At 43.9% G+C, this 121,896-nt stretch overlaps 1 protein-coding gene across 1 annotated transcript; it reads left to right on the top strand.

Moving 5' to 3' along the window:
- The first annotated feature begins 376 nt into the window (after window positions 1-376).
- Window positions 377-100,046, top strand: SOBP (sine oculis binding protein homolog). Its single transcript, XM_086608136.1, has 6 exons — window positions 377-472; window positions 9,759-9,897; window positions 11,764-11,949; window positions 24,436-24,587; window positions 64,701-64,796; window positions 98,094-100,046. The coding sequence occupies exons 1-6, from the start codon at window positions 377-379 to the stop codon at window positions 100,044-100,046; spliced, it is 2,622 nt and encodes an 873-aa protein (XP_086464262.1).
- The last annotated feature ends 21,850 nt before the right edge of the window (window positions 100,047-121,896 follow it).

Here is a 121,896-nt window from a genome sequence, read left to right as displayed (position 1 = left end):
AGGCCGGCCTCCCCCTTCCCTCCGCCGCCCCCTCCGCGGCAGCCCGCCAGCAGCGCCACAGCAGGCGCGGGGCCGGCTCGCTCCGCGCTGCCTCTCGCCCGCCCGCCCCGCCGTCCCGCCGCGCCGCGCCGCGCCGCTCCCATGCAGGCCGGCGGCGAGGCAGAAGATGGCTGACTCGCCGGGGCACCCGCGCCCCTGCCCGCCCGCGCCCCCCGCCCGCCCGCCGCTGCCGCCGCCGCCGCGCTCCCCCCGGGCCCTCCGCGGCGCCGCCTGCCACCACTGAGAGCCGCCGCCGCCGCCGCCCCCCCCGCGCCCCTCCCGGCCCCCCCAGAGCACCAGCAGCCATTTCATCTCCACCACCAAGTAGGCGCAAAAAATGGCAGAAATGGAGAAAGAAGGGAGACCTCCCGAAAATAAAAGGAGCAGGAAGCCGGCTCACCCGGTGAAGCGGGAGATCAACGAGGAGATGAAGGTAGGTGCCCGTGATGGGGAAGGGAGCGGGGGTCCCCCCCGCCACCCCCCCGCCTCCGTGCATGGAAACGAAATAAGAAAGGATCTCTTGTCATTTTTTTTTTTTTGTAGGATGCACTGAATGTGTCTCAACTCCGCCTCCTGGGCTGAAAACAGAGACGAATTCACAGGCTGCAAATCCTGTTCATTGACCAGCTTTGATTTATTTATTTTTTAAAAAAACCCTCTCCCTTGTTGGGCTTTTAAGCTCCTTGGGTGCCAGTGATGAACCTTTTTTTTTTTTTTTTTTTTTTCCTTTCTGTAGCCGTCCCCTCAGGTAGCTGGGAAGCCCTAAAGTTAGGAAAGAAAGGGACCTCTTTTATACACAGTATTTCTCTCCTTTTTCAATAGCCAGCTGCGACTGTGTAATTAAATTGTCAAAGTGAAATGTTATGCTCTGCGCCGCGCATCGTTCTCGCACTTAAGCGCGGGGACCCCTTTTCTCTCCTTCTCCCTCTCGCCTCCTCTTCTGCTTTCCGTGCTCCGCTTCGCGGTTCATCGCAGCGGCGGAGGTGTTGCTGAAAGGTGGCTGTCCGAGGGCTGCTTTTGATGGAAGTGTTATTATATCGTGCGAAGGGCTGTCCTGCCTTGATAGGAAGCAGTGCCAGTCCAGCTGTGCTCCAGAGGTAGCACTTGAGGCAGCCACTCCAGATGTTAGGATGGCTTCGATCGCACTAAAACATTCTTTTGAGACTTCTTTTATCATTAGCTTGCTGCTCCAGGCTTGACTGGTCTTATTTTTTACGCCTATTTTCCACGTCTGTTCCACATCTGTTTGTTTCACATCTCTGATTCCCCAAAGTTAGGAACAACATATTGGGAGACTTCAGCTGAACTTGTTGTTGTTGTTGTTTAATGCCCAGATAAAGTGACTAAAACAGCATGGTCTGATTCTGAGATAAAGCTGCTGACGTTTAATTTGAATATGTCATTTATTAGAAGGCTGATAGTAAGTGGAGGACTGCCTGGAAAATGTCACACATTCGTACAGTGTGTATACTATATAGGCAAGTATATAAATATGCATGGTGCCTGGTGAAAATGTCTTTGCTTTCTGGAGCATTGATGTCCCCATGTAAAATTAAACGGGAATGCACAGTCCCCCCTCCTCTCTCCCCTCTTTTGCACACCACTAATTTTGGTTAGGTGCTCTTTCCTGCCTAAGGCGGGCGTTCTTTCTCCTGCTGCCGCGTAACGCGTGTGTACACAGTTCTGTGTGCACATCAACTGGAGAGCTGGACAAGAGTGGTATTAGGGGAGCGAGCAAAATAACGTGTCGGTGCATCTCTTTGGCAACAAACCGTACTAGTTTCAAGTCCCGAGGAGTGGTATTATTCTTTGTGAGATATATGGCACATCCTATTTTCGGAGAGGGCTCTGTGCAGGCACTGGAGAATGAGAGTCATTGCTCATTGTAATCCTACATAGTTTGGAGGACTGCGGAGGTCTGTAGTGTAGGGCATTGGCCCCTTAGAGCATCGCCTGATGTGATCTATATGGATTGCAGCTTTTAAGTTTCATAGGTTCTAGAATTACAAATTAGCTAATTTTAATCAAAACATGTGAAATGTTATCCTGGCTGGATATAAAGGCTGACTGTGCTGGATCCTCTGGGTTTGTTTTGTTTACTTTGGCTGCAGGCACACTCAGCGGTTTGGGAGATAGTTGTTCTTCTACAGTATAACAGATGTTTGTCTGAAAGGGTGAGGAAGAAACAAAAACAACATTGTGTGAAGGAGAAAAATTACACAATTTTAAACTAATGCTTTGGTATTAAGCACTGGCATTAACCTTCATGTAGAGAGTTTCTCTTTTTTAACCATTGGTAGCTGCTTAAGGTTAGAAACCTCAAGATTTCAGTTGACTTAAAAATTAAAGACAAGCAGAAACGGCATTTTGATCCAATGTGATTTCTGGTCAAGAGGGAGATAGCTGATGGCAGACCCTTTCACAAAACACAGGCCACCTTTCAATGTAAACTATGTGGTATATGCTATGCCGGGAGGCTGCATTTCGGTGGGACAGTTGGCTGCTGTCGTCGAGAAGGGGAAAGAGAGGGGGGAGAAAAAAAAAAGAAGTGGTTTTAAATTTTGACTTGTTGAGAAAGTGAAAATCCTGTGGCGCTCATTTACTGTTTCTTTACTGATGAATTAAGATGTCTGGTTGTTCTGCATAAACCTGAGAAATACAATAATGTAACAAATTGGTTACACTCTGCAAAATGTTTGCAGCGAAATGACAGAGGGAACACAATGTGCCCTTGTGTAGGTTCCTATCTGTAATGTTCAAACAGGCTGACTGTTTCCCTTCATCTGAACTGCTTTCATCTGGACCAGTGTAAAATAAGCTCTGGTAAGTAATCACGGCAGAGCAGAAAGAAAGGAATGTATACAGCAATAGACAGCCTAAGCTGTAAAAACTGTAACCCGAGTATCAGCAGCGGATCAGATATCAAGGCTTTAAGGTAGGGGAAATGAAAGAGATGAAGGGGAGGAAAAGACGAGAGAGGGAATGGAAAAGTCAGCTTGGAAAGTGAAGGAGAAGTAGGAGGGCCCCCTCAGGGAAATTTGGCTCAGGGATTAGGGAATTTTATCATGGTGTACAGTGACCTACTCAGGTTTCAGCCCACGTTGGATCGAATTGCCTCCCTTTGCTAGCAGAAAGAAAAAGGACTGGTGTATATGTGATGGTTGTTGGTTTTTTTTTTTTCCCTTCGAGTAATAAAAAGGCCAGTGGTACAACTGTCTGTTTTAAGTACAGCAAATGCAGGGCACTATGAATGAGCAATAAAATTACCTCATCACGGAGACTTCCTTCAATATTTGGTCTTTGATATGGTCAGATATTTACTCGAGAAGGATCACAACACCTAACTGCTTGGTTTGATGTCTTCCAACAGTGGTGTCACAGCTTTGGTTTTAATGTGAATGGATGGATATTCAAGTTGCTTGTTCTTTCCTTTATGCCAGGTATTAAGTTACATTTTTGTAATCGCTAACCTAATGTGCATGATGGTTATAACAAATATCAATTTGATACAATGTTGTGTCCAAAAAGTACATGACTCTGTGCATTTTTCTGATATTACATTTCAATGAAAAATATATTCAGGAGGAACTGTTTTGTTTTGCTGTGACCTTCACAGCCTCTCTTTCCTTTTTTCTAGTTTTTTTTTCTTTCTTTCTTTTGTCCTCCTTCCTCCTTCAGATGATACTTGCCATTTTTTCTTCCAAAGGTAGCATTGTTGACCTCGCGCTTTGGAAGAAGAGCAGAAAGTTATTCGCAAATTCAGTTCAGTGCCGTTTCTCACTCGCTGTTGAATAACAGAACACCTAACAGATCCAAAGCTATTGTAATCAGGGAACCCGTTACTATTTTAAGACCAAAATATTTTTTACAGTTTAGTTGATGAAAGCACTGATCAAGGCACGGTGATGGCTCCCCTGTCCATCCCTTCTCAGCTTATTTCCAATTGCCATCCCGCGGCCAGGCAGCAGTGCCGCTCAGGAGGGGCTGCTAGAGGTGCTCTGCAGTGTTGTGAAACGAAGTTACATCCAGTACTGGATTGCACTAGAAGTTCTCCTGAACAAACAAGACAATGTATCCGCATGTGTCTGTCAGTTGAAAGGCGAGCAATTAATTCACGCAGTAATTTCACAGGGCTGCTCTATGTGCCCAAGGAGTTTACCATCTATAAATATTCTCAATAACTCATTTGTATCTAAATTTGGGCTTCGTTCCTGATGCCTAGAGCTTAAGACAGCTCCATCTGTTGTAGTTTAATAGTAAACTCATCAGAAGATCTTTCAGTTTAGTATTTTAATATTCCCTATTTGGCATTTAAAAGTACTACTGTCAGAAGGAGGAAAGCAGTGAAGCAGGCAAACCAGTGCTGCGCCCGGAGCGAGCCAGATCGCTCGGAGCACTCAGAAGATTCCAAGGAAACTCCTCCCTTCTCTGCCGAAAAGCAAAAAATGCCTCTGGGAAAGTGGAAAAGCAGACAGACTTTATCAATTGTACTATTTCAGGAGACCGAGATAGTTTTTTTTTTTTCAGAGTGCGCATGGAAGGAGTTTTGTGGGGTGGCTGCAAAAGAGAGTTACGTTGTCTGCACAGGGAGCTTCACCTACCTGTGCATCGTAGAAACAGCGCTTATTCAAACCACATGGATGTTACAGAACCAAACGTGTACCTGAGAGGACAAAGGAAATTGAAGTATCAAGAAATTTTGCTTTCTGATCGCATAAAGGTCTGACCATAAAATTCAATATGGCGACAACATAAATGCGCAAAGAAAGTGAGGGACAGTAAAAAAAAAAAAATAATTCCAAGTTTGTATTGTAGCTACAGAAATGTTTTTATTTCCTCGGTGCAGCGAAAGTGAAAAGTGAATTTGTGAGGCTCTGCACTGAGCGGGTTATGCAGGCAAGGAAATGGAATAGAGCCACTGTGCTTCCTCCCAGATCTGAAATAAACATTCAGCAGTAAAACCTAGAAGAAAATGAGTCTGACAGACTCATTCTCCCCTGCGTTTCCTGCCTCCGTGTTTGCCAGGCCTCGTTTGGTGAAGCCAGGCCTTGCCCCCTGTGAATAAGGTTTGTAGAAAAGGAAAGGCAGGAGGTCTAAGATGGAAAGAGAAGCGTGGCTTAGCTTCAGAATGTATTAATTAGTGAAGATTTGGGAAATTGATGCATTGCAATGTAAAAAATCAAGCTATAGGTGTACTGTTACGATGAAATGAATCCTAAAGCGGGAATAAATGCGATTATATTTTTACTGCCTAGTGTATAAGTCAGTCTCACAAAGGAGGGAAACCACAGTCTGGCGAGTCAACACACTCTTCTTCATCCTTCCCATGAATAGGAAGCAAATTCAAGTCTAAATACCAACGAGCTGTTATCCTGGCTGTTCCAGGAGGGAGGATATTCCCTGGATATTCCAGGATACAGTACAAGAACAGAGAAATCATACAGTTAAAACATGCAAATTACACATTGCCCCGCAGTGATGATAAGTGGCTTGGGGCTTAGCAGGGGGCAAAAAAAGAATTGCCGCCCATTAGGAAGGGAGGGCTTTGGCGATGCTGTGTGTCTGGGGCCACTGGCGCCTTTTGGTGTCTTTGGGAGGGATGAGCTGGTTGCGCTGCAGCCGTAGCGAATTCCCTGGCAGTTTGGCATCTGTGACGGTGTGCAGCTGCACGCCCGTGCTGTCAGCTGGAGGAGTGCAGGAGATTTGGCTCCGGTGGGATGTTAAGCGGCTGACTGGGTGCGCTGGCGACTGCTGAGGTCATTGGCGTTTCCGCCATGGCGTGGGGAGCCTGGGTGCGCGTGCACGAGGCCGAGCGTGGTGGTGGGAGCGCAGAAGGACACAGGGCAGGACATCTGTGCGTGTCTTCTCAGCGCTGACACCGGCCCACGCCGTGAGCAGCACCGGGGCTTGGACTCCTGGTTTCACCGCAGAGGACTGAGCGTTGCCTCCCCAGGGGGGGAAGTTGCCTTCAGTGCTGTGGTTTCTCGATGGAATCCACGGACCCCTGCAGGACCCCTTTTGGGTTTGGTGGGATTTACTCTGGGCTCAAGGGTCCCAGCTTAGCAGCGTGATTGCTGGTTTGGGATTTTGCTGATGATGGGCGAGGTTTTTCCTGGTGCGCTGGTCTTTAACGTCATCCCAGCCCTGTGGCAGAGGTGTGTGGTTGGGGTGACAGCCTCCATCCTGCAGACCCTCCACATCCTTTTGAGGAATGAGTCTGAAAATAGGCATGGACTAGTTTGGTGCCCTGCAAAAGTTTGGAATTGCAGCTCCTTGCACATCCTCCATCTGGTCATCCGTGCTTGTCTTCTCCCTGGGCTTTGGCAGGCCCACTGTCTCTCAGTTCAGCTGATTCCTCTCCAACCTGCTTCATCACTGCTTCTTCTGCTCTCCTGCTCCAACATCAGGTCCCGCGTTCTTGCTTTCCTCAAGCACCATGGTTACAATCATCACCTTTCTTTTTGCTAAGCCTTTGAAGCTTGTACGTCTTTCTGTGAGCTTCTGCTCTGCATATGCAGGTCATGTAATAATTGGCTTGCTTCCTTTCCCTAACTTCATCAGGAACCGGGCTTTTTTTTCCCCCCCTTGCATTCACATAGAGAAAAATTGTCTCCTCTCCTCTCATCAGTTGCATTTTGACTATTGCAACCACACTGGCCTTTATATATCCTGTCTTGTTACCTGTTGTGAATCTGCATAGACTGGGCCTACCGTTAAAAGGGAAGGAAGGACGAATACATGGAAACAATGAAATAACAGTGGTCAGCTCCAGGGCCGCACCTTCAGCAAGCAGCACATGACCTATGCAACCGTCATCTCGACTGACAGGGTGTTGTTAGACATTGCTGCAAATGGGTACTGTAGTCGGAAGTCTGAGGGAAGGTGATGTTTCAGTTCTGTGGATGTTCATCTATGCAAGAGAGTTAGTGTAGAAGGAAACATTTCTCAGTTCTGACTGTCGGCTTGTTGAGGATGGGATCATCCTCTTGGTTTGCTGTGTAGAATGTGCTGTGTAATGAAGCCCTGGCTGTTAGCCACTGAGAGAATCGTGTTGAGAATGATCACCATCAGTGTAATAGGTAAGATAAATTATGAAGGAGAATGACTTAATAGTTTTTTTAATCCAAGTGTCCTTGTTGAGAAATCACGGTGTTAAAAAGATACTTTTGTTACTAGTAGTATGTGACCTCATTCTACTCTTATTGAAGTTAATAGCAAAGACCTCAGTGATATTTTTTTTTAAAAGTCAAGTCTCTATTATGAGTAATTTCAAAATCAAATGTATTATTTTGTCGCTACAACTGTTCATTCTTGTGCATCACTCATCATAGATGGTAAAATGAGGCTCGAAAGGTACTTAAACTTTGTGCTGTTACAAACACAACCATCATTTTGACTAGATTCTGAAGAGACATATACATGTATGAATTTTCAGGAAAAAAGAAACATACAGCCTTGTTTACATATTCCTTGATGAGTAATTAGAGATTATTCATTGCCTGAGTTGATCAACAGTGCAAATAAACCACAAAGCATCCACAGAAGGCAAATTTTGAGCTACTCAATTAATTTGGTTGCATGGGCTTTAAGTCAGGAATTTGTCGATTGGTCTCTACCTTGCTAGATGAGTCTCTAGGGCTGCGTCTCCGTAGTTGGAGCTTAGCAAAGCAAGGGAAGCTGGCAGAGCTTGCCTTTGGGCCTCTTTGGACCCTTCGGTCATTCCGAGTGAGCTGCAGTGGCGAGGTTTTACTCCCTGTCTCCAGGTAATTTCATTGTCAGGTTCCCATGGGTTAGAGACTGGGTTAGTGCGTTGAGACTTTCCACGCTGTGAGAGAATTTATCTAAAAAGCTAAAAACCAAACAAAAATCTTGAGAAAAATGTCCCATCTTCGCTAGTATTTAAAACACTTACAGTACTGCATCATTCAGATGAGAGTGTAAATACGTGTTTTAGAAATGAGTGTATTAGCCACATTACACTGGAGTGTACTCGTTGTTGCAAACTGTAGTAGTGACATAGTTCAGATGTAACAGGCTGTCATACTTGTACCGCTGACACTAGAGGTAGAGGTGGAATGATGTGATGTTTTTCAGCAATTCGGAGCTGCGCAGGACAGCCACGGAATCGAGACTTCCAGCAGGAGGTCAAGTGAAAATAAAGGGGGAAGAGACAGAGGGAAATTGATGCTCCAGGTGTCTGCTCTGGGTTTTTGTTTTTGTTTTTCTTTGCCTGAAATGTACATTTGTAGCATAATTGCACAGATGATACTCCTGGGAGAGTATAAATTGTTTGTGTGTATTGTTTATAGCTGCTTTACAGCGCTCCTTGAGCGGCAGGAGCACCTATGCAGTCTGATGTGATGAGTGAGGCAGGAGCAGGGCAGTGCTCTGATCTTCTGGGGCAGAGTGCCTGCTGTAGCTTTGAATTTGGAAGCAATTATTTACTGAAATGACTGGAGAATTGCTGTGTTCTATCATTAGACTTGCTCCCACTCAAAAATTAAGCTAGAGCAGTTACTAGAGAAAATCTAGCAACCTGCAAATTTGACAGGTACCATTTGTTTTAAATTGGTGTCATATTCTCCTTATTCCTGTGCTGGTAGCCAGAGTCCCAGAAGATGGTGCTTATCAGAATCATTATTTTAGATGTCAAGATCTTACAGGAAAATGAAGTTTGGAATTTGTTTTAAAAGAGTGATAACAAAAAAATGCGGAGACCAAATTGAGAGGCTTTGTTTGTGGCTTTTTCGTTTTGTTTTATAGTTGTCATTCTACTTTAAACTGATCTTTGCCGTTGCAATAATTCATTAACTGGTTTCCTTTGGTAGTTTCCTAAATCCGTAAGCCCTAGAGCTCCATGGCGCTATTTGGTTTCAGAAAGCTTTGTTGCCTGGCTGCAGATTTCTTAACTTGCTCCACTAAATCTCCTGGCCCAGTAATGAGCGTTTTCAATATTTTTGCCACACGACCTAGAAGATGTGTTTTTAATAGAATTTGAGAGTTATGACAGTCATGTTCCATGTTTTGCATTTCCATACAAACATAAAATGTAACCACACAGGTGCTTGGAAATCGGTTTGAAAATAAATGTGGCAAAACTGAGAAAGGTTTTCTTAAACAAATGTAAGGGATGTTTATCTGAAATGTTATGGTAAAATGCTTTCGTGGTGAAGAGTTTTTAAGTGGTTTGACTATGCAAGGGCTTATAACTCCAAGTAAAGAGGTCTTCGCTGAGCTTTTGTTTGATTTGGTTCGTGGGCACCTCAAGGAACTGTGATTGTGTCAGTGACCTGCTCCAGCTGAAAAGGCCGTAGCGCAGTAAGATTGATTAACTGCTGGTTGCAAAAATCCTAGTTTTCTGTTTTTCTCTTGCTGCAGTCTTAAATATTTTATGGCAACACAGACAAGTTTGTGTGACGAATGTATGTTAAAATATTTCTGACATTGAATGCCAGAGCAAAAGTCATAAATAACTCTCTTTTTCGTTTTCTTTGAATTACAGACGTATGAGTCTCTGTCATAATTACATGTGCCAGTCTGAGATTTAAATGCATTACACTTTATGCACTTGACTTATGAAACGAACATTAGTCTTTGAGGAGGTGGGCCAAACCTGACACTTCCTCATGTAGCGCAGATACGGTTCGATTTATGCAGTCCTCCCTTCATTCCAAATGGTTATTGATTACATAAATAAGTAGGTAATTTTTCTCTTTCAGAACTTTGCAGAAAACACTATGAATGAGCTCCTTGGCTGGTATGGTTATGATAAGGTTGAACTGAAAGACGGAGAAGATATTGAATTCAGGAACTACTCGGCAGACGGGGAAAGCCGCCAGCACATTTCTGTTCTCAAAGGTAATGAGACTTAATGTTTCTGTGTTCACACAAAGAAGGATTAATATCTCAACCTGTCTGAATTGGCATGGACTGGGAAGCATGTTCTACTGCTTGCTTCGTGGTTGGTTTGAATGAAAATATTGGAGAAAGTCTTCTGGTACGAGGAAGCCAGTAGGGTACGAGGAAAATCACTGCACAAAATTGCTGTTAGTAGGCACTTACTCATCTATCTTCACAAATAATACCTTTTGTGAGTCGGTTGAGCGTTGTGTACCTGTGGTACCAATGAACTGCTCACAACTGGAAAAAAGAGAGGACGCTTTCTTAGCTGTGTGGCTCGAAGGAACCCTTTTGCTTTCAAAACTAAGGCTTTTTAGCCTGTGGCTTTTTAAAATGCCAAAAGATTTTGAGCTGGAATATTCACAACACACGTGGAAATCCACGTGAATGTTCACAAAAAGCTCACCAGGGGTGTTTGTATTACACTGTCTTCTGCAAGTGCTGTAGAAGTTCTCCAGGAGTGGAATTTGTTTGGGGCAGTGCCGGGTCCTTGTGTACAGTAGTATGAGATAATTCAAAGTGTGAAGGATTTTGTGGAGCCATTTGATTGCTGCCTTCTGACTCCTCAGCCACAGCAAACAGGTAGGGACTTGTGATCAGCGTGAGGAGAGGAGTAGGAAATCGCTGCATCTTGACTTATCCAACAAGAGTTCCTCAAAGGTGAGGTAAAGAGAGGAAATTGCAGAAGCTTTTACTGCCAGCTCTTGGACTGCCACTTTTTTCTGTGTTTGTGGCCAGCAGTGTTTGGGTTTTCTTGCTGATGGCTGGCAGCAGCACTGTATTCAGTGAGTGTTGCACTGAGTACTGATACCAGAGAGACCGCTTCTGATGGAGAGATGGCTAGAAAAAAGGCGGAAAGATTAGAGGTAAGGTGAAACAATCTAATCGTGTTAAAATTGAATGTTTGCAGCTTGTTAGTTCTGTAGTGACACTAGTGATCAATATTTATTTTTCATTGAAAATGCAATACCATTAAGCCACCTTTGAAGAAACTTGTTCTTGTGTAGTAATACGGTTCATTTATTTATGTTTTAATAAATAGATCTTTTTTTGAATGTTTTGTGGCTCCAGTCTATGCTTGATGAAATTTATAGACACATTACAAATCATGTTTTATCTACCAAAGATGTTGAATACCTGTGCCAGGTAGAAATTTTTGGTGCATGTAGTCTGTGAGAGGGGAAGAAAGTGTGTTTCTTTTTCTGAGAGATGGGAGGAGAGAGAATAATAAGAGTGGAATCCTGTCTCACAGCTAACTGAGGTGCTTTAGACAAATTCCTACAAATAAGAATCCTGAGGTGGTTTGGGATTAAAGAATTAGAATAATAACTGTCATCATTTCATGCACACTTTGCTGTGATTTCAATGTTTTGTTGCTTTCTTTAAATCCTTTCTGTTAATACTACTCATCATATTATTGATAGAGAATTAGGAATTCTTTTATTTTTCAGTTTATGCTTCTTGCATTGGTGAAGTCGCAGCACACTGAGAGTGATCACCATACAAGCAGTAGAAGTGAAGGACAGGAATAGGCTATCATTGATTAAATCAGGCGTACCAAGGTTATGTATGACAAAATAATCCCACCTTTGTTTTTTTTTTTAAAAAGTATAGTTATGTTTAGTGTGAGTATGATTGAAAAAATGGAGCATTTCAGAAGAATACTGGAAAGTATCCATTTTTTAAAAGGGAAAATATCTGTGTGGTTTGTGCACTCTTCTTGTGTTAGGGTAAGTAATTTAATGAATAGATTGGTGAAAGTATGTAGAGGCATTTAAGAAATATATTTGTCATACTGTACAATGTGTTCTTTGTGTTTTACAGAAAATTCTTTGCCAAAACCAAAATTACCTGAGGACAGTGTTATTTCACCGTACAATATAAACCCAAGCTACCCAGGGCTTGCCACAGGAAATGGACTTTCAGACTCACCAGCAGGGTCGAAGGATCATGGGAATGTACCTATTATTGTCCCATTAATTCCACCACCTTTCATAAAGCCACCAGCAGGTAAATCCTAATGAACATTTTAAAATGGTAACTGTCGTTGACACATGTCCTGAGATTGCTACATTATGATGTCTTTGTAAGAGGGCTGATTTCAAAATCTTTAAAAACCAGTCACAGGGAACTTTAAAACAGAGTGAGAGAGTGACTTTATTTGTTACTACTCTTGAAAAATCTTTTGCAAATGCAATGGCCGCAGACCTGTGACACTCTGTGTTCTGGATTATACTCTCAGCACTTCAACAACCTCTGCTTTTGAAAAAAAGAGGAAAAAAAGGTTTTGTTTTGATGAATAAAGCCTTTAAATAAATTAATGGAAGATGATTAAATTAAAAATAAGCTTCATGATGGAAACAGCAAAAGAGACAAAGCCATCAAATCGATATCGTGTCTTTATATCAGGTTAACAAGCTCATCCTGGGAAAACTGTCTCTTGATTCTCATTGAAATCCTTGACTGTTGTCTCTTGAGGGTTTAATAGGATCTTGACTCTACCCGAGAGACTGCACTGAGATGTTTTACATTTTCATTAGATTTTTATCAGGAGTGATTTTTATAACATGCCATTCCTCAGAGTTTGCGTGAAAAATGATTTATTCCACGCTGCACACTGCTTACCATAATCTGTGAAAGTAACTCTTACGGCTACACCAGGGTGATTAATCGCTACGTTATTGTTTACTGGTGTACATGGTGCGATAATTGGTGAATGTAGATAGCAGCAGGGTCAGTCCTGCTTCCGTGGACGACCCTGGGTGTTGTTCTGGGTGCTCTTGGGTGGCCGAGGCACTGAGGAGTACAGGGTGACCTGCAGCACCTACCCAAGAATGGTAGCTCTCTGCTCACAGGGAGGCGGCTTGGCTAAGGAGTCCCCACCGGCTGAGAGGACACTTCTACAGAGGCAGAACAGCTTGTAGGATCGGGTCCCAGGTGTTAGATGATCACCTCTGCCCTTTGTTGCATTGACTAAAGATAACTGTAAAGTACCGATCGGTCCAACAAATTGTTTGCCTGTCGACAGTCATGTGAGAGCCTGCAGTTGTCCCTCCCAAATTATTTTTATGCCATCAAGTTTTATCTCTAAAGAAGTATACTAATATGCTATGAATAATTTTCAAATGTTACTCGATATGTATTCCCTGCCAACGACTTTTCATCTATTTTATATGGTATTTGCTAATTACCAAAGCTATTTGGGCCCATTCCTGCAGCCTTTACACAGCTAAAGATCTCAGGCCATATGGGCTGGATCCTCAGCTGTTGTTGATTTGGCCCTAAAGCTTTAATCAAGGGCTTATGCCATCCCAAGCTATTTTCTCCTCCAATCTGAGTCATGAATGAATCCAGAATGCTGAATTTGTGGTACACGAACACAAGGCTATAACATGCATTGTGCAAACTGCCACAGTTGCTGGATTTTTATGACATCAAACAATCAGGAGGAGATGGAACTATGAAGTAGAAAAACAAATTACTGCAACAGTAGTTAAGGGCACACAGGGGAACCTTGGGTGAGTCAACTGCCTTCTGTTCTTTACCCGTCCACCTACCGCGTGTGGTCTCGTGTTCAAATGTACTGGTAAGGATAACACACAGAGAAGACTTTTCATAAGTATTTTCCAACTTTAGGTTTCTACTTCATTAATTCGTAATGAATATCATTGGTTTACTCTCATAGGGGATAGGAACGCATAATCTCTGCCTCCTCTGACTTTATCCCATGATCAGTAATGAGCACTAGATTACCATGACTTCTGAGCAGATGAGCATATTTATCTCACCTTTGTTTTAGAGAGCAAAGTTTGGGAGGACTGAAGGGGAGGAGAACCACAACCTTTGTGGGATTTGCAATAAGCATCGGTAGTAATTGTTCTGTTTTATCTTAGGGCGTAGGGGCCCTAGTCATGTTCACCCGAAAGAGGCTGGCAAGAAACGACTGGTGAATACAAGCAGAAAAGGGAGTACAAAGGAGCCAGGAGAGCCTGTGTGCCAGGCAGTGGTCTTGGCACTGCACTTTGACACCCTTTTGTGGGCACTACATCAAAGCGGAAAACTTCAGAGTGATACAAAGCCAGACAAGAGTAACTCTGGGAGTGTTTTCTAGGAGCCCCTCATAAGCACGAGAGGCAACTTGGGAAACAGCACAAAGGTGCTTCTTTGAGTTGAGCAGGCAAATGAAAGAGACTCACATCGTTAATTGCTAAAACTGGAAGTCAACATTTTCAACATGGGGGGAGAGACAGGCTATGACCTACCTGCCACGGGAGCAGAAGCAGCTTACGCTTCATTGAGTTAATAAACAAAGAAAGGGGACAGAAGGAAGAGGCAGTAAGAGTTCAAGAGAAAGCTTTAAGGTTAAAATGCTGGGCAGAGAAAGGGATCTTTGAGGCATTTTGAGACGCGTATGGCAAGTTTACATTATGGACCAGAGAGAAAACCAGGCAGTGATGCACTGCAGTGACTGAGATGCTGAGAATCAGGATGAGTCCAGACTTTGTAGATGGATGGGGAAAGCTTTTAGATATTCTACAGGAGAAAAATCTACAAGATTTAAATATAGCTCAAAAGAAAGTGTCCGCAGACGAAAATGATATCTTAATCATGAACTTGAAGGACAGGAAAGATGATGGTGCGGTCCACCGTTATTGAGCAAATAATATGGAGTGAGCACTCAGGGAGAAATTATTAAGACTTTAATTCTTGCTGTATTGATCTTGAGCTGAAGGGTCAGCACCAGTAAAGAAGTGTCAGAGAAACAGGCTGAGGTATTCATTTGGACAGGAGAGCAGTGGTCTAGAGAGGATAAGCAGATCCAAGAAACAGTCATGATGACTTATTAGTTGAATAATTTTTGCAGATAAGATTCCATACAGATAAGAGGGAGAAGAGAAAGAGCAGAGCATGAGGGATGCTCACAGAAGCCTGAAGGGAGGAATAGGAAGGATATTCCATAAGGTGCGCTCATGTAGTACTTGCAGAGGCAGAAAAAGCATGGGGGGCAGTCTGAGTCGGGAAGCCAAGGGGAACAGGATTTCCAAGGAAGCAGAATCATATCAGAAACAGCTACCAGCTCAAGAAGGAGGAGGAAGGAGTACTGATCCTGAACTATGTCTAGGAAGCAGTCATTGAAGATTTCAGCAGATTAGGTCTTCCTTGAGCATGCTGGAAAACTTTGAAGAATGTCCTATCTGCACTAATACTTTGAATGAACAGGCTAAAACCTTGAACAGTTAATAAAATTACCTTTTCCCCCTTGTGTTTATTTTACAGTAAAATGCTTTTTTTTCTTTGGAAAACCAAATAATTTTGAACAGTCTGGCTAAAATTTTATCACCAAGCTGTTCAGCTTTCTGTTTTAGTCAAATGAAATATTAGGCAAACATTTGCTTATACAATCCTGGAAAACATTAGACTACTACCTGACCAAATATAAACGCTTTGATAAAGGTGCTCTCTCCTTGCCATACCCCAAAATTACACTCAAAAAAGGTTGAGTTAAACGTGTGGGCCCTGTGTGGTGCACTGACCGTCTACAGACTCAGGTTACGGCACGTCAGTGGAGGATGCTCAATCCAGTCATGGGAAGCCTCCAACAAGAAGGATCTCAGTCACTCAGATCTGGAGGCTGTTTGTGAGAGTACTCCACTGGTCTGCACCACCAGGCAGACAGACCATGCTCAGGCAGGACCCACATCAAATGGGGCTTTATCAGTCAACATCAGCCCTCCAACCTGCATCTGGAAGCAAATAAGAAGCCAGTACAGCCTCAGAGAGTTGGTGTAATAGTCTCCTGCCTGATAACCATCCTTCTCGTCCAGCGAGCCTGTAGCTACGTTTAATGCCAGCAATAGATTCTGAGTGATCTTCAGGGTTTGTCTCGAGTACAACCCAATGTATCAGATACTAAGATCAGTTCTGCTTGGTATTAGAAGATTCTTATTTCCTGCACAGCAACATAAAGAAACGTGGTGGTTTAGCCCAGCTGGCAACTAAACGCCGTGAAGCTGCTCATTCAGCCTCACCCACCCCTGGGGAATGGGGAAGAGAATTAAAGGAGAAAAGGGAAGGAGACTTGTGAGTTAAGAACAATTTAATAATAACAACAATAATATAAAATTAAAAGTAACAATGATAATAATAATAATAATATATGAATATATATATGTGTCCATGTAATGATAATAATATATACAAACAAGTGATGCACAGTGTAATTGCTCACCACCTGGTGACCAAGGCCTGTCCTGTGCTGGCAAACAATCCCAAAACAGGTAAGTCCCAACACTGCAATCTCAGATGAACGAGAGGCCCAAAAAGAGAGCGAGAAAGAGAGATAGCACTCTGAGAGTCTGAGAGAGCCCTCAGAAGAGAGTTCCTGGAAGAGCAAAAGGCCCCATCTATATACTGGGCATGACGTTGCGTGACGTGAAATGCTCCATTGGCCAATTTGGCCCTCAATCCTAAGTCTAAGTTCAAATCACAAAGGGAGTTGTGGGCCCTTTGTCCTGGCTGTGCTACCCCTCCAGCCTGTTGTGCTCCTGCACACTGGCGAAAACAGGGCAAGATGAAAGGCCCTGGCTGTCTCAGCACCAACTATAAACATCAGTGCACTATCAGCATTCTTCTCATAGTGAATCCCAGACTACAACCAAAACATGGAGCTCTTCTAGCTGATAGAAAGAACAACTAACTCTGTCCCAGTCAAAACCAGGACAAGAAAGTAGTTTTTTCAATTAAAAAATTACGTAGAAATAGCAAGGAACAGAAATGCAATAGCCAGGAACGATCTAGAAATAAAAATTCCCCCGCAGTTGTGCAGGGTATATGGCCGCAGTATGCAGCACGCAAATGTCCTGAGTGTTACTCTGCAGCCCTTAGTGACAGAGTAAATCTGAGAGGGCACTTGGGGTGACTGCCCTTTCGCTCAGACAAGTTTGGACGGCTGTTGTTACATGGGATGAAGGAAGGCTAAAATCAAGACTAGTCAAAGAAGAATGCAAAAAATTCTTTGAGCGCAGGTGAGAACATGCTGCCTCCTTCTCCTGGCACCTACTGGAGGCTACGGTGTCTCGGTTTCCCTGTGTTTTTTTAAGAGTGCTCTTTGGTTTACTTTCTCTTGTGATCCCCCTCATGGCAGTGACTTGGTAGGGGAGGTACAGCTGCTCTTTGGTCTAGTCTTTTAGCATGGGTGTTGGCAAAAGCCTTCCCTTTCCTGCCGCCTTCCGTGTCCACGTGATGCATGGAGTACATCAGCTGTTCTAAGCACCCCAAACAAGAACTGGCTCCCTGGCATGCTGCAGTAGGAGAGGAGGTTACTGTCAAGGGATGCGGTGGAAGGGGAGGTGGAGAGGGTGATACTGTGCCGCCGATGGAGCGCTCCACAGGGGAAAGAAGTACAAGGGGAAAATAGTGCTCCCTCCTAGGGTTTTCACAAGATAATGAGCACATTTGGGAAAGGAAAAGGGATTTAAATCCTCCAACCCGCAGATCAGTGCCTCTACGTATCATTTGGTTGGGTGGTTTCCAAATTATAATGATTGGGGTTGTGCCGAAAGTTATCAGGAGCTAGCGAAAGCGAAGGAGTGGGCTGGAGGAACTGTGTCTGGTGAGGGAAAATGTCTTGAAGGAGGAACAGAAGCATTTCCAGTATTGACCACCTTGTAAGATAGGCCTGTGACCTGCATTGGCAAGGGAATGTCATATTCAATATTAACGTGAGTAAGTAGGTATTTTACAGAAAGGAATGATTGATTTTCTGTGTTATAGCTTAACATAACTGTAGAATTAAAGTTTGCAGGATTTTTTTGTAAATATATGTGCACATGTATAACTTTGCCCTACATGGGGGATGAAGCAGAGTCCCTGCCCTACAAACAGTCTGGATCTGCCCACTGTAACCTCACTCGGTATTTAAGTTGTATTGGGGGAACCTGGAAGCATAAAAGATATTTTAAATTGTAGTTAGCAGGGCAGTAAAAATTATTTCCAAGATCCCCTGTCCAAATTCACTGGGGAATTGGTTCTACGACTGCATTACCAAGCAGTCTGATTTCAGATGGAACCCAGTGGCAGTTTTCCTTAAATAAAGACCATATTATCAGATCTAATTAAGCCTATGTATTGAGGAGACTTTCATTTTCCTATGCTCTGGCTCCTGCTTCAGTATTTCCCGAATCTTACTCCAGTTGCTAAACAGCATTGCAATTTCTTTAACTGCAGGTTTAGCTCTCTAATAAAGACCACCGCAACAAGTCCTATTGTCACTACCCTTCAAATTCTTTCTCTTGTTTTCAGCTTGAAACATCGTCTAATTTGCACTGATCGTAGGGTTATTAGTGCCTGTGTTTTAAAATGCCAGCAGTTGCCAGGATGCCTGCCCCGTCTAGCCCGCTGTTGACGTCTTCTGCTCTCTGTGGAGGGCCAAGTGTTTCCTTTGTGCTAAAAAGAAAATCACAAAGTCCACGCATGTGCTTTAATAACATGTATTAAAAATACACAGGGAGTTCCCCCCTTATTAGCTGAAATAGGTACTTTTTCGTTCGCATGTTTAAAACCTGCCTAAATGCCAGCTTTTATTTGTGTCGTGCATTCAGTCCTGACTGAACTATGCATGAGAATGTGCCTCAACTCATGCATAGAAAACGTAGGCAAGCCACGGTTCCCCGAAATAAATGATTTTTTAAAAGGAGCTGGGACACTCTGCTTTATTGGCAGAGTAGTGAACTTCAAGAGACTGGTCCTTAAAAGGAAACACATTGTAGAGCCCCTGAGGTATTTCCATAGCGATGGTTGCAGCAAGCTTTCTATTGTCAGCCCTGTTTTTTAATCTTCCTCTCGTAATTGCTTTTTCCAAGGTACTTTTTGTACCTTAAGTTTGTCACGCACCCCATCTATTAGAGGATCAGCCCTGAAGTGCCATCACAAGGGGTTCTGCAATAATGTCTCAGGAGTTTTGATAGTTCATTTTTGTTTTTGTTTTTTTTTTTTTAATTTGAGGTGAATCAGATAGAGCATCTTGGATGTAATAAAAATGACTAAAATAGTTCTTCTACTTTGCTTGGGATCATCCACCTCAGGAACTGCTTTGGGGTGAAAAATCCAAACACATGCTGCTCAGTTTTCTTCAATGGCAAGCCAGGGTTTCAGAAGTGACTGGCAGATTATTCAGAATTTACCACTCTGAAACCCTGGCAAGTCCCAATGTAAACGGTGAGCCCTTGTTGTTAATGCTGCGGATGCTAGAGTCAACTTAAGATCTAATTTCTTTAAAAAGGAAATTTTGCAGCTTTTCATTTTAGTGAAAGCAGCTAAAATATTTAAAGATGTGTGCCAGTTGATTGAGCACAGTTCCCAGCGTGGGGTAAAAGGGGTCTTCTAGCTCCCCCAGAAAACCCTGGGGTCCAAACTGCCTGTGTGTGGGGGTGGGATGCAGCAAAGAGAAAAGAAAGGAGAACAGAAGAAAGCAGTAGTGAGGAGACATGGCTGCCCATAGCTGTGGTGGAAGGAAACTCACATGCCAGGAAGAGATGGGCAGTGGAGAGACACCGAGGAGGGATGGGGTGCCAAAACATTTCCTGTGTCAGAGCACAGATACAACCACGGCCAAGGTACAGGTTTCACATAGGCTTATGTGGTCCAGGGGACGTACCCTTTGAGATCTCAATTACAAACCCTGTGCCCTCGTGGTCTTCCTTCTGCACAACAAGTTTTCTTCAGTACTGCGATTGGACACCTTCAGGAGTGATATTTTCTTCTTGCCAGAAGAGTTGATCATCTCCTGCTGAATTTCTTGCAAGAAAACATGGAAAGTATGATTTTAGAATACCTGCCTAGGGATCATCATCATCTGCAGGATTAGAGCTGTAGCTGCATTTAGTTTTACACAAATTCTTGAAACTGGAGTTAAAATTGAAAATACCTATCAGTTAATTCAAAACAGTATTAGTAGAATGTTGCAGCCTACAAGTTAGTAACCTGATCAGGATTTAACTCCAGAATTGTAGGGATTTTAGGATCATCCTCCTAAACACTGTAGGCTATGCTGATTTAGATGCTTAGATAAGGGGACAGTGCTGTACAGGATGGATTTACTCTTCTGTACTCGTTGCCTTCCTTCTTTTCCCGCCACTTCTCCAAATTATGGCTCCATAGAAGATCGATTAATCTAAACTGCTGCTCATTGGGTTTAAGAGGAACAATTTGCTGCAGTTCCTTCACGCTGGTTTGAAAGGAAAAAAAACCCCAAACATTCTGCTTAATTAAGACCTAAAGAGGTGGTGCAAACTTTTGATGATTAATTGAAGCATGCTTTAGACTGATGCATATTTAGTTATTATAATGTGATAATTTTATCTTGTTATACAAACTGCTCCCTTTGGGAACATGATTTAACACTGCAAACACTCCATGTTTATTGCATTGTTCATTATGAAAAATACACAGGCTGAAAACCACAAGGAGATGTATCTGAATAGTATCTGTGTGGCGGGTGCAGGGAGTGCTTCTTCCACCTGTAATGACACAACCCAGGGGCAGAAAAACACAGTATTGGAAGTCCCACAATAGTTCTCCCTATGAAGACTTGACAACTCTGAAAAGCAGAGGCTAGAAATTCACATCTTGTACCGTGTGTGGAAGGAGTATGTCTTTTCTATTACCTGGTGTAATTATGGAAGATAGCAGTACGGATGTTCTGCTGAAAACTCTCCTATTACTATTCAGTTGTCTCTGTGCCAGCTCCTCTTTGTCTTACCTGTATGAGGACCCACGCTACCTGTCATAAGTGCGACAGATCTGAGAACATGCTAAGCACATTGCAAGAACAGGTCATAAGGTTGCAAGCCCAGATGGCAAAAAAAAATACAGTTGTTAAAAAATATTTTCTTTGACTTCAATATGATTTGTACCAGGACTTGCAAATGTTATTTTCGTACTTTACAAACATGTGTCAGCCTAGCTATGTGAGTCCTGAAAGTGATGGTGAATTATCTTCATCAGAAGAACTGCTCCAGCGAGAGCTCACATGATGGACGTGGGCATGCTGTCAGGATGAGCTCATGTTACTCAAGCGGATAAGCTAAGCCAGACTTCCAGCAAAAGTTTGTCTGTAAGCAAAGAAGAACATTGCCGATGTAGTATACCAGTGTAATTATTGTAGAGAAGCTTTCTTAGCGTGAACCTAATACGAAAAAGATTCGAGTCAGATAAGCAGGCTCAAACCACTGGATTTGAAATTCCCGGCTTCTCTGTTCTCGTTGCAGCAGATTCTTCTTGCTGAGTGCTCTAGGGACAAGGATTTGATACATTTTCCTGGAAGAAGGGCAAAAGTCTTGTAAAGTGATTTTTAAAGAATTTGGCCTTAGGAAACAGAAGTCTGTGAAAAAGTGAGAGGAATCTCATCTTGAATGGAAGATTTTGGTTACTGGCTTTGGATTATTCCAGTTTGTGTTTAGCAAAAGACAGCAGTTAAATCAGGAGACTTTGGCTTTTCTTATTTCATGTAATCTTAATAGTTTGGGTTTAGGTCATTGCTTCCCACTGCTGTGGATTTTAATGGTAGAAATATATGGACTACTACTTGTCTGTTAATGTTGCAGTCCTCTTTTTTGGTCACTGTTCCAGCAAGTGTGTGCTCCAAACCCCTTTCTTAGGTACTGCTGTTTTCTGGCTGCTTCTCATGACCGTACTCAGCTAATCATTTTGTAGCAGTGTTCCTGAGTTTATTAAATGGAAAAGGCATCTAGTTTTTTTATTACTGTTACTATTAAAATGATTATATTGTATGTGACCATTCTTTGATGACTGGGAGGAGAAGGGAGTAGATGAGAGAAATAATTGAAGTTCTTTGTATATAAGCAGACTCCCTCCCTTTCTCCCTTCCTTCTTTCAAAATGATGAGCATTTTGATTAATATTGATGATGCCTCCTGGATATCAGCTGTCTCTTCCTGGAAGTGCAGGCAGTGGCTGGAAGTAGTTGTTCGTAGACCATTTTCTGCTGTTTTATTGACTGTCAGATCCATGGACCACAAGTGAAGCAATGCTGCTTCAAAGGATTCCCTGTGAGGTGGTGAAGTTCTGCTGGTCAGGGCACAGGAAGACAACAACTTGAGAGAGTAGATGCCTCTCCCTCTCCTCTTCTTGCCAGGATCTATCTTAGAGGAAGTCTTTGGCAGCAGAAGGTGGATTGAGCCTTACTGTCGTGCATCACCTCCTGCAGAGAGGTGTGTAACGCAGCTTTTCCGTGTGAACAGTTGTTGCTGCTGCTGGGATGCTGTGTAATTGAAAATTACAATTGTGTGGTTTTTCTGATCACCCGTGGGAGATGGTTCATGTGTGTCAGTGAACAGGAGTTGAGTGGTAGCTGAGGTGCTTCCCCTATTAAGTCATGCATGAAAGCCCTTGAGAATCCCTGTGGTGGAGCTCTGTGCTTCTCTTTAAAAACTGTGCCCCAGACAAGCCAACTACTTCTAAAAGAGCTAGTCCAGCACCTGCTTTGCCGGTGAACTCTCCTTCAGCTCTATAATTTTCTTTTTTTGTTTATGAGAGTTACTTTTACCAGAAATGAAGGCTATTAGAAAGGCATCACTGGGAGATCTGTTTTCCACAAATTAAATACTTGCTATCAGTGGGAGAATATATGTTGCTGTTATCTGAAACAAGAGGTTGCCATCTTTTCCCTTGGTTCACAGGATCGTCCTGATATATTCAAAGGGGCAAGTTCAGTCTGTGAGGAATTGGTTTATTATGGTGCAAAAGTAGCTGAATTGGGACACCTTTGTAAAATCCTAGTACTTTGGATGGCTCGGGATAAAAATGTTGGGAAGAGCTCTTGGGCTATGCTGGTGTAGTTAGGATCCTCACCAAGGTCCGGAGAGAGGGCTGTGACAGCCCTGTGCCACACCACCGTAACAGCACCCTGCGTTCCTGTGCATCTGGCTGAGATTACAGCCAGCTCAAGGGCAGGCTTCTTGACCCTATAGATAGCTAGTGATAATTTTGACCAAATTGTTTTGATTTCCCTGGATGTTCAGTATATGAAAGCATTTATAACATTGGCAAATCGCACTCTAAAGGGTAAGTGATAAAATACATTAAACACAAATCTGTGTTATAACTTAGCCTTAAATATAGGTTTAAAGGTAGATAGTCTGATTAAAACTAAAAGGTCATTATTTTACATTGTACAATTTTATTTGTAGCTGTAAATCATAACACAATTTGTGGAAGGAAAAAAGTTATTAAACTGGCAATATTTATTCCGTTAAGGTGAATAAAATGCAGCACGTAGTTCTGAGTTATGATAGCCGGGGAAAGGAGCCAAATCACTCTGCTAAAAATTAGTTTGCCAATAATTTTACAGAACGATGACAGTGTAGCTTCAAAAACAAATCCTTTATAGGGAAATGGGATGGCTGCATGACAGAGTCTCTGAGCTATGAATTCTCCACAGCTCATGGACCAGAAACTGCTTTAACAATTAGTCTTCGGGGATTATTTTTTTTTTCCAGAAGTTAGACAATGGCTGCTGTCTGTAACTGAAAGGTCATGGTGTATCATAGACTGGACATAATAACTGAAGAATTCCGAGTTTTAAGTTAAAAAAATTCCTGCTAACTTACTGTCTTGATCTGTTTAGAAGGCTTAACTATTCACTAACCCCATCTCTGAAGCTAGGGTAGGAATGGTGACCACACAAGCATATTGCTAGCACTTTAGTAATAAGCCCTGGGGGGTTTTTACATGGCAGAAGGCATAAATGCTACATCCGTAACACACTTTAGAGAAGAGCTTGAAAGAGGCTCAGAAACTCTGCCCAAATTAAAATTTGGCTGATGAGCATAAGACTGGAACGTAACCTGGCAGGCTTTACCACCGTGCTGCATCTTCCTTCTTGCTCGAGTCTGTTTCTGTGACTGCTATACTCACGCGAAAGCTCTCCATTTTGTACGCTAGTCATTGTTTCGAAACAACGTGGAAAAGGGATATTTCATGTTCCTTCTTATTTAGAAGAGGGTTCTTGTAAGAGACCTGCCTTGGTGCAGTACCTTCTGGGTGTGTTTTATCACTAGCTCGCTGAGCAGAACATCTTGGGGCTCACTATAACGGACCGTAAGTAACAAGAACAAAGCAGCAATACTCATTAAGCCCCTAGTCTTGTTTACTCGTTTAATAAAGAGTTGTGCACTCTTAAACATGCTGAAAAGCTCTTGAGATTTCCAGAGCTTTTCAGCCACGCACCATTTTTCAAGCAAATAATCTTTTCCAGCCATCTTAGAAGCTTTGCCAATGTGCCAAGCCTGGCTGGCACAGGTCACTGGCTGCCTGGGGACGAAGCTGGTGACCACAGCAGGCAAAGTTCTGCTCTCGGGCAGTGAGGAGGTTGGAAATAAGATGAGCCAGTGCTGGTTGTATCTAAGAGTAAGTGTGCAGATGTCTGAGGAAGGTGTTTGTATCTCATGTAAACATTGTTCTTATATTTTTATTGTAGAAGATGATGTGTCAAATGTACAAATAATGTGTGCCTGGTGCCAGAAAGTTGGAATCAAGCGCTATTCCCTGAGTATGGGAAGTGAAGTGAAATGCTTCTGCAGCGAGAAGTGCTTTGCAGCTTGCCGAAGAGCATATTTCAAGAGAAACAAGGTAAGAGAAATAAGGAAAGATGTAACCTGCATAGACATAGTTTTAATCAGGCCCAGCCTGGGTGTCATTTAGCATCTAATAGAAGCTCTTTTCTTTGTTTTCTCTGATTCACCTAGTCCTTCCGCTTTCCATCTGTGTTGTCTGTTGAACTGTCAGCCCTTTACTAACCCTGTTTCTTTTAGTTTCCTTCAGCTCAATGCTTGGGTTTTGTGAGGGTCAGGGAATTTAAATACTAATAAGTGGTGACATAAGTGTCCCAATTTGGCCTTAGAGTCTCAGGACACTTGCTGCATATACACAACCAAGAGGAGGAATCATGAAAATAGAGTAGAGGAGGATTGCATATGACAGTGTCACTAAGTCCCACGGCATTGGGGTCATGGCTGGTAGGTAAATACTATTAGGTCCTAAGTCTGGGTCCCATCACAATAGCAGAAGCAGACATCTTCACACTGCCGCTAGTGAGCTCTAGTTTCATTCTTTTAAAGTGTATCCTTACTAATAAATTATTATTGCTGCAAAATTCAGAGACTATACAGGTTTTGGGTTGGGGTAAGCAATGTTAGAACATCTAGAGTAGCGTGAAAACCCCTCCTACTCAATTTAAATTTAACTCTGTCTAAAATTAGAATGCAATCCTAATATTGAATGTCTACAAAAATTGCTGTAATCACTGAAGTACGGTGCCTGAAAATGCCCCCTAGGTTACTTTAGCAGCTGTTTCTGCAGCAGAATGTGCGATATGTCATTTAAAGAAAAATAACGAAGGAACGCTTCAGCATTTTTAGTTGTTGAAAAAGTAACTGTGTCCTTTTGGTGCTTAATAGTGTGAGTCTTTGGGTAGCCTTTATTGTCTTAGAAATATTTATTATTCATAAAACCCTTTACATTATGGTTTTCTAAATGATGCCATTCCCCCTCATGCTGCAGAACATTCAAAGCCTGTCAAGTTCAAACTGAATTCAGGTCTCTAAATCTAGTCTTTTACATCTGTGGTAATAACAAATAGGTACATATGGAGCCTAGATTCAGCATGCAATGTTATAGCAAATTATCCTCCTTTATAAATTTGGGTCACATCATCTTGCCAAAAAAAAAAGGAAAAAAAAAAGAAGAAAAAAATGCCTGAAGAATTAGGTTGCAAAAATCAGTAGAGTGGAATTTTAGTGGCAGTCTTGGAGAATCAAGCTCATAATGTCTACTGGAGCAGGCAGGCAAGTAAAAGTCACGTGAGTCTTCTGCAAGGAGTGGTGTTTACATCCTTTTTATTTAGAAAAAGTGTAGAGGAGGGAAATGCATGCTCCTTAGATGCTCCTCATTTGAAAGTAAGTTCCCATGCATGTATGTGTATGTGCACACATCCACATTTATGCACATGCAGTTCGATGTGCCGTGCAATGCGTAAGACACTCTCAAGTCACAGGGTCCAGATAGCTGTCAGCTGATGCACCCGTGACTTTCAGTCACAAATTTACACGGGTAAAATAGTTGATAGTAATGGAGGCATTGTCAGTGATCGTAGGTGGGTGGTCCTGTGACTCATCAGCAGTGATGAGTACCAGATAATTTGGGAAACCACAACCAGTTCATGGTGGATTCTCCTTCAGCTGCAGCTTAGATCCTGAAATAGAATGTTTAGATCCCTCACTAAATGAAAATAAATATATGTTAACATAATGCATAGGTGTACTTCAACCTTCTAATAACCCATGAGAAGTAGGATTCGGTAATAGTTTATGGCCATGAATTCAATCCGTCACGAAATATATGAAAAAGTTCTCTTTTACCTCACATACAATTTATTACCCATGTGCTTTGTTGGAGGTCTCCTTGTCCTTGTATTATGAGAAAGGATGAAGTAGAGCATCTCATTCCTCCTGGTTCCCTTTCCCACACCTCTGTTAACTTTTTCTGGAAGCTAAAAGATGCTGAATATTTCCATCCAGAAAGCTCTCTGTATTAATTATTTTCATATATATCTAAATAACAATAGATGTTCCTAATCTTTTCATATACCGTCATATCCCAGTGAAATGTCTTATTCTTCACTGAAGAGGTTGCAAATTAACAAAATGTCATATGGGAGGACTTGGCAATATATGGTGAGATAACATATAATTGATAACATGCTGGTTGCTGCATTGGCTCCGCTTCAGAGCTAAGCCAGTGAGTCAGATTTTCTTCCTCTTTGCACCTCTGGAATCTGGAATTGCACAGGATCAGACCCAGCATGGGAAATCTGGAGCTGCCCCTTGCGTGTGTATTTATGGCGTTAGATGATCAGGGGACAGAATATTTAGGAAATACTGCCGTTAAGTTAAGACAGGTACAGTAGAGTTCAGCAGACCCTCATGCTTCTTGTTTTGCACTTCACCTGTTAGTAGTAGAGTGGAGGCTTGAGGAACAAGGTCAAATGCACAAGGCTGCAATAGTTTCAGATTTAACCACTGACCTTTAATCTGTTATTACTGGTCCAACAGTGTACCTGTCTTCCTCCATGAGTCTAATGCTTATTTATGTATTTGAGAAGTTACACCACTCTACACTTTCTCATTTTTCAAACAGAGGAGTAAAATAGTCACGTTTCAGCTACCTTAACGTATGTTTTAAACAGCAGATCTCTGCCACAATATAGTGTAGTGTTACGTTAAATATGTACAGCTGCTGCATTTCTGGGAGCTGATAGAATTTTGTGGTCACTTCATTTAAGGCTTGAATTTCCTAATGGATCGTGTTAAGCAGCCTTCCCTCCCTCCCCTAGATAAGAAGTGCTGTAATAAGCGCTTGCTTAAAATGGTAGGACTGTTTAAACAGTAGACAATAAGTCATCACTAATGTCTCAAAACGGCACTAAGTAATGCTGCAATTAGCCATCCCTGAATGCCAATCACTGTTCAGAACTAGGACTTTTGTCGTCATCCTGGTAACAAAATCTCCTCCCATACACATGGCAAATGCACGCTGAAGTGGTGCACGCCCACAGATTCCCGGCTGGAAGAAGGCTTGGCATGAGACCACCTCAAAGTGCCCCCGGAGAGCAACAAAAGTACTCCAAAAAGCCCCAGGTTAGCTGGGCACTGGCTGCTCCCAACCTCTCAAACTACTTCCCAGCCCTCTCCTGCAGTGGATTTAGCAAGAGCAGCGATGCACTGGAGTGAGCTGGCACCTTGCTTGGCCTCCAAGCAGTTTAGTCGGGAGATGCACATCAGTCCTTCCTGCCTTTTGTCCCAGCGGAGCTGGGTCCATCCGTGCTCTCAAAGCTGTGGCCCTGCACCCTCTGCATCCATACGTGGCCAGGCTTGTCAGGGAGCTTCATGGCTGGGATGGGGAGTTGGTAAGGAAAGAGATTGGTGCAATTGCAAGTTGCTCTTCTCCTGAGAGATGCAGGTTTTGCCCCAGGTATCCTGCGGTCATGACCATTTAAAATTATCTATGTTAGCAACCATGCCTTGCAAGAATAGAAATATATGTGTTTTGAAATTATAATGGGTCTCTCCACAGAGTGTCATTTTATTTAGATTACCAGAAATAAATGAAGAAAAAATTGGAGTTTTTAACCCATTAGGCAAAACTGAAAATATTTAGATTAGATCTGATTTAGAAAAAAAACAGAAAATACCACCACCACCACCCCTAAACAAAATAACCCAAATCTGCATTCCTGCTCCCATTTGGTCTAGTGTGCAGAGTCAATACACATAAGGAGCTACTGTATAATGATAACCTGTTGTGCATAATAATAGCAATTAAAAGGAAGCATTGCAGGAAAAGGGAGCATTTCGTACTAACGTTTGTAATTGAAGATTTAAGATTTGGAGCTGTTCTGATGCTCCTTTCCTTAGAGATTTAATTTTGTAGGCCAACTAATATAAAGTTAAGTACCAGAGAGGCACATAGGGCAAAAAGCACTAGACCACCAAGTTTCGGAATATTAATTTAAAGGGAACGATTCGATTCATAATTGGATCCAGTGAGTTTGAAGCCTGAAAAGATTAATTTTGAAATTAAGTTTATTGACTCAGTGGGTCAGAAAACAAATTTGTTATGACCAAATGGCCAAACCTAGAATGAAGACTAGAGGTTCATAGAGCTTATAGGCTCTGTTCACAGATATATTAAAGGATATTTACTTGATTTGACTAAGACATCGGAGATGAAGTGACTGCAAGGTTGTCAGCCGGTATTTTATACTTGACCTTATTCCTGTTTTGCGCTGCCTCCCAATCAGGAAAAAAGATGATAGATGTTTTTGTTTACAGTGCAGTCAAATTTCATTTATACCAATAAACAAAAAGGCATAAATCAGAAAGTAAAAGTAAACTGCTGTTTAGCAGCATGAAGATGTAAACGATGATGGCTCTTTTCTCCCCGTACAGGATAGTGATGGGCAGCACCATGTGTGAGTCTGTAGCACAGACAGGCAGTGTGTTTTAGGCTCTTCTGTCTCATCTGTGTAGCGAGAATGAATGTGAACAATCAAGTGGGGCTGTAAGAAGTCATACGCATTTATTTAGTCCCGAGTTCTGTTGCATTAGACAATCCTTATATTTTCCAATTGTATTTAAAGATGGTAAAGTGCACCCAGCATCGTAAAGCCTTAGTACTCCTGCCTGAGTATTTTTTTTGTTAATTAATTGTATATCACTATGTAATTAATGTGGACATATATATGCAAACACATACTAAAAACTAGAAGTAAACAGAAGCTGTCATTCCCCAAAATTATTACTGAGGGTTGTCAGATAAAGTTCTCTTGATTTCAGGCTTAATTGTGCAGCCTACAGTGCATAAGAAACATTTAACCATCCCTCTGCTAAGTCAATGAGTAACAGCAAAAAAAAAAAAAAGTTACTTCCTTTTTCTTATGCACCTGCAAAATTTAATTTGTAAAATGATCATCATTCATGGAAATTTGGAAAATTGCTTAAAGAAATTGATGCAAATAATACCCCTGAAGAAAGGGGAAAAAAAAGCTTAGCTGTTACATCTTCCTTTAGAGTCCCTTAGTAAGTTTTGAAACACATGGGGCTCTGAATAGAAAACCTATTTCTCCTAGAGATTTAACTTGCATTAAATTAGTGTTCAGAAAGGTCAGTGTAGAGCAGGTGTCCTACCTGATTTGCGTGAAATCGTCTGTATTTGGTTCTGTGGAGCTGTAAAGAAGTGGGATTTAATAAACGGTTCACAAAGTTGCTTCTTCTGCCGTGGGTTTGCGTAGAATGTGGGCACGTGTATTTTTGTGTGCTTGTGTGTGTACGTGCACAGCTCCATGCGTGCATACGCCTGTTTGCCACAGCAGCCAATTAGTTCTTGTAAATGCTTGAAGGTAGAGAGGAAAAGACAACAAACATCTCCGTAGCTATGACTGCTATGTTGGGATAGAATGAGCGCTGATGAGTGAATGCAGATGAAACACTGAATCTGCAGGGGACATAGTTCAGGCATGGGGCACGATTGCGAACTTTGAGGAACTATCTGGAGAAGAAGGGGAAAGAAGATATCCTCCCTCAGAGGACGTTTTTAAAGTTTGTAGAGGGTAGGAGGCTGCAGACAGTGACCAAGAATCTGGAACAGACACTGAATACCAAGCAAATCCTAAGCTGTGAAAGAGATGGGTGGCATCAGTTGGACAGGAGAAGAGTTGGCATCCTTGTCTAGCTGTCATCAGCTGGCCTTTTTACTCACTGGATACTAAACCCAGAAATCTCATAAAACTTCCCTAAACCAGAGCTAGGATTTTCCATGATTAGAAGAGGCAAATGAAATTCCAAATTAACTACCGAGGCCATCAGTCAGAATATCTCACTGCTCACACCACAGCAAAGCAAAACATATTAATGTTGCTAACGATGAAATGCATCAGCACCTGACTGATGCCACCAATGACTTAATGAAAGGATCTGGCAAACCCAGCATGCTTGTCGGTTTGCAACTCAATGGACATTTAACTGTCCATCTGCTGCCATTTAATACTATAAATTTGAATCAATTCCCATTGTCTGAATTACTAGCAGGTATCCAATCCAATTAAAAGGCGTGTTCACTTTTAGTTTTAACCACCATGTCACATTGCATCAGTCGTGTTGCATTCTGGCTACTTTGGTTATATCAAGATTAATATGCTAATTAGAGCTTGAGAATCTGCTGCCTCTGGGACAGCAGGCGTTTGATTCAAACAAAGCAACCAGTTTACGTGAGGTGTCTTCGCATCGGGTCTGGGCAGCTTCAGCGACTGCATCTCTCCTTCTTGCCAAAAGTAGGTTTTGTTTACATACAGATGTTACAACAAAACACCGCTAATTGCATTAGGACTTGACTAGAAATGCTTTTAAGGTTTTTGCGCACTAGGTGCAGTTTAGAGCAATGATTTGGATTTAAATAGATGTTATGACACCTCTGTATTGGAGATGTGGAAAAAGCTACGCTGCTGCCTACCAGAATGCCTGAGGAAGAAAGATGGCCAGTAGCTATTTTTTCTGGAGGTTACTAAGGTGCTTTATTGAAGTCTTAAATCACTTAGGTTGAATTTTGGAGGGGAGTGGAAGACACTAGGGGAAAAACAGACATTTTGCTCCGTTAAAAAGTTTGGCAAGATAGACTTCATGATCCATGTCCAGGACGTTTTTTATCGCCAAGGGATATTTGATTAAAAGGTTTAGATGCATAACAATGATGCATTCAGAAAATGAGCAGATATAATACACATGGGTGCTAACTTTACCTCTGAACCCCTTTGGCTCCAGCCTACGTGAGCTAGGCAATCACTCAATAAAATATTGCTCTCCCCTATGTTCCAGTGTCTCAGTTCAGGTTACATTAGATGAGCCCACTTTCCCTTGGCCTCATATGAAGTTAGGCACCTTCTAACTTGTTTCCACGTGATCAACACAGAGTGAGCATCAAGAACAGTCTTTATTCTGATGAAAACTTAGGGTAAATCTCCAAAGTGAGTCTAATTTGCACAGATTATATTTGATGCCACTTTTCCCTTTTCTAATGAACACATCAATCATTAATACTATACGAGCTGGGCAAACAACGAAATGCATATTAAATATATGTTTGTTCAAAAATATCATGACATTTGAATAAATTACTGCCTTAATGCATCTGTTCGCTTATCAGTCAGCTCATTAACTCAGGGAAATATTGAAAAAGGGGCTCGAGTATTTTTTTCACTCTATATATTTTTATTTGAAAACCAAAATTAAGCAAATATGGTTTTCAAAAATATGTTTGGATTAGGAACAATATTGTGAATGACACCCTCTGTACACGCTCCTGAAAAGACGTATGGAATATCACAATTAACCATGTAGTTCAATGGGATGAAGTTCTGCCCAGGCAGAGGATCACGGTGGGCAGCAGCAGAAAACCTGAGGGGCCCAGCTGGAAATGGAAGGTCATTTCTAGTCGTAAAGTTTCTTGGGAGCACACATTGCTGTCACACTTTGTTAGTAGTGAATTAATTTGTGCGGGGTGAGGCAGCAGTCCAGTGGAGTTGTGGCATTTCTTGTCAGCTGACGGTCAGTATTTAATTGCTCTCCTACTCTTCCGAAGCCATGACTTCCCTCTCCATCATACATAGAGACCTTGGGACAAATTCAAGGATGAAGCTGAGTCAGACCACGGGAGTAAATTGCATCATGTATCTTTTGGCCCCTTCTAGGTAGGAAAGTTTCATCTTCTTTGGGTTTGTTTGCAAACATTTGCTGACTTATGGAAGACTGAAGAAACTCTTAGAGACATTAACCTTGAGTCTGGCCTCATGAGTCTAAATGAAGCTAGGAGAGGCCAAATGGATATAACTTATAAGCTGCTGGATGAACAGGAAAATCTAGTACTGGGAATGGTTAGTTCAAGTCAGCTTCTCACTGTATATCAAGCCATGCTCGACATGCAAGTCTTAAGCTTGCTGGAAGGACGAGGTGGGTTTTATAGGGCAAAAGTCTGAAAATGTCAAATATCTTTCCTGTAGAAAATTGTTTCTACAGTAATAAAAGACAATTTTCTGGCCAGCTAAGTTCAGTGGTGGGCTGCTCCCTGTCAAAACCCCAAGCATTTACAACTCACCCATTTGAACTTAAATTGGGCTGAAAGTAAACATATGTTGCAAGTTGTCAGCCTGGATGCAATTTTGTATCTAAAGTACATGTACTCATCTGTTTAATAATTTTTAGAAACAGTCATAAAGTATCTGGTGGTTTTGGGGGGTGGGAGGATTGTGTGTGTGTGCGTGGCTTCAGATGGTTTTGGTTTATTACTCTCTGGCCTAAGAATCAGGAGGCCAGACTCTGCCTCCGTGGCACGAAGGGGCTGATGGAGATGCTCAGGCAGGAGACGTGGCTCCATTGTTGCCGTTTACTTTAAAAGCAGAGCAGAGCATCTCTCTGGCTCTTAGCTGGGCTTTGCGAGGCGAAGGATCTTCAGTGTGGTATGGTAGCCCCGCACAGCTTTACTGAGGAGTGTGTAAGACCATCAAGGACTCAGCTTCCCCATTGGCACTGGCCAAATACAATATTTTCTCTGTATCACATAGACAGATACACTGGTGCCATGTCCCATATGTCTGGGGCCCTTTGCTCCCCTGAATTTTGGACTGTCAAATCAAAGGGGAGACTCTTTGACTTAGAAATCAAACAACCCAGTCTCCATTAGTCTTATTAATTTAGCCTCCAGGCTTTCACAGTCACGGTGCACAGTGCTACTAAATCAGGTAGAGGAGAGCTTCTAGAACTAAATATAAGTCTTAAAAGCTTAATCTAGAAATTTCAGCACAACACTGACATTTAGATATTTATGAGGAGTAGGTTTGAATAATTTCATGGTGTAGAAGTAATACTGGTCAAATTGTGGCTATTGGTTCAGTCTCATGCTTCATTGCAGGAGCAATTTATCAATATCAATGCCTTCAAAAGACAGCTCTCCACTGAGTTTTGTCTAATGCATGGGCATTAAAAGAACAGGTGGCTGTACTCCTAACTCCTGTGTCAGAAGACAGTAACTTTGTCCTAAAGAAAGAAAGGGCCAGGAGCTCTGAAAGAGAAGGCTCTAAAATACCAAGGAAAAGGGTTAACCAAGAGAAAGTTTAAAAAAAAAGGAAAAAAAGCAGCATTGAATCACTCTGGAGGCTATTTAAGAACACCATATTAGATGCACAGATGGTACGTATACCTCTGAGCAAGGAAAAAGTAGAAAGGGGAGAGTAAATCTGGCATAGTTAACTGAAGAAGTGCATAAGCTTAAAGGGACACTGTCAACTTAAAAATCACACTTTCATTGGAAAATTTGTTACCTACTACTGTTACAAACAACACCTATGATTACTGTAACTGAAAGACGAGACAAAAAAACTCCCTCTGCTTCTTGGTGTGGTTCCTTTGGGCCCCATCCAGATTCCATCGGTGTCGGTGGGTGACGTCCCATTGCTTGTAACGAGCTCCGGATCGGGCCCTGTGCATGTTGCCTGCATGTCGTGTACGGGCAGTTTCATTATTTTGTGTGCAGTCTGTTTTCTTATTGTTTCTGTGGTTTTTCACACAGCAAGAGAGGAAAAAACATTTCTTTCCAAATTGGAAGTGTGGTTGTTAAAACTATGGAAGTGCCATCGATGTCCCAGGCACGCTTGTAGCAGAAGTACCAAATGTTTCGCTGTTTTAAGACAAAACTCATCCTTCAAAAAATTTGAAAACACGATCAAGTCAGTTATAACCAAAGGTCCCTGAGATAAAGTGCAGGAATAAAGGACAAGGGAAATTATCTGAAAGACGTAGGTACCAAGGCACTGTAGAATGTGTAGGAAAAATGTCTTTGTAGAAACAAAAAGCCACCTGTAAGTTTCCAGCTCCCGTAGGCCACCCAGCCATGACTCCGGCCCCTTCTGAAAGAGTGGAACAGCAGAAAAATTAAATTAATTTTCTGCGTCCATCTTCACTGCAGAGGATGATGAGGAAATTCCTGTTCCAAGGACACTTTCCACAGGAAATCAGAGTGTGGCCTTATAGCAGGAAATTGAAGTCTCTTAGGAGGAAGTTATGGAACAACTTCAGCAACTCGAGAGCAGTAAATCACCAGGAGCAGATGGTACTCAGCCGAGTGTCCTAAGGAAATAAAAGTGTGAAGCAGCAGAGATATTGGACAAGGATCTGCAATATATCATTAAAACCAGCACTGTTCCTGAAAATTTGGAAGTCATTTGTATGGTGGTTTTCTTTTTTTTTTTTTTTTTAAAAAATAGATATAAGAAGGTTGCTTTCTTCTTGAGCATGGGAAATGAAGCTGAGAGTTCCTAAGTAATTTTTATTGATTTGCTTAATGGCAGAATAAAGTAACTTTCAGTTAGGCATGACCTGGCAGGTTGTAACGTTATAAAGAACAGCTGGGATGCAATTTTTATACAAAACAGCTTTAGACAAAGATACTTAGGTGAACATAGTTTATTTGGACTCAGGATCACGTTTGCTGGATAAGGTTGTTTATTTTTGATGTGTTATTTGATGTCTATGGCTAGTATTGTGCCATCCACGGAAACAATGAATGCTTTTGGCACAGCAGCGCACCTCGGTCCACGTTTCATATGAAGTTGGATGTTTAATAGAAGCTGATTGCATTCCAAAGGACTCGAGTTTACTGCCAACACAAAAATTACTTTAATAATGCTGAGGAATGTTTTATATGGGCTACAAAAGTTTTTAATTCAATTTACTGCAGAAAAATTAATCGTTTTTAGAAAAAAGCTGAATTTTTCAACAAAAAGCAGATACTTCAATGCACAAACCCACTCATCAAATCACCGTTTTTGCAGTTATACCATATGTGCAAGGAGTAACAGAGGAGTACAGAGGTTTTGCCAAGCAAACAGAGCTAGTATGTACACACACGGCACGGAAACCAGCCGAGGGAGGGAAATTAGAAGTTCTAATGGATTGGAATTTAGTAAAGCACTTGAAATAGCATCTCATGAAATCTTACCCTCAGATTAATTCAAATTACTTTGGATATGAGCACTGTCAAGTGGCCTGAAAACGGGCTCAAGGAATAAAGTAAAGGGTGGTGATAAAGAGCAGCATATCAGGTTGTGGATAGAGAAGTGCCAGAGGGACTTGCGTGAGGTTGGTCTTGTTTCATATTTCATTAATGATCTCCAGGAGAGAACAGAGAGCGAGTTTCACAAACTCTGCAGATGATACTAAACTAGGAGGAGTTGCAGATACCTGATAGGACAGAAAATAATTCTCTGGAGGAATTAGAAATAATGAAAAAAACCCAACTAGATTACTTGTACTTTGACAAAAGTGAATTTATGTCTAGAGGAAAAAAAAACAACCTGAAAAAAAATATCTTAGTGGAATGAGCGAAACTGGACAAGAGGCTGAAGCTGAGGATGGGTGAGGGCAATAAGTTGGGCTGTGCAGAGGTAATGGTAGTTAAAAGACATAACTGGAGTCTGGGAGTCTGAGGGTGTTGAGGAGAATAATTGGGTGGTTGCTGAAACATGGGTATGAGCAAGGAGCGGTGAGATTTGGAGTAGCTTGGACTGGCAGGGTGAAGGGATGAGCAGAGTCAAAGGTGATTTAGGGAATACGAAAGTGTTAAGCCTGTGGAGAAAGAGGAGAAGGCTGGAAGGAAGTTTGTCTTTTGCCATTTCGATGTAGTGAGCTGCTTTGCTTGGGATGGACTAAACTGGGACGAGCAAACACTAGTAAATACCAAAGCTGGCGCTGGCAGAGGGATTGCATACACCCTTTTCTGTGTATTTTCCGTCCCCGACTTCTGCAGAAATGAAAGGATAGCATGGGATTCAGCAGGCAGTATTGCTTCCCAGAATTACACTGCCCGTTTTTAGACTGAACTATCACAAATAGTAGTTAAAGGCCTGAGCCACAAGCCACTGAAATAAACAGGAGTGCTCTGTTCTGAGTAGCAGTTGAACTGGGCCTGAAATTAAATGGTATGGTTGCATAGGTTTGATAAAACTGATAATTATTAGCAAAATATATTAGCTAAGCCAAGTAAAAGAGCAACAGAAACCAAACCTCATTCATCAGAGTATTGCCTGCCACTGTAAGCCCCAGATGCATCCTACAACTGCGTAGATTATAGGATATTTTTCACTCCTTCCTTCAGGTATTGGCTATTGTCAGCTGCAATTTGCCAGATGAGATGAACAAATGGGCCGATCACTATGGCGAGACCCATCTTCCTAATCAGTGCGGTTGCACTGATGGCATAGCAAGCGTGAAGGGCTCCGTGACATAATCCAAATCTAAATTGACGTGTCCCATTTGGTCGGCCAAATACATAACTGGTGTAAGCAGGTGTAGCTTTATTAAAATCAATGGGGCTACTTACATCAGCTGTAATTGTGGCCAGGTGTAGGAATTGTAATAGCTCCATTTAGTTCCTACTGGATCTAGGGAAGCAATGGGTTTGCTGTAGTGTTGCTGGACACTATTTTATTATCATTAAAATGAAAATGTTTTGTCTCACTTTCAGTCATCCTCAAATCTCTCATAAAAATTTTCAACATTCATAACAGTTATCAGTGTCACTGCTCTTTTGAAATATTTTGAAAATGTCAGTAATTTCTAGTATTTACTGTTGATGAAATAAGGAAAGTGTAGAGGACTTTGTAACAGGATTAAAGCAGTATGTGAGGTTTTTTCAATTTCACATAGTAAGGGCTATTTTTAAAGAAGTGTCATGTAGAACTCTTCTTACCCACCACCTTTATTGGGCCTAACTTTTCCAAAGAACGCAACTGGAGATATTAGAGCGTGTTGCATACTTTGTAAGATGTTTCCTAAATTGGTTTCCTAAAGACAGCTAATCGCAAATGTGGTTATTTTGAGCTTTTTGTTTCTTCAGCCTTGAACTTAGGTTGAGTAACTCAGTGTAAACTGCAGAACAGAATACGCAATAAGGTACTGACCACCAGTTTCAAAACAAATGAGGTATTTTGGACTTGCAAATGTCAGGGGCAGTATTTCCACTGATGTCAGTAGGGTGAGAACTGAATCCCAAGCTACAAGCCAATGGTGGCATTTCAACAGGAAAATGAGGAATTAGACGTTTGTCAGTGTACCTCGTGATCTACAGCTATAATTTTTTGCTGATAAAGCTTTCTAAGGTATATTAAGTGTAACCTAATTTATATTAAATAAATAAAGCCCAGGTCTGCCACACTTAGGCTGGATAGCTCTTTATTCTCCAGTAGCTCAGAGCAGGGAGGCAATGCACGTTTTTTCCTCCTTCACATTCTGCCTTACTCTTTTCCTTGCTTTATTAAGTAGGACCTTTCTAGCCTTCACAACACAGCTACCAGACTTTTAACCGCTCTCTGTCTATGTCTTCCTACATCTCCTAACCTGTTTCTGCATTTTCACTGTCGAGGTTAGGATAAGGTATGGCATTTACTGTTCCGTGTTTACGTTCTGTATTTGCGGCATGTCTTGTGTTGTCTGACGGATGTTTTCTCAGGTTTTATTTTTTTGGTGAAAGGTACCAAGGAGATTCTCAGTAGTTTTTCCTCTGTGCCCTTAACGGGGTTTAACTCACCACCCCATTAAGCAGTCATTTCATATGTGCAATTGTGATTACTGGAACGTAGGTTGCTATTATTAATCATCTTTCCATTCGTACTGTTACATTAATCATGTGAGGAAATGCGGGTGTAAGTTTGGATCCAGCAGGATGACAACTTCTTGTTCATGCTGATCCGGAATTCAACCCGTGAAGCAAAGAATGACTTGTACAAGTCGTTCTCATGTTTGCCAATTTTGAAAGCAGCTCTGTGCCATTTTGCAGTACTCCATGCTAATTGTAACCTGGGCGGATTTAGGGGTTTCATGAATAATACAAGAGATGCAGGAGCAGTTGGAAAAAAACAGTTTCGCACGTTGTTTGTGTCAGGGCTCAGTAATGGATTTACCCTCGAACACAGCCACCGCTAAGAAGACGTTCTGGTTTCCAGGGCCTCACTGCGCACGCAGGAGTCATTTCAGTTTTGCACACGCGGCTCCCTAGCTGCCCTCCCTTTGTTTCCGAGTAGCGCGTGCTCTGCTGCGGTGCATGTGCCTTCCCGTATTCCTGCAGGAAATCTACTTTCACGCCCAAGAGGAAGAAAGTCTAGCACGTTTTCTGCAAATAAGCGTGTTCCTTCGGGAAGCGTGCTTGCAGAGGAGCAAAGAGGACAGTACAGCTGTAAACATTCTGCTCAGAGATAATCAGTGCCCCAGCAGGAGCACCTTCCCCGCACAGCTGTACAATTCCCTTGCTCTCTAGAAGGCACTGCCACCCTACGTGCAGTTTCCAAGCTACATTTAACACAATTGCCCATCAGCACTTAGGAAGCAGTTACCACAGAAACCCAGCAGAGACCAATTAGTCACATGATTAAATTAATTAAAATAACCCAGGGTATCTGCCATCTTGCTTCTTTCTGCTACACATAGCGCATGACCCAGGCGGAGCTGTAATTGGGTAGTGTTATTGTGCCTTTAATCCTAGAATCATCTTCATACTGTACTGGAGGTGGTCTTGATTTTTCCTTTTTCATCGGTCTGCGTAAATCCCTTCCCAGAGATCCGCGTTATTCCCTTGCCGCAGAGATGCATTATCCTTTTCTGGAGATCTGTGTTACTGCACAAAAACGTTCTTCAGCCCCCTCAATAAGCCAAGTAGTATCAAATTTACAAAACATCAGATTTAACAACAGCCAGATTTGTTATGTTTGGGATAAGAGGATTTGGAAACATTTTCAATTGCACAGCTAAGACTTTTGGAGGTCTTTAATGACAGCTCTAACAATACTTGCCAGAGAGAGCTCTGTAATATGTATTAGCACTTGACCTGAGAATTGTAAAGCACTAAGAAAAGACTGTATGTTGTGTCTTCATTTCCCAAGTAATACTGTTATTGCAGTGGGGCGCATTTAAGTGGAACAAGCTGTCTGCCTTGTAAGACTTGCTTCCTGGGAAGGCAGGCAGTTCGGTTTTCCTCGCTTACCGTTTTTATAAACCTAGAAATGCACAGTCATATTTCTGACTTAGTAAATCTGTCCTTTCTCCTTGGGCCTTTGGCTGCCCTGATAATGACATCCCCTGAATATCCGTGTCAGCTAGGGTTTTCTTCTATTATATCAGTGTCATGCTTCGGCATGCACACAAATCAATCTCTACCTGAACGGCATAAAAACATGAACATTGCAAGTTCCATCTCATCAGGGATTTGCTGGTGACTGGTCTGAAGTTACCTTGGTCCTTGGCACCAAAGGGAAAAAAAATTAAAAATTAATGCTGTTTCTGCCCCAGAGTACAGAGCAGCTTGCCTCTCCAAAGCAGATTCCATACAAACAACTTGACAAATAGCATGCATAAATTACAACGGCTCTGATGCATTAATTCATGCCTAACAGAGCAAGTGGCAACAACACTACATCTACAATGGATGGGTATACGATGGAAGAAATGAAGTCTGTGGGTTAATGTATAATAATCAACTGTTACGGAATTTGCAAATATTATGGAAGAAAGCTAGCAGGTTTTGCGCGTGCTGTATTGCGAAAGTGCCGTGCACTAACACATTTGCAAGGCTTAACCTGGCTCTGACTAGCCCGTCAGGAAGAGTGTACATGTTTGGCAGTGCTGAGGCACAGATGCTCCCATATGAGATAGGGTCTAGTCGTGAAATGAGGTCTCTGTCCACCAGTCATGTCAGTGACAAAAGTGAGCTTCCACTAAGTCATAGCACGTTTCCCGAGGTGAAGCAAGCCTTGTGCCAGGTCTGTGATTTTATAGGAATTATCCCCAACTGGCCAACATCACCTGTGTCCAGGACATGCACACACACACAAGAGATGACCAGGCATAAATGAAACCAGTGCTCTGAGTGTTCCATTTCACTTGTGTTTTACTTGTGAATTGTCATGGGCTGCTGCAGTGTGTGTAATACCCACTGAAAAATTGTCTCTCGCATAATGTTTGATCTTGCTATTTTTGCAATAAGTGACAATAAGAAACAAATTCTTCATGGGATCACCCAGTTTTACAATGTATTAGTCCCATAGAATTGGTTGATTATGTTACTATAAAACTGAAGTAAACTAGTGGAAAATCTGGTCTGAAGATTGCAGATGCAGCAGCCACATGCTGTTGTTTCCAGAATTAAAAAACGTCCCATAAATACACTCATGAAAAGCATCACGAGAAGGATGCTTTCTGGTTCATATTTAAAACACTTCATCAACAAACCTGCCTACTAAGTTCTCAAAGTTTTCCTTCCTTTATAAAGCAGAAGAAAAAGCTTGTTTTTTTTCAGACTAGAGCAATGAAAATTTCGACTGTGGTTTCTCGTCGTGCTACATAAAATAAATGTGTCTGAAAGCAAGGGACAGGCTCTTCCATAACAGTCAAAGTGTCAGCAAAGGCTGAGGTGGCTGTTCTGAAGTTTCCAATATAAATAGGAAGGGAAGGGTTTTTGTTTTGATGTACAGGGGCTTTATGTTCTTAATTCGAGTTTCTTGGTACGGGTTTCTGGCTTTCCCAGGGAACAGACAGGCCCCCTCAGCCAAGTGTTACGGAGGGGCAAAATGGTGATGGGAATATGGGTCCCTCTCTCAGTTGTCCTTGGAGTGGGATTCATGAACAAGAGAGCAGGGACTGAAATGGGTCAGTACATAACTTTGTGCCGTATCTGCGTTTGAGAGCGATGTGCTGACCTCTTCCCGAAGCAGGAGACGGAGCAGTCCTTTTAGCACTGTTCTTCTCGCCAGGTATTTGCAGGGCTCATAAGGGCACTTCTGAAGTATGGTCACTGAGCTGCTGCTGGGATGGTCACTCCAGGAGCATACAGATTAGAGGAAGGGATTACAGAAAAAGAGAAGTACCTGGGGAGTAAAGACATAATGTTTCAGTTGTGGAGGTATTGGACAGTGGGAGGTTTTGCAGAGGACTTCACTGGGATTCCAGGCTTCCTTTATAAAAAGGTGAAAAAGTTATATTGCCCTCCTTGGAATAAGAAGAAAGGAGGATATAAAGGAAACTTGATGAGTGCAAGCATTTTTAAATAACTATTGTGGATGAATGTTGTAAACATACAATGTGTTACATGCCAGAATAAATGAAAGCAAATCAAGATAGCAAAAGAGTTTTGGTAGAATATTTTCTGCTCAGCACAAAGTGTAAAGAGCCTTATCGTAACGATTTGATTTTTCTAAGTGTTGTGAACAGCTCATCTCTCAGGAGCTGTGATGGGGCTTACAGCTAGACATCCACGTCTGGGAAAGTCAGGTCGTCTTTGGCCCATTTGTCAGCAGGCTGAAGTCAATAGGAAGCCTGAGCCGAGTGGCAGTAAGTGATTAGCTTTTGGCTTACATGATTTTAAACAGGAGGAATGGATAAAACATGTACTTCTGAATTATTTACGTACGATTTTTTTGTGTGGTAAAGGACACGTAAGATAGTCTTCAGGCCTAAGTAAACAGTCTGCTACATCACATGAGAAAGAGTGACAGTGAAGAGAAATGTGGTGCCTGCTCTGAGTCAAGGAGAAGGTAATACAGGTCAGAGGAGGATAATTTTGGGGAGGTTCCTTTTTGCAAGAAGTCACTGCTGCTAGTTTAGAAAGACCTGGTGAACATATCGCAGTCTGATATCCAGGATTCACCTATCCCTAATCTCTCCACTCATTTGTATTCCTAAAATGGCTCTGACATAGAAGTAGTTAGGGCAGAAATAACCTCCGGGAGGCCATCCAGGCATTTCCCTATATTGCAAGAGAGTTTGTTTAATTAATCCTAGTCTATCCTCATGGCATTACTAGACAAAGCATGTATAAATAGTCTGAGAGACTGTAAGGAGGTACTCTCTCTTTTGATGTATTTCAATAGCTCTCCTCAACCTCGTTGCAGTCCAAAAGGTTTAACAGAATAAGTAAACAGTTCACATCTAACTTTCCAGCTTGTATATAGTATTGACTGTGTAGCTATGGGGTTGAATTCTGTCATTCTCATCAGTTTGTCTCGAGTGATATTAATACATTAACTATTTATTTTGGAACAGCTGTATTCACAAGTGGGCCATTGCGTTAGGCATGGACCTGTTAGTATGAACGATGTTACTGGTGTTCTTGATTAGAACATTTGGATAATGTCAGGTGAGAATTATCTCACTTAAAGGAGGAGAGTACGTTGCCTAGTCAGCTGGGATAAAGGAAGATCCAGGTGATTCCAGTTTAGAGAGATTCAGCTTGTTCTGAGGCCATTTGGATAGGACCCAGTTACCAAAGCCATATCCTCTATGGCTTGTGTTATTATTCAGGCTTTAGGTAAATTGGACGGAGTCATTTTGCTGTTGCCTGTTTCTCTAAAACTCCTTTGTCTGAAGGCTCAACACTTTTAACTTTTTCAGCAGCATTTCCATTAGTCTTGATTGCCTTTGCCGGTCCTTCTCTCCCTCCTGCCACCAGCTTCTGCTTACTCCCTCGACTCTTCCCATCTGTTGTACCTGCTCTTTGTATCTGCCCTCATGGATCGTGGCACTTGCTGCATGCTGCTAACGCTACTGCAAGCTCCATAAGAAATCAGACGAAAACTGTCTCCGAAAATTCCATATAACTAAGACTTCTTTTCCCAGAAGCACTACGTTGTCTTTTAACATATATTTATACGTATTGCTTGTGCTAGGAAGTGATAGTAACCGTGTCCTTGTTATTCCCCTGGCATTGCCAGTGGATTTGTAATATGATGGCAAAATAGGAGCTGGCTGCCACTGCAGGTGGCAGGGGACAAATGCCAAATAGGTAATGCTTTCATTATTGCTTTCAACAGATTCTTAGGAGTTTCCCTCCCAAGTTCTGCAGCAAAAATAGTCCCTGTGAAGAGCAAAGAGTGACTCTGGAGAAAATTTTAGCTTGTAGGTGTGGTTTGTGGATTTCCAGCTGTCCCCTCTGCCTCCCACTGAGCACGTGCTCTGTTCCTTTCTTTTTCACAGCTCTCTGGAGTCTAAATCCTAGCCCCTTTGAAAGTCAAAGGTAACACTGAGTTGGTTTCAGAAGGGCAGGATTTTAGCCCAGCCGCTCTCATTGAGCAGATGCCCGTCCCACGTTGCGGGTGGTTATGCGTGGCTCTCTGCTGGGGCGAGGCAGTGGTGTAGCAGGCTCGGTCAAGGGAGAGCATGCCAGCGATGCTGGAGGAGAGGCTGAGGACACTAAGATATGTCGATGTTATTATCTCTGCCTTTCTGAGCTGCTATTGCGCCACATGCTCCTTTCTCAATTCCGCTCAGATTAAAAACCACAGCGAAATGTTCCTTTTTGTGCTTCTGAACGGGAAATCAGAGATAACTTAGATACCTAATATGTATCTGAAAAGAGAAGTGCGAGGTTTTTTCCCCTCCATTGAAGAGCGTTGCAGAAAGAAACAGTTTGTTGTGAACTCCTCCTTAAGATGGTTCCCTTCTCCAGAGAGTCTATTACCCTTCATCTTTCATTACCCTAGGATATTTACAGATAGCATGTTCATTACCTTGAACATTCCCGCATGCTTGTGCAAGCACACAGTGTACAGATGCTCGGAGACAGACTTCTTAGCGCCCAAAGACAGGGTATTCTCATTTAACATTTTCATTTCGCATGCACCAAACTGTGGAGATGCAACATAAGCAACTTCAGACTTACTCAGCGTGCGAGACTCAGCGACACGAGAAGTTTTGAACTGGTCACATTACATGTCGTGTTAAAGAGCCTTTGTCTCCATTCAGGCTTTCTGAACAAGACAAATTATGATATTTTCCTGTTAATTTCTGTTAATTTCTTTCCTTAATGAGTTTCATTAAAATCAAAGCTTCCGGAAGACTGAGCCATGACGCTGTCTAAAGACTGTTTCACTTGCTATGGGCTGTTTGGGCTGAATAATTATTTCAGCTTTGTGAGGATTATTTCTTTAAATAAGAACAATGATGCTCTGTTTGGGAAGAGAAACAAATGTTTGGAGTGGTGCAGCATAATTTTGTAGTGCCGACTTGTAGTACTCAGGCTTTCAGGAATACCTGGGAAAAACACATCTTTCTCAGTCTGACACGTTTTTTAATGATTTCACTTAAGGGTGCAAAGGCAGCTATTTCAGCTGGCAAGAGAAAGAGGGCTCGGCTTTTAATGAAGCAAGTCAATTCTTCGAAAGAGAGAGGGGCTTATTCTTTGCTGTTGCATTGCTGTGAATGTGACCCAAGAATGAAAAAGCAAGCATTTCTGGTTTGCCATTCATAAAATATTCCTGTAAGCTGCAGGCCTGATACTTTAATAATAGAATGGCAAATATTTCAGTTCTTTTATTTTTCCAGCACTTTAAAATCTTAAAGATGCATTGTGTATTCACAGCTATTGTAATTAAAAAGGCATGGCTTTTACGACATAGTTGTCTGTTTGCTGAGCTGTCCATTTTCTTTTGACACGGAAATTCTTAAGTCAAGGGGTGGGAAGATGGGAATTTTACAGTAGTCCACTGCTTCCAAGTCTGAACTGGACACTCACCACCTGTTTTCACGAGCTGTTGCACTGAATTCCTTGTCATAGTTGCAGAAAACCCGGCTGGTTTGGCAGAGCTCGTGTTCCTGTCGTGAGTCTCAGATTCAAGACCCCGAATGGTAGATTTTGGCTTGGGGAAAGTGAGCATTTTCTGAGATATAGGGACAACCCTCTCAGCTGCCTAAATCCTTGCTCCCTGCCCCCTGTTTCTAATCTTTTGTCCTTCCCAGTGCTGATTTTTCCTCCGTACTCTTACTCCTTGGAGGACAGAGGCCAGTGACCTCCCCTTAAAATGAGGTGATAGTTAAGAAAGTGGTTATTTCGAAATGGCATGTTCTTGCTTAACAAAGAGACTCTGCGTGCACTGTGTGCTTCCTGTGCTGACCCAGGTGTATCTTGTCACCTGTCAGTGTGGCTGAAGAACAAGTAGATGACTTCCCACCTCAGTTAGCATCATCAGCATAATGGTCAAGAAAGCCTGGCACACAGATTTTTTCCTACCAGGAGTGACAAAACACCAAAAGAGCACAGCTTAATCTTTGAATCACAGGTTCATTTTATAAGACAGACAGAAAAGTGCAACCCTGTCCACCCTCAGAAGCCACCTCTATAATGAAAAAGAAAGCCGAGCGTATCTGATGTAGTAACTGTCAAAAGGGAAGTCAAACTCATGTTGGTACCGCAGGACTGGTCTCACATGGCAGCCATGGCTTGATGGATACTCAGGACACTGCATGGGTCAAGTGTTTAAGGTAACTGTTTGTGAACTGGCCAGCTGACAGCTGAAGATCTGTGGTGAATTTGCAGCTTGGCCAGTTTCACAGGGAGCACCCTCTCCCACCCCCAAACAGCTACGTATCAGGAAAAGACAGGCTTCTGCTGTTTATTTTTCTTTCTGATCTATGGCTGCAGCAGTCAGAGAGGTGCATGCTCCTAGCAGGAGAGGAAAGGTGCCCACAGAGGCACAGTGCAAGCCAGGTGGATGCTCCTGCACCACGTGAGCCCCTTCCTTCACGAAACACCGGGGAAGGGAGCAGGAGGGCATCCTGCCACCCCATGGGGAACACCACACTAAGCAGCCCTGATGCAGCTGGGCATTTGCGACCAGTCCTTTCATTGTCGCAGCTCTGGAATGAGGGAAAACGTTTCCCTTTGCTCCTCTCCCCAAGGCTGGGATTTCCAAAAGCATGGGACAAAATTAAGCAACTGATTTCGCTGAAGAAAAGCAAAGAATGGGCTTTGTTTGCTTAACGTGCACTGGATCTTCTGAGAATCCAAGCCCAAGTGACCTTGTGAGAGGGAATCACATGGGCTCTCGGCTCCAACACTGTCGTATAAATCCAGAACCCACATCGTAATCTCCTTCTGTCATGTCTTAATTGCTGTTGTGACATACTTTTAATGGGAAATTTCTGCAAGAAGTTGATCCCACTTAAAACTTTCTTCTGATGAAAAATAAGAATGGAAGATGTAGTGTTGGGCTGATTTGAGGAAGGCTGCTTATTCATTGCTAGAAAGGGCCAGAAGAGCTGTTGCAATTTTCTGCACACACTTATGTTTAGGTGATCTTCCTTTTACTTCTTTTTTTTTTTTTTTGAAAGACCCCAAAAACCAGGAGGGCCACTTTTTGGTCTGTCACTTATAGACATCTAGTGTCAAAAAAGCAGGTGTATGTAAATAAAAATACACCCACAATTACCTTTATTTTCTAGTTCAGCTATTCTAAGAACCCTAGATTTACTTGTTGCTTAATCTCAAATATTAGCACCATAAAATCAGTCGCATTTAAACCCTTCTTGTAAGAGATGTGTTGTCTTTCCGGTCAGTTGTTGACTCGTTTTACTCCAGGAGTTCAGGACCTGCCTCTCCACCTTTGCTATTTCATGAAGTTTTCATTGTGGACACCTGATCTCCACCCATGAAAGCTATTTCAGATTTGCTAAGAGCACTGCAGCTTCTGCGCCCTGGGAGCCCATGGAATGAAAGTCTTTGCGTGCACGGCGGGCTCAGCGCTGCCGCTTTCTGCTCCACGGCTATAAGTAGCTGGTGTAAAAATTCACGGCCTTTCTTGTTGAGTGATGGCTTTTGGAAATCAGTCCATCTCCTGCATATCAGATGTAACGAGTATAAAGGAGCCGCGTGCTTTGTTATCACGAGAGAATCCCCTCGGAGGGATGTTTAGAGTTTAGCCTGCTTCCAAAAGTGTTCGTTATTTTTCACGTTAGTCGCCACTGGCCGATACCGAGCCTGGCGGAGAAACTCCTGAAGTCTGCGCTTCAGCCTCGGTAGGTGAACCTGGAACCCAGTTATTTTTAGCATATATTGTGCGTGGATTTCTAGCTGCCTCTCAATGATGTGAAAGCTCTTAATTGAATGTAATCCATGAAAGATTTTTTCTCCTGATCAGCTTTCTTGCAGGAAGTGATTTTAGACTCATCAGATTCCAGCTGTTGCTTAAATCCATTCAGCCATCAAGCCTGTCACTTTTACTGTGAGTATTCCAGGTCGATTCCCTGCCGAGGCCCAGACGGGGCCTCCTATTCTGTTTTCCATTTAAGTCAATCTATAGAATAACACAGGTCTTCCCTGGTGTGTGGGGAGACGAGCAAGGATGTGGAAAAAATGCAAGTTGGTCTGATCTAGCTGATCCAACACGAGCAGTTTAAAACCCCCTTTTCAGCTTTGTTCTTAAGATCCTTCTGCTTCCCACAGTGATCTTTCTATAGCAGCCAGCACTTGATGCCTGAGAGGCAAGATGATTAAAAAAAAAAGATTAAAAAAACCCCAAAAACACATAGACTTTTGTGAGCTCTTGCAGCATTTGACCAACCTCAGCTACATGTGGCATCTTCACCCTCTCGTGAAGCAACTCAACAGTAGTTTCTAGGTTTTAGATGTTAAAAGTTTCCTATTACTTCTCACGAGCAGTGGAACTAAACTAGAGATTCACGCTCTTCTACACATATATGCACATGGCAAAGCCACTGTATCTTTTTCCTGTGAACTGTCTAAAGAGAAGTTGCCTATCTTTGCACTACTGGTAGGTTTTACTTCTTTTCCATCACTGCATTCTCCTTTCTGTGGCCCAGTGCTGCATAGATGTGCCCTGTTCCACCTGTTATCACAGTATGTGACTGACAGTAGCAGAGACTGTGGATTTGAGGGTCCTCATAGAAATCATTGGAGCTATTAAAGATGATTTTGAAAGACCTAGGTAATATATCTAGTAAAAGTGTAGTTAAAAAATACATTCAAGACTTGTATTTTCTTTTTTTTTTTTCCTTTTTAATCACAGTTAATCAATGTTAAAGGTCCTGCTGAGTGTCTAGATAAAATAATTTCCTAACGTCTATGATTGCCTTTTCTCTTCCTGCTCATGTGTTATAGGGAAAGTGTCTGTGTAGTTGGTAATCCTTTAGCAAGCTCCCATTCCAGTAATGGTGTTTTCTAGGATGCTCATTTGTAATTGTCTGAATTCTTCTGAGCAGCTCTGCATTCCTTAGATCAGGAGAGAAAGATTTAAACTCCTGCTGAAAGGCATCATGAGAGTGATGACATTCTGGTTACTTCATGTATCTCTTGGAGTATTATCTAAGCTGATTTCTTGGATAATCATGCCATTGAACTCAGAAATAGAGGAAAAATAGAAGAAAGAAAATTTGGGAATCAGAGTGAGTTTATCTGTGTTGTATTCCTCATTATATTTGCACACTTCCATGTGGATATTTACGTGTTTCAAGTCCAGTTGTCTCATTTTGACACAAATCAGGATATTCGAAGTTGAGTTTCAAAGGTGCTGGTCTTTCTCACAACAGGAGTAGAAACCCAGAAAAATTCTTGTGATGTGAACAGACACCTGGAAGGCCAGAGAAGCTGTGACCTCCTGGCTTTCCAAAAGCCCTTTAATGACAAACATCTCCTAGAGCATGTGTAAGAAGAAAGACTAGTTCATGTCCAGGACCATCAGGAGATATTAATGTGGTTTGCCTTTCCATCTGTCAGCCAATATGGAGTGTAACCAGATGTGCTTGCTGTGCATGTCAAATTCAACCCCTGTCTCTGAGTCTTTCACCACTATCAGGAACATATAGCTACTTTTATCTGGAGGTAGAAATGATAGCCCCAACTAGTACCTGCGGTTTGCTTTCAAGGTTTGAAAACAGGTGCAGAGTTCCCATCTCCAAAGTCAATTCCTAGAGCCTCATTGCAGAGATGCACAAATGTCCCGAAGCTCCAGCTGAAGTCAGCCTGCAACCCCGCAGACTGGGCTCGTGGCTCTTTACATCGAGGCTGTCTCTGTACTGGTTCCTTGAAACTACTCCATTATTGTTAACAGCTGACAGATGTGTCCTTCAAGAATGCATTACACTCCTCCTGGATTCGTGTGTAGTTTTGGCCTGCACACCACCAGCTTGGTGACTTGTTCTGCAAAGAAGTATTTTCTTTCGTTTCTTTTTACACATTTATTGAACCTCTAGCTTTTTGCATTGTGAGAAACAATGGATAGTTACGAATAGTTAGTAGCCACTTTTTACTGGTAACAAAAATATGTTTTTTTTTATAGTACATAAAAATATAGCAGCCTACATAGACTACTATCATATTCATTCTCTTGGTTTTTTTTTCAAGTGGATGAGTCCTTGTCATTTAATATCTTATGCAAGAGCTGTTCTAAACCTCTGATTACCCTTCACTGATACTATTTCCTTTAGCGCAGGCCGTGGCCTGGTTTTAAGGAGGACCCCACCATGTAGTTAAAATAACATTTTGAAAAAGAAGGTTTATCCAGTGTGAGATGCAATTAAAGTCAGTTGTTGAAAATGAACTAACATCAGCAGCAATCAGTACTTGAGGCAAGAACTTGTTAGTTTCCTCTTTTCTTGCTTCTCTTGTGTTTTTTTTTTTTTCATATCTTTGATAGGAGATGTGACAAAAACGTCTGGCTGAGCCTTAGATTGCTATTTCTTGTCTATCTGCCTCTTGAAAGTGGCAGCCATGTCCCCCTTCCCCTTCGCCATGGAGTAGACAGGGAGTCGCCAGCAGGGCTAGAGGAGAAGGCGACGGACATGGGGCGATGGCGGAGCTGTGCAACTGCGTTTCCTCGAGACGAGGCGGACAAGCTAAACTTAGCCAGGGGTTGTATTTCATCCTCGATGGCGTTTGGGCAGCACCGAGGAGCAGCTGGGTTTGGAGGTGCCATCACGATCATGTTGGAGGAGGGAAGCCCCCTCTCCACTGAGGGATGCGGAGGAGGCTGGGAGAAAGCCTCCGCGTGGGAAGCCTTTCTCCTTGGCTCCTGTCGGCAGGGCAGTCAGGTTCTCCCTTCCCCTCAGGGTGAGATGGGCTCTTGCCTGAGAGAAATCAATTTGGGTGAGGAGCAGAAAAGAGTGTGGTTGCCCTGGCTGGGGGCCTGTGGGATGCCGAGGTGCTCTCCCACCATGAGGTCGTGCTCTCCACAACCTATAGATGTCAAGGATGTTGCAAAACTCCATTTTGATCCTAAATCTGTCCGTGTTGTTGCATTGGCTCCATAGTCTTCATCTGGAAAACGCAGAGCAAGTGTCAGGGAAACACTCACACCTGGGAAAGGGTTGTCGTGGTTTAGCCCGGCCGGCAGTTAAACTCCACGCAGCCACTCGCTCACCCTCTCCCACCTCTGGGGAATGAGGAAGAGAATTAAAGGAGACTCATGGTTGAGATAAGTACCATTTAATACAACAATAATACAAAATTAGAAGTAATAATGATAATATATGAAAAAAATGTATGTAGAATAACAATATATACAGACAAGTGATGCACAGTGTAATTGCTCACCACCCAGTGACTGATGCCTGTCCCATCCTGGCAAACGATCTCGAAACAGATAAGTCCTGACACTGCAATCCCAGACGAACAAAAGGCCCAATAAGAGAACAAGAGAGAGGTAGCACTCTGAAAGTCCGAGAGAGCCCTTGGAAGAGAGTTCAAATCTTCCTGTCAACTCTCATCTTTATAATAGGCATGATATTGCATAATATGGAATACTTCATTGGCCAGCTTAGCCCTCATCCTAAATCTAAGTTCAAATCCCAAAGAGGGTTGTGGGCCCTTTGTCCCAGCCACGCTCCCCCCTGCCAGCCTCTTGTGCTCCTGCACACTGGCAAGAACACGGGAAGCTGAAAGGTCCTTCCTGTCTCAGCGCCAACTGTAAACATCAGCGTTCTATCAACATTCTTCTCACAGCGAATCCTCGACTAAAAACCAAAACACAGAGCTCTTCTAGCTGCTAAAAAGAAGAACCAGCTCTGTCCCAGTCAATACAGGACACTACCACACTTCCTCTACCAACACATACATGCACATACAGAGTCTGTCAGTAGGTAGGAAAGAAGATGTACTACAGTTTCCCGTAGCTCAGTGCTGCACAGTGAGATACATGTAAAAAAGTCCAGGAACAATGGACATACAGGCCCAACTCACTTACCACACCTCTCACACACCCACTCCACTGCCCTCCTGGCAGGTCTGTACCCCTGGAAGGACTGGTGGCCCCATTGCTCCTCAGGTTGTGCTCAAGACGGTGATACTGACCGCTGCTGGAGACAAGCCTGGGCCAGAATACCTTAGACCTGACCCAGTGTGGCTGTTCTTACTCAGATTAAAATTAAAAGTCCCTGTTTCAAGGTTGTGGTAGAAAAAAAATTTACTCAGACATCTGGTTCAGCCAGCATAGAAGAGTTTCCTACCATATGTTTCCACTACCTTCAGCCCAAAGAGCTGGGGGAGTAAGAGACACAGGACTGATAACAGCTTGAAGGCTACTGTGCTGGGCGAGGAAGAAGAGAGCCACAAACTGCTGTTTGGCTCTTGCTCACCCCCTCCTTGCATCCTTTCCTCACACAGGCTGCCTGTGAGCGCAGTGGGGCACCAGGAGGAGTGACTTGCGTGTTTGCTCACCAGTCGCTAGCTGGGGCTGGGAGTCATTGTCCTAGAACAAACCAGTGATTATGTTGTGACCGTGGCAGCCGAAAGCCCGAAACATGAAGTTAGGGCTGTACACTCTCCTCTTTAACTTGAGCCACTGTGCTTTTCATCACGATGCCAGGAGTTGTCAGCTTTAACTCCGGCTTTTTTTTGGCTTGTGTTCACAACCTAATAAGTTATAGGCCAGCTTCTCCTGTCGATGTTTTTTGCTGCACAGAAGGCTTCACATTTGTTAAGCTTTTACAGCACAGCTGTGCTCAGAGATAAAACAGAATGTGTATACAGTACAGTATGCATTCACTGATGCACTAGATTCTTCCCACCATATGTATGGGTGGTGTGCATTTCACTCCGATACCTCACTGCCAAAACTGCCAGAAGCAAATAAACAAATGGCGGAAGAGAGACACCATATGACGCAGTGCCAGGCACATGACCTAGACTTTCAGAAAGAGACCCTGGCTGCTTTTGCAGGATCATAGTGGTCCAATTTTTTAAACCTCGCCTCCCACCGTGTGAAGTGTTCTGCCAGTGTACGCTGTGAAGTGTGCAGGTTGTTAAAGAACACTCATAGATTTCCCCTTCCTGCTAAGCAGCTGATGTTGCAGCTCCTCATGCTCAATACTCATTTCCCCTTTCTTCGATGCCAGTGATTCCCCACCAGGTTTCTAAACTGAGAGAGAGGAACAATGGAGACGTGTGAAGTAATTTAATTCTGGAAGGAATGCTACTGTAAAAAGGCAGAACACATGTAATTAGGATAATGAGATTAATAATATTAGTAACAATTTAACAATTAATATGTAAACAATGCAAGTGAGACAAACGGTTATTCCATCTCGTTCCCCACAAAAAAGTCACTAAGTTGCATTTCACAGCATCAATGGTGAAGATGCCTGTAATAAACTGACACGAACATTAATTACATGGTTAGATGTAATTCATTTAAATTATAATTCTATTCCTGGAACTCACACTCGGAGTATGAAAAGAGAATTCCTTAGCTTCTTTTCTCTGTGACCAGCCTGTTGCTAAAGAAAAGACGATGACGGCCACCACCACGGAACTCCTCCTGCTAGTAGTACTGGGAAACATGGACGAGTTTTCCTGTCTATTGACCTCAATATTATGCTAGGCTGAACATCTCTCACTAGCCCGGTGGTTATCTTGCTAGCCCATGCCTAAGCTTAGCTTCACAGGTGATTGTGTGAATCAGGTGCAAGCAGGCGCTTTCTTCACTTCAGAGAGGCTTTAGGCGCAGGCTGAAAAAGTGCACTAAGAACAACAGAGCTCAAGACTGTTACTGCGTTTTACAAAGCTGGTACCTAATGCAAAATGGTCTGGAGAAGGCAAGAGAACTGGATCTTGGATTTTGATGGAATAGAAAATTATGTTATGTTTTCAGATAGCAGCAATATTCAGTAGAGTAAGAATGTGCTTGAAGTGTTTATTTAGAGCTGGTTCTTTGCTTGATGCTTTTGTACTTCTGTGTAGTGGTAGTAATAAGAGCATCAGTTTCCCCAAAGCCTTGCTGCCTCCTACTGTAATATACAATGTGACCAAGATAAAGACGTCTATGTTTTGGTCAAACAATGCTGAATTTGTGCACGATGACTGAAAGGCCAAAGACCACGTTTCTACAGGTTTCTCCAGACTGTGCTTAGACAGAGACGTCATTTTGACTCTGCCCTAAAATGATATAGATGAGTCTGTGCACTGGTGACGGAAGAGGCAAGCTTTCGATTTACAGCCTGGAAGTGGAGAAGCACCAGCAGTACTTCGCTTTCTCAATATCGCAAAGCCCACCTGACTGCTTCAAGCCCAGCCCTTGAATGGAGGAGCCAGGGACACTCACTGTGCAGGGGCTGTGATTTTGGCAGCTCCCAGCTCTGTAGCTGTGGTACTCGCTTTTCAGAGGAATGTCCTAGCTCCTTTCTTCCCTGTGGAAGCAGTAGCTCCATCTTTGAGGAAAATGGCAGCAGACCTATTGCATAGGCCACCAGCTGGACTTCAGTGGGCCCAGCAACACAACACAATGGGTATACATTTGAGGTGACACTGAGTAGTCCATTGAACAGTGAGGAAACATTTAAGAAAGCCAGAGCTGTAAACAAGGTTATCGACTCAGTATTCGTTGGAGGTGTTGGGCAAGTAGGAGACCAGCACATGAGAGAGGAGACAGCAGTGCTAGCTGGGAGCGTGCAGGAGTCTGGTGCAGCCTCAAGGGATGCTTTTCAAGACAGGAGCTGCGGGGGACAAGCAGGAAAGGGCAAATCAGGGTTACAGGAGAGGTGGCAAAACAGCAAAACACACAAGCCTCTGCCGTGTGGTAAGGGGCCGGGCAGGTCGGGTTAGGGATGGAGGTGGTAAACAAGCCATTTGAGTCAATGTAGAAGACAAAAAGGTGGTGAACATGTTTCTGCCTGCTCCTTTTTCTAGTGGAAGCATCCCCGTTTTTAAGCCTGTCTTTAAGTGTTAGAGTAGTATAATTTTTGTGTGTGTGTGTAATAACAATGCACGGAGCTGAAAACAAAGGTGTAGTCTGATAAACCCTAGGGCCTGAACTAAACTGCTGGAACTAGTTAGAAGTGGATTCCTGTAGACTCAGAAACCTGGCCAAAGATCTACCCGCAACTGCTCCCCATGGAAGATGGTCATGAAGGAAACTGGGAAGACAGAGGTGTTTTTCAGCACATTTCATCTTATTGTGACAGATAGGCGAAAACTCAGAATGAGACTTCTCAAATCCCAAGGCAAGTTGGGAAGATAAATTAGAGTTGGTTGCCTCCCGTTGCCTGAAAGGATCTGTGTGCCCTGAACTTTCTTAGAGTTTGAACAGACAGTTTCCTGGTTTTACACATGATATGTGTTACTGCAATCCCTCCAGTGATAGAGGGTTGAGGTGGGCAGCGGAAAATACAGGCACGCCGCTGTGATTTAGAAATAACTTTCTGCCTGTGTTGGGAGCAAGCTCAGAGGTGTCTGAGTTACGTCCCATTTGTCACTGAGAGCATGGAATCCCCTGTGGTCATGACTCCTTCTTCTTGAAAAAAGAGTGGAAATCCTGGAAAAGGAGTGCTACCTCATTTTGACTATATCAGCCTATTACTCTGTCAACCGTCTTTGACAGTAAAACTTTGAATAAAGGTCTCAAAAAAAGGTGGTGGGAGAGGAGGGAGAAGTACTGTATCTGATATTAGACCCAAAGCCGATGGCGATATTGTGACCTTAGTCCCCGACCTTCAGCTGGGCTGTCGGGAATTATAACAAATGCTCCTCACCACCAGCCAGGTTTTGCTTTTGTCCTGCTTATAACTGGCACTATCTCACCTTTTATTGCAGCCATTCATCATCAGCAGAAAGACTGGGAGATGATATTAAGGTTGTAGAAGATGTCATTTGTATCAAAGCTTCCCCTCCTTTCTTTTCACCCTCTCTTTGCTCGATCTCCTGCATACGCTTCATTCCTTTTGGGTTTTACCCCCCTCTCCAGACTGGTCAGCCCTTCACCCAGCTCATAAATGATTGCTTTAATAATATGGCCCCTCAATTTTCATGTGTGAATAGCCCAAGTGGCATGTCGCTCATAACCGAAACAGGGAGAGATTTCTATTTTCATCCTTTAAAAGGCCACAGAAAATACAGAGAATAGGTTCCTGCCTGTCTTGCACCGATCCCAGATGAGCATTTATTGCTGCAGAGTAGCTTACAGACACAGCCTGTTTGAGGGAAAGCTTTACCAACCAGACCTGGCCATTGTTTTTTCTTCTCCACATTTATTCAAAGTGCAGAACTGTTTGTATACCACAAAGATGGGAATTAAAGAAAAAGAGTATGCGTAGAATTTACCAGCTGTTTAAGTCTTATTGTTACCTTCTGTATCGATCAAATCCGTTGCCTCTTAATTGGATATTGACTGTTGTGAGGCAAATAAGGCAAGCTGTCAGAGAGGGGAAGGATGGGGCGCGAGGTTTATCTTAATGGTATGTTGATCATGACTAGTCTATAAAAGCCAGTGGGAGAGGAGTTCATTAAACCAGCCTGCAATTGCTTTAAAAAAATATGCTCTGAGTCAAGATGATTAATCATATATGTGACACCGCAATCAGAGAAAATCTGCATTGTTGCTCTGGTATTTACAATGCCAAAGCTTGAAATAAGCAGATGCATTGAAACAAATTCATTAGGGACAGTGATTTGTTTGGTCTGTGAGCCTTAGCTAACCGTAATCAGCATTGGAAGATTTTTTTAAATTTATTTTTTAATTTTTTTCCTTGGTGGTTTGTTTTGTTTTTCTGCTCCCTGCTTCTCTGACAGGCTGATTGGAAATGTGTGCTTGCCCTGCACGGGAGTCTCTCATCCGTGCTGGGGAACCCTTGTAGAAATGGCAGCAGTGAGAAGGGTTATTTGAGCTACCTGATAGTGAACCACACAGAACACTTTGGAAAATGCTTTTATCTCATAAATTATAATAAGCAGGGAACGCGAAGAGAGAGGGAAGACTTATCAGCTATGCTAGTGTAAGCTGCCCACTACAAAAATGGAATCTGCTGGGAAGCCTGTAGTATATTTTCATTTTTTTTCCTAGCCATATTTTAGGCTGCGTATTGAATATATTGCAATAACTGTCAAGCATGGTCCATTAGTGTCTCTGGATCAGGCCTGTCATGAATCAGAAGGGAGATTAGTAGGATAGGCTCGCTTTTATGAAGGACCCACACAGCTGTGACTTGTTGAAGAAACGTTCAAAGGGGCAATAAACAAAGTTTATTTCAAATTATCTCGATGTTATGTGTTTGTTATCATATTTGTTCTTTGACAATTTGGAACTGGTTATTAAAAATTTATGATATGGGTAAAGGTTTGTGCAGTTTGAAAAATCAGCTTTTGAGGCAGCCACCTGAACACTTCTCATATATCACCTTGCCATGAACTGTCAGGGAAAGGGTAGCACAGTCCCGCAGAAGCTGGTAAAGCTGCAGAAGCTGCCTGGTTATTAGCTGATAGAGGAACTAAAAAGGTGCTTAAGTCTGGAATGCAGTGGGAAAACAAAGTTTAATGGGGAGTATTCATTTGAGAACATAAGGCAGTTCTCTGCTTGAGAAACTGGATTGAGAGGCTGGATCACCTTCGCTTGCTCGTGGGCCCGAGTCATTTAACATCTCAATCCTTCTACTCCTCTTCCCATAAAATTTAGAAGAGTGGTCCAGGGTAGTAGACACTGCTATTTTTGCTTCAGTTGCTCTTTGTGGATGAATTGTGGAACTGAAAGTGATCATCAGTTTTTCCTATGTATTTTATGACTATAGTAGTAGGGGCCGTAAACGTACAGCATTGCAAGCTATATAAAAAGAAAATCCTTATTTTGCCTGGAAGGACGAGAAGTCCAGCAGGAAATCAGGGTTCTTCTATAAAGTATCTGAAACAAAACTGAGTGGAGAAGAGAAAAAAGATGTATTGAATCCAGAAAACTGAATCCTTTTTTTTTTGAGGTGTAAGTTTTGAGTGACTTTTAACTGTAGTAGGATGAAAGTTATGACTTTAGCAGGCACTAGGGTAGTACTGTTGTTAGGATTTCCATTTGATTCACTTACTTACATATAATAGATATGATATTACTTACATTATAATAGAATTTGCAGCTTGCATTTTGAATATAAACTGTGGGTAATTTTATACCACGAAATTCGGAGTAAAAAATTTAATACGTAAAGCTGGACCATTCGGAGCCGTAGCCTGTGGAAGACAAGCATTATTCAAAAAAAAGAAAAGATCCATAAATAACCATTTATCAGATTTGCAGGCACATTTCAGATTTTTTAGTGTGCTTCAGTTATGCAAGAAAATGAACGTGACATTCCTCAGTTGCTTTGACAAGGATAATTTCAGAAACACTGCCCTATCATTCCACAGATTGGCACCTTCTTCTTTGTCGTAATGCATTTTTTCTGGGGCAGCTTTTCTCAGCAAAACTGCCTGTTTCCCAGGAGTTTTTACACCTGTTCAGAAAGGGACAATAAGGAGGTGTGGGCTGGGTTTGGTTAGAATAGCAGTTTCAACCTGGTGACTTTATTTTTATGGTCAGGGAGTATTTCTTCTGTCAGCACAATGGAGGAGATTGCAGGACATTCTGAATGATGCATTTTCTCCGGTTTTAATTGCACTAGCCAGATCGCTGACTGCCAAAGGCATTTCCACACCAAACCTTCTCCTAAACATGTGGACTCAAAATGCTTTTCTAATCCAGTCTACTGTTAGCGGTATTGCATTCAGATTTTATATTCACTTTTGACAGTTTTGGAAATGAAATAGCAACTAAAATGTGAATACAGTTTAGTATTTGGGTCTAGATTCATCACTGTCTATAATGGACGTACCACAGTAAAGCATAAGCAGCTCTTACCAAGAGATACACCAACTAGAAGGGTCCCTTCTCTTGCCGAGGATGCCTGCAGGGAATTGAACCTCAGGCTCTGCTTAGGGGCTGCATCTTTGCAGGGACATCTTTGCTCTTTCTCAGTGACCGTATAACTTCACTCTCTGGGAAAGTGACGCCGCAGCTGTGGAGTCTGTACTGTAATATACAGGAGCCAGGAGCAGCTGAGTGCCAGGAAGAGCTTTCAAGGAAGGCCGTGGATCGATCCCAGGCAACAAAATGGCACAAACCTGTCTCCATCAGTACACCCTCTGCTCAGAACCTGGGAAAAGCCGTGCTCACGGTCCCAAGGTTTTGCTTGTCGTGCTGATATTGTTCCACTGGTTTCTATCCACTGGTGATTTTTCCAGCATAGACAAGATCTCAAATCCTGACTTAAATAATGGATGGAGATGTGCACGTGTGTGTTAGTACGTGTGTTCATGTGCACGTTGGGGTGATGTGTGTGGGGAGAGGAGAGGAAGCAGAAAAAGAAATCAGCAAAAGCCCTTCTGTTTTCCTTCTCCATACTTAATAAAGAAGTCATAAGAGGGCATATTCCCAATTTCTTTTTAACTTTGTAGATCGCCTCCAGTAGACAGATTGTCTTGTGGACCACTTCCCCTCCCCTTGGCGATCAAATAACATTCCTGTGGTGACTACAGCAGTTGCTTACATGGAAAAATAACATTAGGAAAGTATTTAATGTATTTTTAGCTGTCTTTAAATGCATTTTAGCAGCTGGAAACAAGGGGACTTAGTAGCACGTGACCTGCAGGCTCTTCATAGACCACCACCAAATGTGCAGAGAGCCACTGCTGGCAGAGAGACCCCAGGCTGGCAGACAGTGGGTAGGGTAGTCACCTCTAACCTGGGGTGGTCACAGAAGGTCAGGCAAAGGGATAACCTCGATTTTAGTGGGTTGTAAACCATAATGATGTGATGAACAACCAGTGTGATTTTAGGTCCTTTATTTCCCCTGATCTGAGTTTTGGGAGATTTTATGAAACATTGTTTTGACGTGTTTCGAAATACCTGAGACTTTTTCAAAAAGTTTGAGAAAGTTTTAGAGGCTTGGAGTGACAAAATATTACAACTGTAGAGATTTGTGAATATTGAGTGCAGCTGAGAGAAGCAACAAGCTAACAAATACCGCTTATTCCATCACTCCACGAATCTGGAAAATCTTGAAATCCTTGTGAAGAGCAAACCGCTTGTCAAACATTAGTGCGAGCTTTCCCTGAGGGAAGACTTTCTTTGAGCTGAGGGCTCACTTACTCCTGTAACTGCACGGTTGCTGAACCAAGGATGTCCTCCCCAGACTGTTGTCCCCGGCCCTGCTCTGCTCCCAGCGCAGAGCCACTACCGAGCACCCTGACACCGGGCTCCCCCGCCGCCCCAGCCCACAGCGAGTACGTTCATATTTCTGGGAAGAATATGCTCAACAGATGGAAGTTTAGTACTATTTTTACCATTGCTGGTACAGTGAATGTAGAGAGCATGATAATTGATTATCTGAGACAACAGAAATGCGCAGGAACTAGAATTTCAAGGATTAGGGTCTCCCCGAGGATTTCCGTCAAGTTTTAGTGAAGGGAGAGATAACCTTTGTGGTGGAAACGGAAACACGGCTTTCAGTTCCCATCTGCAGCCAGCCTCTGGAGACAATAGCATTAAGGGTGATGTGAACTTCCTCTGTTCATCGCCACGGGACGGGAGCCTCGACGCAGTTGTCTGCGCTTCTATAGCAACGCTGTTCAGCTTCTCGCAGCTTATTTTTTTGTCCTACCAGAGACGTCCAACTAATGCCTGTGTTTAACGTGTCTGGGGGTAACGATCCAGTGTTTCATCTGTTTTAAAGGACATTTATGGACATCAGGTGGCAATTTTATCCTGAGTAAGCAGGCTAATATTCTGTCACTCTGCATTACTCAAGTGGCAGTCGCTCTCAGAAAATGGATGTTATGTGTTTTCGGTTCAGAGGCATTAAACTTTTGTGGACCGAGCAGTAGGATTTTGTTGTAAATGCATTGTCCCATTTTAGTGGAAGCTTTGCGTTAACAAGTTCCATCTTAATAAATTACTCTGTTCAACCTGCTCTGTGACTTACAGTATCATAAGATCCTGCCCTTAATATTAAAATGTAAGCACAGATTTCCTTTCCCAAGGCTAAGGCTGCATAAAAAGACTTACACTGAAGCTGAGAAATCCTGTCTGGATCAAGATAATTTTTCTCTGAGAAAAAGGAGAAAGAAATATCCCTGCATTTCGGAGAGGAGGAGATTCTGCTGTAGATTGTTCTTCCTCCGTCTTGTTAAAAAAAGGAATCTTGACTTAATATATACTCTGTTTCCAAACTATTGGCATCTTTTGCAAATATAGGCTGGCTGGCTTATGAACAGATAGCACAGTTTGTGGAGCCAAAGATAGTTGTCATCATGCACTTATTAATGAGTACACATATCTCTGAACATCAAATGCTGTGCTATTTTCAGAGAGGTCCTTTCAGATCTTGTTGTCTGCTCTTTTTTATTTTTTTATTTTTTATTTCCTTGCCCTCCTGCCATTTTCCTTCAAAGCTCAGTGGTAGAAAGCAGAGAGGAAAGGGACCTGGAAAAGGAGATGTTCTCATCCAGCCAGCTTCCCCACGTCAGGAGCTACTCTGTGCATGTCATTCCTGACAGATGTTTGCCTAATCTGCTCTTAAAAAACTCCAGTGATGGGGATTTGACAGTCTCCTTAGGCAATCTGCTCCAGCGCTTTGCTGCACCTATCATTAAGAAGGGTTTCCTGATATCTAACCTGCAATTAAAGGGCACGATTTCCTGTGCAGCCCATCATCAGGCTGACCTTACAGCCAAGCCAGCAGTTTGCTCGCTAGACCTTCCTTGCCAGCGCTGCTCCATGGGTAACATGCTCCCTTCTGCCAGGAGTAGCCGGGGCGGTGCGAGTACCACCAGTTTTGTCGAGTGTCCAGCCCGGCATCCCACGGGCCGGCGATGGGCAGGTTTCCCTCTCAGATCCCATGCAGCTGACAGGAAGGCGGCTGCCTGCCAGTAGACGCTATTGAATTAGGAGATTCAGTAAATCCCGGGAGAGGTGCTGCCACAGTGAAGTTGCAGCAGTTCTGCGCTGATAAAACTAGCAGCACTCGCCACGGTCCCAGGCCTCAGAACCCGAGCCGAAGCCTTTTTTGTCCTGGAACAAAATGTGCTGTGAGAGCGGTTATACCATATACTGCATATATGCCATCAATCGCATCTGGCACTTGGATGTACATTTTTTGATGAGAGCATTTCTATAATGATTTTAGCAGTTTAAAAGCATTTTAAAAAATCAGAGAGATTACAATTTTGGCTTGGGTTTTTTGCCGTTGTTTTCTTTTAAACAATAGCACATGAAATACATCCCATGGCAGTCAGGCCTCATGGAGAAACTGTAGATGCCAACCTGCTGTGAGTGAGGTTCGGATGCTGGGGAGATGAGGCAGTCGCTTACTGGTGTGCAGCAGTGATTGAGAGTGAGTCAGTATAGATATAGGCATATCGTAAGATTACCGTGGCAAGATAAACTCTGAGCCACTTTTTTAATAGAACAGTGTTTCGTTCTGCAAATGATTTACAACTGGAAGATGGTATTAATGAATTCATGTAAAGCAGCTGGGGAAGTAGCCCTGACTGCTGAAAATAGGTATTTTTTACAATGGAAACCAGCTAGCTAAGCTAGCTTTACTTTTGCTGCCTGAGTAAATGATAGCAGTACATAGCTAAACTGGTTTTGAGACTAGGAATTTTTGATGACATCCAAAATTAAATAAAATCACGTTTGGATCAGTAGGAGGAGGGGCATGTTGCCGTCAGCAGAGGTGAACAACCTTTGTGCAAATGGCAATTTTGGTATGTGGGTCAAGGTCGATGGGGTTCTTCTCTATATTTTGACACATGTGCTACAAACACTCTGATATCCATTTCATTTACAAGGTGTGTGCGTGCACCGAGATAACGCTCCAGAGGGTCACTGGCAGGTTACAATGTGCCAGCCGTCACGTGCGCAATGTCTAGAATAGTGCCAAGATACAATTTCAGGGGGCACCGATAGCATTCAGAGCCCTACATAACACCTGTGCCCCACGCAACGTCTCGCTAGCTCTGTCACTGAGCATCCCGTTGGCACCTGTGATCCCGAGCTGACAGGTCCGTTTCTATTTGTGCAAGGCATTTTTAAAGCATTCATCCCCCAGTTGTCTTCTAGATGAGCTGGGAGAGCTTCAGCTCAGTATTCCTTCATGGAGGAGAGGAAAAGACAAAGTCCATTTTCAAAAATGAGAACTCGTGGGGTTTTTTTACAAAACACGGTCAAATTTGTGCTTCGTATTCCACGCAGCATGGGAGGTAGATTTATTGTGTGAGAGAGGTTTCAGTTTCAAAGTAATAATTGGAAGAGTGTATTTAAACCTTTGTCAATATAGAAGTGATTTCAGGTGCTTAGGAATGCTCTGCCTCTTCCTTGTGGTTTGAAAGAAAAATTTTAAACATTTTCCAGCCTGCAGCTATTGAGGGCAGTGAAAGAAAATACCTATAAGCTGCTAGGAAACCTACAGAATAAACTCATTTCCCACTTCCCGCTTCTTGTAATAATCATCAGTCGTAGGTACTGCTCCAAACATGCTTTCAGACAAATCTTGCACTTTTTAAAATGGTGTTTTCTGTTAGGCAGAGTTCGCTCACACCCCATGCCAGAGAAGCAGAGGCCCAGATTGAAGCTTGCTGGAGTCAACAGGCTTTCCATGGGTGCAACTCCTTCATGTTTTCCTAAAAATCCCCGGTGCTGTTAACTCACGGCCCCCCCTCGTTTCCCACCCCTTCTCCCCCAGGAGAGGCAGAAGCCTATTTGAAGGCAAACAAGCCGTAGAGCCTACAAGGTGTAAACATCTTTCATAACTGCCAACGCTGAAGAAGCCTGGGCGCCGGGAGTGTGACACACGACGACAGGCAGTTCACGCCGTGCGAGGGGGGACGGCGATACGCCAGCCCTGCCGCGGCCGCCGAGATGCGCCTGCGTTGCACGCGGGCGTCCCTGGACCCCCCCTCGCCCGGGGGTGGGCAGCTGGAGAGACGGGGAGCGGGACTACCTGCTCCTCGCCTGGTTCCCTCCGCCTGCTCCCCTCGCCCCCCACCTCCGGCTGCCCCCCCGCCCCTCTACCCTCCTCCTCTCCTCGTCTTCTTTGGGCAGGGGCTGATTTAAATAAGTTGGCAGGGAGCCAGGAGCTCATCATTTTAATGCAGTGTAAAATGGAATGTGCATAATTATATGCAAGCCATATGTGAGGGAGACAGCTCAGCTGTGAATTTCGGGAGGCTGCGAGAGGGAGAGAGCGAACAGTCAGGGATCAGATGAGACGGAGCGGAACGGAGTGCAAGTGTCACCCAAATGAACAGTGTAATGAGTGTATTGCTGACACTCCTCCTTTCACCTGCTTCTCCCTTTTGCTTTAACTCAAAAGCAGCAAACGCTGTAGATGAGAAGGGAAAAATACTATATGCAAGCAGGATTGCTAATGGGCTCTGGTAATGTCTCCATTTAAACTTCAGCTTTCTTAATTAACAGTGTAGTTCCAAATAACCAGTAACTTTCAATGCATCTTCGTCATTAAATATTTTGACCGCGTTTGACTGAAGGATCATTGTTCTCGCTAGATGATTGCTCCTTTCAAAGCTTCGCTTAAACATGGAGGGGGAATCCATTTATCTATAATAGTATTACATGTAAATTATGAGTATGAAAACTTCTTTATTTTTTCTGGCCTTGCTGTAAACTGAAAATGCAAGTACGTTATCTGGGGATTGCTTAAGCATGTCAAAAAGTTTAAATGGGTACATATGTAATGTAATCCTGAAAAATGCAATAGAGTAAATTGAAACCCTGAGTTACTCACAGTTTCCAGCTCAAATATTTCATTTTGAGTTTGTCTTTTGTTGTTCTAATTATTTGCAATGCAATGAATTTGCATGTTCAACCTAAGCTATGTAAGAAAACAGCATCCCAAATTCTTGTATCTAAAAGGTGTACTGCGTATTTAAACAAACTTTTAAATAATGTTGTATTTTGGGATTCCCGTCTGTTTTAATGATCTGAGCTGTTATGCTTTTAGCTATTTTTTTTTCCTTCCATTATTTGTAAGTCCCTAAATAGGCCATTATATTTCCCTTCAGGCTAGAGATGAAGATGGACATGCTGAAAATTTTCCCCAGCAGCACTATGCTAAGGAAACTCCAAGACTTGCCTTCAAGAATAACTGCGAACTACTTGTAAGAATAATATACTTACAACAAGTCTAGATTGTTACTTTAGCACAGTGAAAACCGTTTTTTTTTGAAAGGCTTTTGTTCATTATGACATACATTATGAAATATGATAGTGGGTTATTTTTTTCCTGTTTAGCGTTCTGATGCTAGTTCTGCTATCCGTGAACAATTTAAGATCTCATATTGCTTGAAAAATCTCTTATATTTGATGGCAGCACATGAATGGCCTTGTCGTACTACCTTGTCTCGCACGGTAGAGCAGGCAGAGCCATGCAGTGAGTGGCTGATGATGCATGAGAACACCCCCCCCCGCCACACACACACACCTCCGAGGCGCCCCCAAACTCAGTCTCCCATCCACCTTTTAACTCTGCCTTGTTTTCGGGTGGCAGTGCCATGTTTCATTCTGCTGACACGCAGTACTGCCTTTAGAGCTCGCCTGTTCCTCCCCTTCCTCCCCTTCCTAGCTGCATGCAGGCGGGAGCATCCTTTCCTCTCCACTCCTCTCCACTCCTCTCCACTCCTCTCCTCTCCTCCTCTCCTCTGCTGCGGGGAAAGAGCGAAAGCCAGGAAAGCACATACAGGGAGCCTGGAGTGTTTATAAGCCGTAAGAGAGATGATATCAGCTGTGAAAGAATCTCGGTTCTAAGGCAGGGTTAATTCGCTGTTCATTTTAGCATGTGCAGCTAGGCAAGATTAAAAGCAAGCAGGAATGCCTATTATATTTCTATTAAATGAATCTGTTGGGACCTAATGTTCTTGATTAGCTTGCGAAAATGAGTGCTCCACGATGAGTTTTTCTGTTTGCCTAAAGTAAACAGAGAATGAATTGTAATAGATTTAAGAGAGATTCATGCAAGGCTTCTGAAAAGGGAGTTTTAGCTGAACTGGTAGATCCCTCTCCCTTGCATTCGCCTTTCTGCTCGCCCGCACTTAAGTAAAACGTATCGTTTGGCTAAATGGAAGCGTTTGCGGAGAGTCAGAACACGGGGTTATATTTTGAAACACCACCACTTTTTTTCTCATTATAACTATGGAAGAGGGGGGCGGTGGTGGAGGAGCAAGCTGCCTTTACTCTGCATTTAAACCCGTGTCTGCCTCCCCCACAGAGGATGCGGGGCCAAATGCTGATCTTGGTCTTCCAGGTGCAACGTCCAGCCAAGGCAAGCTGTCAAGCTGACATAACCCAGTGCTGAAGCCAGCTCCCAGATTAAAGCAGTTGATCAGAGGAGCTCAGATTGGAGGGCAGCAGCCCAGGGGTGGTGGGCAGTCCCCTCTTCCAGAACTGGCCGGAGCACAGAACATCTTTGCCTCAGCTGCACTAGTGGGCTTATAGGGTCACCTACCCTCCAGGTGTCTCCTGTGCTGAGCCAGCCCCTCAGTTAGGTAATGATGACACTTTTTAGAGCCACAGGTGTCACTCAGAAGGGTCAGTGCATTCCCGGTGTAATTCTCCCCAGCAAAAAGATCTTGCTTCCACTTAAACCCCTTGCAAAGTTCCTGTTGGTTTCAGGGGCAGCAGCATTACGTCCTAAGGGGAGAAAACTAGACAAACACAAAAAGAGATTCCCTGGTGTAGTCACAATACTTGTACCAAATAAGTGAAACTGTTTCTTCAAGGCCATGCTTAATTACTGTGCCGCTGGTCATATGAGGCCTGATGAACCATCACAGGGCACCAAGATGTTTTGGAAGTCAACAGGGCTTCTCAGTGTTGGAGGAGTTGAGGACTAGAGTTGGGAGGCAACGTGATATAAAATAAGTCATGTATTATCTCAATTGAAGATCTGCTTTATTTTTAGTGCAAGCAATCAATGAACCAATTAACCCCCTTTGTGCTATTAAAATCAAGTATTCTTTTAATGCCCAGTTAATTATTCCTCTATTAATATGCATTTAAGTTTTTGCTTTATTATATTACTTCTGTACCTGGCAATAGCTCAAGTCATCCAAGTTAGACTTTCATGTGCTTTTTTGGACAAGTTTCAGTTCTTGTTTAAGGAAGTAATAAAAGCAATTTGTCATAGTTTTATTTTCCTGTGCTATTGGAAACAAAATTGGCAGTGATGCAATCTGTACTCAATTTGTATGTGGAAAAAAAAAGTAGACAAATAATGAATATGTACCTCTGCTATCTTTAAAGATGTATTTTAGGAACTTTCAGTGAAAATATGATGCTGGGCCGAGGCTTTGGTGGGGAGGGAACTAGTGTTATTATTTGTCGAAGACGCTACATGTTTCACAGAGAGGGATTGGTTTTCCTTCTATATTTTTACTTTTGGGAAACAATGCTATATTAAAATGCGCTTGAGAGTAAAGCGAATTTCACAGGAACTGGCCATTAAGACAGCATCTTTCTCCAAAAGGCTAGTCAATATTTCTATGTTTGTGCTAGGAATTATTTCCTTGGCGGGGGAGGGAGGGGGGGGGGGCGAAGAAAGGAAAGAGTGGGGACAGCTGCTTCCACTAAAAAAATATTTTCCCAACGGTACAAACTACCCAGAGTCTAACAGTGCAAGTCAAATGCTGGCTGAGTGAAGAGCTGAGATTTTTTTAAATGAAAGAGAAACTGAAACTTGTTTATGCTTTTGAGAATCAGGAAATCCTTGGAGTTTTCTCAGTGCAGTTGAGAGTTAAGCACTGTAATAGCCTGTCAGGCGAAACTGGAGGCTTTGGCTCAAAAGTGCTTTCTTTGCTTTAGGGTTCAGCTGCCATTTTCCAGCAAGGTTTGTTCCGGCGAGCACAGGCTTCTCTGTTGGGGAGATGCTCGTTCTCGAGGGGTGCTGCTGGGCAGGATGCAGGGGCTGGGGTGTTGCTGCTGGGTCTGTATGCCAGGGCTCTCCCAAAAGAGCCCCGCTACACCGGCTGAATTTCAGCATCCCAGGTCACAGGCACGCACGATGAGCTTTAACTTCTCAGTACTTGGAGAGATTTGAAAGCACAGGAACATAGAGTATTACCAATTGTGTGCTTTCTTCGTTGCTTACTCCTCAGAAGAGGAGATGTTTTCGTTAGTGAGGAGCTTGATAGGAAACAGGAGGAAGAAAGAGGTGTAATTTAGGCAAAAGAAACCTCTGAGTGCTTATGGTAGTTGTGCGCATGATGAAAAGCAGGGACAAGTAAAGATTTTGGTTGGTATGGAAAACCATTGTGCAGTTACGGGATTAGGTTAGGGTATTCGTTTCCGCATTAAATCCAGGTATGTTATGTCATGCTGTTCATTGCAAAGCACAGAAAATACAATAGTTAAGATGCTCTAGTCAATGAGGACATCAAATTTTCCTTGTGAACTTTTCAGTGTTTTTGCAAATCGTTTTCTTAAGTTTAGCTGCCCATGATAAATACTGGGAACCACATAAAACAAATTTATTTTTAAAGAGCCAAGCCAGCATGCTGTCTTGGCCAGCCGCCCACTTTACTACCTCAGGATTTTAATTTCTTATTCCACAAATGTCTGGAAGCTTTTCTTTTAGGCACATCACTTTGTTTCCAGAAGGAAAAGGCAGAATTTAGCCCTCTGGAAGCTGATTGTCAAGGAGCAGTAGAGTCCAGCTAATAGTGGATGTGGCAAGAGAGATGGGATTAACTGCAGAGAAAGGGTAGGCTAGAGTGAAAAGGCCAGTGAAAAGCTCACAGCCTTGGCTCTAGCGGACTGAAATTCCTGAGCCATTGCCTAGAGAAAGGAAAAATCCATCTGGCACCTACCCAGGTTAGTCAGGGTAGGAAGAGCCATGCTTGGATGCCTTTTAACAAAAGTGGGAAAGAAAACCCAACAGTTCATCCTTCCCCTCTCCCCCTACTCCTTCCAGTTACCCAGAATATCAAGTCAAGGTTTCAGATTGTCGTGCTGCTCTATGAGCAAAGGAGGGTTTGATGGGTTAAGGAAATTAAACGCCAGGTTGCTTTCCAGTTCATTTGTTTATGGAGATGATCTGAGTACCACCCACCGTTATGGGATTATATGTAAAGCAAACAAATAACGACACAAAACATAAACACCCGGAAAAAAAATCACTTCCAGTCCCACACCCAGCTGTTATCCACAGCTTTCCTGCAGTAAAATTATGATCTTTTTCTCTTTGAAATCAAATAGCGTGCTCCTAGTAGTTCTGCTCTGGGAGGAGAAATTCTTGACTTTAGTATGCGATGGATTCGGAGGTAGTCCTGGTGTTTGGAAGCTGTTACCTAAAAGATGTAAAATAAAACATGCTTGTTATTGGATTTAATGCAAACTCACCTACAGCCAGTTATCTTTAATCACTAACAAAAAGAGGCAGAGAAAACATGGAACATGAAATGTGAAACGTTCTCCTACAAGCAAAAGGCCTTTGGGGAGGCTATGGCATGGCTGAAAGAAGCCAGAGCCACCCCTGATGCTTTGCTTGGAGTCATGTCGCTTTGCTCTGCTGTTCCAGCACTAGAGGCAGGGTCAGGAAGGATGGCACACATCGGGCGTCCGGACAGCGCAGCGAGGATGCAGGCAGGTTAACCTCAGCGTTATGGTACTGGAACGTGGGAAAGATTTCATACCTACAAGACAGATTTTAAAAAGCACCAAGAATATTGTGATCAGATGAGGCCAGTAGGTTTTGTAGTTGTAGTCAAGTTAAATGTAATTTATTGGTATCCTATGGAGGTCATGAGAGTTTTGGTTTCAGAAAGTGAGGTCTGGATCTCTTTTTTTAAGGTACCTAACCTGTTTCCTGTGCCCCAGCGTCAAGCAAAACCGCTGCCTGTTAGCGCTTCAGCGTTGAAAGAAAATACCTCTCAGTCCATTTGTAATCACAGTGCCTTCAAAGGAGGACTGAGTTAGGGGGAAATAGCTTTGCTCATCCCCTCTCTTGCCTTTCCACCCTTTTTGTCTCCCATGCTGCCTCCTTATTCTTAGCAGAGAGGAGAGAGAAAGCAAAGGCTCTTCCCCTTGCAGCTCTCCTGGCTCTCCCTTCCCCCCATCAGGTGCGAAGTGGCAGAGGGAGAGCGCTTCCTTCATCCTGTCCCGGCCTTTGGGACGTGCAGAGGTTTCAACCGGAACGCTGGAGCGGGACCGCCGCCTAGCAGCTCTGAGGGGTGCAGGGCAACAACTAGCCTTTAATGTACCAACCTCACAATCAGAAGGTGATTTTGCCACGCTGGAGAGGCAGGAAGGGAGAGAGGGATGAGACCTGTGATGACCTGTGACACCCTGTGAAGCTCCAGGTTGTAGAGCTACTGGTCCCAAGCCTGCTGAGAGTTAAAACCTCCATGGTAGTGCCTACCTCTGCTTCAGCATCACTCGACGTTGGCTGCATCCCACCGCTGGTGCTGCTTTTTTGGTGGTTTACTGATGGATTTCATCAGTTTCTTGCTCATTTTGCCACCGCAGTCTGAGAGCAACCGATACTGCTCCATCAGCTGCACCGTGGCGTACACGGTGATTCGAGCAAATGTCCGTGCAAAAACCCGTAGCAGCCGACGGAGAGCCTGCCATTGGTTTCAGGGACTTTGGATCAGGCACAGAGAGCTGTCAGAATGGCAGTTATCGCTCTGGAACAAAAATATTGAGAAAAGCAATTGTAGCAGAGAATTGATACTGATGTTCTTAAAACCTCAGTAATCTTGGCCACATGAAATTCAACCTTTCTTGTGACTGAAATAACAGTGGGGCTTAGGTCATACCGTAGACTAATCGCCTGTAACATTTCATTTTCAAAAACTAAATTGTTCGTGAGTTATAGCAGAATATATAAAAAAGAACCTCTCCGAAACGCCACCAAAAAACTTGCATTCTGTTTCTTTTCAAGCAAGGGCAACAAACCAGGCAAAATTATCGTGAAGTTTTTTCGGTCCTTAATTGCTACCAGGCTGAACGAAGGGCTCTGTGGTGTTCACCTTCCGCACGCTCCTAAAGACCGTTGAAGTCCACGGGCATCGGGTGAATGCACTGAAAAAAGGCAGTGCTCAGCTCACGGGCAGATTTGCAGCCCAGGGGGAAGAGGGAAGCTCCGACACCCGGCTCCGGCTGACCCTTCCTGCCCGCTGCCTGCCTGCGTGGGCAGGCACCCACGGGGCGCTGGCTGTCTCGGCAGCTGCAGCCTGATAGGCATCTCGCCGGGATAACGCAGGACCAAATAGAGAGCTGCAGCCTGCCGGCGATACGCCATCCCTGGGAAATGATAGGCTTCGTGCCTGTCTACGCACATCTATTTACTGTTTCAGAACAAACGCATCCACTGTCTTGTCCAGTGCATGGGCTGTGTTCTTCTTGCCCTGCTTTTCAATTTTATGTTTTTCTACCCCATAATGGTAGTGAAGGCTGTCGCTCGCTTTACAGCAGCATGGGCTGGACCTGAGAGGTTTGGGTCCTGTTCCTGGGGCACAACAGACCTTCTCAGGGTTTTGAGATATTTCTTTGGTCTTTCAGGCCTTCTGTTCCCCTTGCCTGTCCTGCACTACCATCCTGCTAAAGAAATACACTTTTTTTTCTTGACTCACACCGTGTTTAGGACTCCTCAACGTCTGATCCAAAGCCCAGTAAAATCGATAGGGTCCCTCCTGTTAATTTCAAGTGAGGTCTGAATGACACTCTGTATTCTGTAGACAAGAAAAGATGAGCAACTGCTTTGAGACATCTTGTCCCTCTCTGACCAAAAATCACTGTAGGCCAGCTAACAGCTAATTTGAAATATAGAAAACATGATCTTTATTAATAGTATTTAAGCTGAAGGCTGCAATCAGAAACCAGCTGTAGGAGCTTATAGAAAATACAACCCTGTCGTAGCAAGTCGGAGATAGCAGTTCTACTGGAAGTAAGACCCAAACCTCGCTCCTTTTATAACTTTGGGTTAGTGAGAGACCTTTTCAATCCAGTGAGCTGAGTTAAGGAAGACAATTCAGGGAGCTAAAGAGATGGAGTAAAGATGTGACAGTGAGACGGGCACGCAGCATGGGAATACGGGCAATGGGAATGAGGCAGATTTGGGAAGGACCATGGCTACCGATGGTGGGTGTTTGGCCTCCCAGAGCCAAGAGCAAGTCATATCCCCTTTCCTGCAGCACTCGCCTTGGGTACGCTAGAAATAGCAAGAAACTTCGCCCCAGTGTCTCTAGTTTAGCATTTTCCTTCATACCAGTACAGGGGCATTATTTTAGGATGTGACACTTGACACTTTGTGAGCACAAGCCTGTCTTTCCTCAGAAGGAGGCATATTTTCTAAGTTTTAACATCACCATTATTATTACGGAAGGGAAGCAAAATGTATTTGTTAAAAAGGAAAATAATTAAAATCCCATTACAGCTCCAATTCTGTCATCTTCCTTCTCAGAACAAGCATTAAAATTTTATTAATAAATGTGCAATTACTGGTGACCTCTGAATAATTTCTCCAACCTTAATTTGTCCTCACTGCAATACTGTGTTGTGTTACTCTGGTTTTACTCTTTGCTTTCCTCATTCAATGTGTTTACTGAAGTTATAATTTTCATATTAAACATGGTCTCATTGAGAAACTGCTTTTTCGAAAATGATTTTAAAAAAATACCAATCTTTTTTTTGACTGGGAATTTTAAAAAGTAAAAAGTTAAGAAACCATTAGCTGAAATGCATTTTTTAGCAGGCTACTTCTTAATAATGATTTCAATAAAATTTAAAGTAAAAAAGTCCGGAAAAGATTGCCTGCCGTCCCCCACCCAGATCTCTATAAAACTGAAAAAAAAAAAAAAAAAAAAAAAAGCGCAAGTTTGTATCCCTTGGAAAGAAAACCAGTTGTGAATCGTGGCTTTTCTTTATGAAACTGGCATTCATAACCTATTAAATAAAATTCAGACAGTTTTTATAGAATGTTAAAGAATAAAGATATGCCTTGTTCCAAAGGAAGTGAAGTGCGGTGAAATAAAATTCATCGGATTTCCTTTCACATAAATTGGAAATAAAATTTCCAAAGTCATCACCCAGAGCTATAAATATTTTCTTCTTGGGTTCTGTGCAGGAGATGCTGATGAATGACTCAGTTCGGCCCGCGGGGCCCCCTGGCAGCTACCTGGGAGGAGCCGTCCCTTGCGCCACATCTCACCACGGCCGTACCTGCAGCCGAGGGTCAGGCCATAAAACTGGCTTCAGTCCCCTGGTGCTTGGGTCCTTCTGCACCTCTGACCCTCACTCATGTAGGGTCTTAATGAGGACGGGTTTTGTCAGGTCTGAAAAGATGCTACATAAAACCATGTGGCTTTCTGTAACGGTGCAGTTGGCTTATGCCTCATCTTGCTGCACGCGTTGTCCTCCTCATTAAAAAGGAAAGAGTTCGAAGGCTTTGGCCCCTTTAAGAGTTGACATGCAGTAGTAAGAGAGGGGGATTTTGAAAAGTAGGAGCCTGTTATCTTTTTATTTCTCAGAGTTAAGATCCAGCCCTTAGCAAGGAGGGTTGAGAAGAGCCTGGCCACCGTTCAGCTGGACTGCAGGGAGGCTAGGGGGTGCTCTGGGATATTGAGCGTGTGGCCCCCTCTCTTTGGGAATCTCTAGGATTGTACAGGGCTTCCAGGAATGATGTCTTGGGAGGGCAGATAACATTATGCAGTTATTTGAAGGCACACCAAAGAAGATCTCTCTGCAAGGAGCACGTATCTCACTGCTCACTGCTATCTGTAGCAGATACCATTTTTCCATCTCAGCAGTGACATGTATTATATTGCTTTCGGGATAAGAAAAAAAACAACAAAATATAAATCCTGCATTTTATTATAGAATTTAATACCAATAATTACTTAAAATTTAATGAATTTTAGTTCTCACTTAATTGCTTTTGAGTAGCTCACTTAACTTATTAAAAAGAAGCAAGGACATATTCATTTAATGAGCAGCAGCAGCCTTGGCCTAGCATCTGCCTACATTCTCTTTTCAATTAATCAATTATAGTCCAATGGTGTGTAATTACACATTAAGAAAGTTATTGGATATCGCAGCATGGCTGTCCCAGGGGGCTCATGAATACACTAATATAACACACCTGTAATGACCTGTTCTCAGATCTGCAAATTGCTCCCATTTCTCTCTCTCTCTTTCATTGCTAAATGAAGATGAGAGCAATTACCATTAACTTTTTGAGTCACATCTAGTCAATGAGAGAGAAAAAAAGATCCCTACCAGCATTCATAATAAATCTGCCTGTTGGTACTGAGTGTTTTAACTGCACCAGGCATCGAGCTGGAAGGCAGTAAACGCGCATTGGGATCGCACAAGGTTGTGGGGATCCCGGGGCCGGTCTGGACTGAGCACACTCTTCACCTGTAGATGAGAGGAAACCTCGTCAAATCACATCCAGGCGTAATTTGGCTGGCTCGGTTCGAATCAAACCAAACTCTGGAACTTATCCCTATGCAGCGGCTCTAAGTCTTTGCATAGCAACTAAGCCCTGTTGCTGTTGTGTTGGGGTGTTTTTTGAAGGCTAGAAAGAACAAAATTTACTATGTAATGGCAGAAGGGCTTTGGTTGTGCGAGAGGATACAGTCACCAATGCTCTCTTATTAATGCATAACAAATGAAACCAAGGAGAGACTCTTAATCTGCATAATGAAGTCTGACAGATTCTAAATTGGTGATTTAGTCAACTAAAGGGTCCAAAAATGCTCCGTGGAAGTGAGCTTTTGATGGCTCCGTAAGTCAAACGGGGGATGATATCTGTCAACGTTTTTATAAATGTTGTCTTGCACAGTGTGATTTTGATGTGCTGTTGTCTCTCTCTCTGGGAAGAAGCGTCTGCTTCCCTACGCGAAGTTTTTTGTTCATGCTTTCATTTGCAGACTGAGGTCTTTCAGGTGGGTGTACGTGCAGAGTAACGTGCAGCAATGTCTTGAGCACCGCTGTTCTTTACAAGCAGGCTCCATTTTGCTCATAGCAATCTGAATTATTTCTGTGCTGTACCCCTCACACCAAACTAGCATTAGCTGCTTCAGTGAAACCTTCAACGTGTCAGAGGTTACTTCTCTTTTTAAGGACCGTGCATGTCTCCTTGTGCTTGATACCCCTCAGGATAACACTCCTGTGGGATTCAGGTGGTCAAATGTTGTTCTCATTGCACTTCCAGTTGAGGCAATGGATGTTTCAGTCTGAGCTTCAGCTGGGTCCACGTTTCACTCTGGTTTTCACCTGTGTCACGTTTCTTCCCAGTTCCATGGCACCCTTTGATTTAGGGCACGGTTCGGTTCATGTCCCTGAGCTGTGGCATCTCAGTATTGACATCCAGGCTGAGATCTCTGTCTAGGTCCCATTGATAGCTAGCAGAGTTCGGCAAGCACTTCTAGAGCATGATTTACTCAAAATAATTAAGTGCCGATTTAGGATTGGTTAAACCACCTTTAGATGTGCCTATATCTGTTTGTTAACTAGATAATTACCTTCCATGTGACACCTATGTTTTCAATAGCTACAGTCATCAGCAGAACTGCATATTTCTGCATCTGTCCATCTTTAAGCTTGCATGTAGAGCCATTCAATTCAAGGAGAGGAACTGCTTGTATGCTTGAAGTTGAGTATCTGCTCACTTTGTCTTTGTGACATCACTTTAGATGTCTGGTCCCCAGTTTTGAAATGGGGATGCTGTTATTTAATTGCGCTTGTGTGCAATTTGAGATTGAGATTAAAATGTTAGAAGTGCGAAACGATATCTATTATTTAACACTGTGTTATAATCCAAGTAGCTAACAACAGCACCCTTGGTATTTGCAGAGAAGTTCATTTATTATGAATTATTATCTGACACGATAGGAGAAAACAGGTTCCAAGGTTTACTTTTAGATACTTAAAAACAATTTGACTGCCCACGCAATGCATAGTAACTGAAGCAAGCAGAGCAGTGAGTGTGGATCCCACAAAGTGATCAAAGCACACATGTGTACAGCGTTCTCAAATTCTGCTCAATGCACAGCTTTGTTTATGCTCCCAACCAAAATGCAATTCTGTGCTTTTTTTTTTGATCAGTGCCTGAGCAATTGATTAAAAATGTTTTAAATAGAGAAAGAAACACAATTAGAGTCTAGAGCTTTACAATAAAATACAATATTCAGTTGTACAGGCTAGTTAAATATGAGTCCTAAAATACCTGTCAGTCAGCTTTAAATTGTGTAGGTTTGTGTGTCTGGTGGGTGATATTTCATTCAGCTGCAAAACTTCATTTCTAGCTGCAAAAATTTGTTTCGAGCTGTATTCCCCACAAGAAGCTGTAACTCTTTGCATGTCACTTTCCTAATTGAGCAATAAACTCTGTATTGTACTAATACTTTTATTATGAGGAATAAACACGCTTCTTCTAGACAGGCAGAGGAGTAATTGACCACCTGTGGCCAGTCCTGAATGAACCTTACTGCACATTCCACTGAAATTAACATTTCCTTAGTCAAGACAGGAAACAGTCGTTTTCTGAGAGATTTTTTTTGTGGTTAGGAAGCTAACACACCCCATATATTTCCACTTTCTAACAACATGGATTCCTGGCTGGCAAGGGAAAGGCTCTCGGTGCTCACTCCGTACTCACCCTCTCTCTGTCTTCGGGATTCAAACAGCAGCTTCATTTGTTAAACATGTTAAGCAAAGGACCAGATTCTGGCTCAAACCAGGGATGCCCTTACGTCACTCTGGCACCAGGAAGAAGTCTCAAAAGGGTGCTGTGCATGTAAGGTACTCCCGTGGCCCCTTTCTTCTGCTGCCAGAGTGGTGCAAAGGAGTCTCAAGCGGGTGAGAATCTGGCCCAAACGTAGGTTTATGTAATGCCGGAAGATAGCACTGGGATGTTGTGCCGGTGGATCGTGTTACAGCGCTGGCCCATCACCAAGGCATAAGGGCTGGAGGATGCTGGAAACTAAAATATTACAGAGCTGAGAGATTCACTCAGTAGAGAGAAACAGTAAATGCTTCTCTTATCAGTTGGTTTTTCACTATTTGTTTTAATAAATCTCTGGACCGTATCTCACGCGAATTGCCGGATCCTTCAGGATCCGGTCTCTTCTTTAAATTGAAGTGCAGAGTGCCATCAAGAAAAGCACGCCGGTGAGACTCCACTCACACCATGCCCCTGTCAGAGCATGTGCCCTGGGAGGAGCACGTCCTCCGCAGGAGCACGCACACCCTTACAGGCACAGGGCTGTGCAGGGCCTGGAAAATGTGTCCAGTCTTCTCTCACACATATCCTATTCCTACCTTTCGGGAGATCACAGGAAGCTGTGTTGAGCAAGTGCTTTTCTCCCCCATGGGTGTGCTCAGTGTATTGCCACAGGGGTCTGTGCTGTCACCCTTCTTCATCACCACACCATCGTGCATTACTGAGAGGTTATAGCTGATGTGCTTGAGCAGCCCGGCAGTCCAGCTTAGATCCCTTTTTCCACAGCGACAAACTCGGGCCGAAAGTCTCCCCAGCAGCGAGGCACGGCCAAGGCCTGGATTGGTGCAAGCTGTCCAAGGTTTGAACCAGATTAGCTCGAGATCACTGTGGTCGGTGAAAGGACATAACCAGAGGGCTGTCTGCTGACATTACCCCTACATAAATGCAGATATTTGCCTTTGTTGTTATCAGAATCCTTCCTTGGGGACCTCGCTGAAACCTCAGCTGCCCTAAGTCACCACACAGCAGCAGTGACAGAAATGGTGGCTTCTTTCCATCCAGGAGCAGAGGGCTTTTCTCTCCAACGCCGGCCTGGTGAGATGCGTCCCTTTGGTGTCCCCCGAGCTGCTGTCCCTCTGTGGCCGCCGCACGCTCAGCCAGGAGGGTAGGGACCGACCGGACCGCAGCAGCCTCCTTGGGTGAGCTGCAGTACCGTGCTTGCACGCTTGGAAAGCAGGCTCTGCTCGCCTCCATCGAATTTACTGTCAATCCCACCGCTGTTTGCCTCCAGCTCAGCTGAGTCAGTGTGAGTGCTGGGAGGAGGCCCGTCATGTAAACGAGTTTGGCCCGCTTTCCCCTCCCTGTGCTGTTAGAAAAACCCGCTAAAAGCAAATCTGGATTAATACAGTGGAGAAAATAGCTCTGCTGTAAAAACATCGAGGGTTGTCACTAGTGCAGGTACAATCGCGAGCAAAGTGGAAATGTCTTTTTGAATTTCCGCAGACTGACGGGGCGCTGCAGTTCGTGGTCTGTGCTGGCTGTCTGCAGGGTCCTAGGTGCCAAGCTAGCAAAATCCTGCGTGGCCTGGGAAATCTGCCTTTATTTCAGAGCCACTTTTTGAATGTCAGACTGGTGCACATTGATAACCACGGTGCACTGCCATAGCTGGAGTGTCACGGAGGTAGCCACATCCCTGGTGTGCAAAGCCCTAGTCCTGCTCAAAATCCATCTGGATGAATGCACGTACCCATGCCAGAGGTATGAGCTGCTGCAGGCATGGGCACCTCCCTGTGCCCTCAGGGTTAGAAAACTGCAAAGAGGGCAAATCCAAAATAGACTGGACCTTGTTGATCCTCCAGGAGCTCTGCGCAGGCTCTGTCTTAGAAAGGGGTTTGGAGGGTACCTGGATAGCAGCACTCAGAGGGAATCAGGATTGTTTAGATTTCACATTGTATGTTTTCTCACTGCTGCTTGTTTCCTGGGTGGGGTTTGCTCCTTTTATAGCTGTAAACACAGCACTCTGGTGTGGCTCTGGGAGGAGCCTGACTCAGAGCAGGTCACCCTGAATTTGAGACAAGTGCTTCATCTGCGTATATATGCAGTGAAAAGCTAGAATTGGAAAAGATCTAATAGTTCCTCCAGCCGGTGCTTCGTTTCTAAAGTATATCAGTAACGTGCTGTAGGCTGGAGGAGGAAGAGAAAGGGGCCCAGGGAGGTGGTTGAGTCCCCATCCCTGGATGTGTTTAAGAAAAGGGTGGATGAACTACTTAGGGATATGGTTAATGGGGGATTAGGAACGGTTGGACTGGATGATCTCTAAGGTCTTCTCTAACCTAGAAATCTATGAATCTATGAAAATCTGCTCACTTTTCTGTAAATGGAGACACAGTGAGTGTTTGTGATCTGGTCTAAGAGAAGCTGCTCCACAGTCTCAACATCGTGTGCTCCCTTTACACAACCTCACTCCGGTGCAGACGTTGGGGGCATTTTGAAACTATGCCTGGCACTCCTGCCTGTAAGCATGAAAGAGAAAGAGAGCGAGGAGAGAGAAAAGGGCATAGACTTTTGGTGAGGATAGGGACGAGATTTCAGTTTTTGTGACACCATGCGAACCCTGTGTGGTTAGTATCTTCCTAAGCACGATATAACCCTAGAGGTTGGAGGAAACAGTAATGGTTAGAGATGGGGTGGAGGGAGCAAAAAACTACCTGCAGATGTGGCATCTGAAAAAATCCAGAGACAACTATTTTTAGCAAAATTGCAACAGTGATAGATGCCACAGGGCTGCTGTCACTAAAATCTGGCTATAAGCAACATATTCATATTTAAACAGGTCAGCTTTGCACATTGAAATGAGCAACACACTGTCTCTGTGCTTGTTTGTTTGTTGTGCAGAAGCCATCAGCTTCACCTCCGTATCCCTTCACTGTGGTGGTGATGCAGAGTCAGGATGATGGATCGGCTGTCTATCTAGCTTATCTGCAAGGCCACAAAACATTTATATTTTATAGGGCGTGATAGGCTAGTTCTCATGCAACAGTGGAAAATAGGAATTCGGGGCTGCCCTTGCAGAAGTACCATCTCCGGCACAACATTGCCATTCCAGTAAGCTCACTTGGCACAGTTTGTACAGCTAAGCGCATCCACTGGGAAACCTAACACTGGGATGCACATGAATAAAATCACACAATATCAGGAGAGAAGCAAGCATCAGAGAAGCTTTTGAACGCAGGGGGCAAACCAGCAAGGATGAGTTCTGCAGTTTCTCTCCAGCTTAGAGGGGGCCTGTGTCACCTCTGGTAAAAGGCCCTCGCTTACACCAGCATCGTACTTGGCCAATTATCTTATTTAAAGGATCTCCTTATATTTAGGTCTTGAAAAGGGTCAACAGCAGAGCACGGCTGGGCAGGTTTTTTGAAGCTACAGGACTGGAAGCTTTGCTTCTAGCATCATTAGAAAATAATTGCTTGCGAATGTCCAGGGATTCGAATCTACATGTTGGAGCTCTGAAAAGGAGGGCAGGAAGGTTTTAAACATTATTGAAACAGCTGCTGCTAACGTTACACTCGCTGCAGACGCTGAGCAGGGAGAGAGCGGAGCGCAGCAGGGGGCACGGCTGCTGCGCCTCACTGCCTGGGTTACCCTGCGCTGGGAGCCTGCCTGGGTACCCTTGGGCTGCTCCTCTTGTGATGGGCCCCAGCACGAGCACGCTCCTCCATCCAGAATTCGTGTACAAGCTGGTGCGTGTGTGTTGAAAGCTGCCAGTGAGCAGGGATCGTCCCTGTGGCACTCCAGCTAAGCTGTTTTCACCTAAGTGTATCTGCTGTTATTCCATATTTATTTTTATCCTTTGTTTTTGGTTTTCTGCTCTTTGCAACTTTTTTCCTCAGGTCTCTCTTTGCCTTCTGAATATGTGTCTTTCTCCATTTAATTGTGTTCTTCCCCAGTTCCATGATAAATCACTTCACTTGTTTTTGACATCCTCACTTGTTTTCAAAGTTCCCATAGATTTGGCTCCTCAGTTCTGTTAGCTGTAGAAGCCCCCTTCCCTAAAACGTTGTAAGGCTCAGATGTAATAAATGTGAGTTTTAGCATCTAAAAACCTGGTATTAGATGAGTCTGTAATGAGGCGTCTGTTCACTCCTCAGCTCTGTTTGCAGATATTCCCTGTGACCGTGGCCAGTCACTTTATCTCTCTTTGTCTCTGCTCCCCGTTTATGAAATGGGCATAATGGCACTTCCGAGCTCTCTGTGTGTGCATTGTGACGATGGGTTGCCTCTGCTTGCCTTGCCTTTGCCTCATACCTTTTGTCTGCGCAATCGTCAGCTGGGATAAAGCGCCGCTGAGCCAGGGCAGCTGCGGTCAGCGCGAAGCTCACGCTCCGCCACCTTGCTGTGTCCGAGTAGCACTGATAGCAGAGAGCCGGCTCTGTTACCGTTTGCATAGCAGTCCCGTGTGCTTTGAGGAGCTTCCTATGCTATCGGAGAATAGCGACAGAGAAGTTTCCAGGGCAGGGTACTCGGGAGTACGGCGGGTGGTTATTGCAGGACAAAGAGATAAATGGTTCCTTTGAGGGTCCTTAGCAGAAAATGCGGGGCCCTTGGAAGTATCAGAAGGAGGGAGGGAGGCAAGGCATCGCTCTGTTTGTAAAACTCATCTCCAGTTTTCATCCCTGTTGTCCAGCCTCTTTCCCTCACCTTCCCCACTTTAGTTCTGTGACAATAATGAAACAAAGGAATGTGAGGTAAAGGCATCCCTAAGGCAGTAGGGCTAATAGCATGTTCTCTCTCACATACCTGCTTCTGAACGCTAATGTCATTTAATTATTAAGATGTTGCAAGTGAAGGTGCCCACACACAGGTTCAATATGGGTGTAATTATTAGAGGTGGAATAACAATTAAGCACACACCAAAAGCAAGTGGTGTAGTTTTGATTTGTCATCTGATTTACTACCATTTACCTGACAGCACCGCCCAAGTCAGGAGAAGAGAACCAGCCCTTTGTACGTAAAGCTTGCTCTTAAATATACACTTCACAAGAAAGTAGCGACTGACATAAAACCTTTGTTTTAAAAATACAACTGGAGTGTAGTTTAGAAGCATTCCCTCCATCCTCAGGTGAGGAACATGAGGGAGGTATGACTTTTGGTAGGCAGATGGACATCTCCAAAAGAAAGCACTGTATACAGTATCATTCACATACATACTACATGTCAAAAAGCCTTCAGCGAAAATCCAAATCATGCAGGGAGGAAAACCCAGTCTGCAACTGGTGTGCTGGCCAAGTCAGCTAAGATCTGCAGGCTTGGGCTGCGGTAGCTGGGGCACATTGTCTGCCTACCAGCAAATTACTGGGGTTTTCAATTTTTAGGTATCTTGTAGCATGGCATTCTTCAATTCTAGTCAGTCAGCATTGCCTTTTGGGATGACAAACATGATGTTGGTGGAGTATCCCACCTTGTTGTGCAGCCTGGGCACATTTATAGTGTTCTTCTGCTCTCCTAGCCTGTAAAGAAAGAGTCCTTCTTTGAATACTGTGCACTGCTCACCATGCAAGCAGCTCATTATCCCAGGCATTTCAAGACTAATTTGTAGGACATTTGGTTAATTTGCATAAGCCATCCAGTACACAGAAGATGTCTCCACAATAAAGTAATATGCCAAAATCGGGATTTGTGTGAAAACACGAATGTGGGGGGTGGGGGCATTTTTAAGAAGCTGTCATTAGCACTGATCTCTAAACGAATACCTCTGATAAAAAGTCACAGAATCTGTCTCTCCACCTACTGTATGTGAAGCTCCCATATAATTTTCTGCTTTGAATCTTGCACGTCTTTTTATTAAGATGGGTTTTGATCCTTAAAACAGCCTTGAAATATGAATATGCGGTGCTGTTGGCTTTGTCTAAAAAGGAAACAAAATCCCCCAAACTGAATCCAAATTGAGGGCTGCGCGTTCAGCCATCGCTGCGAGGAGCCTCACGCATCCGCTGCTCTTATTATTACCTTGACACCAGAAACAGGAGGGCCTGTAATCCTTGAAACAGCTGACATCTGAAGCGCTGGTTCTTCCTGTGCTTTGAGTTAGTCGGTCCTTCATCTCCGTGCCTGGCATGCAAGCCTGGCTTTCACTGAAACCTGACCTCGTGGTCCCTTCTTCTGCAGCCCTGTTTGTCTTCTGCTGTTCAGAAATGTGCAGCTTCTGTCCTCAGGACTCTGAATTAGAGCTGCACGGGTCAAAGGAGCAAACAGGAGAGTTGTCGTTATTGGGTCCAATGCCTACCCTTGATTTAGATGTCCTTGTTGTTTTGGGTTTTTTTAATAACGATTACAAAATAAGAATGTTGCAAGAAATTTTTTCAGCGAACCTTTCCCCTGCAAGGTGACACAGCCTTGCCGTGATCTCTAACACACAACTGCTTCACCTATGGGTACAGATGTGTTCGCTCCCTTCCTTGCAAAGCCAGCCTGGGATTTGAAAGTCAAGTTGGTTTCTTTCTTCTCTCTCTAATATGTCTTCTGCCATTATGAGGCCTCTGAAGAGCACATTAAGTCCATATTTACCCCTGTGCAATCTAATTAACTTCCAGAATAACTGTGCAGGTGTAACTGAGATCTCAGTTTGAAGGCAGCTTTGCTCCACTTGTTATAATTGAAGAAACTGTTTGGCCAGCAGCATTTCTATTAGTAGTAATGCTGTTTGAGAGGGAAATAACTTAGTTGGACTTTCAGACTGAATTTGTAGGAATGCCAGCTAGAATTGCATAAGTGAATGCATATATATCTGCTTACTTGTAAATAGGAGCTAACTGGAGCTGGAAGTCACATGTACAATAAACATGTAATCCTGATGCCATTGCTACAAATTCATTTCCCAGGGCAGAGCTACAGTTTCAAGAGCCTGTTTCAGTGTTTTACTCTTTCAAAGGTTTGAACAGTGTTGGTTGTTCACTTTGGTGCATCACGCGTAGTTCCAGTTAGGTGAAACCTGCTGGGTATTTAATGACTTGTTCAGCTTGAACCAGAAGTTACTCAGTTATATCTGTTACTCTAGCTTTTGAGATTAGTATTTCAATTGCAGGAAGTTGTGGGTTTTTTCATCAAACTGTACAGGTTACATGGAACTGACAGCAATAGCTTGAACACAGTGAATATGTTCAATAGAAACAATACATGCAGTTTTTTGGTTTACTGTCTTCCAACTTGAATCACTTTTTGTTATTCTAAGATAGATGTTAGGAGCATGTTTTCTTCCTCTGGGGATTTACAGTTTCTCTTAGTGTTTTGATTACTTGTGAATAATTTGATAGAAAACCCCTTACACATGTGCCTGTGATGTACAGCGTCTAGCTTGGATTTGGATTTTGACTGATCCCTCATAGCTGTAAGTTACTGTATGCAACAAAAAACATTTGTAATGCTGTCAGACAGGAAAAATCTCTCTTCTGCAACTTGACTCAAATTTGTTATGTGTGTAGCTCCACGAAGTTCAATAGATGTAAATACAGATTAATTATTTAAAAAGTAATAGGAAGGAATGAGCTTCCAAACATGTAGTGTTGAATTATTTAAAACCTATAATGGAATTTCAACCCTCGCGCATACCTCGGATCTCTTCGCTGGGCTTGGACAAGTGCCTGAGGTTAACTGGCATGTCCCCACCTCCCAGTCATCTCCCCTCCTGTGTCACAGGGTGATAAATGTTCCTGGTAGATGTGAAGAACAGTCAATATTCTCAGTCATGTCTACTAGTGAATACTTACACTTAACTCTGTCTTCCTTTCCCTCGCTACTGTGTTGCATCCTGCAATAAGCCGTGACATATAACGTTTTGTATGATGTTTACGAGATGTGTATGAGTGCACAAGTGTGTGCAGGTCTGTACCTAGCCGCAGAGGACCAAATCCTAAAGTCTGGGCTTGGGCAAAGCCCCCATGATTGCTGATCCTGCAGAGTGGAAAGAGCCCCATAGTAATGTTTGATGGTGGTAGTTCAAGGCACCCGTTATATGTGATTAATTCTACTGAATGTTGTACACACATGTAGGACAACTTGATTCCCATTTCAAAAAACTCATGCTTTAAGTAGGCTAGTCAGATAAGGGGAAGCCTTCTCCCCATTTTAAAAGGAGGATCAAAGATACAGACTGAAAATATAGAAGCCTCCCAGCTTTGAGACCTGTCTGAGCTTACCTTCCCTTCACTCCCTCTGCAATGGATGGAGAGAGAGAGCTCTGCTGGGACCAGTTCAGAGCCTTAGTTAGGTTCCTGCCTTGTTCCACCCTCCTGAGATGCCTACTTCTGTCCACAGACCTGAGCTGGGCAATCAAAGTAAATACCTAAAATTTGGCTGTCTGGATTATTTCACTGCCTACCCTTCCCCTTGTCCAAAGTTACTCAGGAATTTCGTGTTTGCAGGGAATGACTGATGCCGTATCAGCACCCTAGCTGCACTGCCTTCCTTCTTTTACTGCTGTAAGTCACTGGATGAGGAGCACTTGACTTGGGGTAGATGTTAAAATAAATCTAAAGAAAAGCACTTAAAAGAAAAGCAAATACTTCAGTTGCATTGAATAAATGCAAAGTTAGGAGTCTTTGTATGTGCTGACTACTGGTCTCCATTTGCCAGCCAGATCTCAACTGGTTAGATGAGGAATATTTCCAGTGGTGCTCTACCCTGTGAAACTGTCAGAAGGAGTTTTCTGGAAAGACCTAGGGAAGGGAAAGAGCTGGAGAAAGCAAGACAGAGTTAGTCCTCTTTGAGGAGGAGTCTAAAGAGCATAGCCCTCTTGAGAGCCTTGCTTGTGATTGATACACTTGCAGAGTGAGGGTTTAAATACGTTGATTTCTTTTGTCCTGGCGTGCAGCTTCCACATAGCTGCTTTGTCGCGCACATCATGCAGTGAGAAAATCATCTGCGTGATCTTGTAAGGATGAAAGGATTTGCCATGATGCATTTGCATAATAAAATCTATGCAGTCGCAGTGTGCATCATACGTACAGGCAAGGAATGAGTGCCATCTACAGTAACACAATGCGTTACTGAAGGGTCCTCCGTAGTTGTGTTCTTTACCGAATAGCGCATCTGATGCCTTCTGCTCAAATGTACCCTCCTTGGTGAGAAATTAATACTTTGTGCCAAATTCAGCTCTCAGTTACATGGCTCAAATCGAAAAAACAACACTAGCTTCAGTGGAGTTATCCCAGATTCATCCCGGGGTTACTAAGAATAGATTTGATTTATGTAAATAGCTGGGTGTCAGGGATGCTCCAGTGCTAAACACTTTCTAAACAGAGGAGTAAGTAAGACCTTTTCATTTGAATAGGAAAGACCGAGTGGGACTTTTTTTTTTCCATATCCATACCCTGTGTTGAAAGAGGTAGGTGTAAATCACCAAGGAAGAAGGTGCATTTTCCGTTCCTTGAGAACCAGCAAATGTTTTGGGCCTGACAAGAGCATCATAGCGGGCAGCGAGGTATGTGAAGGGCTGACCCTCCGTCCCTCAGGTGTCAGTTGTGAGTAGAGCTGCTTGGTGCCCACCACCCTCGTAGCCGGCAGGTCCTGTCAGAAGAAGCCTGGCTCCATGGCGGGAACGTTCTTAGTAAAACAAGAGGGGCATTAGCAGAAGAAAAGGAAGTTTTCACACGCATTAGTTCACCATATGTTTGGCTCTAGGCTGCAGTTTCAGACTTTTATAACTCCTCATTTATTATTTTTAAGGCTAAAATCCTGGAAAACAGTGGTTTAAGATATCTAGGAACCATAATAGTCATGGTAAATCCTACCTACCAGAGACAGAGTAATTTTTCTTTTTTTTTCCTTTTTTCTTTCTTCTGTTCTGTTTTTCCCTTTCTCATCTCCTCCCCTCCCCTCACTATTTGGAGGTGTGCAGACTGTTGCGTTCCCCATCTCTTCTTTCCCCTGGCCCTTATTTCAGTCTTACCTGCTCCATATGGGAGTGCCCAAAAGTGAGCCTAACAGTTGCTCAGAATAAGCCTTTCTCCACTGGTGATTTTGTGCTAGTAGAAGGGGAAAGAGGAGCTGGGTCTGTACCAACAGACAACTCTGGGTTTCAGCCAGGATCAGTGCCTCGCAGCAAGAGAAACCAGAGGGACGCAGAATGCTTCCTCTGTGCGAGGCCGAGCAATTTCCCTCTCTTGGCTTCGTCTTCTCCAGCCCCGCAACTCCAGAGGAAACAGGAAAATGAATTCCACTCTCCATGCCCAATCTGCAAGAGATGTGACACGTCTCGATCCTGGGCTGAAACTGATGTGACACACTTTTCCTTGATCCAAGCAGATTTTGGATCTGGCCCAGGGCTGTTCTAATCAAATGTGGTTTCCAGAGAGAGGGCTGTTCTTCAAACTGAACGTATTCTGGGACGTGGGGTGGTGCGTACCATTACCAGCGGCGAAACCAGCAATTCTCAAAGTGTGAATCACACGCAGTCAAATCTGGAACAGTTTTGACTCCCTTCAAAGCTCTATAGACTAAAACCCAGCAATGTTCCTCTTGGAAAGTTTGGGGGTTTTTTCATCCATTTTTACTAACAGTCAAGTCAATCTTTCCTTAATCAAGTCAATCTTTCCCTAATGTTATTTTTCCAAGTAAGCAGCTGATGCAGTTCCTCAAGGATTTTATATGTTTGGGAAAGGTGAGGAAATGTGTGTGGGGGGTCTGTCCCAGGTAGACTGTGAGACCCAGCCAGTTCTGCTGCAGCCCACACTATGGCAATGTGTATGTTAGAGCACGTGGCGTAATGGGTCCTGTTATATTATTGGATGATAAAGATTAGCATGTAATAATAAAGGCTGAAGATCCCTGACCTATATAGATAGGTGGAAAAAAAACCATATATATATATATATATATTCCAAAGCACTCAGAGACTTCTATTCTGTAAGCTTCTTGCTTGTGCAAGCATAAATCAGAAGAAACAACACAAAATCTCTGAGGTTATGCCACTGTAAAATGGCATAGGTGAGAGAAAGAATTGGACTTAGAACCATTCATTACAGGTAAATAAAGATTTCTCAAGGTTTCAGATTGCATTCCTACTTGCTATTCTACGGACTAATGATATTTCAAATCTGGATTACAGTAATATTCTCTAGACCCAGTAATATTACATTTAAGTCTGAGTGATTTAATGGCTGTTCAGTGGTGATTTCGGTCCAGGTGAAGTGGTATTGGCCTCCAGCAATGCCTTAGGCTAAAAGCGTCATGTGTTAGCAAAAAACATTAACCTGCTCCTCAAACCTCCTCATTATTACATTTATAGTCCTGTCAGCCAACCTATGAGCCACTGGAAACATAATGGAGGGGATTTTATTGTTATTTTTATATTCTCTTGAATATTAAAAAGAAAATATATTGGAGAAAAAATACATATAAGATATTACTAGATATAAATTCTAGACAGATGAGCCACATGGGTTATTTTCCATCTCGCAATGTTACTTTGCTATACGACCAGAATAAAGTGCGTTCAGAATAAAAGGGTGCACATGTTTATTCAGGTGCTGAATAAAAAAGTGAATTAATTACATAATATAAACGTTCGTTTGGCTTCTGAAGCTATCTGCAGACTTGACAGGATGAGATTGTCAAGGACGAAGATTTCTCATGTGGAGAGATTTTGGTCACTCAGTAAGTGAGATACTATTTGAGCCTAGTAAAGCACCCCTCTCCTCTTTTACCTTTGAGTTTTCCTGTGCTTAACAGCATCAATAATTCTCAAAAGAATTTGCTAGAAACATTTACAGTGTTAATTGTTCTCCATTTCCCTTTCTTTTTCTGATGGCTGGGGCTGGATGCAGGGAGTGCTGCAAAGCCTGGCATGTACAGGCTCTCTTTCCTCAGCACGCTGGTTGACAGCTGCTCTGCAGAAGAAACCTTCTGTGGCTGATGTTTGGTCCTGTTCTCGTGAGGAGCAGGGTGTCTGCAGCCCCTGCATAGGATCGAGGAGCTTGTGGCATATCAGCAGTGCTGGCCCTCTTGTCTGTCCCCTGAAGAGGGTCTAGCAGTGGTGAGTCCCCGTGGCTTGGGCACCTCAGGGATGGAGAACCTCCTCTGCTGCCTCCTGTAGCTGAGCATGTGAAAATGTAAACTGTGCAGAAGGTTCTCTAAGGACATGGAGGTAAATGTCCCCATGAGGAAATAAATGCGTTTCCACTCCCTGAGGGAGAGGAAGGAGGGGGATTTCCTAGTTAGATCTTCCACAGCTGCCCCAAAGAGGTGGCAGGCACTGGACACTGTGAGAAAGTACTTCTAAGCCCCAGAAATGTTTTTCCAGCTGCTAGCTTTGTGTTCTTTCTTTTGGTTTCCCAAATGTTCAAAGCTGACAGTTCTTGTTCTGTTCTCAAGGTGTTTACAACACTTCTCACTGCCGATACTTTGCACGGCTTTAGCAGCAGCAGTTTGGAGATGTACTTTCATGTCATCTTTAGGAAGAAGGGAAGCTCTCACCGTGGCACTAACAGCTTAAGGATCATAAAGCAAAACCTCCTGTTGCGGAAAGGCACGTGCTGTAGTTGCACCGAGACTCCCAGCTTCACTTACTCGATGTAGTTCTTGCTACTGGCTACTCAGTTTTTCCCCAGATTATTTCAGGACCAGAGGGATTTGAGAATGCGCATCATGGGAAGTCTTGGCCTGGAAATCAAGTATCAGAGATCAAGGTGACCAGCTCCCACATAACACGAATCAAATTGCTTGCCTGACCAGCAAATATGTCTGTGCCTCTGGTCTGCCAAGCTGGCTGCTCCCACTGCCACCCACAAGCTAAGGACCATGAGGAGCCTGGTGGAGACACTCAGTTGACTCCACAGATTCCTACCCTCGAATTAGGCTCATCAAGAAGGAGGCTACAAACACACTTGAATGGTCTCCTGTCAGACCAGGTTGAATCTGGAAGAGGAACCGCCTCCTGGCCTTTTTTGTGTGGGCACACCACCGTGCAAATATTGGGCTACTGCTTGCAGATCTGTGGCAGCCATCTGATGAGCTTGAGGCTTGATGGGAGCTTGAGAGTTGAGCCTGGGACTCAGTGACTTGAGCTGGGGTTTTCTCTGCCCCGCAGTCTCTTCCATGACATAGTTATGCTCAAAGGTGGACGGATTCGCGGTGGAATGAGGTTCCTCAGGGCCCGCGTTACCCCTGGAAAGGGCATTCAGGCTTAGGTGTTCTTCAGGCATTTCTGAAATGTGAGTCTTGGTGAGGTGGATTGTCTGACCTGCTGAGGGCATTTAACCCCCCACCTCTCTCTCCTGCTCTTGCCCTGCTTTTATCTTCTGCATCATATTAATTTTATTTAGGACTTCTGTCGCTGCTGGAGTGGTGGTCTTAGCCAGTACTGAAACAGCACTGCGGATGTGCCCTGTTAATCTGCTCTTGTAAGGTACAAGTGCAAAAACATCACTTAAGGATTTCAAGATTTAAATGCTGTTATTGTCCCATTCTGTGTTATTTCAGCCAGGAAGGTTTCTGGGGAGAAGAACTTCCCTCTTGGCAAGCCCCACCTCGCGCTGCATTCATTTTCCCTGAAGTTTTGCCCACCATATTGTGGGCTTCTCCAGTGGTTTCAGATCCAAAGTCCCTCCTGTGGTTTCAAAGCCTCAGACTGAAGTTGAAAACACGGAGCTCAGCTGTTTATATACAAAATCAAATATGTAGCCACTCTGATGAAACAAGACCCAACCTGGAATTCTACTGGGCATTAGCATAGCTTACATTCATTGCTTTTGGCTGGGAACATTAAAAAGCCCCCCCAACACAAAGGAATGTGAGGGCTTTGAAAAGACCGTGTTTTAAATACCACAGATGACAACTGCAATGATTCAAAAAATGAAATCAATTTATCATTAGCCATTAATTACCAAATAGCTCTATTTTGTCCTTATGCTTCATGTAGCTTACACTTTGGCATAATTAGGATGAAAAATGGAGACAGAGTGGGTCTTGCATTTAAATGACATAAAGTCAGTATTCGCTCCTCAAAGAACTATGGTAAAGAATTTTCAAGAGGACAAGAAGTTTAGGAGGGTTATGTCAGGGAAAAAAGGAAAAGCAAGCTTTGGTCTCTTTTAAACAGAAAGAAACTTGTTACAGGACAGTTTTAAGTTGTAGGAAACTGCAGTGTTCTGTTTTGTCAACTGTTTTTGCACAAAGCTCCAAACATTGTAAAAATCAGTTTTCCTTCACACCTAGCATCACTACGAGCTATATTGTAACCACATTCACAGTGTGTGAGAGCCTGCCTCGGGGTTCCTTCGCAGCAGGTTTCAGCTGGAATGATTTTTTTTTTTTTATAATAATCACTCCATTCAAATGGAACAATCATTATCAAAAATTATCATGAGCCGTCTTGGACAGAAAAATGCTGCCACAATAAACATGCTGAATGTCTTACAATGTGTGCATCGAAAATGGTGATGGAGGCTGGATAACTGCTTAGAGCCACGCTTTGGATTATGCCTGTTACTGGTATTGTTTGGCATTTGATAGTGGAAGAGCATCAATTCCCAGTCACGACAGCTGAGGCGGGGGCTTGGTCACAGTCGTCTTGAAAGTAGATGCTGTGAACTGCCCTCCCACTTTGGGGACAGTCTGCATCCCTGCCAGGGACCCCCAGGCCAAAGCCCCCTGCCTCACAGGCTGGCATGCAGCAGCTGCGGTGCTGGGCACGCAGACCCCTGCGTATTCCACTCAGGCACCAGCCATGCCCTGGGCTACCCAGTCCCTCTCCGGAGGAAGCCTGAGCAGGTCCAGGGTGGGCATTTTGGAGGAGGATCTGGTAGGGAAACGCGGGACACCTTAGTGAGCGACAGCTGGTTGTGCGGCTTCTGGCGAGGCTACAGCCACTCCATCACCTGGTGCAGGGTGCTGGCAGCTGAGTACGTTTTGTGATAACAACAGCATTAGGGTAAACAAAAAAGCGGGGGGATTCAGCACTGCAGGTGGGATCTGTGAGGGGATTTGTTTAGATATCATCATTACCTTTTAGATGACCTGCTCCAAAGAGGAGCCTTGGTGATAGATAAATGGAGGAAAGCAGGGAGGGAGCAGACTGCCACATTGCCCAGCAAGCTAGTTGTAGATGCCTCATCCCTGGAAGTGTTCAAGGCCAGATTGGATGAGGCGTTGAGCAACCTGGTGTAGTTGAGGGTGCCCCTGCCCATGGCAGGGGGATTGGAACTAGATGATCGTCGAAGTCCCTTCCAACCCAAACCATTCTATGATTCTATGATTCTATAAGCTGGGGGAGCTGGCAAGGACAGCTGAGAGAGGTTTCACACTCCTTTGCCTATTAAAGATAGTTAGGCAAGTAGTCCTTCAGGACACACAGGTCTGGGTTTCTTTCCTTCTGATACACTGAATTTTCCCCTGGTGTCCTGCTGGGAGTGCCCCACAGCCTTGCGCAGGGGCCCGGGTGGCAAGGTGCCTCGGTGCCCATGCTGCAGCGGCTGCTGGGCGATCCGCAAAGGCTCTGACTGAGCAGTGTGTACGAGCACTAGTTGTGACTCATTTGGCTGTTTACTAGAAACCTCTGTCAGTGCGTTTCAAGCCACTTCCTAATTTCTAGATTGCTGGCGTGTCCAATGTTTGACAGGCTTCAAAAAACTTGAGCTGGTGTGTGAGGTTCTCACTTGACTGCGAGGCAGGAACGCATGCAGGGGGAGAGAGGTTGTCTCCTCGCCTTGCGGCTTTTGGGATGGGGTGGGAGCCTCTGCCGCCACACCTCGCACATCCTGGGTGGGTGACAGGGTAGGAAACTGCAGGGAAGGACATGGGACACAGTCTGGGCTAAAAGGAAAGGCAACCAGGGCCAGAATGGGATATAGGAAACGTGCAGTGGCGTCCGTGAAGCTAGAACATACGCCTGAGCCTATATGAAGAGACAGCAGTTGGATACCACAGTGGGAAAAAGGAGTAGAAACTGCTCAGCGAAGTTGAGTACATGGATTTTATGCCAGGAAGCAAGGCTCTGATAATCTTCAGCCCCGTGTTTTGGCATCTTTGATAAGAACCTTGTCCTTGGGATGCGATGCAGCCCTCCCTTGGGCAAGGTGTCCCACGATGGCATTCTCCTGAGCAAGGAGAGGACCTTCATTAGTCACCCTCTCGTTCTGGAGAAGCTGGAAAGGGACGGTCATTGCCGCTCTCTGTCTCTGCCGCTCTCTCTCGCTAAGCTTTACCAAGGAGCCGATACTATTCCGAAGTGCCATGTGTAAGGCACAGGCTCTTTCATCACAGCTGTGGTGTTTGCACGTTACTCGTTCCTGGTTTCTCTCAGGCTGGTGTAAATGCCTCCGCAGCCAAATTTTAGCAAATGTATTTCTTCATGAAGTAGTGTCTGATACTAGATTGTCATTCGGAGGTTAGTAGTGGGCTGCACTAATGGATGAACTTTGTGCCTGCATTTGACAGACGATTAAAGTATTAATTACCCCATGCCTAAAGCCCGAGCATGGCCCTTTTGTGCGCAGTGAGATGCCTGTGTTGTGCTCACAGGACAACCTCGTGGCCACATCTGGACTCCGCTTTGGATGTTTTTATCAAAATAAAGATACAGATGCCATCAGGAATGGCTTTTTTCCCCTCTTTGTAGTAGAGAAATCTGAGCATTACAGGATCCTTCAGTCCTGGCTTCCTCCGTATTCCCGTATCAGGCACGAGTAGTGTTTCTGCTGATGCAGTGTCTTCTCAGTCGTCTCCTAGTGTAGATTGCCGCGTGTTTCGCAGGAGAGCGGATGAATGATATCAAGTCATTGAGCTTATAAGTAGCACACTGGCAACCCGCCACTAAAATATAAATACATTAAATGTACTGAAGGAAATGTTCATTCTGTTGTTTAGCGTTGGACATGCCCCAGTTAGGTAAATTTAATCTTCTTGAGGGTTGTTGCGTTACAGCTGAACGAGATAGGCCGTTATCTTATTACCGATCTTTCTGTCATTCAGGGTTTGCCTTCTGGCATTCGCAGCGTGAAGTGTGCTTGCCCAAGAGCAGTCCAAGGAGTATTTTCCAAGGGAGATGAAGGTGCGTAAGGGATCTGTTCGCACCTTGCAAGGTCTGACCCTTTATCTCAGAAACGTTCATGCTCCTTGTCAGGCACACCACTACTGGTCCCACCTCCTTTTGGGTAGAAACGTACAAAAAGGTTGCTTCACCTATGTTTCTTAGGAAATGTCTGAAACTCAGCTTCGCGGCATTTATTTTTTTTCCCATGTATTTTTGCCGCAGTTCCTTCGGAAGTCCCCGGCTGTGCCTCTGCTCCTGTTGAGGTCAGGGGCAAGGCTCCCGCCGACCCCAGAGTGAGCAGATGCTGACGTTAAGAGTCAAACCTAAAGCCGATTGATTGCATTAAAGAGGCATCTCTTCATTGTTTTCCACGGGTGCTGGGTCAGGCCCTCCAAACGTGATCCCACAGCATTAACTCTTGCGACTAATCCCACTGAAACCCTGGGAGGTGCTCCCATGCGTAAGCACTACCACATCCAATGCGCAGGGTTAACAAGTGCTCTGCAACAGCTTAGCTCATCTCTTGGTTGTGTGGTGAAGGGAAAGGATGAGGCAGGAAAAAGGAAGCAGAAGGAATAAATGAACAGAGAGATTTTGAGCTGGTTGTGAAGAACGATGATGTTCTGTACGGAATGCAAGTACTTATTAAAATAAGACATTGGCTGTGTATTTTACGGATAAGAAAATGTTATTTTATTGAACGGAAAGATATATATGTTTCACCTATCACATCTGAACTAATCAGTGTAGGCTTTTAGAAGAAACCTGTAATTACTCTGAGCACGTCATTAGTTAGATGTAAAATGAATGATATTGCTCCATTTTATTACCTCTAGTGATATAGCCATTTGTATCATAAATTCATTGACCTCATCTTAAATGATCAATCCTGTAAGACAGACTTGATTCATTAATTCTTAAGTGACATTTTTTCTCCTCCAGTAATTTTCTCCTCATTGTAGGGACTGTTTTTCTGCCTTTTAGTAAGGTATTGTAAGGTGTCGTATTACCTGCGTATAACATGCACATTTTATGCTTGTATCTTAAATAAGCAGCATAGACTGATATATGCTTATATAAATAGATAGATAGGTAGATAGATAGATAGATAGATAGATAGATAGATAGATAGATAGATAGATAGAAAGAAAGAGGGAAAGAAAATAATGAAATACATGGATGTAGTAGGTAGACATTTCTCACCGATGTTAACTTAAACACTTTGAGATATTGCATAAAATCAATGAGATAATTATTAGATATTTGGTCTGTCCAGCATGTGCAGAGGAACAGAATCACTGGCTTTAATTTTTGTGGGTTTAATTAATTTTATCTAGTGATAAAATATACAAAATGGTCTGTGATCAATAGGTGAGGCAGGCAGACTTCAGAGTTTCTTGTACCCCAGTGAATTATTGAAAATGGGAGAGATCAGTAGAGAATTTCTAAGCAGAATTTCTAAATATTTTACTGAGGAAGAAAAAATATTTGATTAGCTAGGAGTGACAAAGGAGCCCACTTGCGATAAATAAATCAATACAGCAGTAAAACAACAAAGTATTTCAGTGAATTTTTCAACTGATAACTGATAAAATTAAATTATTAGAAAATATCCCACAAGTTTTTCAGGGGCTGTATTTTTCTTTCAGTCTGTTTAATTAAAGTCACTGAGGGGGCTCTTCCTAGAAAGATAAGGAGGCTGGGTTTACCCTCTGATATTTCTCAGGTGCTCCTTTGGCAGCAGGCTTGTAAGTTGGTTTGCTTCCTTTGCCCCAAAGGAAGGACAAGTCTTAGCTGCACTTAGTCCTTAGTCCCAGGACTAAATGAGGGAAGCAGCTGCATCTGGTGTCCTGCCCCATCCCTTACAGCAGCCTCCTCCAGGGCTGGTCTCCTCCTTGTCCTTCCTCTGCAAGCAGACACTGTTTTGGAGGGTGATGGGTCAGGGTGGGCTTCGTCCTTCCCCTGGCCTTTCCTGGGAGCCGGCTGGGAGCTCCTGGTACCTCTTCGTGCAGCTCTTGGGTTACATGTGGAGACCCCCTGCCTCTTTGCACAGCCCCTGGGGCAAGACCATACCCCACAAGAGGCAGAAGGAGCACAGTGGTTTATGTCCTGATTCCATACATGCAAAAAGATAGCGTTTTGTGGCTACAGCAGTGAGCTGTTGAACAAAAATGTCTTTAAGGTAAATTCAGCAGCTTTACTGAGTTAAATAGTACTTTATTAACTCGCGGCATAGACTCACAAATTCCCCTTTTGTCTGCTTGGAAAACAGTGGTGAATCAGACAATTTCAGGAGGTCAGTTCTAAGGTGCTTCCATCAGATCATCCTGTGTTGACTTGCCAGGTGGGTGGCAAAACCCATACGCATGCCAAATACTCGGGATGGTTCAGTGCCCACCACCACGTGTTTACACTATTTGTGGCAAGGGGTTCTCCAGCTCCGGTGCTGTCTGCGACAGCTGCTGAGGGAGAGCCGATGCCTGGTAAAACCCAGGAGGCTCTTGGAAGTGGGAGTGCCCCCACTTTGCCTTCCTCTGTGCACTCCTGCTTCCCATCTGCCCTACACTTTGAGGGGGATGCACACGCCGTGGCAGCAGAGGCATTTATTTAAACTCTTCTGTGCATTTGGCAGCCTTTATGTCCACGTTTTTTAGGGCGCTGCATCATCTGTGTGTGTTCAGTGCAGGGCTGGCCCTGTTTGTAACGCACCAGGAAATTGTCTTCCTTGCATGGGGCATCATGCTGGAAATACGCCCATCCTAATGCTGTGTGCGTCGAGCGGCACCAGCACCCTCCCTGCTTTATCCTACATGGCGCCGTGTCTGTGTGTCTGAGGAAAAAATCTGGGTCCTGCATCCCCAGACTCCAGGGGCGACTAAATAGTTGCTACTTCTCAAGTAATTATTTAGCTTGATTTAAATATTGGGATAAAAAATACGTGGTGGAGAAGAGGGAGTGTGTGCATGAGTGTGTGAGTGGGGAGTGGAGACAGGAGAGGGAATCAAATAGCGACCAGACCGGATACCAAAAGGTTGCAGAGTTAAAATAAACAGGCTAATAGCCATAGCATATAGGAGATGTGTGTGTGTGTGTGTGTGTACATGTACATACATATATATAAAAGATATATTACTGAAAACTCAAAAATGTCACCACTGTTTACATTAAAGGAAAGCTGAGAGTTAAATGAGATGGGTAATCAGATGCCCGACATATGTTGTTTGGAATTGTTTATATGGCCAATAGTTATTAAAATTAATTATCCTTTTAATGCAGTCTTTTCACAATCGTATTCTTTATTTTTTTCTTTTTTGTATAAAAGATATAGTCATTTCAAAACAAGTTAATATGGGCTATTTGGAAAAGGCAGAACAAATGATACTAGGATGTGTTCTGACGTGGTCATAGGCTCAACATGCTGATAGAAAGCACCAAAAATCTCTGTCAACGGAGTATTTTGAGAACTAATGTAAATGACAAATATGGGGTTTTTGTGTGTGTAAAATTCTGTCAAAAAAGTACGGCACTGAAAAATCTGACATCTGTTTATCTGTTTATAGCTATGGCAAGATTACTCATATTAATTCTTGTTTGAAATGCCATATGAAGGAAAGGCATTTGTGCAAACAAGAGTCATATTTGAATTGTAGATCATGTCTTCACCATCTGTGAGAGCTGTTGGTGTTGCAAAATTAATGTGTTAATGAAATCACAATAATTTCTCTGAAGTAATGGATTCTGAAGCCTAGAATGACTATTTTTTGAACTTTGGTGTCTAGTGGTTTACAACTGGGAAAACCTTTCACAGCTTAATTAGTTCTGCAGCCTTACTTTAAAAAAAAATTGGCTATGCCTGCACCACACCAATAGTAACACAGAAAAGGATTAAATGGAAAGCAGAGAAACAAAACAAAAATGAGCCTGCAATGCAAACTTTTTGCCGTAGTATTTCAAAAGTTGCTAAATAGGCCCTTGCTTGCCAAGAAGTTTTATTCAAAGTGACTCGTACTCAGGAGTGGGCAAACAGCTCAGGAAATAATTCCAGCTTGCCGAAACATCACAAATTGGAACTATTCGAACCTCACACAAATGTCCTGGCTATTTCCAAGTTTCTCCTTGGAATGAAGGGCAAAGGATGAGAGATGCTTTTTGCTTCCTGATGCCTTTTTAGAATACCACACCCTTTCCAACGTACTATTTGATACCCTTAGTAGAATACTGAATGTTACAGTGTGCTGCAGTTTAGCAGAAATTATTTGCATTCATTTCCAGCAACTTTCTAACTCCTTTTCTAGTTATCATACTTCTTGTGTAGCATGGCATCTCAGGTGGTGCAGGTGTGCTTAAATTACCACTGAGGAGTAATCACGGCCATACTCATACCGATTTTGTATATAGTTACATATGCGTGTTATAACAGTTTATGCCACCTGAGAATTCTTCTCTGTAGTATGGGTTTAAGATATATGATGTACTGTATAAGGTAGAAATGAGATCGTGGGAGCCAGAAAAGGAAGTGGCATTCAATTCACCAATATTTTGGAGCAAAAAAAAAAAAAAAAAGCGCATAGTTTTCATAAACGTAACTCTTTTTTTTTCTGCTAGAAAAATAATGTGAATATTTAGAAAGCAACTGAAAAATTACTTTTAAAATAACACTATGAAGAGAAGATTGCTTTGCTTACCTGATTTGATTTTATTACTGTGTTGTAGGTATGTGACTGGTGTAAGCACATAAGACACACAAAAGAGTATCTGGATTTTGGGGACGGGGAAAGAAGGCTTCAGTTCTGCAGTGCAAAATGTCTCAATCAGTACAAAATGGACATTTTCTACAAAGAGACACAGGCCAATCTTCCAGCTGGACTGTGCAGTACATTACATCCTCCAGTCGAAAATAAAGCAGAAGGCACTGGGGTGCAGCTGCTGACTCCAGATTCTTGGAATATACCGCTAGCAGATGCTCGGAGAAAAGCCCCATCCCCAGCGTCTGCAGCTGGCCAAATTCAAGGTCCTGGACCATCAGCGTCTACCACTGCCTCTCCGTCTGACACTGCCAACTGCTCTGTCACTAAAATCCCCACGCCAGTTCCCAAACCTATTCCCATCAGTGAGAATCCAAATATTCCACCAGTTTCTGTCCAGCCACCTGCTAGCATTGTGCCTCCAATTGGTGTCCCACCTCGCAGTCCTCCCATGGTGATGACAAACCGTGGGCCAGTTCCTCTGCCCATATTCATGGAACAGCAAATTATGCAGCAAATCCGTCCACCATTTATTCGTGGGCCGCCTCACCATGCTTCAAATCCCAACAGCCCTCTGTCAAATCCAATGATTCCTGGAATCGGTCCTCCGCCAGGTGGTCCCAGAAATATGGGTCCCACCTCTAGCCCCATGCACAGGCCGATGCTTTCCCCTCATATCCATCCCCCCACAACACCTACCATGCCTGGGAATCCTCCAGGCTTGTTGCCACCTCCTCCTCCCGGAGCTCCTTTGCCCAGTCTTCCCTTTCCCCCTGTCAGCATGATGCCAAATGGTCCTATGCCTATGCCGCAGATGATGAACTTTGGATTGCCATCCCTTGCCCCGCTGGTGCCACCCCCGACTCTACTAGTGCCATATCCTGTCATTGTCCCTTTGCCTGTCCCCATCCCCATTCCCATCCCCATCCCTCATATTAACGACTCCAAACCCCCCAACGGCTTCTCCAGCAACGGCGAAAGCTTCATTCCGAGTACCTCCAGTGAGACGCCTGGGGCAAAGCCAACCAATAGCTCTTCGTCCCCTCGAGAGTCAAAGCAAGGATCGTCTAAATCCTCTGACTCGTCACCGAGCTGCTCAGGCCAGTCCCTAAATCAAGCTCAAGTGCTTCAGGAGCACAGTAAAAATGAAGTTGTTGACTTGACTGTCAGACCTAGTAGTCCAGTGAACAGTAAATTTGGTTTCCCCAGTGTGCTACAGGGTCCACAGGACGGTGTGATAGACCTAACAGTAGGCCACCGGTCTAGGCTGCACAATGTTATCCACAGGGCCTTACACGCCCAAGTGAAAGTTGAACGTGAAACTAACAGTGTTGTAAATTTGGCTTTTGGTAGCTCAGACAAAAGGAACTGCAGCGACTGCAGGGACAACTGCAGCCCAGTTGACTCAAAAACGTTACCATGCAGTGACGGAGCTCACTGCTGTCCCGTCTCCTTGGCCTCCGGCACGCCGGGACTGGAAGCTGGTGCAGCGGTGTGCAATGTCATTGTGAATGGCATGAAGAGCACAGAGGGTTCCAAGAACCCGGAGCCGCCGCAGGAGCCGAAAAAAACCCAGCCCCCGGAGGAGCTGGCGGTGAGCGAGCTGGAGTCCGTTAAGGAGAACAACTGCGCATCAAACTGCCACCTCGAGGGAGATGCTGGCAAGAAGACTGGGGAGGAGTCCCTTGCCGGGGGAGACAAGCAGGACCCGAACCTTAACAATCCAGCAGATGAGGACCATGCGTATGCTTTGCGGATGCTGCCCAAGACAGGTTGCGTGATCCAGCCTGTGCCAAAACCAGCAGAAAAGACTGCTATCGCGCCGTGCATTATCTCTACACCAATACTCAGCACAGGGCCAGAGGATCTGGAGCCACCATTGAAAAGGAGGTGTCTCCGAATTCGAAATCAGAATAAGTAAAGGTTTGTGTAATCACTACTGCCTTCTGTGTGAGTAGAACGAGTATTTTCAGGTACGAGGTCAAGCTCGCGTGGCCTTTGTGAAACAAAAAGATACAGATTCTGATTTATCAGCACTTTCAGAAAACTACTGATATTTATGTTTTAATATTGTTCTTTGTGTTGTATTGCATCTGTACTTGTCAGTACTCCATCCATCAGCAGCCTCATTACATTTTTTGCTCACAGAACATTTCGTGATGGTGCTGGCTGTGAAGTTATTGTGCTGTGTATGTCAAAGTCAGTGGTTTTCTGCCTAGGATATGGTTTAGGTCTGGGCCATTAATCTGCTTACTTATTCCAGTTGAGTTACGCAGCAACTCAAGCCTTCATGATGATGATTGAAATTGCCCTACAGCACAGCATAGAGCAGGACGACCCAGCTGCTTCCTGCTAGCTCAGATCCAATTGATTTACCAAATGGTCATCTCCAACCGTCTTACTTTGGTCTGCCTCCAGACTGCACCCTGGCTTTCAGCCGGGCTGTTCTCCGGAGAGTGAACCCACTCTCCCTGAGCTTTCCTTCCTCGAGTGTCAGAGCTTAGGGACTGCCTGCTCTTTGGGACCTGCCTGCCGTAGCTTATCTCAGCCAGACCTGTGCCGGCAGGCTTTACTCTCTGACCTGAGGTATCTGCCTTTGGTGCAAGCCTCCCACCTTAGAAAAGTAGCTGAGGTTTCCCCCAGCCCCACGGTTGTTACGCGTGTGTGGTTCCTGGTAGGGCTGCAAAGTGAGGCAGAGATATGGGTAAGTCCACCGACAGCTGTGACTTGCCCAAGGACAATGCTCCAGAGGCAGAAACTCCCCACCCTTCTTTCCCTATTCCCAGCCTACTGAATCCCTCTGATAAAACAGCACCTTTATAAAACTGTTAATTTAATATATGTCTGTTGCTTCAAACCTGTGAGCAAGACACAAATGTAGTTGCATTTGTTTAGATTCACAAGTGTGGAGAGCTTCTTTCAGGAAAAGGGAAAATGGTGGGTGTTGCAAGAAATCTGTTCAGCAGTAAAATACTGACGGTTTGCCGGATGTGGCTTGGTGACATGCCAGATTTCATTACAATCCGTGGAATATTCTGTAGCCTCCAGTAAATCCCTGTCCCTGGTAGCACAAATAGTGACTGCAGTGGTGCAATACGAATATTGCCTCGAAGGGCTTGGCACCTACAACTGGAGATAGCAGTGCACGCTGTGGAATCTGGGCCATTGCAATATCTCCCTGCTCTGTCAGTGCAGGCTAATTGCACCATCAAAGACACTGCAGTATCGTCAGGACTCCCTTTTTATTTGCTAACAGTGCCTTCCCAATTCTAGCTGCAGTGCCAGAAAAGTTACTTCCCTTGATCACAAACAGTATTTATTTATTTACTTTCTTCAGCGGAACAGAACCATTTTTCTTTGCTGCCGGCATGCGATGACACGTTTAGACGATACATTTGTAAGAACAGAGGACAACGATAACTTTCTTGGACTAACAACCAACATACACAATAACTCAGAAGTCAAATGAATATTTAAAATCTTTACACGCTCCTAGGCCCTGCTAGTGGGGATCGCTCTACTCACCCCTGAGGTATGGATGGACTATATGTCCCTCTCAGCAGTGAGACCTTTGTTGCAAACCCCAGTGTGCCACCTTCAGAGCATGAAAGACTGTCTCTTCTTAAAAGTATGCATGCTTTTACCTAGGGGTAGTGATTTGATCTAGTGAGAAGGCCACTTTTTGACTGTATCCCTTTTATTAAATTTTGGGAGAGCCACAGTTAACCCTTCCTTTCCCACCTTGCTCAAGCACCTTGTAGCTGTGGTGTGTTTGAAGCCAGTGCTAAGAGACTTGCACATTTGTGTGCTGACACTGTAGGCAAAGACAGGCTGAAGCACCTATTAGACATCTATAGACATCTTAGGTTCTATTTATGCTTGCCTGGACCATCCAGCGGGGTTTAGCATCATCCAGAGCCAGAGCCTTTAAACTCTTAAAACACTCTTTGACAGAGAAAGCAGGCAAGCTGAACAAGCTGCATTGAAAAGACAAGAAGGATGCTTTATCACTCAGTTGTTGTCCCCAGCTCTTTGTATTCTTCAAATGTCAATAACTGCCACTCTGGTTATCCTCAGGAATAACCATTTTCCGATTCACCAAGAATTTTATCTATTCTTTTGTCTCAGGATAAGGGTTGTCTTACAGGAAAGTTTTCAGGTTGCCAGGCAAGATCAACCTGACCCAATACAGATATCCGGAATGAAGACGCAGCTGAGCTAATTGTCTAAACTCTCTTTAAAATCAACTTAGAGAAGCAGGCACTTGAAAGAGACAGCTGAGCTCATTCTGAAGTCGACAACTAACACAGCTCAGATGAATTGTGCCCTAGGAGTGCCTATTTGTCCCTGCTGTGACAGAAACTTACAGTGACTGGCACAAACATAGATGTCCCCATAGACACTGAGAGTTAAAAAGCTCAGCCTAGGTGTCTGCCATGTCTCTGGGGTTCGTGCGATAGCATGGCGTGTCATGGTGATGGTTATTAGTCAGTCTGTGTTCATCCTCTCCTTCCTCCACAAAAAGAAAAGAAGTAGCCTCTATGCAGAAGAGATGTGAGACCGGGGTCCTTGTGTGCTTCAAGGGAAAGAGGATACCCAAAATACTCTGCAGAAATAAACAGCATGATAACTATCTCATTCCAGTGGGTACCTCATTGAAATGCGGGTGGGTTTTGAGCCTCCCACGGCACGCACAAGTGATTTGTGCAGCTCTAATGATTGATTTGAGGTGAAGACTCTTTGGCTTCATGCAGAGCTCTCCCTTTCGCTTGTGCTGGTCATAGCCAGTCCGGGGGAGCAAGAGGGCTGCTTATATTTCTTACCTGCCAGCCTGTCTGTGAAGACCACACAGGGCTCAGAGCCTGCCCATGTCTGTACAGAGGGGACGTGCAGGGGAAGCAGAGCATCGGTCCACCCTCTCGCTCTGCAGCCCTGGCCCCCGCCATGCCTGTGAGTTCCTCCTGCCCAGCCCTGGGGAAGGGCGGAGGTAAAACCCTGCCCCTTCAGCAGTCTGGTTGCAGAGAAGATCCCTCACGAGAGACTCCCAGCCTCATCAAAATTCTAATAAAATACAAATTGGGTAGGAGCTGCACTAATAATTGTATTTACTTGGACCCTCGGAGGTTTGTGTTGATTGCACTGGCCATGCTAACTGGGAGGAGAAAAAGTCCAGAGGACTGTCTTTTTCTCTCTTGCTCCTCACCTACCCTAACTGGAAAATCTGAACATATTTCCCTAATGTGTAACTTTTCCTGGATTTTATTTCCCATCAAATTGTATGAAAAGAAGGAAATTAGCCAAATATTTTTACGCTAGAGTTCTGGACAGACAGATTGAATTCGTGTAATAGCGGCATGGACTCTCTAAAAAGGAATCAATGCAAGCATGACCTTTTTGGGTGAGTCGCCAAATTCTGGGTTATTTAATGTACATTACTTGATTATTGGAAGTGCTAATCAGCAACATAATCCTTGATGTTGAAGTGTAGTCTCTCCATCAGGATGTGGACTGTCAAGCTGTTCTAGCTTGATGCAATTTGAAGAACCAGCAAAAGATGTCTCAGTGCCAAAGTCCTACTATGATAAAGAAATGAAACTCAGAAGAATATTCTGTTGAGTGTTATTTTTTCGAGTTTGAGCAATGTGAGTTTCTAAAATCAGCAGTGTTAGTGTTGCCTGCCTACATGCTTTATGTCCAGGCGGGATCAGTTTTAACCTCCCGTTTTGGTGTCAAGATTTCCTAAAGCAAATAAATGAAAACATTAAGGTCTGCTTGGATTTAACATGATAGTTATGGTAAGCTAAATTAGAAAATTAAGTGGCACATGCTAAACTCACAACTAGCTTCTGTGTGTGTGTGTTGACTAATCCTATGTTAGAGGCAAAGGGGTAAGAAAAGGAAGGAGCGTTTCTGCTGGTGTCAGCAGAATTTCTCCCAGAAGTAATGGAAATAGTAGGATTATGGCCACCTACAGAGCCAACCCGTATGTCCTTGGGTCAGCATCTGCTGAGTTATAGGCCCAAACCTCCAGCTGCCTAGTCCATACATTGTAGTCGTAAAAATATACAGCATGCAGAACGCTCCAGTTCAGAGCAGAAGTAAAATATATCCCACTGTGAGCTCTCTTGCCCATAATGGTCCAGCACAAGATTTCCTGCTCTGGTCAGGATTCCTGAGGCAAGGGGCATAGCTATTAACCTCCCTTTCTGCCTTAAGAGTTTTTATCACTCTCCTGTCATTGCAGCATCTATCTACCAGCATCTTTGCTGTGCCCTGCTTGCTATGATCAGGACAGACTTTGACCTTAAAGGTATACTTGAAAACAGATTTTCTATATTTAAAGACATTTTTATGCTAGTCGTATTCTTTGACACAGTACTATAGGCCAGAGCCTTAGCTAATTTTAACTGGATATAGTTCCACTATAACTAATTTACATCAGGAGAGTAATTGGACTCATACACTTAACACGTACTCTTCTGATTCAGAAGTTTTCCTTCACCTGGCTTCTTATGAGCCTACAGAATTTTTCCATTTATCCAAAGGGGGAGAGGAGAGACTGTTAACACCACAAAGCCTTAAACACATTTGCTTGGAAGTGAAGCTTTGCCCTTGAGAGCTGCCTGGCTCTAGCAGCGTGATCTTACGTTTCAAAATTGCCTGTGTAGCTTCTCAGATATATTAAACCAGAAAAAGGATTTCCCAGAAAAAGAAAGAAAGAAACAAAGAAAGAAAGAAAGAAAGAAAGAAAGAAAGAAAGAAAGAAAGAAAAGAAAAGAAAGAGTCTCAAAATGGTGAAGTATAAAATGACATACTTCCAGAGTGGATTTTAGCTCCCACATCTTGGTGCCGGGGTGTGGGAGCGCTAACTTCCGTCTCAGTGGCAGTAAATAGCAGGCTCGTGGTACACTACCATAGATCACTGCACACTCTTTGAATCAAAGGAACAAGTGCTGATTTCTGATGTCTTTCTCCTCAAATATGAAATCTGATTCCTGAACCGAATCTAGAAGATAACTATACCTGGTCTGATTTGCAAAAGTATTGAGCATCTGTCTAGGGCTAATTGGCAAACGAAACACATGTCCAGAACTTCAGCCAGCAAAAAATGCCATAGCATGATTGACAGACCCACAGAAATCTGCAAAGCCTGCGGCTCCTGGAGACTGTAGCCTACCTGACAGCTCACAGGACCCGGGACCACTGACTTCAGAGATCATTTTGGTGCTTACTCACCCTTATTAGTTTTAATTCTCTTGTGAAATGAAAATTGTTTGAACTAAAATAAGCATCTGATCCATGCCATTCCCTAAGCTGGTACAACCCACATCCATATTGAAACAATGAGTTACTCATAATTCTTTGCCAAGCTTTAAAGATTGGCCAGGCAGTTTCATACATGTAAGGCCTAATGCTCCTCTTATTTAAGTTGATGCAAAGCAGATTTGGCGGCATTCAAAAGTGTTAAAAAACGGGCACGGGGAAGACTCTAGGCCTCCATCAGTCTGTGCTTGTGCTGTTGAGCTACCAAAGTCAGTGGCGCAGGGAAAGTTTATGGGGAAAAAAAGCGTAACTCATTATTAAATACAGAGTCCCTGACAACAAAGACCGTAGTAAAACAGACAGGCACTCTTGTAAAAACATCGCCTGAGACGATTGCCTTTACATTCAGAGACCGGGATCATGGACAGCGTGTGTCTGATTGCCACTGAAATCTGATAAGGAGCTAAGCATCTCGTAGCCTTTGTGAAGCTTGACCCTGAAACAACCACGGCCAACCTCAGCGCGGAGCGGTGAGCTCTGAACAACTGTGAGGAGCTTATAAACTGTTTCTCGGTATTATGAGCAATACCTGAAAGTGGGTCGGAAAGGAGCAAAACGCCTTTGAGGACTGTGGTTGGATGTAATAAAGCAGTAGCAATAGATTTAAAGATAAAATTAAATACTTGTTAAACACGCAGTGGGAGATTCAAGCAAAGCAGAAGCAAAGCCATTTGAGCAAGGAATCAGGAAGAAATCAGACTGTGGCAAGCAAGCTTGTTCTAAAGCACTTTTTGTTTCTAGATTACCTGTGGAGTCTCTCCCTGTCCTTTTTTAGGTCCCATAGGGCAAACAGGCAAGTTAAGCACACTCCTGGGTGCCTTCATCAATCGAGGCCTCATGGCTGAGTCCTACTAATCATTACCTTATTTACACTATTTTGATAATGAGCTGCATTTCACTCCCAGGACCAGAGGTTGTGTTTGGAAGCGTGCATGATCATCTCGTGAGAGCCACCAGTCGAAGTAGTCTCTAACATTTTGCAGAACCCTCAACTATTCAACATTTGCTTCTATCATGAAAATTAGAGCTAATTAAATATCTGGGCTTAATCCTGTGCAGGACTGTGCGCGCTCAGCGCTCAGTGCCTTTAACGCGAGTTGAAAGCCCTCGGCACGTTACTGAGTGAGGTCCTGCCTCTGACTCATTTGCATGGCTTTACTTCCCCAGACACGATTTTGGTATTTGACAAGAATGGTATTCCTGTAGAACATGTGTCTCAATTTGTAACGATATCCTCCCTGCAGCTGGCTTGCTTTTCCAAGTGTTTCTGAAATGTTACTGTCTAAAATTCAAGCCAACCTACAATAACAAATTATCTAGAGGCAAAGAGGCTGAATTGCATTTGTGGAGAGGACGCCTCCATTCTCCGCTGCACTCCGTCTTCCAGTCCTGGTTTTGGACTTCCAGGCTGTGTGATGTAATAATCTTCTATGGAAGCAGCCATTTCCACAACTAAAATTAAAAAAAAAAAAAAAATAAAATTGGGGGTTTAGGGCTTGGGTAGTGCAGAGTGAAACAACTATCAAGTTCTGACCTCTCTGTAAGGATCTGCATCTTATCATTGTCTGATTGATATTGAAACCTATGGTTAGAGCAATTTTCAGCTATTTATTTGGAGCCCACATGGTCAAATGTAAAACTTTGTGTTGCCTGCTTGTGCTCCAAATATTTATAAGCTTTCATGACCCACTGGTGCTGCCATTTCTAAGTTTCTTATCCAAAAGGAGGGGGAAAAAAAACCCTTTCCCAAAGAATTCTCTAATTGAGAGATACTTGAACAGTAGTATAAAAGAAAAGATGCATGATGAGGTCACTGAAAATTTGAATTCTGACTCTGCCTTTCAAAGTACAATTGAAATGCCAGTTCTGTTTTATTTGAAGTAGTTTACTGACTGTTGCTGAACTGGTTATCTGGGTGGTAAAAATATTGTTCCTGTTTTCTTGGGATGAGAGGGGAGGTGGGAAATAGAGAAAATCTAAAATCATGGCTGGGTCCAATGCCGGTCACTCAGTGATCAGTGGTCCTGGGGATAAGGGGGATGCCCTAAGGTGCCTGGCACTGCACTGAGGTCTATGCCAGGTCTTACTCGCTTGCTCCTTATGTCTTCTGGGTGATTTTTTCCTGTTCCTTCCCCCACAGTACGTGACATTTTGGTTACCTGAGCATGTCCCCTTGCCTTTGGATGAGTCTGCATCTGCTTTTGCTTACGCTGTGAAAACCAGAGAGAAATCCCATGGGGACAGTGCCAGGCATACAGCCCTGGATGGTGATGGATGGAGGGCTTGTTCGTGGGAAAACATTGATTGCTTCATGATATGGGATGCTGAAACTTTTCACTAAAAAGATTCAGTGCTACTTCTGCAAAAAATTATTATTGTTATTATTATTGGGGGTTTTGGTTGGTTGTTTTTTGTGGCCCACAATAGCGTTTCAGATGAAAAAGCCTCCAAGTGAGGAGGAGGACTCTCACAAGGATGTACGGGCTGTTGCTCAGCAAGACCCCCGTCCTCACCATTCGTCCTCCCCCACACCACTACCCACAGTTAATCTGCCTTTTTTTGGCCATTTAGCTGGTTTTACTGGAGAGATCAGCTTGGATAGGAAAATTGAGAAGCACCTCAGAATAGCCAAAAGCCTGGTGGTTTGGGCCCACAAGAGGCTGCTGAAATTCAAGTTGAAGCCTCTATTCTGATTCAGACAAAATCAGGAGCTTAAAGAAGGGTTATCACATCACAGTGGTTGCCTGTTTTCAGGAAAGGCGAGTAGAAACTGTCTAGATTGGTTATCCTTCTGGTTTAGTTTTTATGTTTTGGGAGTTTTTTATTTTATAAAAAGATCCCGGCACAGTTTCAGGTTTATGCTAGTGCAGAATGGGGGAATTAGCTGAAAATTTGGCTTTATTTTTTTATGAAAAGGAAAATCATATCTTCTGTCACATCTGCACATGAAGCATCGGTGGGGCAAAGCAGACTATTTACAGGTCTGCCAAATATGCTGGTGCTGCACTGAGTGGAGGGCAACAGGCTGCCCTGTTGTTGTGGAGATATACCCAGTTGCCCCAGTGTAAAGCAGGATGTGGCCCAGGCAGGCTCTGTGGTGAGCCATAGGGGACACGGCTGGAGGCAGCAGGTGCTACAGCTGAGATTAGAAGTCCAGAACCGTGTTGGCGTTTTCTTCTTCGCATGATTTGCGTACATACCTTGAAATGCCTCAGAACATAAACCAGAGACCCCCTGCCAGTGAAAGCCTGGAAAAGGATGGCGCCACGGGGCTGGGCAGGAGGGCCTGGTTGACAATGGTTTTGTCTTTAGTTCGGATTGAAAGCGAAGGGGAGTTTCATGAACTCACTGAGCAGTTGTTTTATAGGAGATTAAACTATGAGGAGTTTCTTTGAAATGGTGAAAAATTATATGAACAGAATAGTGAGGTTCTGGGGAGATTGCTGCTTTGAAAAGTAGAAAGTGGTATAGATGGGGAAGGAAGGAGGACAACAGCAGAGAAACCTGACAGCAGCACTGATGCTGAAATCTGGTCTTGTCTGCCTTCCTCCAAAGTTGGTGGACAGAGAGGCTCTTCATAGATGCATTTCAGAGCACCGAACGCAGTGCCTGCTCTGGAGTACCCGTGGGCATGGGAAGGAGAATGAGGACACTGGTCCCCCTGGGTTGAAGTTCGTGAGCCTCTGCCTTTCCTCTACCTGTACCACAGTGATGATTCCTTTTCTCCCTCTTTTTAAGAGGTGATCTTCCCTTGGGCCATGCAGGAGCACAAAGGAGATCCTGGAACTGTATTTCCACCATTTCCTTGCTACATAGCAAGGGCATGATGACATACATCCCTGTTCCTAACTTCACTAGCTAGTTTCAGGGTTCGATTTAACTTACATTGAATGAGTTAGCAAGAGATGGTACTAAACGTGCCTGCAAGGGGTCAAACATAGATGTAAACTGGTGAAATTTCCCCAAAGGCTTTTCTAGGAATAGATGCGGGAAAGCAGGAGTCAGCACACAACAGACCTTCTCCTTTGCAATTCACGTTTCCCCCTCAAGGTCCTTCCCTGACTATAAGGCGACTGGATACAATTGCCAGCATGGCCTCTAGTGCATCCCTGCAACAATTCGGTCACAGAGGTGGGGGTGACTGAGCTGTCCCTACCGCTTTTTCTGCCTAGGCATAAAAGAAAGGCAAATCCTCAGCCTCTTCCCCAATGTGTTCCTTAAAGTCACTGTGTCTGCTCAGATTACAGCTCGCATTTCAGTAGACAGGAGAGCATGAGTCACATATCTGACCCAAAGTCGAGAAGGATCCATAGCTTACGAGACCAGAGCAGAAGGAACACACCATCTTCAAAGGCAAAGGCTGGTGCTTAAGGACCCTGCTTGTTATCCCATTTGTGCTAAAGGCCTCCCTCGACTCTCGCAATATGGCATCCCTTCAGTTAGCTCATGGAAAGATAAATCGTCAAGTATTCAAAGGGGAAGGTTCTAATGAAGAAGCTTGAACTGCTTTAAGAATTGCTAAAAAATAAAATAAAATCAATTACAGAACTATTACAAGTAACAGATGATTCCAGAGTGTTTCCAGGGCTGAGCTTGCTCCCATGCTGACTTTAGCTGCACTCTTGTGGTTTATCTTCAGAGCAGTTTCCCTGAGAAAATAATTGTAGTGCCTTTACTCTAGGGCCATGCATGTCCCAGATGAACCAGGCCTCTTTTTGCACATCAGCATTCATTGTCCGGGTGAATTAAGTGCTGTGCTAAACGATGGAAACTCTGCCATGCCAGCCCACATCAACGGTTGCCTCAGCCTTCCCCACCCAGTCTCTAATTTTCTTCTGAACAATAAGATGTGAATCTGGAGACAGAAATGTTCAATGGAGAGCTGAATGAGGGGGTAGCAACCATGGAAAAAAACGTGCGTGTCTGCGTGCATGGATGTGTCCAAAGCCGTGTCAATGGCATGGCCCCTCTGAGGAGGTGGGACATGACCGGGGAGGGCACTGGGTAGAAGCAGCTATTTCTGGCAGCTATTGCTGCGTGCTGCAGCATGGCAACACTCGGCTCGTGCAGCAGCCCTGGGAGCTGGCACGCAGGGATCAATGCTTGCGTATGGAGGAGCAGGAGACGGAAATGCCCCTGCAGCTGAGCTGCCCATCTCCTCGGTGTGGAGGCATGGAGGAGGAGCGGTGCAAGGAGTACTTCTAACAATTGGCTCTACCAAGCAGGGCCAAGTTTCCCACCACACCAGGCCCAGGGCTGCACGGGACAAAGGGCTGTAGGTCTGCAGCAGCGCCTGGGAAGAGCTGGCTAGCTGCTGCAGAAAAGGAGGAGGGAAGCTTGCTGCGAGGCTTTGCCCTAGCTGCCAGACTGTCCTGCTGAGCTCCAACTCTGTGTTGTTCTGAGCAAGGACCATGGCTTTCGTGGCTGCCGGTTGCTCAGGTTACGACTCACAGCCACAGAAGGGATCAGCGCGGTTCTCACTTACTGCGCTGTGGAGCACTGTGTCGCTGTCTGAGCCCATGTAGATGAACCGCCAAGTTACCTGCTTGAGGTGGGTCATCATCGAGTTGAGTTATTCTCCTTTCCCCCCCCTGCATTGATAGCAGGGCAGAAACGAGCCTTTCTACTTGTTCTCTTTCTGTCGTCTTTTCCATGCTGCCTCCTGGGGTTAGAACTACAGCCTGCCTCTGACTTCTAAGGTGGTCTTCCAACCCAGGATCAGCCCAGCCCTGCTTAGCTTTGTCAAGTAGGCAAAACCCACTGTGCTCACCTCAGTGCAATTCACATAAGCTCAACTTCATGGCTTTATGCTTACGGAAATTATTCTTCTGTGGCTGATGATGGAATTTTTTCTATCTATCTGATCAGCAATATTTGATGTGTGTTGAGGGCGAGTTCATCTGGGGTGAAGAGCATATGTCACTCCCCTAAAAAGCAATTTGGTTTTTGGGGGAGATATAAATAGCTGACTTTGTTGTGCTGGTCATGCACGCTGGTGTTGGCACGAGGTGTATAACGTCTAACTGTGAAGTGGTGATGACTAGTGTGTTCTCATTTCTCCATAAAACTTTGCATGCTATGCCTGATATGGATTTTTATTCTGTCACTTGATCACTACAAAGATGCATTCATCAAATGCAATGACTGCCATATGAGCCAGTCAACAGGGAAAGTCCTTCTCTCCAATGCGCACAGCCTGTTACTCTGAGTCTATCTGCAGTAGGGGAAAACAGGCAGGACTTACAAAGCTAACTGCCTGCTCCGGGCAGAAAGCATGGAAAGCTAGGGAACTTCTTTATGCCTCCCTCCCAAATCACTTATCAGTTTGTGCTATGCCGTGCCATTTGAGACTGATTAGTGAACGATGGAAATTCATTTCCGTTGATGTAGGGAAAGAGAGGAGTAGGCAAAATACCTAAATTGCAGAGTGAGGTTTCATACAGGCATTACAGGTTTTATTTTCTCTGCTTCCCTTTTTAGTTAATCTCAGAGTAAGATTTTGAGCCAAAAAGTGACAGAAAGCAGTTGTGTACTTTATGGGGAGTACTTAGGAGGTGGATACATCCCAGTTCTCAGCCTAGTTCTTGTCCACAGCTCTCTGTAAACGCAAGGCTGCTCATCCTGCTGGGCACATTGCCTGAAAGCCCAAATGTTACTCCTTAACCTAGATATAGAGGTCTCTGTGCTCTGGGAGTTTATACTGGTCAACATATGTAATGTGCCTTCCAGTCTCTGCTTTGAGAAGGGTGGAGTTTGGCAGGGGGATACAGGCAGAGTAACGAGAGGGATCACAGAGGACCCAGTGTGAACGGGAGATTATGGAGCAGACTCAGAAGGAAATTGTGACCCAGCACCAAAATTAAGACTGATAAGTACTTCAGAGTTTCAGTCTGAATCTTTAGGGGACAACAGATCCCATTCAAGGAGGCAAAGTCCAAAGCAAGCCGTGGAGAGAGAAGACAGTCCCTGCTGGGCAGTCTACATGGTCAACTGAAAAGGGAAGCAGAAGCACATGAGGCCATGGTGTATCACCCAGTAGCCCCCAGATAAACTAAGGCTTCATGAGCTTATAACCACCAGCGTGTTTTTAATTGCATTGGATTGATGAGAAGGTGATTGGGGTTTTCAAAAAGGTGATTCCAAAGATTTTTGTGACCTTGGCCTTCACCACTGGCAAAGCTCATCTTACTTTAGGGGAGCTATCATGCAGCTTTCTGAAGGCCTCAAATCAATAAAGCTGTGTTTGCTCCAGTCAAAGCACTGGTGGGCTTCAGAAGGGGGTTATCTGAGTAAGTCAGTCCTGTAGGAAGCATTCCTTTTGTGTCCTGAAAAATGAGAAAAGAAAGAAAACAAAAGCACTCAGAACTTCTGATCAGATAACAGGAGAAAAATGGACCTGGAAATGAGGAACAGGAGAGAAAGAGGGAACAACTGGAAAGTTTAATTGCTTGCCTAATTCTGTGATCTGCTCTAGCAGGATCTGGAGGGTTTTGTTCTCATCTCACACATGGTCCATGGAAATGTATGCGTTCAACACTGAAAATATCATATCTTGGTAGAAGTTTACCTCAGTGAGAGTAATGCCTAGTTCTGCTTTGGATCCTAAAATGCCTTTATTTGAATTCTGTTTGTCGTGCTAGGCAGTGTCAGTCACCATGCTCTACTAGTCGTGACCCCTGGCAATGTATCTGCTATGGCGGTGGTACAAGACTGTTTGCAGAACCATCCCAAGTGAAGATGGAGGAGATCGTGGGGGATTCCAGCCCGACCTCCCTCATTGAAGCTTGGTTTTGCTATGTGGAGCATACATCTGACCTTTGTTTGACTGCAGATTTGGGGAAAGGCGAGGAGGGTCATCTTCAGTTTGCATGCATAGCATGGATAGTACCTACAGAGTTAGCTCTGTTAGTGAGAAATGTGTATTTACATGAGAGTGGAGCTGTCTCCGGGTACCATCCCAGTTTCTCCATGAGCCCGGTGAGCCCTGTGGAGCCACACACCAGCCCATGCAGTGAGATGTCTCTGGGGAGCCCTGGCACATGCAATATTCCCTGTCCTGTCCCCATTCCAGGTGCCTGGGAATCCTGGTCCAAATGCTTCTCCTTCTCTGGTTCCACTTTCCCACCCGTGCCATGCAGAGAGCAGTACATCTCAGTTCTGTACCGCACGCTGAAATCAAGGGGTGCAGAGTGCTGTGTAATTGCAAAGTATCATCGTTCACCCGTGCGCTTGTAGGATGAAAGGCTCTCTGAAACCCGGAGAATGAACTATTATTATATCAGTTTCCAGCTTTTTATCGCAGGAATCCCTCCATCTCCCTCTCCAGCATCCAAGCAAAGGCCCCTGTGGCACGAGGGGCAGCCAAGGCCGAAGCGGTGGGCTCGTGTCTCCGCTCGCCCAGCGTGAGGCTGCACGCGATGTGAGCTCAGGCGACGCCTGGCCCGCCTGCAACGGGTCCCCACCGCTCGCCCTGACCACCTCTGCTTGTATGCTTTGCAGGAACGCTCGCCGACAGGGTACCTTGCATGGAGAAAGGGAGCAGAGCAAACCACGTCACTCCACCGAATGACACCAGCTGGTCCGCTCACCACCCCCTCTGGCTAAAAGTCCGGCAAAGAAAGCAGCTTCCTGCCACGAAGCCCCTCCGAGGAAGCCTCGGTCCCACGGGTGCCTTTGACCCAGAAGACAGCACATCATGGACCCACACAGTGTGCTCAGCATTCCTGCGACCACCCCTCTTCTCCTCCAAGGAACGCTTTTTCCTCTTGGTTTCTTGCTGGGGGGGGATTTTTCGCCCTGGTTTCAAAAACCACACGGACCAACATAGGTACTTTTCCCTCTCTGACTTCAAAGTTCAGATATTTGAGACTGGACAATGATACAGATTTTTTTTATTTTTTTTTTCCTTCGAAAAACTGCTGTGGTTTTGCTGCTACACTAAGAATCGTGATTTGCATTGTATGGTTTTGGACCTATTCGAGTTTTGATGGGGGAAAGGGGTAATACTGGAGTAGCGACGCTTCAGAGTCATCTCTATCCTACCCATGATGCACTTTTAAATGAAGAGTTAGAATATTTTATTGGCTAATATACTTTCCTTGTTATTTTTACAAAGGCCACCTTTATCCTTTCTAATGCCATATTTTCAGTGTTACACTTTTATGGCTTTTAATTTTTGATTTGACAGATGTAAGAAGCAGCATGAATAGTTTATACTGTGGTTTTTCAGAGACTGAATGCCAAGAGAACTCAGTAAATGTTTATTCTTCTCAGCTTTCTCTTTAAATTCCCCTAAATAGCGCCCCATTTGGGAACAGAGCAAGAGTGTTGAACTAAAGACCAAAATTCCCTCAAGGTGTAAAATAATCTGAGGGGAATATTTGCTGGGCGTCACGAAAGACTTGGATGAAATTTCAACCCTGATGGTTTTCAGTGATCCAGGAAGGCAGTGAGACAATCTCTCCATATGCATAGCCCTTTCATGATAATTAGAATGGTATGGACAAACCAATGAAAACAAGGGTAAAGTGAGAAAGATCCCCCATGATTCTGTTTCACTGTTTGCTTTCTCCTGTCATGGTTAAGAGAAATGTGCAATTCGATCCTCAATCAGTGGGTGGAGGATAACAGGGTAGAATTTACTTGTGTGCACTTGTACAGTTGTAGCCAAGAGTCCAAAAGTACACTAGAGCATGTTATACTGGCACTGAATTGGTAAGAGAGTCGTGGAGTATCCCATTCTGACAAATACAAAAAAAAAAAAAAAAAAAAAGAAAGAAAAGAAAAAAAAAAACACAAAAAATCCCACAAAAATCCCACAAAAAAATCAAAAACAAACAAAAAAAAAACTAAAAAAAAATTTCAGATCACCTTGTGATTCAGTGTAACTGTTTACTAACTCGAATAAAGCAATTGTTCACTCTCGAGTGTTCAGAGTACACCTTTTCTATAAGGCTGCTGCAGGGAAGCGAGGAGCAGTTTGCAGGAGCAGTGTCTCTGAGGTTGTCAGCGGTGTTGGGAGCAGGGTAGCAGAGTCAGTCAAACCAGAGCCTTGTAGTGATGGTGCACTATGAGCACTATGTATATACTGTATTTCTATATTTTCCTTTGTACAGATTCACTTAAGTCAAGCTACTGTTTTACAGGTGCTCCTTATTTATTAGAGCTGTGAAAGCTTGGAAAACACACCGGGCGAGTAAGCTCGCTTTTTAAAAAAAAAAAACAAACAGAAAAAAAAACAAAAAAAAAAAAATGGGGGGGGGAAATCCAACAACTCCTGAGTCTAGGGAGAGAGCTCAAAGGCATACTGATGAAACATCTTCAAGAGAGCAAGAATCTGAAGCACCCTCAGCGTGCTCTGCTTTCCTTTTGGGCTTGCAACACTTTTCTCTCTCCCTGACTGCTGTCAGATTTATTAAAACAAAATAAATCTCCAAGAAAAAAAAAATGCACTTAAACGTGCTGTTGTTTTATTATTATTTTTTTCCTTTTTGTGCATGTGGTTATTCATTCCTCTACCTGCCTGGTCACAGATCAAACAAAATTCAGTCTGAAGTCTCGGAAAAATATATGTAAGTGTTCTTGAAGGTTGTATCTACGTCCCTTCCATTTTCACTCCTCCCTTGCCACCTCTCAGTTTCTGCAGCGCTCAAGGTATGAGGGGAAAAAAGAAACCCTGTGCTTAGCACAGTGCAGAGTTAGGTCCTGATCTTAAAGAGCAGCCCTAGATGGATGCACTGGCTGCAGCTTCATCCATTTCAAGGGGATCCATGCGAGCACAGTTTGCTCGTGCTGCGTTTGGGCTGCTTACTGAGCATGTTCTGCCCATCCTTTTGTTAGGACAGGGTTTTTCTGTGTATAAACTCCCCCTGAAATCAAGCTTAGGTTCTTCGAAGCACCAAACTCCTCCCAAATGCCCCCAAAATTCTGCAACAGCAACATGTTTGCAGGCCCTGAGCTAGCTCACGTGATAGCGTTTGCTTCTCAGCTCTTGGCCAGTACGGCCAGCGCTGCGGATGGAGGGGCTTGAAATGTCCAGTGAGCTCTGTAACTATTTGACTGATTTCATTAACCAGCCATGTAAGGCAAACAACACCAGCATAAGCACGCCTGCTTGGAAGGGCACAGAGAGCAAAGCTTGTCTCCCTAGTAAACAGCTTGCTGCATCTCTATTTATTCATCTGAACTTGGCTGTAAAATGAAGGCCGTGTGTATTGATTTTGCTTTTGTCAGTGGTCCAGAATTGTTAGCACACATTTTCACTCTTCTGAAAAACAACAGACTCTTTAGAGAAATCTTTCTCTCTCGTGATCTGCTTTTTCCAGAAATGGAATCAGCTTGTCAAAAATCATCAGGACAGCAGAGGTAGAGAAAGCGATCTAGGCTGGAGCCGGCTTCACGCATTTCCAACGATCACAAACTTACCGTAGCTTTCCTGAAAATTTGCCCACCTTACACTTTCTTAACAACTTATCCCAAAATTCGGAATCTGAACAACTGCTTTGGACAGTTGAATCAGTTCATTGTTTGCTATTTTAAAAACATCTACAGCTGCATATCTGGGGAGAAATCTCCAAGTACACATAAACCTTCAGCAAAATGTAGACCAAATGGTACGATACATTATGCAAAAGAAACCTGCTTTATTTTTGAGGCCAAATCCATCCCTTGTACGATGCCAACAAAATGAGTGGAATTACACAAAGGATGTAAGAAGGTCCTTCGTAATTAACGGGAACCCAGCAAAGGCTTGCAGAATGGTGCTCCCTCGCTGCTGACATTATTTATTACACACTAAGACCTAAGAGTCAAGCCAAGCTCTTTCTTGGAGAACTCGCCATCAAGGAGCCAGACAAAGAAAACCCTGATGCACTGGGAGATACAGGGGAAGGTTCTTGCGTGCAACAGCAATCACTCCAGCTCTCGCACGCGTACAGTTTTGAGATGCAGAGACTGTCTTCATGAGCAGAGAGAGGCAGCTTTGCCTCAGGTCTCTAAGCAGCCGGCCCTGCGTGCATCCCTTCGCACTGCCCGGGCAGAGGGAGAGTTTGTTGTGATCAAGCTGCACGGGTCCTTCTGTTGGCACTGAATTCTTGCTGTCAGCAAGAATTTCGCCCTTGTGATAAGAGCGGGTCTGTGTGCTGCAAACACCCTGCATTGATTTCCTCCTGCGTTGTCTTAGATGATTTTGAGGGCTTTATTTTTTCCAGAGCTACTGCACACGTCAGTATTTGAGTGGCCCAATTCCGTAAATAAGAAGGTCCCTCAAAATGAAAACATTTCGTGCTTTTTCCATGCTAAATGATGGAAATAAATTTGCTTTGTTCGAAGAAGTGCTGCACGCCAAATTTGCAAGGGTACTTATCCGAGTGAGATATCCCATTCTGAGGTCCATATTTGGACACCCAAATCAACACTCAGCCAAACACATGCATGAGGCATTTCAGTGCCATTTGGAGTGTCCATATATAGAACTGGATGCCCTAACTTCATTGCCTTTGTTTTAAAAATAGGCCTGGAATATGTAAAGGCATCATTTAATAACAACTATGACAAACATTCTACGCTCAAACTAAGAACAAATTTGCTGGTGCTGATAGAGGTTGATCCCTCTGGAATCACTCTGGATTTACAGAGGTATAACTCAGAATAAGACATGGCCCCTTAGGCTGCTTTGCCTTCCATTCCCACCCAAAGCTGACTTGATGTTTGGGATCTGTGAGTTGGGGAAGGTGGTACTCAGGCAGTGTTCCACACGCATGCATGCGGCAGAGGGAGACAAAGAGAGTCAGGAATTGAGTTGAACCTGCTTCGTATTGAAGGTAACTGCTCAAACATCTTGAAATGGGTAGAACAGCTTTACATAGGCTTGCACACATGTTACTTGGTACTGAGCAAAGAAATGCAACGCTACCTTGAGCACCCCTAGGATATTTTCCACAAAGCATAGGATGCACCAGCAAAACACACAGACCTGTGAAAAACGCAGCTGAACAGCAGCTCCTGGCCGTTTTCTTCCAGCGACAGTGTGAGCATGGCCCCTCGGAGGTGCAATGGATGCTGGCTGCAGGGCACTGCAGCACCTCCAAAGGAGAGGGAGTCTCTGATGCAGGGATGCTCCTCAGCCTGTCATGTCGCCCACTCAAGACCTGTTTGGACTTGAACTTCTTTGACACTGTGGGAAACCAACCCATCCATGAGATCAAAAAAAGAGTCCCTTAGGTCACTGACAGTCTCTTTTCTCAAAGCTGTTCCCTGTTGTCTAGAGCATCATCTTATCTACTGAAGTGGTTTTCCAAGGACATACAAGACTGAGAGAGGCAGCCAGGTACACTGACCGGGACCTTTCCTTACAAATGATGCAAGCATCTGAAAGTTGTGTGTCCCTACATCGAACACAGAGGCATTGGGCTGTGTGCCTGAGAGGGCACAGGAGAAGGGGTAGAATTGCCTGTGGTTCCTGTGTGAGGCTCCTTGGCATCCAGGCAGCCCACGCTGCAGGTGGGACGCTGCCCAAACTGGGAAGGAAAGCTTGGTTATTATTAGCTGATAAGATAGCAAAGGACAGGGATATGTTGCAATTCCATCCTCACAGCAGGGCTACTTTTCCTTTGAAGGATCTTATTGTGCACTGATTTAGTAAAATAAAAAGGCTTGAGGAAGAAGTAACGCTGCCTCATTTTCCAGAAAAGCATTGTGGTTAGGGGTCTTGCCGAGGGGCCGGGAGACGGAGGTTCATTCTCCTTCTCTAGCTGAAGGAATTGAGCCCACAAAAGCCCATGCGAAACAAGGTGTTGAGAGAGGCTCTCATCGCTTCCCGTGTCCCAGACCAGGATCGATGAGATACGATCTCTCCTGGCCTGCCCACCGGGACACGAGCTATGCCAAGAAGGGCAGGAGAGGCGCTCTTCACTTCTCAAAGAAGAGATGCAAATCCAGCATCCGTAGGGCTGGGAAGAGGGAACACAGCCCTCGAGTTAGCGCTTGAGGCTCTCTCCTGGAACAAGGACGTCTCTGAAGCAAAGGGAGCTTTCCCTCAGCCGGCTCTCGGGGTCCACCTCCACACTGTCACGGCCTCCAGCAGAGCAGGGCAGGGGAAGGTGGGCGGCCAAAGAGGTCCCTGGGGCCGCGGGTCCCTGCCCCACGGCTGCCCTCTCCTCCTGGAGCACCTCAGGAGATGTGGTTTTCGGCTCTTACCAAGGGAGACTGATTTATTGCCTCCCCATCACCAGCGTGGTCTTTGGCACGACCGGCACGACCACACAGGTGAAATGTGACGTTCCGGGGTGCGACATGACTCGGGAGCACCCGCCGTTTCACTGGCGGGTATCTTCCGAAGGCGAAGCAGGCACTGGAGCGCAGCTGGATGCTGGGTAAAGCTGGCTGCTGCCTGCGGCGGAGGTCTGGAGAGGTGATTTACGGGCAGGGTCAGGTAGAGGAGCTGACATGAACGGGTCAGAGAGGACGGGTGCCAGCCCACAGGCTTATTGTCGGTCAACATCCAGGGAACGGGGTGGGAAGGGCGGGGAGGCGGAACGTGAGTCGAATTCCTTAATAACGTGAATTATAAAATCATTTCCTGTGTTAGGGGTTAGGAAAGAGAGCGAAGGGCCCGGAGATCTTCCAAACAGAAAACAGCTTTTGTTAAGGCTTTTGGCCTAAGGAGTTTGGGGGGGCGGTGGGAAGGGAAAGTGCTGGCACATTTTTGGCTGGAAGCCTCAGACAACATATTTTTTATTCTAGTCTTTATTTTTCAAAATAAAATCGTGGCAAGGCAGCAACAAAGAGGGGGGAAGAGGGTGAAATTAGAGGGAACAGTACCCAAGTATTTTCCCCTTCTTTCTGGCCCTGCCGTTAAACACACAGGCTCTCCTTTATTCCATACGGTAGCGGGATTAAGCCAGCGGCCCAAAGGCTAGGAGTGCAACAAGATACCTTTATACTTATTGATCCTTTTTTTTTTTTTTTTAGGGAGATTGTTTTCATAAAAGTTTAATTCACCTTTCTTTTTTTTTAACTTTTGAGTCTAACTGCTACACATTTTATCCCACTTCTTTGTGAAATGCTAAATCCATCGGTAGGTTTTAGTTTTCCTGGTGTAACTTTTCAGAAACTGTATATCTGCATAGCAACCCCACTGCAGGCAGCTTATGTCACGGTATCGCATGTCAGAAAGATGAAAAGAAATCCAAATCTGAGCTGCTCCACAAACTTATGTCCCCCATTCTCGGACATATATCTTCTGTACTTAATGTAAGTGTCAGGAAGGCAATTTCAAGGCCAGAGAGGTGCAAAGTTTTATCTCAGAGATGACAAAAAAAAAAGAAAAAAAGACACACGACCTCCGTTTAGTCTTGTGCGGACAATCAAACGAGAAACAAAGATTGTCTTTTTCCTCCTCTCCCCACTGCCCCCAGGCCCCCACCTCCCCATGTCCCTGTTGTCTGCTTCCAACTGCAACTTGAGCCTGGATCCCGAGCCCGGTGTCCAGATTAGAGATTGTTGACTCAGATTTAGTGGTGAAACTTGAGCCAGTCCCTGTTGATGGCATAGCCTTGAAGGAGCAGGTTTACTTCAAGCCAAAAGAGAGATTACATGTCAGACGAGAGCCTGCCTTTTCTTTATCACAAACTTCCTGATCTCCCTCTGTTTTACTAGTGTGCCCCTCCTCCCCCGCCGTGTGCCCATTTTCAATTCCTTCTATAGGGTGTCATAAATCAGGAAATTAGCAAGTGTGTAGCTGCCCTTTGCCACAGGCAGAGACAATGAGCTTGCTGTGTTTTTAACCAGTGGGTAGCACTTAACATAATCAATGGAGAGCTACGTGCAGAAAGGATGAAAAATTGGGTCTCGGTCTGACCACTTATAGGGTATTTCTCATCACCCAGGCAAGCTGCTTTTATGAGAATATGACATGCCCTGGAAGCTTGCTCTCCATTTTGCAGGAGAGTCATTAAAAGAAATCATTACATGTTTTTTTTTGTTCCTTGGCACACACACTGCTTTTCCTTGGCTTCTGATTTCATCCATCTTTCAGGCGCTTCGTGCCTTTAGTAATTTATGTGCAAGATTTTTCCAAACCTCCAAATGTTTTTCCATTTGGCAAACTGTGTCCCGAAGCCTCCACAGAATGTAACTGTAGAGTTTTCTTGTACTTCAAAACATGAGCCATGTTAGCACAAAGATGCATCTAATACTTGTAATCCTGTACATAAAAGCCATAAATTCATATAAGACGATCAAAGACATCGTTCCTTCTTGTGAGTCTTTACCAGTCTTCTTGCTGTAACCCCTTACTTGATACAAAAGGAGAATTTCTCTACGAGCATTGTTGATTTCTCTAACTATACTTTTTGGAAGCTTTACGGTACCATATGGAGAACTATTTTATTCTGCTGCTGGTAGCTTTCTCAATACTGGCTATAAATTAGATAATTTTCCTTGTGTCT

The sequence above is a fragment of the Tauraco erythrolophus genome, chromosome 2 (assembly GCF_009769465.1).
Source record: "Tauraco erythrolophus isolate bTauEry1 chromosome 2, bTauEry1.pri, whole genome shotgun sequence".
Classification (NCBI taxonomy): domain Eukaryota; kingdom Metazoa; phylum Chordata; class Aves; order Musophagiformes; family Musophagidae; genus Tauraco; species Tauraco erythrolophus.
The sequence above is the reverse complement of the archived record's forward strand: the minus strand, read 5'-3'. Positions and strand labels throughout refer to the sequence as shown.

Bases quoted from the DNA above. Each gene is read 5' to 3' on its own strand.
- SOBP (XM_086608136.1), top strand. From the start codon at position 377: ATGGCAGAAATGGAGAAAGAAGGGAGACCTCCCGAAAATAAAAGGAGC. The intron at 9,898-11,763 runs GTAATGAGACTT...TGTGTTTTACAG, and splicing joins GCACATTTCTGTTCTCAAAG to AAAATTCTTTGCCAAAACCA. The intron at 24,588-64,700 runs GTAAGAGAAATA...ATTTCCCTTCAG, and splicing joins CATATTTCAAGAGAAACAAG to GCTAGAGATGAAGATGGACA.